The sequence below is a fragment of the Siphateles boraxobius genome, unplaced genomic scaffold, assembly GCF_051911475.1.
Source record: "Siphateles boraxobius isolate OS27281-9 unplaced genomic scaffold, OSU_SipBor_1 37, whole genome shotgun sequence".
Lineage (NCBI taxonomy): Eukaryota > Metazoa > Chordata > Actinopteri > Cypriniformes > Leuciscidae > Siphateles > Siphateles boraxobius.
Window position 1 is genome coordinate 491,016 of NW_027508997.1, and position 144,179 is coordinate 635,194.

The window sequence follows — 144,179 nt, forward strand, 5'->3', positions numbered from 1 at the left end:
ATATATATATATATATTTAATTTGAACTCTTATAAAGTTTTAAATTCATGTAGATGAAATCATGGCATTCAGAACAAAACAATTGTTTCTCATTTTTACTGAATTAACCCTCTCCTCAGCTTTAACTAACCCCAATTATATTGAATATGATCATTTTAATTTATTTTTCTTTGCTATCAGAACACCTGATATATGGTGACCCACATATAATGTTGTGCACGCAAGCAATAACAAGCAACAACAATCAACGGACAAATCACAAGAGAAATTCAGGTGCCAGAAAAAAAATGTTTTATTACTTGAAACCTCACAGAGACCTCACAACGAGTGCAGCCGAGGCCTGGCTGAACAACAGACAGAAAGCGAGAAGTGACAGCGGGCAAAGAAAACAAAGCAACTGTCCCCCCCCTTTCGTTTAAACCACTTGGACATCGCAAACATTACCACTTCCTCCATCACATCATAATAAAAAATAAAAAAAATTAAAACTCACAGACACCAAAACAACAACCGTCTCAGAGCACTACAATACCACATAGCACTGACTCTGGCTAACCCCCCCGAAACAGCCCCCCCCCCCCCCAATGCCCCCCTTCCACCAATCATTAACCAAACTAACACAGTGACCATCTCTCCTTCTGAAACAACCCGCACCAGAACTCGCTGGAGACCGTTTGGAGGAACTGCCTTCCTCCGGTTGGCAAAATCTATTCGTATTAACACAAATCTGATGTTTTTTCCAAAAGGTGGGTCGGCCCAGGACATTCTCCCTTTAGCCCGATAATACTTCATTCTTAGCAGACATAGATGACATCTGGATCTGGATCCTTTACACAGCAGGTGTGATGTTGGCCCAATGAAAACCCTTTCACGAGTGTAACAGGTTTAAAGTCGCCAAACTTTCTGAAAGCAGCAGCGCCATCAAGTGGCACAACCAAGTATTTTTCCCTGAAAACAATACAAACTATATAATAATAATCATATTCATAATAATAATAATACACTCCTCTAGCTTCCGATCATTGGACCAGCCAGTAACCTGATGGATCTGAAACACTTTTCTCTTTCAACAAAATTGCAGTCCTACTACTTTAATTGGCACTGGACTACACTAGCTTCTGTCTGATACTGAAAGATGGTCAATCAATACAATAAAGAAAACCAGGAGGGGAAAGTATCCTGCGTTTCCATACTTGACATATTCCCTTGCAAGCTCGTTAAGTCAACAGTGCATTAATGCCACGCCGGATAAATAAATAAATGTAAACAAATGACCGAATTGATTCACAAGCGCGGACCAAAACAGGAGCAGAGTCGTCGCGCCAATGGGCTGGTGATCCGTTAGCAAAAGGTTGCCTGGTAACGTGGTGACCAAAAAAATATGTGTTTGAGGCATGACGTGGTAGAGGGAGGGAAGAGATCTTTCTGTTCCATTAATGAGGTCCCATACGAAGGCACTGATTATCTGTAATTGGCTAATTACGCAGCTGGACTGTGTTTATGACGCACAGTTCGTCACTTTGTACCAGGAGGAAGAACTGAACAGAAATCCACAGATTAAGCTTCGGTTCGTCATACGACTCCTAAAAGATGTTTTGCATGAGAATTGTAGCATTGTTTCTGGGACGTTCGTTGGAGACGTTTTGTTGTTTGAACATTGCGTTACATTCTTGTCATATTAGATGGTGACATACTTGAGTAAAAATCTTCTTGCCTCTGATATGGGGTAGAGCACCTGGGACAACGGATCTTACACTTGCCCTGCTTTGCACACAGCCCTCCCTCCCCCCAAAAAACAAAACAGTTAAAATCAAGGCCGAAATCCAGGAGGGCGGTCTCTGAATGGACTGAGGGAAGATACTCACAAACTTCTGTGAGGTTTCCAGACATTTACAAGAGAAAAGAAACGGCAGTTTCCTGCTCAATGTGTGATGTCCCTTAAAAGTCTTCTTTTTTGTCTTTTGTATTTTTACTACAACAAATACAGTCACACAATACAATATCCTTCTGACCAGGCAAGAAGCTGTAGTATTAGAAGACGAAAAAAACAAAAACAAAAAAGCAATTTGAGCCACAGACATGCCAAAGATGAATCTGAATCTGGGCTTATGGAGGGAAAAAACAACCAGAGAAGACCATGTGTGTGTGTATGTGTGTGTGCGCGTGTGTGTCTGTGATTGCAAGAATGATTGGAGGTCTGTTGTGGTGGGAAACAAGCATTCATTTTTTCAGGGGCTGGTAAACCGATGCGTTGGGGTCCAGTCCTGATGGACTAGTGTCCATGAACTTGGAGGAGTAGTGGGGCGTGACGGGGGTCATGGTGCCCGTATCTGCTGAATACACCACACTGGGCATGACGGCCATCACCTCTGCTATCTTCTGCTTCAGGTCTTTAATCTCCTGGTCTTTCTGCAGAATCTGACCTAAAACAACACAAATCCAGACGGGAACAACTTTTAGTGGTTTTCCATGATTGGGAATGATGTATTCTATAAATACATACACCACCATTCAAAACGTTTGAGATGGTAAGATTTTTGTTTTGTTTTTAGAAATGCGTCTCACCAAGGCTGCATTTATTTTATCAAAATACAGTAAAAACAGTAATATCATATAATATAAAATATTTGTTTTCCATTTAAATATTTTTAAACAAATGCAAAGGTGAATTTTCGGCATTATTATTCCAGTCTTCAGTGTCACACGATCCTTCAAATATCATTCTAATATGATGATTTGCTGCTCAAGAAACATGTCCGATTATTATCAATGTTAAAAACAGTTGTGGTTCTTCATATTTTTGAGGAAACTGAGGATTCTTTGACGAATAGAAAGTTCAAAAGAACAGCATTTATTTTAAATAGAAATTTTTACTCTCACTTTTGATCAATTCAATGTGTCCTTTTTGATTACCGGTATATGTATCAAAATCTTACTGATCCCAAATTTCTGAATGGTACTGTAGTTCTTCTCAAATGAAAATTTGTAATTCTTACAAGAATTTCTAGAAAGAAAAAACGTTTAATGGGTTTTCATGACAAGTGGCTGAATAAATGATGACAATTTTCCTTCACGCCTGTTTTTAGCTACAATATAAAGTGGTGCCCAAATTTAAAAGCTAATCTTTGAGTTCTCTGGACAGGGCGTAATGCAAACCTTGTGCAATCTCCAGCTGTCTCTTAGCATCTCCGAGGGCAGAGAAGAGGTCCAGCTTAATTCGGGTCTCAGCACTGAGGCTGTTTTCCAGGTGCTGGGTTTTATCCTGCATCGCTGACAGCGCTGACATCAGAACCTCTGTGTCCTTCTCGTTTTCCTTATATTTATGTAGTTCCTAGACAGACAGAAGGAGGAGACATTAAATGTCTATTTTAGTACTTTTTCTGCATTTCCAGAAGAATCAGACTTTGAAAGAGATTTAGAGCAAATAAAATCTCCTCACTTGAACTTTGAGCTCCAGCTCTCTGATTTGATCTTCTTTCACCTTGATGTCAAGCGTGAGTTTCTTACACTCTGTCTCCAGCTCAGAAATCTTCCTCCTCAGAGACTCTGTGCACTCACCTCTGACACACACACAAATGCAGATGCACATTAGTTCACATACACACAAAAAAGTTGTATAGAAATGAAATAAAATAAAACAAGACAGAACTGACAAGGGAAAAAGGAAAATCATTTGAGAAACAGACAGAATGATGGCAAAGCTATAAAAACAGTCTGAAAAAAACAGAATGAAAAAACAATGGAGTGGAAATTATTATGAAATAGTTATGCATGTACACTACCGTTCAAAACTTTGGAGTCAACAAGATTTTTTTTAAAGAATTTAATACTTTAAGCAAAAATGATCAGCAGTTTGACAGCAACCGATATTTATAATGTTACGAAAGATTTCTATTTCAAATTAATTTTTTTGAACTTTCTATTCTATTTAAAAACAATCCTGACAAAAAAGTATCATGGTTTCCACAAAAATACTGAATTAGAAATAAACAATGATTTCTGAAGGATCATGTGACACCGAAGACTGGAGTAATGATGCTGAAAATAAAGATTTGCCTTTATTTATAAATATAGGCTGTATTTATTTTATTTTATAGGAACTACATTCAAACAGTTGTTTTTAATTATTATAATACTAACACACATTACAATATCAAAGTTTTTACTCTATTTTCGATCAAAGAAATGCAGCCTTGGTGATTATAAGAAACTTCTTTCAAAAATCTTGCCGACCCCAAACTTTTGAACGGTAGTGTACTGTATATTACACATTCCATTCGATTAGGATTTTTAGAATATTAAGTTCAAAAGAACATTATTTATTTGAAATGTGTATTTTTTGTAAGAATGAAAGACTTCACTGTCTCTTTTGATAAATTTAATGCATCCTTGCTGAACAGTAAAAAGTATTAATTTCTTAATTAAAAAAAAATTCCAAACTCCAAAGACTCCAAACCTTTGAACAGTAGTGTATAATGACATGGAAAGGAGAATGGAATGCATGAGGGTTACATATATTACGGATTGGATGTTATGAAATGAAACAGTGGAATGATGGGAAGCACCTGGTTGCAGCAGCGAGAGCGACTGCACGGGCCGCCGTGGCCTCCTCCAGCTTCTTGCGTTTCTTTTCCTCTGCTAACAGTTTCTCTGCTGCAGCACGAGCGTCTTGTTCTGCCTTCAGACGCTTCTCCAGCTGTCCCACTGTCTGCTTGTCCTTCTGCTTCGCCTGCACAGCGTTATGAAGTCTGAACATACACACAACAGTTTGCATTAATACAGATACAGTCCCCTGGCTTTTGTGCACACTCTTATGGAGCAAACTCAAAGAGGGATGTCTCACTTGTTTTGCAGTAGTTCGTTCTCTTGACGCAGTTGCCCGAGTTCAGAGCGTATGCTGCGTTCAGAGCTGCCCAGAGAGCCCAACTGACTGCGCAGATCCTGTTCGGTCTGTCGGCTTGCCTGCAGATCTGCCTTCAGCTTCTTAACATCCTGCTCCAGCCTAACACACATATACACAGACCATTAAGGGGTTATTATAATAAACATGAATCAGAGAAAAGGTCTGCATCTCAAAACTAGAGGCCGACCGATTAATCGGGCCGAATTTTGGCAAATCGATTTTTGGCAGCCAAACATATCAGCATCAATCATATATCGGCCATCGCCGACCAGAGAAAAACCCATATCGGTCGACCTTTACTCAAAACCTATTAGGCTACATACATAGACAGCGTCTGTCCCCACTAGGGATGCGCGGTATACCGGTACTGCAAAAATGCCGGTATATATTATATTTGAAACGGTACAATATCCTAATTTTGTTCAATTCGGTATTTGATGCGCTGCTGTTTCGAAGTTCACCGCTAGGCGGCAGTGCGCTACCTAAACTGCCGCGGGCCATGCGAAACCAGCAAACGGCGACAATAGAGGAACACAATTGATCAAACGAAGCTCATTCGAATTTCTACACGCCCGAAATTAATAAATAGAGAGAGCAATATGAGTGAAATAAGGCATTACTTTGCCTACAAAAGTAATGAGACAAGTAAAAAACAGATCTCAATGCACCACTCTGCAAACGGGGAGGCAACACATCAAATCTGCCTAAGAACTTGACTTGTCAGTTGCTCATCCTGACTTGTTCAAAGAGTTCAGAGATCGACAGGTTAGTCCATCATTCAACTGATTTAATTTAGACTTTTAATGAACACTGAACAGCGCACATACGTAAGAGCTTATCAATTATATATGATACGGTAAACACGAAAGCTCAAATCTGCTTGCATGGCAGGCTAGAACCAATTAAGTTAAGGTCTCATCATTTTTGCATTTTCAAACAAACATATATTAATTGAATTTGAATGAATAAAGAATAAAAATTTGAATGATATTAATTTTAGTATTAGTGATAGTAAAATGAATGGCATATTAGTGCCGCTGTGGCGACCCCTAGAGGAATAAGCCGAGAGAGAGTGATAGTAGTAATATGAATATTACTAATATTACAATTAAGCTACATTTGTCAACATTCATTAGGTAACCTGACCTAACCGTATTATAACATTTATTAATCTATATCAATCAGTAATTAAATGACCTAGAAAATTAAATATACTAATACATGTTTAGCAATGCATTAAACTAATATGAACCCAAACAGTAACCAAACCAAGATGAATAAATGTTGATAATTCTCTGTTGATGCATGACAGCTAATGGTTTACATGTCATTTCATTATTCTATTATTATTATATGTTAATCTATTATTATAGATATTAACCTATTTTAATTTTATAATCTCAGGGTTTTTTTTCAAAATCAAAATTTAACCTAATGTATGTTCCCTGACTGAATTATTATTATTTTATTTTACATTTTGATACCTTTTCTTAGCATATTTGGTAGTGGAGAGTTTCAAGCAGTGTTTTTTAAGTGTCACTTAAATTTTGAGACTGTTTTTTTTAAATTTTTATCTGTGGTATCGATTTAGTATCGATACCGAGGTATTAGGTTCTGGTATCGTACCTAAGCCAAAATTGTGGTATCGAGCCATCCCTAGTCCCCACATACTGTGAAAACACAATCATGATCACACACAATCATGATAACACAATCATGAAAGTGTATTATTTGCCTGCGTTTTAAAGCCTGCCGCTTAAACATTTTATTCGCACACTGTTCTCAAATGCTCTTTTCTAAGGCACGTACACCCGAAGCGAACGGACACCTGTCAAGCAGTGGGTGAACTAATACACTGCTAAGCTGTCATATACACAACAAGGTTTACATAAAAATAGTCGGTTGTGTCTTAAGTGAACCTAAACAGTTGGGAGAAAACCAGATGCGTGTCTCTGTTAGATCTATGCATTCAGCTGCTGTCAGACATTAATGTTAATCAAACAGCAAAAGACAGAGAAAATCACTTACTACTCTTCACTAAATAACTTCAGTACCTTTAAAAATAATCAGTGTAAATGTAATTTATACAGTGCAGTCTTTGTAGTGTTTTATTTTTACATTTGTTTACTCATTTTCTTACTTGAATACTACTGTTAAATACACCTTTTGAGAAAAACTAAAGAATTGTTTACTTTATTTGTATATTCTAATGTATTTGTAAAGTGCATATTTGTTCTAATTTATAATAACGAAGATAAAATAATGAAATAAATATTTTCATCTTTGCCCACCCCTACTTTGGCCTAAATGGTCTGTCATTCTTTTTTCTTTATATTTTATTACCTTGTAAAGCTACATTTTTAAAATAAGGAAATTAGTGTCGCTGTGCTGCACAGTCACTTGTAAAACAGTAAAACCAACATGAGAAAATCATGAATCGTCATGTGATATGTTTCCTATATCGCCCACCTCTACTTGAACCCCGTGCAAAATATGCATTGGGAAATCTTTCACCCTGGAGTGAAATTCCAAAATGCGTAGATTCCTATTGAAATGACTCTTGACAACTAAAATGGTAAATGGATTCACACCTCAACAAAACAAAAGTGAAATAAATAAATAAATAAAGTTCCAAATCAATGAGAACAGATTTCTTTCTCACTGAAAGCAGTCTGACTTGATTTTTTTGGCTTAGTGAGAAAGCTTAATGCTTTATATTGACAGCGAAGTGTAGGGAAAAACATTACAAAACATGCTTGCTAGTGTGTAGTGTTTTCACACAACCCTAGTGTTTTCACAGAAGTCCCAAATTTGAGACAGATGATGTGTGCGAGTCTAACCTGACGAGCGCGTCGGGTTTGCTCAGCTGATTGTTGGGAATGCAGTTTTCCACAGGGTCTCTGTGCGATGTTGCGTTCTTCCCTCCTCCGCACTTCTGTTTTCTGTCCCCCTTACTCGAGGAAGAGGAGGATGACGAAGGCCCGGAGGAGGATGGCACGCTGCCGTTGGCTGTTCCGTGTCCCCGGGGCGAGGAGCTCCCTCCCCCTCCGCTGGCATTTTTGTAATTTTTGTTGCAGTTGGAGGAGGAAGAAGAGGAGGATGATGAAGAGTGTTCATCTTTCAGCAGGTTCTCAGTGCTGCCCAGCAGATCTGAGCTGCTCAGTCTCTTACTGTTCACGTGGTTCTCCATGTACTCCATCTCCTGAGCTTTACTGTCCACTGACGGTAAGATGCTGCTGGTGTTGCTGTGATGGTTGTGGTTGTGGTTGTGTTGCTTTTTGGACTCGTTTTTGCCTCGTTCTTTCTCTCTGTATTCCAGCTCTGGTAACGTGTTGGATGAGGGCTTTTTACCGCCCGCCGAGCCGTTCTGTGCCACTGCTGGAGAGTCTACATCTTGAATGCCTTTAGCTGCTGCTGCTTTTGAAAGTGAAAGAGCAAGAAAGACTTAAAATTAATAGTTTATACAAAACAGAAAAATCTGTCAATATGTACTCAGCCTCATGCCACTGCAACAATGAACACTTTCATAATTTTCTCACGGCTGTTTATTTTATGGTATATAATGGTTTTAATCATTTATTTTCATGACTGGTACTTATTCATTATACAATTATTTATAGTGGCTTATTTTTACTGTCAGGAGTAGATAGAATATAAAAACATGTCATATACAAATTTAGGTCACCCTTTTGTTTAGGGTCCAGTTCTCACTACTAGCTATTAACTATGACTTTTGCCTCAATAAAATCCTATTTACTGCTTAATAATAGCAAAGAGTATAGAAGAACAAGAGGCGAAACTCTGATAATTTTTTGGAAACAGCCACTAGGTGGCGCTTCGGTAGCGCGGCCGCCATTTTGGGGTGAAAATTCCAACTGGAGTCAATGGACAACAGCACAGATAACAGTTAATCCAATCATTAAATACACATTTGAGGTAGTTTTTTCTTATTTTATTGAGCATTTCCATTTTATGCAACTTCACACATTTATTACTATTATTAGTTACCAACTCCACTAGCCCTGAAATATATTTTGTACGTTTTACCCATACAAAAATGTAATATATATGGCCATATATGTACTTATATTTTAAATAGCATGAAATGTATCTATACATATATTTGACTTATCTGAGAACAAAATATAGCCTATGCCTGCAACATATGTGAACATTTATGTGTCCAAACATGTGAAGAAAATATTTGAGTTCATCTATATGATACCATAATATCTGCATATATTACAGTATAGTATTGGTTTCTCGCATATATGGACAACATTAAGTATAAATATGTGACATACATATTTGTTTCCCACATATTTAATAAGTGTGTGTAAACATACATGCATGTGATGCTGATGCATTGAAATAAGTACATATATGCATATATACATATATGCGTCTATAGGCTACATATATTTAACGTTTATGTGCATATACGGGAAAATATACGGCACTTACATGAAAACGGCCATTTTTGCTATATTGTTTCATATATGTCTGTGTTTTATATGAATTTTGCATATATTCTCATTAGGGCTGGGTATCATAACAAAATTTTCGATACCGATACCGATACCTTGACTTCGATACCGGTTCCTGATCGATACTTTTTTCAATACCAATTTTATGAAACCAGTTTTAACAATATAACAATACCTAAAAAAAAAAAAAACTAATTTTTTCAGTCAGTTTGTTGACTTTTTTACACATATTTTGAGTATGTAAAAAAGCACCAATGCTAAAGTTTTCTGTTTCCTAATCATTTAACAACATGTATTCTTTACTTCAATTAGCTAATTTTTCTTAATGCATTGTTTAACAATGAAACTGAATAAAAAATTAATTGAAATGCATTACACACAGTCACCTCTGATAACAGATCACTCTAAATTGTAATTTAGACACATGCATTTTCTGTAAAGCTACTTTGAAACGATATGTATTGTGAAAAATGCTATAATAAATGTGAATTGAATTAAATATAGAGATATATGCCTCGCGCTCAGCACACATGAAGCTTGCCGCAAAGCACTGGCGAAAGTAGCCTAATGATTCTGGATGTGTCGGGAAACGATAGAAAGGAGATATTTTAATTGTTTATTAATGAACAAGTGTTTACAGTGTGTTGGCAGCAAAGATGATTATTGCGATGCTGACTCGTCATTCCTGCAGTAGTGAACGTGCGGGCGCGCCTTTATGGATTTGGTAATCAAACTATTTATTTCGAATTGTTTCGTTTAAAAATAGATATATTTTGACCGTATATAGGACTATTCCTCATGTCTGTGAGGCAAGTATCCTATACGCTGAGTTTCGGTTCATTTGTGACGCGCTCCAGTTCTTGTAGTCGAAGACGGATAAACTTTCTACTCTTAAGTGTATTCTGTGCGCTTTTCTTATGATTTACCGTGTTGCCTTCTGTCATAGGTAGGTACACTTTTGATCATTTCCACATATTTTCTATCTATCTGGGTTGGGACGCTTACACACACACACACACACACACACACTACAGCCTCACGTGCGACGAGCCACGTCTCTAGGCAGCCGCGTAAACTAGTGTTTTTCCGCCACAGCCAATCATGCTGCATGCTTATTGTTTCACTGACGTTGACGAGATTAACCACTTAGGTACCGAAACTTGGTACCGAAAAACAAGACATGTTTCGATACTCGGTAGTATCGAGGCAATTCGGTCGGTACCTAAAAAGTACCGAACTCGGTACCCAGCCCTAATTCTCATATAGGCAGCAGACATACATAGGCACTGACATTAGGCTATATATGTAATTTACTTATATTGACATATAACATTTCTGTATGGGTAATCCCCTGGATCATGCTACAAACATGATGATCTTATAGAAGATGATGGACAGTGGCTGTGTTTTTTTGTTTACATAGTCTTGCTTTAACGGTCATTAATATAAGATAGTAGCTACTGCAAAAAAAATAAAAAATAAACAGTTGACTGTAAAGCTATTCTATTGCTGTTATATTTAACTATTGTCCAACATTCCCAATTATCTGATATGTCCTATTCTTACTTTTATATGTTGGTATTAATTCAGTGTTTGTAATGCTAATACTAAAGGTTTTGTGGGAAAAAAGTAGAAAACTTGTCTAAGTCTGTGAAATAAACTGTTAAAAGTCTAGTGATTGTACGTTATTCTGTGTTGTCTTCATTCAGTTTGGATTTAATCTTTAATGTACTTAAAAAAAATTAAAAAAAAATTACAAAGCAGCTGATATCCGGCTCTTTTCAAAGAATCGGCTTTTAGAGCGGCTCTTTCGCGTACGACACATCAACACTAGTGGACCGCCGAGTCGCTTTCACCCCAAAATGGAGGAAGCGTAGCGCTGCTGCTGGGCGCGTTTGTTGCAATGGAACGTTCTATTGAGTTTCGCCTCTTGTTCTTCTACACTCTTTGATAATAGTAAGTAAGATAGTTGTTAAGTTTAGGTATTGGCCAGGATTAAGGAATGTAGAATATGGTCATGCAGAATAAACATTAATATGTGTTTTATAATAAACAGCCAATATCTTAGTAATATGAATGCTAATAAAGAACTAGTTAATAGTGGGAATTGGACCCTAAACTAAAGTGTTAGCCAAATTTACTTTCAAAGACGGTGGTAAACAAATATTCTATGGAACTTTAATTTAATTTATCTTTTAAAATGTAATCAAATAAAAATATAACAATTCCTTTTTAATTTTGTGGCAAAGTGCAGCACAACAGGTGTTCTGAAAATTAAAATATGGAAAAAAGATTGTGTAATATTCCACAAAAATTATATATTATTTATACAAAATTTTATACAAATATATATATATATATATACACATATATATATATATATATATATTTTTTTTACTGGATTCCGAGATTACATCCACCTTTTCCATTATAGGGCTCTATATTACATATTTCCCTGTTGAAGAGAGTTAGTGTGGGCTATTAATAGTGTTATCATAATGCAAGAACCATTAGTAAGAAAGGTATGCATTTAATAGGGCTCCTCCATTAATGCATCTTAATCCATTGACTCTTTTTGGCCACTGAATAGATACAGCAATTATTTCAGCCATGCACCAGTATTCCAGTATTGGAAAAATGCATATCCTACACCAAATCAGGGTCCGAAATTAACTTTTAGGCTCATCTGCCACGGGGACTGGACTGGTAGATGAAAAAATCCACCAGCCAAGCATATTTTTACTGGCCAAAATAATAAACAGCCTTTTTGTGTCACATATACATTCATTTCAGTACATTTAATTGAGATAAGGTATCATGTTGAATGAATAAGAGTACATAGAAGTTAAAACAGAGCAGCAAATAGTAAAACATGGAAGATGTGAGCATGGAACTATTGCTCATAACAGTACATTTGAAGGTTTTGTAAAACTATCAGATACTTTACCGAAAGTAAAAATTTCTACCGATTAATACTATCAGTTAAACGGTTTAAAAGTAAAATAATAAATGAATAATAATAATTATATATATATATATATATATAGCTTTTTTGTTTGTTTGCTGCATGGTAAAAAAAAAACAGTACATAGCCTGTATTTGTCACGGGGTGCGTCGACACACGCAAACACACGCGCCTAAAGACATATTTCGCTGAGCAAGCAAAATAAAGCAAAACAAGCGAAAAGAAGTAGCTTCTGTCTGGGACCATTTCGATAGAAAGGGCGACGTAGTTACTTGCAAAATATGCTACGCGGTATTAAAATAAAGCAGTAGGCCTAGGGCAAGTACAATGCAATATCATTTGTGAAGCAAACATCCACAAGCAAATTAAAGGCGCTTTCCGAAGTTGGCCACTCTAGCGAGACCTTATCTCTGTATTCCCGGGAAATCTGTGCCATCGGAGACCCAGACTAACCCTACATTGTGTAGACATGTTACTTTTTTTTTTTTTAAGTAAAACTAGACAAGCTGTGGATTGAGGTAGGCCTGCTATTTTTATTTGATGAAAAGAACGTAATCTGATGAAAAAAAGCTGTTTTTTCAAAGCTTCAAACTGATTCAGTGTTTTCTTTTTGTTATCTTAATTTATTAATTATTTAAGTAAAAAAAATATATTTATTGTAGGTCTATTTTAGGTTTTTTAGATATATTATTTAATTCTGTTTTTCTCTGTTGTCACTGTCAGAAATGCTGCAGGTCCGTGAAAATTTGATGTGAATCCAGGTTCTGTTGTTGATCTGTTCTGCATGCTGCTGTTTGCATGTTAAAATAAACCTGTGATCATTTTATTTTGTATTTTTAACGGGTTGCAGACATTCATTAACTTTATTTTAATTTAATGCCAATTCGATATTATAATCTTATCAGTTAACGGTTAATAATCGGATAATGACGGGCGGTTGTCGGTCGGGAAAATTATACGAAATGAGCATCCCTAAGAGTCATCATGCCAGATATTTTATAACATTACAAAATGCAATTGTAATAAACATTATTAAATTACTATTTTGGTATGAACATTCACCCGCCAGTGTGGCGGATAGCCTTTTGAGATTTACTTGCCAAACGGAAAATCTACCCGCATTTGGCGCTTAGCGGGTGTTCATTTCGGACCCTGCACCAAATTAAAACGGTCAATTGCCCAGCACTAGTTTGGGTGAACTATTCCGTCAAGACACAAGATGCAAAGCTACACAAGATCATCCCTCAGTCCTTACCTTCCTCTGCTTCTCTCTCTTGTCTCTGTATGAGCTGTTGTTCTGGAGGTAGTGCTTGCTGCAGCAGCTGCATGTAAAATTCATTCTCTTTTTGCACTTCCTTCTGTTTTCGTAGACGCATCTTATAACTTACATAACTCTTAAAACCAAAGCCCAGCGTTACCACCGGGTACCCAATACTGTGAACATAAAAATAAATAGTACATCAAATGATTAGCATTGTTGGGGTAAAAAGCAAATCTGTATGCGGTTTATGGTGTAGCGTTCAAAAGGTAAAGAATCAGTCTTAGGAAAGATCTTCTGCAACAATCCACCTCTTGATATTTCAGCTGAATACATTTTATATATGGGTGTTTTAGCATCATTTTGGTCACGGTGAAGTGCGTCTACACTGCTGACATCTTTACCTATTGTAGCTTATCCACATTGTTTGCACAAAATAGACACTGACACAGTAAAAATGCACAATTAGAGCTCTGAATGTTTCGTCAATGATTTCAGCCCTCCGAAACTATTTTGGCCTATTATTTTCAGTTGCTGGAATTTCAGTGCGTCACTATTTCTGATCATGTCAAACACAGGACAATTATTGATGTAAATTCAATTCCAGACTGTCTGCTCTACAGTGCTCTCAGCAGCAGTGAAACATATCACATATGATCACTTACAGTAATAAAAACATGACCAACACGTTCTGAAATGGTTTTGAGGACACTGGACATATAAAGCAGAAACTTTCTCACAATCAATGGAAGCGTTAGATTGGTCAGCGCAAGTGTGGATTTGGGAAAATGACGTACCAGTGCGCTGCAAATGGACGACACAAGTCCACGTGGAAGTGTTTCAAATCTTTAAATCTGATAGCTGCCTCAATATAAACAAAAAGTATCCATAGCGACACAGTGGGGAGGCAGACCCCTCGTTCTGTCGAGAGACAAGAGATTACAGTGGTTAATTCAACATGTGCTTAAAACTTCAGCTGACAACAGTGAGTAGAGAGTAATAATAATAACATCATGAACAGCACAAATTAATTGAACAAACCCACAAGGTTTAACGCACATACTATGGGTGAATTTGAGCGAGTCATTTGAAGCAAGGGCTGCACGATTTTGGGGAAAATTTCATTTTGCGATTATTGAGGTCAATAATGCGATAGCGATATAATAAACAAATGGTTTCATGAGTCAACTTGCTTGGTTCTCAAGTAAAATGCACACACTGAGTAGTGATAATGTTGAAATGTGCATTTCTCAACTCAAAATAGAAACAACAACTAAATGCAATGTTTTCAAATTAAAATAATATTTTTTTACAAAATTTAATATTGACATCTTTACATTACTGCAAACTTGTTATTTGTCTCAACGGTACAATAGTAAAAAATAAATGTCATATTTAGCTGTGCCCTTACTGTCTAACAGGTAGCCCTATGACATATACCTAAATTTAATAAAGTTATCATACAGTCTGCACTGCATAAATTATAAATTAAATATAGACTAATCCTTATTAAAGCTATAACAGTTCTTTAGTCAAGAGCAGTGAGTAATTTTCTCTGTTCCCTTTGTTCTTTGATTAACTATACTGACAGAGAGCTTTATTGGCTGCTGTCTCTTTAAGACCAGCCGTTGCTTACAGAGACGCTGATCACACATGCGCCTCATTCTCTCACAACTCTTCACGTTCATCATAAGACTGCTCTTATGTTATTAAGATACTCGACAAAACGGAAATTTTGGAATAATTGTGTCTTGTCTTTTGTCTTGTCGCACATGAATGGTTTAAAAGCATTTGCATGAATAAGAGCAGGATCATATAATGTAAAACTAGCCCAAGGATGACAAAAATAAACGGATGCTGTGTTAATTGCGTTAAATATTTTAACGCGTTAAACTGGATAAAAATGTATTGCATGCGTTAACGCTGACAGCCAAAATTTACTTATTTCATAAAATCGCAGCATTTTTATTCATATAATCGCCAAGGCTTGACATCACAATTGCGATATGATTAATCGTGCAACCCTATTTGAAGCAAATACTTTGTTGACACCAAGATCCAGAGCTGCTCAGTCACACTGGCAGAAATAAACAAGCTTACAGCTGTAAGGTCACAGTGTGTGTGCATGTTATAAAGAGAGAATAAACAATGTGTTGACAACAAAAGCTCACAACAGAATGGGAATGATCCTCACATTGGGGTTTGCCAATGGATGCATGCATAAGAATTGTTGTGTCCAAACTGAGGTAGCAGCTACCAAAACTGATGTAAAATATTTTTTAGCCCATCTTTACAAAGAGGATTAGAAAAACCAGAGATGGGTGTGTCTACAACAAACCAGACTGACATTGTGGACAAGTTGGCTTGAGGTTGTCTATAATGGAAATGTCAAAACTGTCAAGTCATGAATGTTCACTAACCACAGACCAATCAACTGTAAGCTTGATGTTAGACTTCAGAAACATTAAAACGAAAAATACCAGAACATTGATGGCAGGGTGAACATGTGATATGAACAGGTGTTTGGCTCTTACCTGTGTGCCAGACGTACTGTACCCACACATATGTGCTGGCTGCAAAGAACAGCCATTGCACTGGGATGAACAGCAGACATATAATGTCTGATGTGAATGCCACACACACAAAAAACACTGAGAAAGCCTGAAACACACAAAGAGATGCATCGGATCATCACATGTGCAACTGGCATGACATGTCAATTTACAGTCCCCCTTCAGCATTTGGGTAGTAGGGCAGCCCCCTAATAGTTGAATAGGAGAGGCTTAGTCGCCCATCATTTTTCCATCTTTGCAGCCGACACAGACTCAGAAAACACTAGCTTATTAAGTAATTAAAATGTCTCCTTGCTATTTATTCCGGCATTCATATTTTTGGCGGTGCTTTGCTTGAGAACGAAATAGGCTATATTATGGCATTATATTCTAGAGTCCTGCTGTGAGACATACAAAACATCATATAAACAACCCTAAACCCTATTCGAACTAGTTTTCCAGGGGGGTTGTTAGAGAAATTCGTGCTTCACAGACATTGTGATTTAATCCCGTCCGAATCGGCCAAGTCTGTGTTTTTCTCACACAACCTCTGTAAAAATTCTAGGGCAAATTACCTACTGTTTTTTGACAAACTCAACGGTCCTTTGAGAAATCTGACGTCCGAATGCAAATATCGGTGATTGTTGATTGTATTATCCTAACGCTTCTCCTCATGTGTTTTGACCTAGGCTAGCTGAGCTACCATTTGCACACCAATCTTTGGCATGCTTTAATTTAGTTTCAATATGGATGGTATCCGACAAAAAAAAAAAAACATACGATTAATAAATTGAGCTAAATCGCGGAAACAGCGAAGACTGCCCATTATAATATCAGTGTCATGTAAGTGTAAGATACTTGTCTAGATTTCTCTGCTCACTTATTTATTATAAAAAGCCACTCAACATAAATTAGTCCCGTCCAAATAGGGCTCTAAACAGAATTTTATAAATATTATGCATTTTTCATAATTTAAGAGACATAATACAAACAATAACATGTACGTTTTAAAGTGATGGATTAAAAAAAAAGATATGCATACATTTTTATTTTTGTATTATTATTTATTTTTACAATATATAATAGGCTATGTAGCAGTTGATTTAAAAAAAATCAGTTCACCTGAAAATTATTCAGAATTTTTTGGGTCTGTTTTGGAGCTTATAAGCAGTATGAATCACCATGCATTTTCTTTGTACAGAAAACAGAACCTCCGACATTTTGCTAAACAATCATCAGATTTTTGGTGGAGACAACATGATGGGGAGCAATTGATTCCTTTGTTTATGTAGTCCCATCATATGGATGAAAAGCTTATCTCACACAAAAATACTCACCAGGCCCTGATATCTGAAGGAGTCGTAAACACTGCGAATGAAAAGCCAGAAAGGCCAGAGGTACTCGAAGCGGAACTCCAGCACAAAGTCTGCCAGCAGCACCAGCGCCCAGACCACCAGAAACTTCAGGTACAGGAATGTACTGAGACAGAGAGAAAGAGATATTATTAAACAAACACTAAATCATCCATCCATTTATAAATTTCAACCCCCTAGATCTCTTTGAATGAGACCCCACATGTGGCCTCTCAGAGCCAGTGGACATAGAGGCATGTAAAGCAACTCCATCATGAGCTCCAGCAGTAAATCCAAACCAATGAACCATGGGTAGGTGGGGGAGGACGTGAATCACTGTTTGGTTTTCTCCAATGCAGCGTGTAGTAAATGAAGTGGATTCTGTTTTATGTAAGGACGAGATGTCCAAAACCATCTCCAGATGTAGAAATGCAGATAATGTGTAATTAAGCAACACTGTGAATATCATGATTTTAAATGTGCTTTTTAAGACTGTGTCTTTAGACCAATTTTCTAATAATTCCTTTTAAAATAATAATTTTGATTTGAATTGCATTTTTTTCGTACATAGAATACAGGTTAAAGTGCTGCAAGGTATATACAAAGAAAAACTTTTAAAAATATAAAGCATAAAAAACTAAGATAAAACCATAAAATCAACAATAATTATAACAATAAGAAATCATCTAGATACTTTAATAGAGCCTTCAGAGCTGTTACTGTTGGTAAGTTTGATTAATTTCAATGAATTTTGTCATCATAGAAATTTGTAAAATCATACACCTCAAAGCAAATGACTTCCGTTTTTGTAGAAAACAGTAGAATATTGCAGCTCTTTTGTCTGAAATGATTATGACTTATTTCTCTGCTGCTCATACAGGCGCTGAATACGCTATTAAATGTGTACTGATGACAGAGATAATTGTGTTAATGCAAGGTAAAAATAAGCAGTCACTGGACCGGAAGATCTGGGCTGATGACATACTTGTTCATTTCCAACTCACTGAGGAAAGCGAAAACACGAATCAGATAGCAAACAAAGATAACAGGTGTTACAGATTCATCTTCACAGATTATGTCATCAAAGTTTACAGATCCAAAACAAAGACTTCATATGCAACACATATTACACATGTAAACAGGACAAAAAAAACTAAAAACAAATAATGATTTACAGAAATTGATGAAAGATTTGAGATTTTTTTTTATTCCACGGGAATAAATGGTTACACTTTATTTTAAGGTGTCATTGTTACAGTGTAATTATATATTTAATTACTGAGTAATAATAATTAACTACATGTACTTACTATAGAGTTAGGGTAGGAATAGAATTTGGTTGAGGGTTTGTTCCATGTAATTATGCATAATTTACTGTTATTACTATGGTAAGTACATGTAACATATGTAACAAGGACACTGTAAAATAAAGTGTTACCGAATAAATAGATGAATATTTCATTTTGATTTTAAACAAAGCACCAAATTGTATGATCTTCACATAAACATTATTTGGTTCATATTCTAGTATCACAAAGTACTTATATACACAGTTAGGACCAAATCTATTACTTCAGGGAACTACACTGCGACCAAAATGGTCGCATATGCGACCTTTTGAAATGCCATTGCGACCCTAATTTTTAATGGGTCGCAAATGTATCACCGTTTGATTATTTTTGTACCTACCTAATGTTTTAGGCAATATGCTATGATTTACTATGAGCATTTATTAAAACAGAAATGTGTATTTTAAGAATACGTTTTATAACGCGCTCTGAGCATTCAACACATCAAGTTGGCTTCGCGGATTCGCGCTTGTTTAACTGAGAGAACGAGCAGAGAGAGTGAAAGCCCCAGTCGCGCGCGCGCTCTCTCTCCCTCCCTCGCTCATAATAATGAATTGAGTTGACTGAATATCTTTGAGAATACACGATGGTAAAAGGTCGGAAGACCGAAGTTTTTTTTTTTCTGAACTACCACTGGTTGTGAATTGTGCTAAAATAACGTTGCCTCATCTTCTCTGAAAAGCTTTCCACACATTCAGATGGCATAAACCACTCTTTCAATAAACAAAACAAAAAATCTATCTGGTGATGAAATGTTTTCTGTGTTGAGACAAATCTTGTGCGATGTCCTAAACTGCCTGGATAATCACACAACGTGTGCCGTGGTCCGTTAATGACACGTCCGATTCGCGAACTTACTCATTTGAACCGATTCACTTTAATGAATGGTTAAAATAACAACTGATCTGTCCAACACTGAACTCAAGAGTCATTCTAGAATGATTCATTCTTTCCAAGTAGAGCTATTCAAGTCATCTGGTGAAATTGTTTTTATATCGCAATATATATCGCAGAAAAATCAAATATCGCAATGTCATTTTTTTACCAATATCGTGCAGCCCTACTGTAAATTCTGTGGGCCTTCAATTGCAGGACTGTCCAAATTTGTAACTGCGTCAAAACAATTCAAACACGAATCATTGAAGCTTCACAATGACATATTATATTTATTTTACTTTTCCTTAAGAGTTCAGAAGTCTGCCCATCTGTGCCAACCATAGCATGGTGAAATCCAAAAGAAATTAATTTAGCACTTTATTGTGTAGGCTACTGTATTTTCTATTGCAGTAAATCTATCCCAACCATTTTTAAAGAAAACAAGAAGGCATGTGTTTTAAAAGATGGAGAGTAAAATAAAAAGCACATCTGTATGCAATACAGTTTCACTATTGGTCATTATTATCCAGAGCGGCTTACTATATAAATAATTTGTGCGACCAAATCATGTTTTGCGCTAGTAACTGAAAAAGTTAGTAGCGCAAGTGCCACCAGTGGAAAATGTTAGTGTAGTTCCCTGTACTTAAAGGATTAGTTTACCCACAAATGAAAATTCAGTGATCAATTACTCGCCCTCATGTCGTTCCAAACCCCTAACACTTTCATTCATCTTTGGAACACAAATTAAGTGATGAAATAACTTTTTGATGAAATCTGAGAGCTTTCTGTCCCTCCATTGACAGCTACGCAACTAGCATACACAACTTATCATTCACTGAACAATATTTATATGTGCATAATAGCCTAAATTCAATCAGTTTGTCATATATGGCGATCGAAACTCTTAAGAAAAATTTGGATAAAACCACTCAATTCATATGGATTAGTTTCACAATCTCTTTATGAACTTTTTGAAGCATTAATGTGGTAGTGGCAGAGCTGTCAATGGAGGGACAGAAAGCTCTCAGATTTCATCAAAAAGATCTTCATTTGGGTTTCAAGATGATGAAATTCTCACAGTTTTGGAGCGACATGAGGGGAATTAATGACAGAATTTTCATTTTTGGGTAAACTATCCCTTTAAGGGAAATTGTTTTGGGGAAAAAATTATTTCCATATAAACCCCAACCGACATATTTCCCAGATGGAACATTATGTCAAAATTTGAAATGTTGGCATTATGACTGAATTTAAGCTCTAGAACCACTAAATTAGAGAGTCAAACATGCCGAACATCAAGCAGAATAACAGATGACTGATAATGGGTGAAGTCTGGCAACCTTCTTTAATGGCAGGGATAGTGCCAGATATTTACCCACTGTGAGTAAATCGTAGGGTTTAACGGCGTCATCTGCGGCACAAACTATCATATATATCTGCAATTATTTTGCTGGCAAGGACTGTGCATTAAGACAAGGATATAGTTTGTAAATTCAATTCATTTTGTGAATCAGTTCAAGCTGTAAATAAATCAACTAAAAACTTGATTCAACAATTTAATGTAAGTATATGCATTTATGTGGTATTTTTCACATGCTTCAAACACTTGTTAAAAAGAATATGTGGAGGTAAAAATTGATGTTTATTAGTGCATTGTTGATTAAGTTCATTGGTTAGATGAAAATGATAAAATTTAATCATTCCTTGTGTTATTTTCTTGAAAATTGTGTGGGAAAACATGCCTTGATTATTTTTTATCTATCTTCTTACTGTTTTTTTTTTACTTTTGCCATTATGAATCTACTTGGCTTTAATGACTGTTTGGTTGAAACTGTGGTTTCTCTGTTTGAAGAAAACCACCACTTTAAACAGTTTCAAAGCAAATTCATACCCGCAACGTAATTATCTGTAAATTGCTGCCATCTAATAGCCAACACTTTACTGACATCTTGCTTTACACAATTGACAAAGAGTCCTATGACCTCTTATCACACTGATGTCTCATGTAAACAACATGACTCCTACTTCATGGATAGAGATTGAAACTATTATATGAAAGATTATGGCTACTGATAATATATGAAACATTCAATACTGTTGGGCAAAAAACTCTTACAACATCACTTTTGATTGATAAGTCAGATGCTCCCTGACAAACCTTACACAACCACTAAGACCAACAAACTATGAAAATTGTAGGATTTAATAAAGAATACTATACTCAAAAAATAAATAAATTCCTAATATTTTCTGGAAGAACGTATGTAAAAAAAAAAAAAAAAAAAAAAAAAATATATATATATATATATATATATATATATATATATATATATATAATAAAAATAAAAAGCGGTGAAAGTGAACTAACATGCCTAACATCTCCTTTTGTGTTTCACAGATTTAAACATATAATTCCTAAAAGGAAAACAAATTACTAACGTAGATATACTGTGATTTCTGGCACATATAAAGGTTTCTTACACCAATTGATGAATGGAAAATTTTTAGTAACTTAGAAATTGGGATGACCGGGACAGTTTTTAGAATTTCTTTTGACTGAGGAAAAAATAATGCTAACTTATTGAGTAATTTGGTGTCTCGGGGATTTCAACAACAACAAAAACTGCAGCTGTCTCTTAGAGACCACTATTTGAATAAACTTCACGCTTTTTGTGCCACTTTACATTTGAAATTTTGCAGATTAAATTACGGTTATTCTTCTTACGGTCTTGCCAGATAAAATCAAAACATTGCCTTGGTTGCGGATACCGACAGACTGAAGGTGCTGCTGTCACGTCAATCATTCTGATGATTGACACTTACTGACTCTAACGGTGGAGTCTCGAGCCCTCGCTAGAGGGTTTCGCGGGTTTCTTTCTTTTAAAGCGCATCGCTGTTATGATGAGGCCTACGGCAGCTTATTCATTTCTGCGGAAACGACTGTCTACCTACGGCCAGCTTTGTTGACTGTAACGTTAGCTCAGTTGAGCTAAACGATTTACCGTCTCTCTATGGGGTCTTAGACCATAATAAAAGGCGAAATCTGGGTCTTTCCTACAGCTCGGGAAAGATAACGGTTCCGTCGTAAGGTCTGAATCGTACCTGCCGTAGATCCCCTCGGTGATTCGGTTCCGTTTTAAGGGCCGTCGGAGCTTGCTGCAGTCCGCATTGCGCCGCTTCATCCTCGCCCCCTTAAATCGGGCTTTTTAATACGTACAGCAGTATGGTCCAGGGTTCTGTCTTATTCGGATGGGAAACATTGGCGGTCCCGCAAAGGAATATACCGCGGTGGTTGTTTTTTTCCCAGCTGGAAACAAAGAAATAAATAAAAAGACCGAGTGGAAGACCCTCCTCCTTCTCTCGCGCAGACGCACAGACACGGGCCTAGACAGATGTGACTGACAGGCTGCCGAGCCAATAAGAATTGCGCCTGTCGGTTGTCATTTTGAATGACAAGACAAATAGCCAATAGGCAGCGGTCTCATTTATGGCGGTACCAAAGAAGGGGAAAAGGGCGGCTGACCGAGGACCTCTTGCTTTTTTTGGACAAAATCAGGTAGTGGTCGCTGACCAATAGGATAGATTCAGGCGGGACTCTCTTTACGTTTTTATCGTATGATATGTGAGAGATGCGAATTCCACATAAACTTACCTTAAGTTGGTAGGCAGATGTGAATTGTACATTGTGTGACTGTCAAACGCTGAAATGACGCTGAAAGTTAATACATTATGAATTTAATTATCAATATTTTGTTTAATAATCACTTTTTCTTTTCTTTTTTTTTTTTTTTTTACAATATGCAGTATGCAATATGCATTTAATCTTCCCAACACGTTTCTAAATGTAAAACTAATAATTACCAAAGAGGCAAATTAATTAGCGTCATTTGATCTCAATTAATTAAGTAACAATTTCGCTACTTTAGTTAGAGAGAAAAAAATTATAGAATTTAGGTGCTGTAGAACAGAAATAACCCAAACTTTTTATATTAGTTGCATCATTTTCTTTGCCGGCTTTTGATAATGTTGCTAATAGGTCCTACTATAGCTTACAAACCAACACTGTCCATATGATATTACACACACACAGCATGATGTATAATTGCACAGGCATTTTTGGGAAACACCTCCATTCCTCTTACATGCACGTGATCTTGCGTACTCTTCATCTCTGGCCGGTGGAGATTAAAGACATTTAGTTTGTCACAGTAATAATGGCTCCTCAGTATGCCCCCAGTCTCCGCTCAAGATTTCCTCTTGTGACCTTCCTGCTGGAAACCATCTTTATCCTACTGTTTGTCTTTTTTGTGAAAATTGAGCAGCATGAGCAGCGTGAGTCTGACAGTAAGCTTTTCATCCGCTCATATGCAGGTTAGTAAGTTTGATTTACATTTAAGCTGTGCTATGATTCTCAAGAGTTTAAACTTGCATTCATTGTTCAGCTTAAGGATAAACCCGAGGTTATTTATGAACAGCATCACATTATCTTTTGTAAACCTGCTATATTAATTTTGTATGTTTATGCATGCTAATGCAACAAAAGACTAGTCACATATTCAGCTCAGAAATTAATTCCTGGGCTTTTTTTAGAACCTTTAACATATCAAAACCAATTGCAAAATTAATATCCATATGAACGTATACTTAAAATTAATATGATTTGACTTTGTTTTGTTTGTAAATGTGTGCCACATTGCCGTTGGGGTGTGGGGCCACAACATCTCTGGTTTTGAATGATAAGAAGCATTTCTCCATCCAAGCAATTAAAAGACTGACCGCCAAGTGTTTGGAATTCATATTGCTTTTCATAAAATTACACATTGGCAATATTGGAAATGCAATCTTTCCTACAGAATTCCAAGATATTCATGTGATGATATTCATGGGGTTTGGATTCCTGGCCACGTTCCTTGTACGATATGGTTTCAGTGGATCAGGGTTTAACATGCTGTTAGCAGCCATGGCCATCCAGTGGGCCGTCTTGATGAATGGCTTCCTGCTGCCACAACGACACCACAGAAGAGAGATCTACATCAGTATGAAGAGGTACAGCTATACATTACAGGTCTTAGCAGATGCATTCTTACAAAAGCAACCCACAATGTGTAGATGTTAACGGCAATACACTGACAGCTGAGTAAGCCATTAGATTGAATATGAAACATTATCATAAAAAAAAAGTCAAAACATTTGCTCTGGTACATGTACTATGGAAAAACTATTGCATTTGTTCTTAAAAAAAATGATTTTCATAATCATGACAAGGGCTTACCTTTACTTTTGTTATTAATCTTTCATACCTTAAGATGGTAAAAAAGGTACAAAAGCTGTCACTGGAATAAAAAGGTTCTAATATGTACCATTTAGGGACTAATATGTAAACTTTTGGTACCGATGATATGTACCTTTGAAGTACTCATATGCACTCTTTAGGTACAAAGGTGTACGTTTTGAAAGGGTACTGCCTCAGTGACAGCTTTTGTGCCGTTTTTCTGAGAGTAAGTTTGACAGCACCACAACATCAAATGTTATGTGTGCTCTTCATGTAGTGTGATTGAGGCAGAGCTCTGTGCAGCATCCGCTCTGGTTGCAATGGGAGCGGTCCATGGGAAGATAAATCCTGTCCAGCTTTTACTAATGGCTCTGGTGGAGGTCACTGGATTTGTGATCAATCAGTGGATCCTGCGAACTCTGCTCCATGTAAGAGAAGTATTACTTTCCCTGATAAAAATAATCACTTTCACCCTACAGTATATTCACAAACTTTTATGTTTTATATATTTTATATATAACACATATATATTTATATATATGTGACCCTGGATCACAAAACCAGTCCCAAGACGCACAGGGTCGCCAAAAATCATCAAGATATTAAGTAAAGATCATGTTCCATGAAGATATTTTGTAAATTTCCTACCGTAAATGTATAAACCATTTATTTTTGTGAGCGAATGCAGCACAATTGCAAACATAAATGGACAACTTTAAAGGCGATTTTCTCAATGTTTTGATTTTTTTTGCACCTTCTGATTCCAGATTTTCAAATGGTTGTGTCTCGGCCAGATATTGTGAGATCCTAACAAACTATACATCAATGGAAAGCTTATTTATTCAACTTTGTATAAATCTCAGTTTCAAAAAATTGACCCATGTGACTGGTTTTGTGGTCCAGGTTCACATATAGCCTATGTGTGATATATGTATAACATTTATGTTATACATATATTTACAAACTTTTATTTTAGATGCAATTAATCGCGATTCATCAATTTTACAGCACTAATGAACATACTATTTTATTTAGACAGATTGAGTATTTTCATTCTGTACTAAGGCAACGATTGAAACTGTTCTCATGTTTCAGGCAGATCCACTGTACAGCATCATGATGCTGCATATCTTCGGAGCTCTTTTTGGTGTGATGGTGTCATGGGTGCTGCACAGAGAGGGAATCAATCCTAAACATGAGAAAGAAAGAATTGACCGTAGCACTGGCTTATTCGCAATGTTTGGTGAGTACAATAACAGTTATCTCTCAGACTCAGAAAATACCTCTAAACCAGCTTTCAGACTCCATAGTTGAGTGAATATTTAATGGCACCTGTGCTTATTTCATGCAATTAAAATGTATATTTTAAGCTAATTTACTGCTTCAAATTACTCCATCGGCTGCCTTTTTTATTCTTCCCACAAAGCAAAAAGCATTTAATAAAGCAAAAAGAGTTTTATATAGATTTATATCCCTCGAGCAAGAGTATGTTATGGCCACAGATTATTTACAATTTGTGTGATGCAGGCCTATTATATAATTATTGAGTTGATGTGTCATAGCTGTTACAGAAAATGTAACTACAATAGTGTATATATATATATATATATATATATAATATGCAGGCTCTGTAAAAGTGTTCGTCAAGGGCCATAAGGGACAGGGCCACATTGGATGTGTCCGAAATCGCCCCCTATACCCTCATTCACTATTGTCTACTCCACTAATATAGTCCACTTGAAGAAGTGAATGAAAACGAGTAAGTGAATACGGACACTGAGTATCATTTTAAACTTATAGCAAACTGGCAGCTCCAGTAATGATGAAAAGACTTATCTTGAACTCTGTCAAGGAAACCTGCTTGAATAAACACTTTTAAACAATTTAATAATCAATCAAAAAGGAATATACAGGTGCTGGTTATATAATTAGAATATCATCAAAAAGTTGATTTATTTCAGTAATTCCATTAAAAAAGTGAAATTTGGATATTATATTCATTCATTACACACAGACTGATAAATTTCAAGTGTTCATTCCTTTTAATTTTGATGATTATAACTGACAACTAATGAAAACCCCCAAATCAGTATCTCAGAAAATTTGAATATTGTGAAAAGGTTCAATATTGAAGACACCTGGTTCCACACTCTAACCAGCTGATTAACTCAAAACACCTGCAAAGGCCTTTAAATGGTCTCTCAGTCTAGTTCTGTAGGCCACACAATCATGGGGAAGACTGCTGACTTGACAGCTGTCCAAAAGACGACCATTGACATCTTGCACAAGGAGGGCAAGACACAAAAGGTCATTACTAAAGAGGCTGGCTGTTCACAGGGCTCTGTGTCCAAGCACATTAATAGAGAGGCAAAGGGAAGGAAAAGATGTGGTAGAAAAAAGTGTTCAAGCAATAGGGATAACCGCACCCTGGAGAGGATTGGGAAACAAACTGCATTCAAAAATGTGGGGGAGATTCACAAAGAGTGGACTGCAGCTGGAGTCAGTGCTTCAAGAACCACCATGCGCAGACGTATGCAAGACATGGGTTTCAGCTGTCGCATTCCTTGTGTCAAGCCACTCTTGAACAAGACACAGCGTCAGAAGCGTCTCGCCTGGGCTAAAGACAAAAAGGACTGGACTGCTGCTGAGTGGTCCAAAGTTATGTTCTCTGATGAAAGTAAATTTTGCATTTCCTTTGGAAAACAAAGGTCCCAGAGTCTGGAGGAAGAGAGAAGAGGCACAGAATCCACATTGCTTGAAGTCCAGTGTAAAGTTTCCACAGTCAGTGATGGTTTGGGGTGCCATGTCATCTGCTTGTGTTGGTCCACTGTGTTTTCTGAGGTCGAAGGTCAACGCAGCCGTCTACCAGGAAGTTATAGAGCACTTCATGCTTCCTGCTGCTGACCAACTTTATGGAGATGCAGATTTCATTTTCCAACAGGACTTGGCACCTGCACACAGTGCCAAAGCTACCAGTACCTGGTTTAAGGACCATGGTATCCCTGTTCTTATTTGCCCAGCAAACTCGCCTGACCTTAACCCTATAGAAAATCTATGGGGTATTGTGAGGAGGAAGATGCGATACGCCAGACCCAACAATGCAGAAGAGCTGAAGGCCACTATCAGAGCAACCTGGGCTCTCCTAACACCTGAGCAGTGCCACAGACTGATCGACTCCATGCCACGCCGCATTGCTGCAGTAATTCAGGCAAAAGAAGCCCAAACTAAGTATTGAGAGCTGTGCATGCTCATACTTTCCATGTTCATACTTCTCAGTTGGCCAACATTTCTAAAAATCCTTTTTTTGTATTGGTCTTAAAGGGTTAGTTCACCCAAAAATGACGAGAATACTCGCGCATGCGTCGTGGAAATCTCTTGAACTCTCGTCTCAGGCCCACAAGGAAGAAAAGGAATAGTCGAATAAAGTCGTTATTATGTTTTTTTTTTCGGGAAAAAAGTATTCTCGTCGCTTGATAAACTTATAGTTGAGCCACTGTAGGCACATGGAATATTTAAACATTTTCTTTAATGACTTTCTGGGCCGTCAAGTTTCATTCCCTCTGGCAGCTTATGTAGCAGTGATCCACCTCTCAGATTTAATCAAAAATATCTTCATTTGTGTTCCGAAGATGAACGAAGGTCTTACGGGGTTGGTACAGCATGGGGGTGAGTAATTAATGACTTAATTTTCATTTTTGGGTGAACTAACCCTTTAAGTAATATTCTAATTTTCGGAGATACTGAATTTGGGATTTTCATTAGTAGTCAGGTTTTAATCATCACAATTAAATGAAATAAACATTTGAAATATATCAGTCTGTGTGTAATGAACGAATATAATATCCAAGTTTAACTTTTTAAATGGAATTACTGAAATAAATAAAAATTTTGATGATATTCTAATTATATGACCAGCACCTGTATATGTATGATATTACGCTATAGCCACATTGGAACTGGATGGATGGATGATTCAGCTTTTCTGGCGAGATGCAGAAATTAATTCATCAGACTCTCACAGTGCATTATGGGTATTCTCTAGCCGTTCAGCGTAGGTCAGTTCTACGCTCATTATTGCGGTGCATTGTGGGATTGAATAAGTGCACTCGATAATGTCCACTATGGTTTCGGACACCACTACATATGGTGGTTCCCTCAAATAGTGCCCTATTTAAGAGCATAGGGAGAAATTTCAGACACAGCCTATGTGTAAACCTTAATTAACAATTTAATAATCAATTAAGAAGGAATGTATACGTGTAGCCTATAATATTACACTGTAGCCACATTGGAACAGCGGTTTGGAAAATGGATGGATGGATGATTCATCTACGGGCGCCATCTTTTGGTCAGACACGAGAATTATTCGGCCCGCGACTCTCACGGTGCATTATGGGTATTCTCCAGTCACTGAGCGTACATCAGTTATACACTCGTTATTGCAGTATTCTACATAGTGGGATTAGATAAGTGTATCGATAACGATCACTATGGTTTCGGACACCACTACAAATGGCTGTCCCCTCAAATAGTGCCTTATTTAAGAGTATAGGGGGAGATTTCAGACACAGCTAGTCACTTCTTTCCTAAATTAATCCTGAAAGTTGTGAACTAATCTGTTCAATAGGCTCAATGAATGATTCAGTGAGACGGTCAAAAAGACAGTCATTTGTCGCCACCTACTGGTGTAACTGTGTAACCTGCAGAAAGAGTAACTGAAAATCCCCAACATTGACAGTCTCTCTGGACCAAAGATAGACGAACAAAAGTCCCAGTGCTGCTGGATATCACAGCCCTTTTGAACGATGCTCACCCAATCAGATTCAACGACCAAAGTGTAATTATTTTATCTCTATATTTTAATTAAATCATGCACGGGGGACTGCCTCCCTTTCTCTCTTTCTCACAGGAACACTGTTTCTGTGGATGTTCTGGCCCAGTTTTAACTCGGCACTGGTGTCTCACAGGGAGAGAGAACTGAAACTCACTGTGATATATGGGACGTATCTGTCTCTGGCCGTCAGTGTTGTCATGGCGATGTCTGTTTCTATGCTCACCAGCTCCAAAGGAAAGATGAACATGGTGAGCGAATGTAGGAAGAAAATTCCCACATAGCAAACTCCCTAACAGTGTTGAAAACAATCATAACATAATACTCTGAAATCTGACACATCATCAAAGTATAATGGGTTGTGAACTCCATTTCATGTTGACTTTGTTAGGATCCAGTTTTTCAGATAATGGACTCATCATAAAGAGTATGATATCATGTTTTACAGGTTCATATCCAGAGCTCTGCCCTGTCTGGTGGCGTTGCCATTGGTGTTGCCATGACGGCAGTCCACGCGCCATGGATTGCAATGACGATTGGCTTCTGTGCCGCTCTCTTATCAGCCCTGGGATTCCAGTACATGAAGGTCAAGCCAAGTCAATCACAAAATTTTATACAATAACATATTCTTTTGACCCCCTCCATAAGTTAGGGTTAGCTAAAATGTAAAACCATATAAAAACATTAAACATTAATTGAAATAAAACATAAAGCTTAAATTAAACGGATTGTATTTCAGTATTTGTCATTTTTGTGTTTAAAGTTGAAGTACTAAAATAACTATAACTTAAAATGATAGATTTTCTGTTTTTCTCTTTCATTCAGGATCACATGTTGTTTGCTTTTGAGTGTCACGACACCTGCGGCGTCCTCAACGTGCACGCCATACCGGGAATCCTGGGATGGTTCGCGCATTTATTTATACGACTGGCCAGTACTGAAAGCACAATGTAAAGTGATTTTCACTTTTAGTCAATCATATGACGTGTGCATCCAAATAAATTGCATCAAATAAACCATAGAATAACAGTAAAAGCAATGACTACCGGCATAAAATGGCTGAGCTTTAGATGTTTTTCAGATCTTTTAATGTTGACTGAGTTGTATTTGTGTTCTCAGAGCTGTGAGGTTTGCTGTGTATCACATTTGTGTTCTCCTCATAACAGTGTGCATGAGTCTGGTGATGGGAACAGCTACAGGTACACCACTGATGAAGATCATTTGACAGATATTTCATTTCTTTGTGTTATGATTAAGATCAGAAAAGCACCTTCGGCTGTTTTAAACAGTTTTCCCTGTGCATGTATTGATACGCATTTCTGTCTGTGAGCTAATTTGTAATAGATTCAGATTCTTTTTAAAAAAAACACACAAAAAACACTGATGGTCAACTTTAGACATTCGACTAACTTAAGTAACTTTGCAACTACATGTCAACTAACTCCCATTAGAGTATTAGTAGACTGTCTGCTTAATATCTGATAAAGCTTTATTCTGATGCTCCTCAACAGACATTTAAGTGACTTTGCAAGGAAATGTAAACTTATTCTACTAACCTTGACCTAACAGTCCACTAATACTCTAATGTGAGTTAGTTGACATGTAGTTGCAAAGTTATAGTTTCTAGAATGTCTACTGGTGGACCTTCAAAGTAATCTTTTGTTATTTTGCACAACCCTTACTTATAAGTTTTGTGTTTTAGTTTTGCTAAGACAGACTAAACATACAACTTAACTTAAAATTTGCAGGACTTCTCCTTAAATGGAGTATCTGGAGACCCCAGCAGGACAGGAAGTGCTTTGATGACCAGGCATTCTGGGAGGTAAATGGTTTTGTTCATTCACAACAATATAAATATGGTGTCTACCATGACTAAACACCAATCCTTACTCTTGCTGTGTTTGCATTCATCTTTCATCATTTAAAGTGGGATTAATGTTATACTTATTAAAATATATATATATTAAACCTTAACTTATATTTCCAAACATGTTTGATTACTAATTATATATTTTTTCCTCTTGTAGTTTCCAAATTTGGTGGTACATGTATGAAGAACTTGTGGACACATCGAAAAGAGAACTCCAGGCATAAATGCAATTAACACAAAATGTATGCGTTTCAGAAGTCAGAGGTTGCTTACGTAAACAATTTACAATATAAAATGTCCTTAAATGGAAATCAGTATGTTTTCTAACTGACAAATCATACAAAACAACAACGGCAAAGAATTTTCCAAGCCTGTGGTTGGATTAAATTACTTCAGTGGAAGAAAGACACACAAAGAGTTTGTTTCATGACGATGGTAAGCGGATACCACAACACCAACTAATTTAATATATAAAAAATAACCCGATGGCAGTCAGTTCATTGGCTGTAGTCCATAAACCCGTTTTTCATCTGTATTTGAACATATTGAAAGAAAAAACACTGGCTCTGTACATATTTACAATAATTTTATTCATTTGAAACCCACAGTTGAATGAAGTTTAGCTACTTTTTGTCAGAAAGAGAGACATGGATTACATTAAAATGTTACATTCTTTTAGCATGTAGAAATCACAGAGCCTCTAATTTGTCAGTTGATAGACGAGTCAAAATCTGACTAACGTCACCTTATTCTCCCATAACCACTGAAATAATAAGAAATTGTGCTTTTTAAAAAACATTAAGATTTTTATACAACCCCTACATGCCCAAGCATACCAACAGAGAGTGACCTTAATGCTCCAGAACACAAAATATATAACCAGGGTTCCCACAGTCAAGGAAAATATGCTGTTTGGTTTTACTAGTAGCACAGAAATGAAACACTTCTTCTTTAAAAAAAAGTTGACAGTGAATGTACATGTTTCTGGTAAAGCTCAGCTCTAAGAAACTGCTCTTGCTCAATACAATCTCTGTAAAATAATTTTAAAAAATCTGTAATAATGAATGACTGAAAAAGGTATGGGAATCCATATAACATAATATATAAAAATCTTCCAAAAGTACAACATTGAATAAAGCGCTGTTGTAGTGATGTCAACTGACTGAAGGTTGAGCTAATATGACAGTACGCTGGTCTGACCAAACGTGAAATTTCAAGAGATTATGCATGAAAGTGATTCGATAGACACAAATTTGATGGCTTATGTAAAAAAAGCAAACTTATTCAAATGATAAAACATTAAAAATAGAAACACAGTGAATCACTCATTTTGGTTTATAAATGTTCCTGCTCAAAAACTCTCCCTGTTGCCGTCGCATAATATAACGTTACTATATTTTTTGTGAATCAATGTTTTCTTTCCTTTTGAGATCTCTGGAAAAGCCAGGCTGAAGATATTAGCTCTTATTGTGCACTTTTAATCTGAGAATACAACAATTTCTGTATGCTATGTCATTGTAATTCTATTGCATATATGTAATTTTTTAATGCAGAGTGAGGTCAAAACGTGTCCATTTTGACTGAAGAGTCTGGATTTGATTTGCATTTCTTGTGTGCAGCCATTGTGGCCACACAGGAAACAAGACAAGAAAGGAAGAAGGAATATTTTTAAGAACGGGAGTCGTCTGAGGGGTTGAAAAGTGGAGAGAAAGAAATAGCGAGTGCAAATAAGCAGCAATAAGTACAGAGGAATTGTTTGTTGATGGACTGTGGGATTTGATTGAAGGAAATGAAGCTTCACTGCCAGAGGTCCTCAGTTCGGCCAAACTTGAACACCAGACCACTGCAGGAGTGAAGGAGAATCACAAATCAGAGCTCAATCAAATTATTTTCAGTAATTTATTTTAATTTGCATGAATGCTCAAAATCTTAGATCTCTGGCGCAGGTACCGGTAATTACAGGCTGGTGCGATAGTTCATATATTCATAATATGTTTAAAAATTATTTGAATGCACTTTTAACGGGGCATTAGGCTTCCTAAAAAGTATTCTGAAGGCCATTTAAATGTCTTGTCACTAACAGAAGTTTAATAGCATCAGTAGAAAAAAATATTTCTTTTTAATTTACAGTTTCATTCTGTTTGAATCAGATAATATTGTCTCTCACAAATTACACAACTCATTTGTGTAATCAATCACTTAAAAATAATTATCTCCACATGGCAATTACATACAGTAAATTGTTTTAGTAAAAATAAAGGTAATAAAACTACAATATAGGTATAATATTGCACATAATTTATTAAATGTCCCTGTGGCCATTTGGTGAGAACGGTAGAAAAACAAGTTCATTATTGAACTAGATTTTTTTTACTGTATTTACTTCTTACATTAAACATTCTGAATTTATATATTTAAAGAAATTTCCACTTTTATTCAGCAAAGACACATTTAATTGATCAAAGGTGGCAGTAAAGACATTTATAATTATACAAAAGATTTATATTTTAAATAAATGCTGTTGTGTTTAACTTGCTTCTCAGTGAAGAATCATGAAAATATTAAGCATCAATTGTTTTCAACATAATAATAATAAATATTTCTTGAGCAGCAAACCAGCATATTTGAATGATTTCTGAAGGATCATGTGACACTGAAGACTGGAGTAATGATGCAGAAAATTCAGCTTTGATCTCAGGAATAAATTACATTATTTAACAATATTAGTTTTTACTGTATTTTTGATCAAATAAATGCAGCCTTGGTGAACAATAAAGACCTCTTTCGAAAACATTAAAAAAAAATCTTACCGACCCCAAACTTTTGCAAAGTTTATATATAGTGTATATATTATATTTATATATACACTATATATATATTTTTTTGTTTTTGTTTTGTGACAATATTTATATATTTGATATTTATAGTGAATATATTGTCAAAATACTGAGGTAAGAAAAAAAGGCCAATAAAATGATATCACCCAGCCCTGGCCAACGGGTAATGCAGAGACACATCAAACCTGTTCTGATGTGAGATTCTGTTCTCTCTATTTCCAAACTTACCCAAAGAAGATGAATGCATTCTGGAAGAAAACTGCAATACCAGGATACACTGACAGATCCTTCTTGTCTGTTTATTCATAAAAAAAGAAAAACTTAATTAGAAACTATATACAAGCAGAAACCTGAAACATCTTTTTCTATAAAAAGAAAAAACAAAGCAAAATCTTTCTTATTTCTTACCGGTCACAACAAAACCACCAAACAGAATCCACATAGAGGCGATGAGAGACCCGAACGCCAACATGAACCCGATGAAGAGCCAAACTCTGGCACCTACACAGACACACATTACATTTAATCATTTAACAGACTCTTTTATCCAAAGCGACTTACAAATGAGGAGAGCAATAGAAGCAATGAAATTAACAATAGGACAACAATAAGCAAGTGCTGTGACCCTTCCCAGTTTAGTCTAATGCAGTGTATGCAATTTTTTACTATTTAAAAAAAAATGTATTATAGATTTAAAAAAGGGTGTGTTCACACTTTGCATGTTTGGTTCGATTAAATTGAACCCTGGTGCAATTGCTCTGTTAGTGTGGTTCAATTGAATAACTGTGAACGCTGCCATTTGAACCCTGGTGTCACCAAACAAGAGGATCGAGACCGCTGAAAAGATGAGTCTCGGTCCACTTCTAAACCAACTCCGGTGTGGTCCGACTGAAATATGAACGTAACACAGACCAAAGACATGTAAATGAACCAAAAACAGGACATGATGTCACAAGATGCGACCCTAAAAAAGGACAAAATGCTCACGCATTTTTCTGATCTTAGTCGTTATGTTGCCCATCACAGTTCAGTACAGGCATCAGAACCGCGTATCCTCGCAGCAGATCTTCATCTGTGTGTGTGACCGGGGGATTCCTGCCACTGTTTTTCACTCATTCATAAACACATTTTATAATCTCTCCAATGGTTCTCAGCTGGTCAAAACACCACCACATGTAGGCTACGCACATACGATGAGCGCATTTAGCCCAGAACACAGCGTTGGTTTTGATGTTTGTTAAAGAGATAGTTCACCCAAAAATGAAAATTCTGTCAGTATTTACTCTCCCTCATGTTGTTCCAACCCCGTAAGACCTTCGTTCATCTTTGGAACACGAATTAAGAAATTTTTGATTAAATCTGAGAGCTGGATCACTCCTCCATAGGCTTCTAAGGGATTGACACTTGCCGGCCCTGAAAAGTTATTAAAGACATCGTTAAAATAGTCCAAGTGACTACAGTGGCTCAATCTTAAGTTTATCAAACGACGAGAATACTTTTTGTGCGCAAAAAAAACATAAATAACGACTTTATTTCAACTATTCATATCCTTTTCTGTGGGCCTCGAGTCAGTTCACGTAGTGTGATTGCGTAGAGCTACGTCACACGTAGGCTCACTATTGGCCGACACTGGTCATGTGTGTGATGCGTATGACGTACAACAACAGAAGCACTACGCTGTTACACTAGTGAACTGACTCGAGGCCCACAGAGAAGGAAATGAATAGTTGAAATAAAGTCGTTATTTTTGTTTGTTTTTTGCGCACAAAAGTATTCTAGTCGTTTGATAAACTTAAGATTGAGCCACTGTAGTCACTTAGACTATTTTAACGATGTCTTTAATAACTTTTGCGGGGAACAAGTTTCAATCCCTTAGAAGCCTATGGAGGAGTGATCCAGCTCTCAGATTTAATCAAAAATATCTTAATTCGTGTTCCGAAGATGAACGAAGGTCTTACGGCGTTGGAACAACATGAGGGAGAGTAAATACTGACAGAATTTTCATTTTTGGGTGAACTATCTCTTTAAGTTCTGTTGCAAAATACATATTTTTTTTTTATCTTTAGGTCCCGTCTTAAAAATGACAATGTGAACACAAAGCGAACCAGGAATTAATGTATTATTTTCTTTTTTGGTCCAGACCAAAATAACCAAGAGAAGAACACCCTAAAGGCACTTTTCAGTCATGTAGTATTACAATAACGTCAAAAAAAATTAATGATGCGAATGCAGCACTTACCAGTCTGTCCCAAGCAGCCCTCGCTGTAGCTGTCTCCCCTCACCTGGCCATTTGACACTGCGTTGATCCTGCATTCAAACAAAGACCCTTTAAAGCAAGTCATTCCACTTGACGGCCATCTTTGAAACTCCTCTCGGGCAGCTTCAGTATTTCAGTCATGCAAGTATGGGGAAACATCTCTAAAGCTGTTCACCAAGCTTATTATTAAATTTCACATTTTAAATCGCCAATGAATTCTGACAACAACTGTCTCAAATCCTGACAAAAGAACTGCATTTGAAGTCATAAGCGCGTGTCTCAAAACACTTTCCCCCATTCATTGTTATATAAGTGCACCGTCTTTGTATATCTAAAGTCTTTAATTGAAATCTAAAAAGTGAAAGTGAAACTCAACGGCGAGTTTAACAATGCAGTCATGGTGACGGAAGTCATTGCACAACCCTGCAGTTGAATCAAGGCTAAACAACAGGAAGAAACATCTAGGACAGTCTGACTGGCTGGACACAATGATAACAAGTGCTCTGTTCCCTTCATTAGAGGAAGCACCAACGAGTGCCAAGACAGAATCTGTACAGGTGTAACTCACATGAGGAAGGCTATAGTCGCTATAACCCCACAGGTATGATATGCGTGGTGGAACTCTTCCTCTTTAGGGTACATTATCGCTGCATCGATGATGATCCACCAGCCTGTGAAAAACTGCAGGTGTGCACAGTGTGAAAAGAAAGATCATTAGTTTGAGAATCACTGAATTTTTTGATAAAGTGCAGAGGAGAATTGATTTGATGTCATCAGGCAGACGTACCAGAACTCCGGCTGCGATGGAGGCGATGGTGTTTCTCTTCTCTCCCCAATCCACATTACACTCGCAATCGCCACATCTGATCCCATCCAGAAACCCCGACATGCTGCTGGTTTCACCTGATCATTCAAAGAAATACAGTTCTTTTGAGATGTTGTGCTAGTTTTCCTAGTAAAGATACTTATTCATATTACGTAATGAACAGGGCCATTTAGCTTAGGCTTTTATCCAAAGTGAATAACAAGTATTACAGTGACAATCTTGGACAAATAAATAGATATTTACTCAAAACACCATTCCTCATATCTATCTATCTGCTGCTTATGCTTTTAGTTATATATTATATATGAAAACGTTTTTTGCTGCTTAGTATTTTTATGGAAACCATGATGCAGTACCATTCAAAAGTGTTGGGTAAATAAAACAAATTAATAGTTTTATTCAGCAAGGTTGCATTAAATTCATCAAACGTACCAGTAAAGACATTTATGTTACAAAAGATTATATTTCAAATTCATGCTGTTCATTTCAACTTCCTATTTACTAATAAATTACATTTTACAATATATTGAAATAGAAAACAGGTATTTAAAATTGTAATAATATTTCACAATGGTGACTGGTGAGCATATGAGACTTATTTCAAAAACATTTTTAAAAACACAGGGGGAAGTGAGTGTTCACAAACCATTTTTAGCAGCAATCATAATAAATGTAATAAATCCCACTGTAACTGCGCAAATGCGGCGCAGCATCACTGACTGCGCACACGCAGAGCACACACGATCATCCCGAAACCAAACCCAAATAGCACACAAAAGGATTTCCATTTGTCATGTTTGCGACCAAAATCTGAATATTAACATAAGCGATATTTAACACAATAGTTCAAAACTACCTTCCGCTAATTTTCGGACGAAGCCGTCGAGTGTTAATGCTGAAAACATGTTTGATCTCTTATGTCCGGATGATTTCTTACCCATATTTGCTACATCACTGTTTATATAAAATATCGCGGATAAATACAAGCAGTGTTGGAGAATACCTCTTGAATGATTACAATATCACATGCTCTATAGCACAATAAATTCTTACCTGCACTTTTCTTGAGTTTTTCTTGTGGTTCGCAGTAAGTGGAGATAGACTCCGCAGTCTTCCGTCTCAAACAGTGGCTCTGAGCCGCACATGCGCAGTGCGCTCTTCATCATGCTAAGCACATAGACAGTAAAAGAAAGGCTAAGCACAATCTATCGAACAAAACGTGCACCAACTAAAGGTTTTACACCTAAATATGTGAACAGGACGTAAAATTACAAGCACAAAATTCTTTTTTTTAAGGACAGGTTGTAGAAAAAGTTATTCTACACGGAGCAGGTCGCCCCCTGAAGGGCCCCTATGTTGACATCACATGACCAGTTGTGCCCTGTCCAGTTTTGGGTAAGTTACTCTAAAAAGTAATTAACTACTAGTTTCAACCGAGTAATTATATTACTGTACTAATTAATTACTATCTCTAAAAAAATATTGGATTAGTTATTACTTTCTAAATCCCATATCAATGTCCTCGACCAGTTGAACCATACAAGGAAAACCATACAGAAAAATTAAGAGTAATCCTTTACTTTACTTTTCAGGGGAAAAGTAATTAAATTACAGTAAATAATTACTTAGTAAGAGTTACACTCAACACTGCTAATACAGTACTATTACTACTTTATAACAGTCAGTGCTCAAGGTGCTTTATAGAGCATACACATGAAATTACATTAAAACAAAGCAAGCAAACCAAAAACATTACACATAATTGCACTGTGAAATGTTTCCATTTAACACATAAACACATCAGAAAATGTGAATAGAACAGAAAAAGACTTTTTTGCAATACCTATAAAGATACCATTTTCAAACCTGGAAAAACTAAACTAAAATTGTAAAGACAATAAAACTTTTAGCCTTTTCAAACTATGATAAATTCTTTATAATATCTGAGTTTATTAGTGATGCTTGCATTACTATTGTTCATACTTAGTGTTCTGATAAAACTCCTAACTCTAAATATTAAACTAGGCCATACTGCTTGTGTGTGATAAATGATATATGAAATAGTTTGCTGAGGAGAGGGGTGCTAATGCTTTTCTTATTTATAAGACTTTCTCTGTCTCAAAAAAAAATATAGAGTGATAAGAATATCATAGTAACCACCCATAACACCATAGCATCATAGTAACACTCTAGGGTCTGTTTATAAATGATTTAACGCTCCAGTTGTCCTAAAGCCCAGCCATATACTAATTTAAATATTACCAGAGTGATCAGAATCATGTAATTAATTTCATTTTGACAGGGACCTGTTGTAATCTCCTCTCAGTTAATTCAGAAAGGACAGAGCATGTTCCACTGCTAAAATGAGTACGTATGAAGCATGATCACCATTCATTTTCTCACTTTAAATCAATCAAGTACTCACACATGGTTTATTTGAATCTTACACCGATGTTTTATTATTCATTTCTCTGAATCTATTGATATAACATAGGGGACCATAGTCATACATGCCTATCAAATCAGTCTCTGATTTGCTGCCTATAGTAGTTATTAGCTTTGCAAGTCAAGTTTAGTCACCTTTATTTATATAGCGCTTTTACAATGCAGATTGTTTCAAAGCAGCTTTACAGTGATATCAGGAAAATAATGCAACAGACTTTGTTTTGGCTGAACAGCAGCTCTAGAAGAAAATATGTCATTGTCCAGCCTAAATGAGTTCAGCGTTGATGCATTTCCGTTGTAAAAATCACTAGTTATTAATTTAATTATTTTATCTATACAGTAGCTCTGGAGAACTGTGATGTCATCGTCCAGTTCGGTTCAGTTCTCATCCAATTGAGTCAGTGCAGTCAAATTAATAATATTGTTGAATATTTGTATATGAAATATCCTGTTACACAGACAGTGATCCACAAACGAAAATGACCTAAACTAAACTGAAACCCAGGTCATCTGCACATAAATCATGGAATGATAAACTAGTCACCCTAATTGAAATTGGAGATATACAGCATAAAGCTCGAGTATGAAAGTCTAAAATGTTGTTTACATGTGATTAATATATTCTATAATTTGTAAAAAGAAATTACAGCATGGAACAATACAGAGTAAAAAAGTGGAAAAAGACTTGCTGAAGACTACATTAAGTGGCAAGGATTGGTTTTATGTGGTATGTTGTTCCCTTAAAGGACTTTAAGCAGTTTAAGAGCCACAGAGATGGAGAGCAAAATGACTCCTAACAGCCCGATGTACCCGTATGCACCACGCATCCTCTTAGCAGGATCTGAAACAGAGAAACAACACTGGTGGATGAGGGATACATACATCTCATATAATGTTTGAAAGAACCAGGGGTATTCAATTAAATTTCCAAGAGGTCCAGACAATACTTTTTGAAACAGTTATACATTTCCATCATGGCAGCCGCAGTACATTGTAAAAGAAAAATCCTAAACACTCAAAATAGTCATCAGAATTTTTACCAATATTTACAAAAAAAGTAAATATTTCTTCCAACTGGATATGAATATAAAAAGGTTAGATCAGATGTTTTATATTTATCTATTTTTATTTATTTATTTTTTACATTTAGACACCTAATTGTATGGCACATAGAAGGCCTTGGGACTGAGAAAACACAGGGGGTGCAGGTGGACCAATTTTATATTTTGCTCAAAGTAATAAACTACTAAAAACAAACAACGTACATAATCTAATAATCAAAACAAAGTTAACTAGTAATTTCTAAGTTTTTTGTCTACCCTTGCTATCTGTAAATAAATTTCCAAATTATAACATTGTTTATTATGAATTGCTCTTAATATGCTTATTAATAATGCTAAATGTATAAGGAGGAAAAAACTAAATGTCTAAAGACATTGTTAAAAACCTTTGTTTAGTAAACGGACGGAGTCTGTATGACGGATAAAAATAATTCTATTTGTTGCATTCTTGTTTTCTGCAGCATTTTAGCAAAACTATCTATTTTTCTGATCACTGTGACTCTGCTACTGTTGTTAAATTGACTGTGTCATCTGCAGCTCTTAATGTGACAGTTTATGTCTTTAATGGGAGAGAAAAGCAACGCGCATGGAGCGGAAAGGGCTTGAATGAAGAACATTTGGCTCTAGATAATCATATTAGAGGATGTAACGCCGAAAAAATCATTACCATAGACGACCCTGAGTGCTTGTGGAATGAACCGCTCCGTTGTTGATTTGATGCCCTGCTCACATTAAACTGTAAAAATGGTAAAATGGCACCAGGTGGAACCAAGCCAGTCTGCCATTTCAATACCACTGACCTAAACAATATATTGTTGTAACCTCCAAAAAGTTTGCAGACACAGAATTCATTGTTTTGTGTAACGGTTTTACAAAAACAATTTTCAAAAAAAAATTTAATAGATTTATTTATTGCTCTAACAATCAGTTTTATTTAAATGTATTTTGTCATCTTGCAAATGTGTACAGCGATTCAAAATGGATGAATATACATGTAATTTAAATCTATAATTTAATGCACAAATAAAAGCTATGCTTTTCACATTTGTACTCTGATTCAGAAACAGATGTGAATGTGCTTTTGCATTTACATTTACATTTATTCATTTAGCTGACGCTTTTATCCAAAGCGACTTACAATTGCTATATGTCAGAGGTCGCACGCCTCTGGAGCAACTAGGGGTTAAGTGTCTTGCTCAGGGACACATTGGTGTCTCACAGTGGATTCGAACCCGGGTCTCTCACACCAGAGGCATGTGTCTTATCCACTGCGCCATCACCACCATTTGCGATAACTTCTGAGAAACATGAGGCTTCTATATGTGCATTGTAAAGACTTACCACCCGTGTAGTAACCCCAGGCATAAGAGAATCTGCTCGTAATCCAGATGACTCCTAACACAGAGGCAACAAGCTGATATGGAGATAAAACATGCAAGATAAACAGAAGTGAACTGGGTGAGAGGGTTTTCATATGAGAGAAGGAGAGCACATGAAAAGAGACTAAATTGACATATACTTAGAGATTTACAGTGCACGTTTTACACACTTCCTTCTGCTACACCCTTGATAAAAGTCAAGGGTTTTGATCAAAGGCACAATGATGATAGATTATATATAAACCCTTGTGGAGTTTAAACAAACAACATTTCAGTTACAAGTCCATTTTAGTGTGAATTTGAATTGGCTACATCCACTTTAAACTCGATTTTGAATTGGAATAGCAGGAAGAGGAATTTCCTGAATTATGTTTAAAAGACCTTTTATAAACTCACAAACAAATTTTTCAACAAAACATGATTCATTTAGACTAATTCTGCCAATATTTTCTCTCATATGCAAGTTTTTTATTGCTCCAAACTGAGTTCAATACTGTCAACACGACAACCTCATCAAAACAGATTTAACAAAATGCCCACCAGAATGTTTGAGATGACATCAAAATTTGAGGCATTCCAGGGCATTATGCAACATTAATGTTCTATACAAATTCTTTCAAATTAATTAATGTTTTTTTTTTAATGTCATGTTTCAGGAAAAACTCCACGTGCTATATGATAACATTTTTAGAAGTAATTTAAATTGAACACATTAAATGCAATATTAAAAATCACATTTACAGCAGTTGCATGAGTTTCTTTGAATTTGCATTTTAAATGGCACACATTTCTGATACTCACAGGATACTCTAATGCAGCAATAGTCTGGAAGACCAGCCACTGTGGATACACCTCCAGTGTGTTCTGGTGCGCTCTCTGAATACAGTTGAAAAGTGGCTCCTTGTCACTGTACATGTTGGGATACTGTACACAAAACACGAGCGCATAAAACACATTAAACCGAAGCATCTGTCATAAAACATGCATAAATCAGAAATCAACGTTAACTACGCATCAGTAGTTTTACTTTTGGGAAATCTAATAGTATGCATTATATGTGAAGCCTCATCTTACTTTTATCCCATACTTCTTTCTTGCAGCACCAACTTGTAGCCCGAGATAGGCTAACATGACAAAACTATACATATATGTAAAAATCGCATAGCCAAAGTTGCCCGGAAGCACGTTCTCAATCGCCATTTTCAAATGCAATAGTCGGGACCTTGTTCCTCAAGCACTCGATATTCTCCTTTTATTTGAACTGGAAAAAATGCTCTATCATGCAGCTCACGTAACCTTGATTTATTTGTGTTAAAGGCGAGTGCCCTGGAGCACCAGGTAAATCTCGCGATAAAACGCGAGGTCTCGAGAGACAAATTAATATAACATTACTTATGAATAAAAATAAAAATAAACGACAAAAAACCTTACAGTCTATGCAAAAACACTATATGAAAGTATTTCCTAATCACAGGCTTAAATTACTCAAGTCTTGATGTCCTCAAGTGTGTTAAAATAAATACTTAAATGTGTTGCATGGATTTTTTCTTTCCACTATTCTGAAAAAACAATAAACCAAAATCACATTAAAGTAAAACGTAAAAAAATAAACAAAAACGTTATTATGTATGGATTTCCCAAGTGGTGCTTCTCGAATTTTCCAAATCCCCGATGACGTCAGTGGGTTTCGTTTGAATAAATAAAACGGTCTCTCTGCACACGAGCCACTTCACGCGCTGTAGCAGAACCACTCGCGAGAAATCATCTACGGCTGATACAGCTATCAAGATCCTTTGTTTCGAGAAATTGCCATTTCACTGAAAAGGACACACATACGAGGGAATAAACATTTGTTTATTTCACAGCTTTTTGTGTTGGAGTTCAAACTGTCTCAGTTTTGAACTCACTCGAGGCGTATCGCGTGATATAACGTTACCTAACGAAAAGAGTTTTCCTCATAACGTTAGAGTCTGCTGTTGGATCAAGTAATTTTGACGGTAAGTTACAGCTAAATGTCGCTTATAGCATATCTAATTTATGCTATTTATTCAAAACACTTCAACAAAAAAACGTTATATATCTATATATCACAACAGTAAATATTAGATAGTGAACGGTTCATTATCGTTACAGATTTATCAATATATGGATTGTGACATTGGATTCTGTCAAAGTGATGTTATATTAACGTTGGTTTTCAGTTTCTTACGGAATGTTCTAGATTCGAGATTGTGTAATTTGATTGACAGGAGGGGGCGGAGACATCATCTGACCTACTTTCAGTTCTAGAACATTCTCATTCGACGTTGCTCGAGTCATTACTGATTTCTTTGTTCTCTTCGTCAACTTTTATTAGAAAATAAATGTCCTAAATTATGATTTGAATATAAGTTTAACGAATATATATCACCATACGACCCAGTTAATTAGTCACATTAAGACAATTATTTTGTATTATAACGTTTTCTGAAGTAAGCATAAGGCATATGTAGTAATTTGCATGTATTTTTCCAAAATAGAAATCTGTAATTAGATAAAGCCAAGTTAACAATTTCAAGTTTCTTTAGAGATTTAAATTTCTATCAGAAATTGCTGTCAACAGCCAGAAAAAAGCCCTTATTTTTTTAGGAATAAATGCTATATCAACCAAGCAAATTATATTTGAACAAAACACTTTGTAAAAACCTTCATAATATGAATTAACCCTGAATAGTTTGGTGGCGCCTTTACAGACGTGTATTGTAACTGAAATGTACAGACACAAATAGATGAAGTGTGAGAAAATAATCACTTAAATTATTACATTTTTCACTTGTTATGGTAGCAAAATAAACAAGTCTCACCAAAAGTGTTCGGAATCCATCCACTCTGCTGAATGGTTGTCTACAAATTATCAGTTTGATTTTTTAAATTTTTTTAGATTTACATGCATTATGGTTCCCGCATCATAAAAACATGGAAAACGCAGGGAATTTTAAAATTGTGATTTCCGGGTTAGGAAAAAATCATGGTTCCAGGTTAACCAAATTCACATGCAGCAGATTAAGCAAAATTGAATGTGAACTTATTGATTTAACTGGTATTCATGAGTAATGTCGAATGCTTTGTGTTTGTAGGTTTGATCATGAAGCAGGAAGCCAGCCCTAGGCGTGAGCGTGTGAAGTCCATCTTTGATCAGGAAGCTCCATCGGGTCGCAGCTCCTCTCGCTCCAGCAGCGACAGTGACAGCGACAGCTCGTACTCCAGCAGCAGAGGAAGCCGTTCCTCTCGCCGGTCACGGAGCTCGTCCTCCGACAGTGACTCCTCCTCACGCTCGCGTTCCCATTCCCGCTCCCGTTCCCGCTCTCATCCACGCTGCTCCGGCCGCTCCCGCTGCCGCCACACACACCATTCTCCTCCTCGCCGCTACCGTGCTCGCTCTCGCTCATACAGCCCTACTCCCCAGAGTTCCTCCCGCAGACGCTACCATCGCCACAGTCCTTCTCCATCTCCCTACAGCTACTCCAGACGCACCAGGCGTTCCCGCTCCCGCTCTCGCAGCCGTTCTCCAGTCTACTGGAGAGGAAGTAGGTTTGTGGGGCGGTACCGGTGCCGTTTCTCCCGCTCACCCAAGAACTCCAGAGCAAACAGAAGCCGCTCTCGAAGCCGTGAACGCTCTGCCATCCGCCTTAGCCTTGAGGGTAAGATCAGCTTCACATCTTTTTGGAATATGCTACATGGAAAACAAAAGCAGAATTAGAATATATTTAGCAGCTATTTTCCATACATAACTGTTTATGGTGGCCACAGCTGTAAATAACCTAAATGTCAGTCTGCTCCATCATTTAGTTGTAGAACACTTGGAATACACTGTACGAGTCGTATGGATGACCTTTTAAAATAATAATGGTAGTAATAATAATTATTTCATATATATTTATATATTTTTATAAATAATTCTGTATAATTTTAAAAAATATTAAATTTTCTGTATAATAGTAATAATCCATTACAAATATATATATATTTATATAATATAATGCTTATGTAAACTTATAAAATATTTAAATACTATTATGTTTAATAATAATTAAAAATAAACTTCTATGAAAACAAGTTTTAATCTTATGCAATTTTGCTTCTTTAGTAATTGTCTCGAATGTAAAGATGTTTAGTATCTTATTGACAAAGAGACAAAAATAAAAGTTACGAAAATTATTTATATATATATATATATATTAATGGCATCCAAAAATCTCCCACAGAGAAGAGGTATCTGTTGGAAGTCGCCAAAGCAAATGCTGCCAGGATTCTGGGAGTGCAGAACTTAGAGCTGCCAGCTAGTCTGAAGGAGGAGGAGAAGAGGAGGTCTTCATCAGATAGAGAGGAAAGGTTGAGGGCTGACCTGGCAACACAGAACACTCTAACACAGGTGAGCCACACACACACACACACACGACTGTAGACATGTGACTAACACACACAGTGTTTGTTAGAATTCTGTAATGTTGCATGAACGTCCTGAACGAAATTCCAGCTAATTTCTCCAGTAAGATTCTCATCTGTACTGTTAAATCTGATCTTGGGACGTTGACTAACCCATTGAAACGGGTCTTTTTAAACTGTGATTGCGCGCTGTACTTACCCAACCTGGGTCACCATGTAATCTGTCTCCTCAGACATGAATGATTTTGCCTGATGGATTTAATGGAATGATCAACAGCTCATGTCCGGATTAGGTAACGGTACACGTTAAAGAGTATGTACTTGTGTGTGTGTGTGTTTGTGTTTGTGTGTGTGAATGAATGAGCTCATGGCTATTATTCCTCTCACTGTATTGAGGAGCTGTATTTAGCTTCAATTGCATTGTTTTTTTTTGTATCGTTTCTGTTCCTGTAGAGCTGAAACTCCTCCACCCTTTGGACAAAGAGGGAGAGAGGGGGAGGTCACATGACTTGAATGACACCAGCTTTAAGTCTTATATGCACAACTGCGAAGGTTAAGTAACCGTGTATGATGTCAGCGGTAGCCTTGTGTTGAACAAAAACAGACCACATGCATTAGATTGACCTCACATAGAGCCGAGCCACTTTCAGCCACAACACTTGTACAACAAGTTTGTGGTCAGTAAAATGGGATTTTTTTTTTTTTCTTCAAAGAAATTAATATTTTTATTTAGCAAGGATGCATTAAATTTATCAGTAGTGAAAGTAAGGACATTTTATAATGTTACAAAAGATTTCTAATTCAAGTAATTGCTGTTCTTTTGAACTTTCTATTCATCAAAGAATCTTGAGAAATTCATCACGGTTCCCACAAAAATATTAAGCAGCACAACATTGATAACCAGTAATGTTTCTTGAGCACCTAATCATCACAGGAATAAATTACATTTTAAAGTATATTAGAATAGAAAGCAATTATTTTAAAATTAATATTACTATTTTTACTGTATTGTTTTATATCAAAATAAACGAAGCAACTTTTCAAAAACATTACAAAAATCTTACCAACCCCAAACTTTTGAACAGAAGTGTACTTACCGCTATAAGAACTACAGGAAATGACTTATTTGTTGATGGTTGAACTGGGTTGTCATTTTCCAGAATCTTCCTCTGTTCACTGTGCGTGAAGACCAGACAGAGCTCATTCTACGGTGATGGATGGGGGTTTGGAAATATATACTCATCATTTTAATAATTTTTTGGCTTTGTTCATAAGCATCAAAAATCCAAATTATTATTGTTTTTTTGACCAAGTCAGTGCCGTTTAGTGGCTTGTATAATGCAAAAAAAAGTGTAGTAATAAATACATTTTTTACAAAGGCATCAATTTGTAAAATTAATTTTTTTGTTTGCTTTTCGGTTTGAATAATTCAGGTTTTTTTATATATATATTATATTTGTTTTAATTTATTTACATGAAGTGAAAAACTGAAAAACTTCACACGCTGTGGATGCATGAATTTGTAAATCACGATGCTGTAGGAGCATTCATTTTATTACTTGCAAAGTGACAATGCAGATTTATGAAACATTCATTGGAAATGGGTGCAGTGTGAACAAAGCCTTGTGTATAGATTTTCGTTTTTGCTTGTAAAAATACTATTGAAAATGTAAACCGGTATTACGCCATGATGAATGGTGTTTTTGATGTCAGACTGATTAGAAGGGCAGCACTGGCATTACAGTCTCTCCAGTTTGCTGCTTTTGCATGACTAGAGCCCAGGGTGAGGGCGTCTCATTTAGAGCTGAAAACCATGTGACACTGAAGGGAGGTTTATATCAAGACAACAGTGTGGTCAATATCCTTTTCCCTTTTTCTTTGCCTTTAGGTAAACGGTGTTGCTACTGATGATGGTGAGGCAGTGACTTCTCCGACATCACCCAAGACGAAGCCAATTGCCTTCAGCCTCAATGTAAGTTCATGAAACCTTAGACAAAAATGATGATTGTTAGAACAAACTGAAATATTGAAGTTGATCATACCTCTTTACATTCACAGAATGCCGTTGCGAAACCTTCAAACAGCCCGACGCTTCATGACAGTAAGGTAACATCAAGAGCCGACAGTGTAGCGGACAGGAAGCCATATGGACAGTGGGTCCCCTTCGGCAAATACTCTTCTAAAAAATAAACACAGATTCAACAATGGTGTAAAAAGACTGTAAATAGTTTGTGTAATGAACACTTGGGTCGGGGTGGGTAATCTGGGACTTGGGAGCATCTGAATTCATCATAAATGTTTTCTTTCAGATGTAAAGTTGGTTTTATTGGAAGAAGGCAAGATGTCAAACAGGTGGGAAATATTGTGTACATATTGGTGTTTTTGTGCTGTACTTTGGATATTTCTGAATAAAGAATGCAGAAAAATTCTGTGTGCATTTTTTCTCTCTCCAGAAATTGTATTAAATTTTACCTTAAGTTATGAATGACGTTCCAATTTAGTTGAAAGTTAGTTCAAAAACAATATTGCAGTATACAGTTAAAAAACAACAACAATATAATGACATGTAAAGTGGAGATGCATTTTGATCTGAAATAAATAGCCATAAATCTCAAAAGGACAAACCACTCCAATAATATCACCTGGTACAGTATTTACAGAATTGCTCATTTGTTTTTAGCACAAACTTTAGATCCATAATATAGATTTTTTTTAAAAAAATGCAGGGTAAGGGACTTGGATAAAACTTAGAACATGTCTGGGGTTATTTTAATGAACGACTTATTTATAAGAACATGAAGGCTATTCTTAGGCTTGATATTGATTTCAAGCACATTTCGAATACATTTTTTTCTAAATTGTCAAAATCATAATATATTCTGGTGTGAAATGTGACCTGTACATATTTTCGTAGGATTAACTCCCAGTTAAACATTCTTAGTATCTTAAAGGAGAACTCCGGCGCAAAATGAACCTGGAGTGTAATAACACATTGGTACCGAGTCGACTGTTGTCTGGGATTTGTTTCATGATAATCGAGTGTAAAGAGTTTTATCTCTAATAACTGTTTAGCTTATAACGCTAGTACATGGGGCATATAATAGGTAAAAAGAGATCGCTAGTTAATACCACTAACAAGGCTCAAAATAGCCCCACACTAACACGGTAGCTTAAGGGTCGCTACATACAAACCTAAGCACTGAGAACTTTGTAAGTGTACAGACAGTTTAATAATAATATACTTTATAAAGACAGTACCATCGCGTATACAGGCAGGAGCCATCTTTGGGAAACAGCTTTGACCAGTCAAACCACTAACGCCGTGTTAATTGAGCTGAACTGAGATTCCAAGTCACAGTTCAGCTCGTAGCACGGCGTTCGTGGTTCGACTGGTCGAGACTGTTTTCCAAAGATGGCTCCGCGATGGTACTGTCTTTATAAAGTATAGTATTATTTAACTGTCTGTACCTATGGTCTGTACACTTACAAAGTTCTCAGTGCTTCGGTTTGTATGTAGAGACCCTCATTAAGCTACCATGTAGGTGTGGGGATATTTTGAGCCTTGTTAGTGGTATTAACTAGCGATCTCTTTTTACTTATTATATGCCCCATATACTAGCGTTATAAGCATAACAGTTTTTAGAGATAAAACACCTTAAACTCGATTATCATGAAAACAAATCCCAGTGAACAGTCGACTCGGTACCAATGTGTTATTACACCCCAGGTTAATTTTGCGCCGGAGTTCTCCTTTAATGTTTGCTAAGAGGGTATTTTGCTGGAAGAGAATGAGATCTAATCCATGAAAACAACCTGATCTTCATATTCTGAACGCTGGGTGGCGCTGTTGCACATTAGTTGTTGATGAGGCCTGCAGACATAAAAAAAGTTTTCCCAAAAAATATTTTACAGTAGTTATTACAAATCAGAATAACATTACATAATTGCTCATGAAAAAAGAATAATAAAATGTCAGACTGTCCCCCCCCCCCCAACGATAGCTAAATATGCATGACAGAAAACTAAATGACTGAGTTTGAGCATCCCACAGCAACTTTCAGCACAATTAAAACAATCACCGCTAGGTGACACTAATAGCACAGAAAACAGCGGCCTGTTGTTTTTATCCTTAAACTGACAAATCAAGTCGCTCAATCAAACTGACATTTGCTGGCACAGAAAGAGCAGCATTTGATGTGTGCCGACATGTTGTCTCGAGACCGAGGAATAGTCCTTCTCAACACAGTTAATGAGTTGGAATGTTCTCTCGCTCATTACCACCCACACTCTTCCCTCAGGTGATTGGTGGTTTTAATTAATGATTTTAGTCTGATAAATTGCGGTGTAAAACGACTTCTGTACATGATCCAGTAGTTGTATTCAGCACGCAGTGTCTACAGAGAAGCTTGGTTTGGCACGGGCACAAGTCAAGGTCTCGGTTTCTCCCCTAGCCGTCTCTGTAGGCCTGTGTGTGTATGTGTTTTAGCCTGTTTTCTGAGAACTCGTGCCAAAACGCCTATTGTTGTGCTGCTCTTTTCAACATGTTCACTCTTGACTTCACATGGCATCACCCCTGAAGAAGACCTGATGATTTTTGTGCAATTGTTATAGCTTGAACGAAGGAGGGAGGATTGTAAATACTACACACCTTTTATCTTATGCCTAAACTGATGGTGATAAAAAGGTTTAGGACTAAACTCATTACCTCCAAGTCCCTAGATGTGAGCATGTGCAGGTTATATTATATGAGCACGTCTGTTTACTCTCCACCCTAATAATGCAGATGATATAAAACATTTCATAAACTCACTGGGCTGGCGGTGATTATGTGACATTTGTTTGTGCATGCAAAAATTTAAGTCATTGTTGTGCAACTCACCACAGAATCTGATGCAGCATGTTTTGGAGCACAGGAAGAGACATTATCGTTCTGTAGGATCTGTGTCTTTTGTTTTTGCTGTGTGCTGATAAGATCGGAATGAAGCATCTCTCAGACATTCACTGACACACGGCGTTCCACAGGTGTCTAGCTAATATATATGCAAATGCAAGAAGAAAACAGACTAGTTGGGAATACTTGAAATTGTTGCAAGCAGAGTTATCACATGAGAACTGTGAATTTACATTTGAAGTCAAAATGGACTCAAAATCAACACTTTTTACTTTAGTTAAAGTACTTTCATGCTCTTTATTGTGTATGGTTCATCAGTGCACATTGTTCTAATCTAAAGTTATTTAAAGTAATATCCAAATGCTGAAATTACTTTTCTTTTCAGGAGTCGCCAATCCCTCTTAATTTCAATCCCTTCCAACCACCTGAATGCATTCTTTTGTAACGGCCACTTTTCCCAATCCAATCAATTCCTGATGGATACAATCAAGTCCTGAACTTTTTTAATTTCCTGTTTCACTTGTAAACACATTGTACCATAAAAGTAAAGTGGTCTGAAATGTGAACTCATTTCAGAATTAATATATTAAACATATAGTTTTGTGATGCACAATATATCAGTATCACATTGTTTATTGAGCAATCTGTTTATTATTATTATTATTATTATTATTATTATATTGTACTATTTATTTAATTGTAAATGCTCATTTCCTCGATTTTTATTTTTAGATCATCTTTTTCATCATCTAATGCCGTTTGGGGTCATCGGAAATTCTTTAATGGTTTTGAAAGAAGTCTCATTTGCTCACCAAGGCTGCATTCTTTTAAATAAAAAATGCAGTAAAAACAGTATTATTGTGAAATATTACAATTTAAAATAACTACTTTCTTTTTAAATATATTTATAAAATGATGTAACTAATAATTTAACACTGTTAAATTTAATTGTTTTGTATTGAACATAAAATGCGATCTTATCGGAATTACCCGTAATAATGGTCATGCTAGTTTCTTTGTGCTATTTTTATAAACACTTCTTGTTATACTGGTTTAAACTCTCTTCACATCCTGATAGCAATCAATAATAAGAGTGGGCTAAATATTTAAAAAATATACATCTTCTGTGGAAGTCTCAGGATAAAAAAATAAATGTTCGTCCAATCATTGCATTTGGTATGAATACAATGATAGGATGGCCTACCTGCCTGTCAACACATGCATTTCCATACCTCTGCTCACACAGACATCACACGTCATCAGCGTGTTGTAGACACAGTCACCGAGCGCTACAAACAAACAGCACTCATCTTTCACAGTTCCTCCTGAACCAAAACAACCATGCAGTGTTCACACTTCACACCATGTCCTAGCCGTAATTACGAGATGGCAACCCGTGACGTTCTGCCCCGGAGCTGTTCACGTCCTCAGACTCAAATTTATGCGTTTCGCTCAACGCTATCGATGCCCATATGAATCTGCATCAGTCAGGTGTTACAAGTAGCTCTGTAAGTTGTTATTATTGTAATGTTATGTGCTTTGAGACATGAGGTAGCTTAACGTGCTTTGCGCGTTCATGTGTTTTAAAGGAGGTGTGGCTTTAGAGACGCTCTGAAGGGACGGTGGGATCTCAAGCTTTCAACACTAGCTCGGTATTGCTAGCCTCTCCGAAATTGCCTACCCTACCTTTAAGACATTTTAAATCAGCGTTTTGGTGTATTTCTGAGTGAAACATGATCAATGAGTTGGGGTAAAGTGGGACTTGATGTCCTTCAGGAATTGATTAGATCATGTAATATACACATTTTGACACTGCAGTGCGTGAGCTTAGAATAAACAGACCGTTATCGTTCGTTGGTGTAGACTCAAATATAGTTATCGTGCTTGATGTGAATAGGCCTCAACTCTTAACATGAAATGCTCTGATGATGTGTGAAGTCTGCGCGAGCAGGTGTGCGTATAACAGAGGTATGGAAATTGTATCATAGGACACCGAATTTAATGATTGGACAAATATTTTATGGTCCTACACCTTCCACGGATGATATATATATATATATATATTACATTTAGATCACCTAACTTAGTGATGCTATCAGGATGTGAAGAGACCTTCAACTAGCATAACAAAAAAATGTTTCTGGAACAAATCGCTTACCCTGCCTTTAGACAAAACCGCATTGTGCTGAAGAACATTGGTTTTGGTTGTGATTCGTCTCTGAGGGACTGCGGATGAATATGGTTCGTGTGGCACCTGTAAATACGGAAATCCATAAATTATGTAAGCTGAGCATGTACAATATATTATGCTGTTGTTTTGACTAATTGGAAACACTGATATTTTTAAAGTAATGACGTTACAACAGTTATAATGATTGCCAGTCTGATATGGTCAAACACTGCAATTTTTTAAAACTGATATTCTGCCCAAATTTACCACTAATCAACCAGTGGTCAACATCATTTCAAGACTCACCTACACTAAAGGATTTAGTTCTATAAACTATACCCATTAATAGACACAGAAGGCTACTTGAAAATAAATTCCAACAATAAATTCCATTAATAAATTATTGAAACGGCCCTTAACAATAGACAATGCTTTACAATGAACTCTAGAGAGCTACATATGGCAATTTATTGGTTTAATAAAATCTATATTTATGGAAATGATGACTAACAAGACATGCATGGACAAGTGATGCAATTTCCTGCGAAAACCACACTTATAATAAGCTTACAATAATAAGTGAATAATTAATAATAATAATAATATTAATAATAATTAATAAGTGAATGAGGGTAAAACAAAAACACGTTTTGGAAGAAGGATTGATGATGTAGTGACTCATTATTTAATTTTTTTTGTTAATTTTGAAGAAAAAAAAGTTACATGGTGTTACTTCAATCATATTTTTCTCAAAGCAGAATTGGCGTTTGCCAGATGAAGTAATCTAGCATAAGGTTTATTCTCCTCAGTACTGTCAGCAGTGCCGATGATCCTACAGCTGTTCCTGAGATCAGATGTCCCGCTGCCTCAGGGATGGACACAGTAATAATGGATGAAGTAACAATCGGAATATGGATCACTTGATAAGAGATGCACTAAAATCAAAGGCGCGCACATACAAAGATCTGTGAGACTTTTTTGTATTCACACAGATTTCCAGCTACTCCTCACTCGTTCTGATGTGCACTTGTAGTTTGCCAACGGGAGACACCACAGGCCTCGAGTCTGGAAAGCCCTGGCACAGTCACAGAGGAGTCCTGATGAACACAGAGAAATACAGTGGGGGGGGGAGGGGGGGGGGGGGAGTATATTAAGATGCAGATAAAGAAAGCCATTGTTCGACACACACAAGACGCCTTTTCATTTCAGTTTGAGAAAAATGGTACATGTAAGCCCTCGCAGGCAAACTGCATTTGATGTTTAATTCGCTTTCTGTGATGCCACGGATGCCAGGCGGTTATTTACGCTCATCACATGAGTGTAATCTCGCGGCGCCTACACACTGATTTTCTCCCGAAACATCCATCATTATCACACAAGTCTGCAAAGGAAACTCATTCAGTATCCATCAATCTCCGGCACACAGACAGGCCTGAAAACTACTGAAATAATTGAATCCGTCTCATCTGCATTTCGCTTAAAAAAATAATTCGATTGATCCTTAAACTCTTATAAGAAAGTGAAACAGCTCTATAAAGAAGTGGACTAAGGAGGTTTATAGGCCTACATAATACCTGGAGGCTGAAGAACAGGTAGTTTTGAGCCAATCACATCGTGAGCCCAAGTTGATCGTGGAGACCATTGCCAGATTTGTCACTTGTCCGAGCAGGATTCGAACCGGGGTCTCTGGCGTGAGAGGCGGGCACGTGAACAAGGGCGCTAGAAACAGGAGCTAGGTTGCTAGCACACCTCTTGAGGCCAGGGGAGTGAGGTTTACACACACAGCTCTTACTAGCCTACGTCAGTTACACTCACTTCCACCCGGGCCACGACACCATATGTAACCAGTCCTAGTCGACCCACTCCGAGTGGGATTCGAACCCGGGTCGCTGGCGTGAGAGGCGGGCACGCTAACAAGGATGCTTAAGAGCGCAGCCTGTCAGTTGCTAGCGTGCGTTTTGAGGCCAGGGGAGTGAGGTTTACACGCACAGCTCTTACTGGCCGATGTACCTTACACTCACCCCCTACACCTCACTCCCATACGGGTCACGGCACCAAATCATCTAGAAATCTTTTTACTGTGGCACAGCCAGAAATATCAGTTCCTATTCTATACTGCACACAAGAAGTGGGACATTGCATACATTTGTTGTCACGTGAACTCACTACATTGAATGTTCAGCTGGTGTTGTCTACTCGGAAATAAAACCCTCATTTTACATTTACATTACATTTTGCAAATCAGCATATTAGAAAGATTTCTGAAGGATCATGTGACACTGAAGACTGGATTAATGATGCTGAAAATTCAGCTTTGATCACAGGAATAAATAACATTTTAGAGAACAGTTATTTTAAATGTAATAATATAGCACAATCTTTCTGTTTTCTTTTAATCAAATAAATGAAGCCTTAGTGAGCATAAGAGACTTTCAAAAACATCAAAAAATCTTACCGATCCCAAACTTATTTGAATGGTAGTGTATTTTCATACATATTGCATATCACAGAAATACTACTACACACAGTATTCTCTATATATACACATTAATAAAAAAAATCTATCTATGTATCTCTCTCTCTCTCTCTCTCTCTATATATATATATATATATATATATATATATATTTTTTTTTTTTTTTTTTTTTTGGCTTGATTTCAAAATCCAGGCAACCAAACACAGAGCGACAGACAAATCTAAAGGTTAACATACATAATCGCTCCAATCCTCCAGAAACAAAACAAGACTTTCTTCCGGTGATTGGGAAGGGCCATTGGGATCGTAAAGCAGGCACAGTCGGACCTGACGAGCCTTTGGCAGACATTTGTCACTGAGGTGACAAACCCCCCCAACCCCTACCCCAGCACTGTGTCATTCATGACTGTGGCTCTTGTGGATTGTGACGCATGGTGTTGAGGAGAAACTGTTGAATGGCATTCTTTCACACAATGAAAGCCCAATTTATCCATATTTGAAAAAAAGAGTTCTATATGAAGAACTCAAGTCAAAGTTGCCCAATGAGCAGCTCAGATATCAAAGGGTTTGATCTGTGTGGCCCCCTTCATCTAATCACCCGCAGCCAATACTGCCACTGAGAACAAAAGCAGGAAATCATAAACACGCATGGCTCAAATTCTCAACACACCGAGCTTTGAAAGCAGCCGCCCAAAGACAATTACCCCTGCTCCCCCCACAGGGATAATTCATAACATATTAATTTATGCAGATGCCAGAGATCTCTGATACACGTTCAGCCCTATGATTTTGCTTGTGGATTTGAACAGGGCCTTGATGAATGCAAATTCGATGAACCGTTTACTTTAAATCATACTAGAAAGAGCTGTGATGATGCTTTATTACTTATATGATTTACAGTAACAGACAGTTAAGCAAAACAGTCTGGGAAGATCTGTGATTCGCTTTGAAGTTGGTTCAGGTCACAAGCCTCTTCTCTTATCTCACAACGCTTAAGGGCAACGATGACGGAGATAACAATAATTGACACTTTGATGTTGAAGGAATCTTCAAAAAAGATTAACGACTTCGTCGAGTTCTCACACTCACTTATGCAGTCGCTTAATCGCTCTTTCCCCGATATATGCATACAATTCAATTCGGATTGAATTATTGCAAATGAATACACACCCCATGTGGTCAATGTGGCTTTTACACCTGAAGTGTTCAATAATATTGTAATAATGCTAAATGAAACTGTCTGGAGTCAAGTTCCTTTAATTAGAACACAGTTAACAAATGAACATGTTTTCTTTCCTAAAATGCACTTGTGTTTAGAACGACTTCTTAATGTCACCGGTGAAGTAATAAACAGCCATAACTAGTACATATTTTGAATTAGCTTTTATTTTTTATCATTTAAATTTAATTTTAGTAATTGTCATTTTTTTATTTTTCTAAATAGCTTTGATTTTATTTGGTCATTTTAGTACTTTAACAAACTTATTACAATTAGTTGCCACAGCTTCTCGTATAAGTTTTTTTAAGTAGAAGTTTTTCACCTAGTATTTATATTTTATTTCAGCTAAATTCAATTATATAATTCAGCTATTGTCAGCATTTAGAACTGAATATTTATTACTAAATGAATACTGAACAGTATATACTATAATACCGCCAAATATTGTGATTTAAAACCTTCAGTAGGCATTTTTCTATTATGAATGTTTCAAACAATAGTGTTTTCATGTGACCATCACATTGCATATGACTGGTGTCCAGATAACATCTTGAAATGCAAGTTCAATTTTGTGTTGAACAACAACTAGTTTTCTAGTCACATCTGTTAACCAACCAGAATCACCAAAATCAGCAATGCTGTGGCACAAACATCATATTGTCACAAACAAGTCAATTGTGTTTGATATGAAATTGCTTTATTGAAGTAAACGTCAACTGCTGCGGAAATGAATGAATTTACACACACAAAAGCGAAACTCTGACAGGTAGACATCTGCTTCCCACTGCAGGCAAATCATTTTGCCGGAATGAAAACTTTTCTAAAATAGAATATGAATATAGAATATTTCAACAAAAAAAAAAACAACAACAAAAAACTACCACTGTAGAGGAGAGAAACCTCAATGGAGCACATCTTTAAAATATTTGCGAATGACTTGTTAGCGGATGGAGGCTTGGAGTCGATAGTAACAGTCTCTACACGGCTGTTCCTCTCTCCAGGTTCTGTTTGATCTCTGCGGTGTATTTCCCGTAGAAACGTTCAGCCTTCTTGTTGAACTTGGCGTTCCTCTCGTTGATGTAATCGATGTCAGCATCGTCGTTGTAGGCCCTGCGGCGACTGTATTTCGAGCGCTTTTCGATCCTAAAAACACAAGAAGACATTAATGGAGATTACATGCACATATTTTGAACTCTAAAAAGGGTTGGAAAATAGTAAAAAAAAATAAAAAAAAAATCAATCTGAAGAACCATAAAAAGAAAGAACTAAAACACACAGACCTAGTTACAAGTTTTTCCTTAAATCATTAAAACGATTTATTAACGATTAATCAGTAATCGATTCATTAAAACGAATGGTTTAAACTGATTCACAAAAAACAAACTTAAGAAATTGAATTGCTGTTTTTGATACTGAAGTTAAATCACAGATCATCTTTCTTTGCCCGCAGTCACAAGCGAAAATCCATTGAATGACATCCTCTTTTAGTCAGTGCTGTTATTGTTAACTAAAACTATTATAAAACATTTTTGTAAATTGATATAACTGGAATAAAAGAAAATATAAATACTACTTGAAAAATGTAAAAAAAAAGTTGCCTTGGTAACTAATTGAAATAAAATAGGTGAAGTTGAAGAACTAAAATTACTAGAGATGCACCGATACTAAATTTCTCCGTCAATACCGATAACAAATTATTCAGAATGATATCTGCCGATACCGATACCTATATTTGATTTACTTAAGGAAAAAGATCTTTCCGAACTAATGCTGTAGTATAAAGGAAACCCTCTCATTTGGTAAATTACTGTACTATATTAGAGGTTACAATTAACATCAGAGCTATTATACTCAACTGCTATTTATTCTCAGATATAATAATTACACAAATAAAAACTATAAAATAAAAAAGTATTTGTATAACTTAGTGTAAACCAGTTGCACATAGTAGTTTTCATAAACACTTGTCTTTATGGCAAGTTTATGCAAACAAGCATTTATCATACATATACAATTAACAGTACATTAGCTCCTCTCTAGTGTTTCTTTAATAACTAACTAACAAACTGTGAACACTGGATAACTTTCCTGAGGTAAATGCAACGTGACGTGACGTTTACTGCCGTTGAAACAGATTGAGTGATTACACGAGACATGATTCATTTTGGCAAGTCGTACATTGTATCTTTCAAAATACCTTTTGATGTTCATGCATGTTTTTTTCATGTTATAACATGTAATAAAGTGAAAGAAAAGACTTGTGCTCTGCGCTGCTGCTTGAACTGAGGCGCTACAGCGATCTGTCACATCACATTTAAGAGCGTCAAAAATTGAATTTCGTGATAAAATGGGAAGAATTTGAAAGCTGAGACTTTCTTATCAGAAGTAAAAAGCTCTTCACGATTATTGGATGGAAGGTGCGCTACAAATAACATTTGGTGTAGGGAAAAAACACGGATCTGGCAGCTCTGGCTTGAACTACGGGTGATTCATAGAGTCAAATAGAGTTTTAACTGTAATAACTCGTATTAACTTCGACAGCCCTAAATTCAACACAAGAGAGGATTTCTTTACACACAGTATTCACTTCACTTAACAGACACATTTTTCTGCCCCTTTTTGACTGACAGGATGTAATCAGTCGATAGTGAAAATAATTGCTTTTATCGGCTGAAACTGATTATTGGCCGATACATCTGTGCATCCCTAAAAATGACTAAGACAAATCACAAAACATAAAAAAACATTTCAAAATAATAAATGAAATACTATAAAATATTGATTAATAGTATATGAATCATACAAAAATAACACCGTCTTCAGGAAACACATCTGATATATTACCCAGTTATACTCTTTAGCCATTCATTTGTAAAAGTTTGATGCTTCAACAGACAATGTCAGTTTAGTCCATCAAAGAGACCCCCACGCACACACACACACAAACATCACTTCAAACATCTTCAAAGAGTGTTTGTGCGTCACAATCTGGCAGCCGTAGCCCTGTCTAATGTTTCTCAGAAGCTAAAAGCAGCTCCTCCAAAATAGAAGAATGCCTTCACACGCATAAACAAACCCTCGCCGGCGCACACATGCATGTGCGACAGGCACGCAACGGCACAAACACATCTGGAGTGAGGAACAAACACACACGAGGGGGCTGAGCTCTCAAAGATCACACTGAAAAGAGCCGCTATCTGCGGTGTCTCTGATGGAGGGACGCTGAGGTGTGTATAAACAGATCTGCTCACCAGGTGCTTCTGCTGAAATAGAACAGATTCCCTGCGTAAAAACAAACAGATTCTTACTGTTTCTCCACGTCTACCACCATGCGGTCGATGCTCTCTTTAGAGGGAACGTGAGTGCCGTGAATCAGACTGTTGGAGGTGGGGTGGAAGTCTTCTCCACTAGGAGTAAACAAAATCATACAAAATCATCAACTTCTTATTTTTATATATAGTGTGTAGTTTATTTACTATATTTACTAGCATCAGCAGAACAGCCACAAAATTTGACCTTCATTAGACTTTTCCTCATTCGCTTTTGAAGATGTGCCACACCAGGTCTAATGTCAACAAAAGGCATATTCATAGGTATGAATGCCTCAAAATTAAAAGACTTCAGAAGACTTGGAATATAGTGCACAAGTTGTATTGACTTTTTGAAAAAATAATAATTTCTTGTCATTTTGGAAGGCTGACAAATATCGGTCTCCATTCACTTTCATTAAAATGAAAAGAACACTACTATATTATGTTTTATTTTATGAGACAGAAAACCTTCATCTGACTAAATAAAACAGTCATTTCTCAAGCAATGACTTGAGCGATCGATTCCAGTATCAATCCATATTCTTAAATAGGGCTGCAAAATTTGGGAAAAGATGTGACTTAAAATGTGGCTTTAAAAAAAGCTCCAGGTTTGCTGGGCTGTAGAATAAAAAAAAATTGTTATCAAATATGACTATAATAATAACATTCTACAGTAAAACTGGAAAAAGAACACTGTAAAAGAACACAGTGCAGCTCTTCACTCTAAAGCATGCAGCTTATATTTATTTAATTACACCGCAGGCTTTGCGATTTGATAATTGCACTAAGCCACATTGTGATTTCAGTGTTGAATCAGAGTCTTGATAGAGTGCGTGCATATTTCAGAGGTTGAATGAGGATAAATAAAGTCTCACCACTCCTCTCTCTGTCTCTCATAGTTGTCCATATCTGGCTTGATCTGCCTCGTCAGTCTCTGGTACTGTCTCAACTGGGCCTCAGCGTACCCTACACACACACACACACACACAAATAAAAACACATATCCAGCTGTGGGAGTTTGGAAAAAGGGTCTTACAAGGAGAAGCAGAAGGAAAATGATAATAATTGCCAGAACCAATGATAACCAGGCGTGAAACACAAGCTCTGCATGTTTTCATTTTCACATTTTTAGCATCACACATGGCAGCCACATTCCCTCTTTCTCTCAACCAATCAATCAGACTGCTTGATAATATTCATGATGTAACTGAGATGAGTTTTATACCGGAGAACCCTGGATCAGGGTTTCTCTTCTTTTTCTTTCTCTCCCATCTCTCTGCATCTTCAGCACTGATCTCCAGGAGCTTCACACGGTTGTAATCCTCGCCACGCTCCGCACACTCCTGACACACACACACACACAAATCACTGCGTTACACACAGACTGCATAAACAGAATAAGTGCTTGATTGATGACAGCAAATAACACCTCTGTTTGGGGTCAGTGAGATTAATAAAAAATAAATGTACTTTTTTTCATTAACAGTGCATTATATTTATTAAAAGTGACAGTAAAGACATTTATAATGTTGCAAACGATTTCTATTTAAAAAAAATGATATTCTTTTAATCTTTATTTTTTTTCTCAAATTCAATTCACATTTATTTATCAAAAAATCATGAAAAAAATCTATCACTGTTTTCAAAAAGCACAACTGGTTTTAACATTGATAATAATCAGAAATGTTATTTATAAGCATATTAGAATGATTTCTGAAGGATCATGTGACACTGAAGACTGGAGTAATGATGCTGAAAATTTACCTTTGCATCCCAGAAAAAAATTATAATTTAGATATATTCAAATAGAAAAGAGTAATTTTAAATTGTAATAATATTTTACAATATTAATGTTTTTACTGTGTTTTTCCATTCAATAAATGCAGCCTTGGTGAGCATTCAGTGAAACTCAAAACATTGAAAAAAAATCTTACAGACTACAAACTTTCAATGGCAGTGTATGTACAGAAAATAATTGGAAATTAAAATGAACACTTATTTCACACTATATTTACTAAAAAAATTAACACAATATTTATTCAAAATTCATCCAATTCAAATTCAAAAATTGCTGCTGGGGACCAATGATGAGTAATAGTCTGACCCTTGCTGATGACATAAGAGATTCGAAACAAAGACAGACAAGAAATCATTCAGATTACAGTACGTCTCAGTATAATGAACTCACCTATCGCAAAGCATCAGCAAATGTTCAATTGAAAACTGGATGAACAGCGCTGTGGCTCAAACATCTTTGTGAGTTTGGTCACTATATGATCATTCTCAAATAGCGTGAGTGTTGTCGTTATTACTGCAGCTCCGTTTGATGGAGCAGAAACAACACATTGCAGGTCTGAATTCAATTCCTGTACCTTCTTCTTTTGGTCCACCACGAGTTCATACTCCAGACGAGCTTTCTTGGCCTCCCAGTTTGAGGGCAGCTTCAGCCTCTTGTCCTCCTCCACCACCTCCTGATGATTCAGCTTACGGGCCTCATTCTACCAACAGAACAATCACATTTCATACGGATGTAATACAGCAGATTCTGTTATGCCGTGTCAAGAGTTTTCACCCAATGCAACAACAGCACAGAGTTTGCTCTCGACCTACACCAACTACACTAAAGGTCCTTACACATGACTTACATCAGGGATGCGACAAGGTGCAGTAAGCGATTTCTGAGAGACGCTGTTGAAAGTGGATCAGACCGAGCACCACAACACACTTGTAGCCAATCAGAATTAAGGGGTGTGTCCACTCATGATGGGGCATACAGAGAGAGTGAGCAAGAGGGATTTGAAGAAAGACTGTAGAAAGAGAGATGGCTGAGAGACATTACAAAAGAGAAAAGGTCAGAGGAATATTACAGGAAAAATAAGTGTTATGATCAGGCAAGATGATCAGCACTGGAGAGACCCGAGCAGGAAGGCCTGATAATGGAAGCAGAGGTTGCATTGTTTTTGCTCCATACCCGAGTAACATTGGTTTTGTCGTTTCACAGAACCAAGCTGTTGTTGTAATGCTAGCTACTGTAATAGGACAGTTTACTTTTGAGTGTCGTTGTTTGTCTGGAGCTGGAGTGCTGGCGCCTAATAACCGAGGGGAAGAGTGTGTCTGTGTTTGTTTGTGTAATTTTAAATATCAACAGTGTTTCTCAGAAATCGCTTACTGCACCTTTAAGACAAGAGATTAGAAGTGAAAAAGATCTTAACTAATAGATCTCAACATACTTCCTCAGTTGATTAATGACAGTACATTAAAACAATTAGTTTGATTTGTTCACAGGTTTTCTGAAATGTTGTTTAAATATGCAATTGATGCATTATTTCAGTGGATCTCCAACCTGTCCTGGAGTACCACTAGCCCTGCATATTTTGTATGTCTCCATCTATCACACCGAATTCAACTCATGAGCTCCTTAGTAGAGACTGCAAGACCTGAAATGGGTGTGAGAAATACAGGGAGACATACAAAATGTGCAGGGCTGGTGGTATTCCAGGACAGTTTTGAGAACCACTGCATTATCTTATTAAATATGAAGCAATTTGTATTAATTTCCAATTAAATGTTACATAAACCAGACGATTGTTGTATGACCAAACCTTTGTTTGGAAGAGATTTATGATTTAGAAAATAAGAAAAATTAATTTTGAGAAAACAGCCTTTAATTTATTGTGCATTGTAATTTAAATCTTCAGAAGCACATTATATAAAAAGTGTGAAAAATAAACACTTAAATGTGTATTTTTCTTTTTCTTTTTTTTCTGCTCGTCTGAAATAAGACATGTTGTCGAAGCAAAATAGTCCAAAATCGACCAGTGCATGAAAAAAACAATAGTTTTGCCATAAAATCCTATTACAAGTGGCTACAGGAGACAAATGTTGCTACCAGGTGTAATGGTCACATCTGAACACTTGTGAATGTGATATCAAATCACCCAAGACAGATGTTAATGACAGATTTAAACTGGGAATTAGCTATAATAAATGGTCTCGGTTTCGAGACCATTATCATGGTCTCTTAATTATTTCATTGATATGAGGAAAAATGTGACGTAGTTAACGTTACCCTCTTGAAATGAAGCTCTCTGAACTTCCTGAGTCTCTCTTCCCTCTTCAGCGCTGCTGGAGTCTCTGCGGATTCCTCTTCACTCCTGGGAGCAACAACCTGACCGGGGAAGATAGCAATGTACCGCATACAGGGCTTAATAATATCACTGAAATTTCAGATAGTGAACATCCGAGACTGATGCTAGCATTCTTAGCCATGACAATAAGAATAGTGTTCTGACAACAGATAACCGATAATTCCACAGTTATAATAACTATTCAACAATATAATACATATTTAAATAAACAATAAAGGCGTCTGTTAGATGAACACTCTAAGTATTTGGAATCTCGTATTTTGTTTACCTCTGCGTTAGTGGCCATGTTGCTTCTCTTAAAGAGGAAGTACGTCACACAATTCAGTTCGACCGAGAACTAAACACTTAATATGTAGTTCCGCTTTGTCAATTTCTTAATATATAATAATATTAAATAATATGAGGGAAACGGGTTTGAATAAAGTATAATAATACCCATCTCTCTGTAGATTTACTGTATATTAACCTTAATTAACCTTAACCTGATGGCTTCACAGGGTGAATGAAGTTGCAGTTCAAACACAATGGCGACTCATCTCGACTCATCTGCTATGCGCCATTAACATAAACCGCACGGCTCATCTGCTCTTATTCTGTATAATTAAGTTATTTTTAAGAGGATGTAATTAACTAGAGTTTACAATTTTAGATTAAAGCAACCTCTAAATCAGAAGCTACACTAATGAACTGATGTGCTTGTTCTGCAATCCAGATGGTACAAAAACCAAACCATCCTCAAACACAAGATTTACCATCAAGTGATTGCTTTTTATGATATTTAATATATTCCACATCCAAGCTGAAAATAAATAAAGAAATAAATTTGAATGGGTCAATGTAGAATGATTCTCTTTTTAGTTAGGTGGTGTGTATAGTTCCAGCATCTACCAGCAGGGGCTAAATGAACCAAGCTAACTAGGCAACTGGCTAACCTTCAACCACGAATCTTCAGAGTGATTAGTCACATGGCATGTATAGCTCAAGTGTCTGACTCAAAATGTTCTGGAATATTTCAAGTCACGTACATCCAGGAAGGACACGCATCATGTCAAGCATCTGCCCTTCAGATGATAACAGATGGCTTTCTCAAGGTATCATGATTTTCTTGATTTGATTAGGCTGTCAAATTACATATGCACAAAAGTGAATTAAAATAAGGCCAAATGCTGTTTCCCTTACTATACATAGTCTTTTTTTTAAAAATTGTGTACGGAATAGGCCTACTGTGTATATTTACAGTGTTCAGAAAATAGTAAGATATACGATTCCTCCCTGAACAGGTTTTCAATGTAGGAGTTCATTCAGCTGGAATCCATCAGCAAACTACCTAAACTGTAGTGTTATTTGATAAATTTACACATCCTCCATTTGCTTCATGGCTCAGACCAGCTCCAGTGTGCTCAGCTGCATGACATCTGGATTGTAACTGGTATAGAAAACGCAGCCAATAAAATCATTCCATTTCCCTAATTACTATTTCTTTCATTTCCACTGCCTATGAGCATGAGCTTGAACAGGCCAAACCAAACAAAGCTTTGACTGCACCAGCTCAGTTACCCAGCAAGGGAGGGTCCAAACATGCACACAATGGCTGCGTCCGAAATCGCACATACTCCCTTGAGTAGGTAGTTATTTTGAATAAGTAATTACTTCACGACCGCTAAAAAGCATGAGTGTGAGTAGTATGAATGTAATCCGGACCACTACATTTGCTATGCTCTCATTATCATGTGACCTATCAGCGTCAGTTACGTGGCTTCACTGCCATTCATAAATCCTCTCACGTGGGCTCATAATAGGATAGTAAAGTGTCCATCGTATGCTCAGTTCAGAATCTCGGTGGAAGTAGTAGGTCACATACTGTTTATTTGCCTAGTAGGGAAGTATGCGATTTCAGATGAAGCACAGAGGGTGCTTCTCATTTCTTATTTGTGCATCCTCGTTTCCTTTCCTCGCTTCCTTTCCTAGCGCCGCAGCCCCCCCCCCCCCCCCTCCTGTAGGTTGTGAGGGTGAGGGAAGGACGCAAGGAAAGAAAATGAGGACGGAGGAATCGAATGAAAGCTTTTTTTATACATTGGAATACTTGATCATTCGAGCGTCACTTCACAGCGTCATCAGCAGCGCTCAAAGCATCTGCCCTTATGTTGTTGAAGTTTGTTTATTTAAGAAATTCATAATGAATCATAATAAAGCAAGATACCCTGTTGAAATATGTGAGATGTGTGGTTTATATACTGCATAGGTAAACTATAATTTAAAAAGATTGTGACCGATGTGAAGGGGGAGGAGAATGTATACGTGCGTCACGTTTAGTCAATAAAACACTTCCGCATAGGATACACCTGTGTATCCTCGCTCACGACTCCTCTGACAGCTTCTTCACTCCTCGATCCTCGACTCCTCGAAGTGCAATTAGAGAATTGAGATGTCCTTCAAGATGGCTGTGCTCGATCGGTTTCCGGGTCATAGGATGGAGGACAGAGGAACGAGGAGGGATATTGAGAAGCACCCCCAGAGTATTGTCAGGTGGCCTGCTTATCAAGTATCAGACCACTTTTGATGATGCCATGATTTGTGGATGTTAATAAAAAAAAAAATACCTGGAATAGCTACTGCAGAAGAATGGGTTAGGGTTTTCAGCCTTATCCCTGGAGGTTTAAAAAAAATGCTATTCTGAATTGAGAATGCCTTTTACAATTCAATTTAAAATCCTTAATTTGAATTGTGGTAGCAAACAGGAAGCAGAATTCTATTTCAAAATGAATGTAAGGAAGTTCAAAGAAATTCAGCTGTCTTTTTAAACTTGAAAAGCATAAAGTTTGTCCAGATAAAATGAATTTTGGCTTGACAAAGTTTTGAAATATGTTTATAAGTATGTCTTACTGACAGATGCATAAATATGTTTAAAATGCACCTATAGAAATGTATTTATTTTATATACACTACGATTCATAAGTTTGAGGTCAGTCAGATTTAAAAAAAAAAAATTAATTCTTCTTTTATTCCTCCAAGGTCGCAATAAATTGTTCAAAGTGAAAATAAAACAATTTGTTACAAACTATGTCTATTTTAAATAAATGCTCGAACTCCCTCTTTATCCAATTAAGAATCCTGAATTTATTTTTATCACGGTTTCCACTAAAATATTAAGCAGCACAACTTTTTTCAACATTGAATATAATCAGAAATGTTTCTTGAGCATCAAATATCATATTAGAAATGATTTCTGAAGGATCATGTGACACTGAAGACTGGAGTAATGATGCTGAAAATTCAGCTTTGCATCACAGGAATAAATTACATTTTAAAATATATTCAAATAGAAAACAGTTATTTTAAATTGTAATAATATTTCACAATATTACTGTTTTACTAAAATTTTGATACAATAAACGTAGTCTTTTAGCACAAGATACCTGAAAATTCCAGAATTCATTTTACCCTGTTTTGCGCACCTGTTTTTGCAAACATTTCATAAACCGTGTTATGATGACAAAATTGAATAACTTTGCATACATCCACATCTCTGCAAAATTGATGTGTCCAGGAGGAAGTTTTCAAGTAAAAAAGTAGAAAGTTCTGCTGTAGAAACACACACCCCACATTGTAACGCAACAGGAGCCTGTGTATCTGAATCACACGCACATCTCATGTCAGCAGTCTGGGAACTCAAGCGTCAGTAATGCAACTTAACTGATCCGACCTAATTCTCTGGACTGATTTTATGCTTCGGAAGTAAACTGTCATTACTTGTATCCTAGGGGCACTCATGAGCACAACAGACTGATGGATATTTTCATAATTATCCCTAAATTGAGTAACTCCAAAAACACTTTTGTATTAGAACACTAGGTGATGTGCCACCAACCCTGTCACATGTGATATTTCCTTCTCCAAGGTTAATATGAAAGACCAGCATGTCTAAACATTTCTAAAAGAAAGACACAGAGATGATTGCTCACTGAAAGCATCCATATTCAGGCTCTCGTCCTCAATAAATTACCAATTAAAAGCAATTACAGCACACATTGAAGAGCATTGTGGGTAACAACGACTTTCTGTCTCCCAGAGGAACACTGACAGCTCATGGCTTTAGTCTCTGTCTGTCTATCTATCTATCTATCTATCTATCTATCTATCTATCTATCTATCTATCTATCTATCTATCTATCTATCTATCTATCTATCTATCTATCTATCTATCTATCTATCTATCTATCTATCTATCTATCTATCTATCTATCTATCTATCTTGTCTGTCATTCTATCTATTGTTGCAGGCACACTATGCTTTAAGTATGCATAATTATAACTAATAAGATATGTCAGTCTCTAGGGTATGATTTTTTTTCAAATTGTTTTATACATATACAAATCATAATTGTGAAAAATACTATGTAAAATGTTAAAGTACAAAAATAAATAAATATAGGTATAAGATAATATAAGTAAATGACACACACACACACACACACACACACACACACACACACACACACACACACACACACACACACACACACACACACACACAAACACACACACACACACACACACACACACACACACACACACACACACACACACACACACACACACACACACACACACACACACACACACACACATATATATTATGTATACACATTATATGAATAAATATAAATAATATGTAGGCCTATATAATGAATAATGTTTATTTTGTGTGTTTAACTTTGTGTGTTTGTATTGTAGCAAGAGCTCAGTCTGTGATGTTTAGACCCTGATTTTACTCATAATTGTAAAAGCATTATGGTAATTTCCTGCTGTCACTCAAAAATTGCTCTAAGGTGCGTGTCAATAGGGGGCGCCATGTAACATCAATAGCAGAATCAAGCAGAAAAAGTTTTTGATTTTGTGTGTGTGTGTGTGTGTGTGTGTGTACTGCTGTTTTTCCATCGTAAGGACAATTGAAGGCATTGCCGTGGGCTTTGATCAGCCTGTTTCATTCAGCTCGGCTCATCAGCTGGAAATATTTACATTCTCTGATCCCTTAATCTTTAACAAAAGAAGCATGAGGTTCTGTCTTAGATTTCAACACAAGACGAGCACAACACAAACCAAAGATTGAGACTGTGATACTCAAATACAGCTAACTTCAGCTAAAGGCCTGCAACACACTTCTCAAGTGCCACAGCCTGAAAAATCATATACGAAACAGCTCAAAAGTTTGGGCTCGGTAAAAATGTTTTTGAAAGAAGTCTCTTATGTTCACCAAGGCTGCATTTATTTGATAAAAAAACATAAAGTGATATAATTAAATATTATTAAAATTTAAAACGACTCCATTACTCCAGTGTTCAGTGTCACATGATCCTTCAGAAATCATTATATGCTGATTTGCGGCTCATTAAACATTTCTGATTACTATCAATGTTGAAAACAGTTGTGCTGCTTCATATTTTTATGGAAACAATGTTACTTTTTTCAGGATTCTTTGATAAATAGAAAGTTCAAAAGAACAGCATTTATTTGAAAGAGAAATCTATTGTAACATTATAAAAGTCTTTCTGTCACTTTTGATCAATTTAAAGCATCCTTGCTTAATAAAACTATTTCTTAAAATAATAAAATAAAAATCTGCCCTATTGACCATAGACAGGAGTGTTTGGAAACCTGTTAATTATTTATAAAAAAATATTTTTGCTGTTGCATTTGGTGACTTCAGGTTGATCAAGTTGAAATATTTATTCCAGGATATTGAAATAAAATATATTGTTAAAATGTTTGACTGTTAAATATAAAAAAAATCACTCATAAATGCATTGAACAAACGTGTGCACTGTAATCACATGTTCTTCTCCAAATGCTTCAAAGACATACTTCACAGAATGGTGAACATGTGCTCCTCAAATCCCAAGATCTTCTTATTCTGTTTGACCTTACTTTAATACTGTTTTTACAGGTATTAAAGGTTGTGCCAACAGCCTCTGGACACACAGCTGTGAGCACATATATATATATATTCTTCAAGACTTGCACTTTGGAACCTATTTCAAGGTTTGCGTTCTCGAGCCACCAGGCACTGTTGTTGTGCGAATGAGCGGCCGGAGAGCATTAAGGGTTTCTGTTAGAATGGTGTCGTGTTAGCGCCCCCTAAGTTAATAACTAATGATCTTTGCAACGGAAGTGAATCGATCAAAACTAACTTTAGCTGGACTTTATTCTCGAGCTGCTGTAAAGCCAAAACAATCTCTGTTACTTTCATTTCCTAATATCACTGTAAAGCTGCTTTGAAACAGTCCATGTTGTTAAAAGCGCTATATTTATGGAAGGTGACTTGACTTGTGAGAACAGACCTCCCCATTGATCCAACTCAAGGATTCACCGATCAGATCAAATGGAAGAGATATGATATAGATGGAGAGAAAGAGATTCTCGTTTGTTTTCACGTTGTTTTCAACTTTTGCCACAAAATCAGTTTAAACTTTTAGGCCGACTGCATTTTAGCTCATGGTTCTTCCCTGATTTTTATATTGAATCTCTTGCACACAATTGAAAATGTCATGATCTTGCCTTGGGCCCCTTAAACTTGGGCTCCTGGGCTTGTATATTCCATCTTTTATGGGTACAGAATTAAATTTTAAAAGATATAATACATACTCAGTTGCAAAACCTGGTTATACCTGCTGGGTTTTTTTTGTTTTGTTTTTTTGCTGGTCCAAGATGGTCTACCATCCATAATTAACCTGCTTGACAAAGTTTGACCAGGTTAACCACCTAAACCAACAAACCTAACAGACATTTTATCATTGGACATTATTATTAAAAGGAATTGCGGTATCTTTATTGTTGATGGCAATCCCATAGTGCATTGATTGTCTGAAATGGATGAAGCAAAAGAAATGTAGCTTATGCATAAAAATCATTCAATATCCAATAGTATAAAATTAACTTATCCACTTATATTTCTTTATATTATGTATTTTTATTTTTATTAGAGTATCACAGGTTTAGATTAGCAAAATATTATCGACAAACACTATCAATTGTGAGTCGAGTCTCGAGTCTCTGACACAAATTTGACCTTTCAACCCACCTCTCTCAGCTCAAGGCCAGTGGACGAGTGTTTGGTTCACCTTCTCAGATGATGTAAATGAATGAACTCAATGCACGCTGCCAGAGAGGAGCTCAGCATGCCAATGAACCATGTGTCTGTTTGTCTTAATGCTCACTTGTCATGTCTTTCTTCCTTCTCTCCCTTTTGTCTGTGTGATCATAAGATATCCTTCCAGCGGGAGCTGGAAACGATTATATCATCTCTGCTGAAGCTCACGCTCTTTCATCTGTGTGGAAACATCCTGAATCAGGATGAAGCGGCACGGAAAATCAAGCTTCTGAGAGCTGAATCAGAGCTTACTGGAGTTGGATGGGAGAATTAACCACAGTAAGTAAGCAGCCGTAACTGAAAGAGACGGGAGTTTTTAAAAGGCTTCGTACAGGCTGAGGGCTTTCTGGGATGCATTAAGGAGCGCTGTGGTTCGCTGAAGGACTCTGTCCCGCCCACCATGTTTAACAGGCCCACATGTGCGTGGCGAGGGGGATTCGGATGCCCTCGTGCCAAGCTGTAGCGTATGATCTCACTTCCCCTGCTCGGTCATAGCGGTTTAAGATTGGCCACCGGTTGCTGTGACGATTTGTGCCCCAATGGGAAGCCAATGACTTTGTTGGCCTCTGTTCTTTATGGAGCGATGGTTTAAACACAGTATCTAAGTAGGAAGCCAGACGCCTGTATGCGGTCAGAACATTCTCCATCCTCTATCCCTTTTTTCCTGTTCTCTTTTAACACATATGAATAGAGTACATGCCCAAACTCACACACACAAGCTGCAGAAAGCATTTGAAATCATGATGATGAGTAACCATTTTTGACTTGCTTGTTGTCCACTTGTCTTTGTTTATTTATACATTTTTTAATTCAGTTCCACAACAATGTTTAGGCATGTTTCTTTCTAAAAACAGCCAAATCTATTAGAAATTTTGGTAACACTTTAGCTTAAAGGACAAGTTTATTATTTTACACTTAAAGCCCTGTTTTAAGATTGTTTCTGATGAAATAGAACGGTTAAGATAGAAATTTGGACAAATGCTGCTGTCCCGAGAATTCGGTTTCTGTGGTAGCACCCCCCCACCTCCACAATGGTTTCATAGGGGCACTGGAACAATCATTCATAAAACGCACTAAACTTTAGTTTACAAAGACGTGAAACTCACCAAGTGGTCTGGGGTGTTCACTGATATGCTCACACAAAAATCGCTCCAGTTCTCACTATTAACTATAGTTCTCTATTAGCATATTACTAGGATATTGGCTGTTTATTAGTACTTATAAAGCACATATCCATGCCTTATTCTGCATGCAGAATACTATATCCATACCTTTCAAGTTTTGGATTTGAAAATAAGGGAAATTTTCCGGCGCCCACCGCGAGCAGTCCCATCACCCCAAACAAGCTCCAGTAACGTTATCCCTTACATTTTAAGACAAGTGTTATAGCTTAAATGAAAACACAAAAGGGTATATATGAAGAGCATTTATTTTAAAGGCTTATTTGCATATTTTCTGTTCATTTAACATTGCTTGTCTCTACATTTACATTTTATTTTCATTCCACACATTCTTTTCATTTCATATTGCTTTTCTTTTACAGTTTTTCTTTACATGTCACATAACTTTTCTTAACTCTTTTTGTGAGTTATTGTTCAAATTTGTTGCAGACTTTGCATTCTTTAACCTGTTAGGCTGCAACCCCACTTTTGAAAAATCCTCAGAAATGGCATACCCAAACTGAAACAGATAGCCTTCAGTTCATAAACACTTTGCACTAAAATCACAAGTATGATTTCATTTGAAAGCTGACACCTGGCAGTTTATTGTAAATGAAGAATTAATTATTGTGATAATGTAAAAATAGTTATTAATAGCTACAAAGTTTTGTAAAGTTATTAGAAATCTATTGTGTATGAAACATTTTCAAAGTTTCTGAGAATACAATAGTGGTCAAATACTGAAACTTGAGTGTTATATCTTTTAAATGATGTATAGTTGGTCAAGGTAATAACATTAAATCTGATAGTAACTTTGAACTATTTAAACAAACAAAAAAAACGCTTCAGTGCGCCGGCGCACTGGCAACGGTTAACAGGTTTTAAGATGCTAAAGTCGCAGTTACAAAACGCGTGACTGTCCCCTACCCTGCTCCTCTTCAGAAAAGTAATCGCGGTATTTACATGAGGGTTTTGGTGTTGTGGCAGGAGTGCCTTCCGTCTCTGTCGTAGCGTCCATCATCCGTCTCCGATTTTTTTCTTTTTTCCCCTGCGTTGTCACTCATCATCTGACCTCACACACTAACCTAGCGACAACTGCCACCTACAGTACCCACAGTACCTGTAGTAGGCTACTGCAGGTGGCAGTTATCGCGTGGCTAGTGACAGAGCTCAGATTGGAAATGTTTTTTTTTTTATCCGCCCGGGCCATTATTATTTTTTAATAGCGCAGGTTAAAATACGGGAGATTTACGGGAAAATACTAATACGGGAGGACGGCGGGAAAGAAGGGTTAAATACGGGACTTTCCCGGCCAAAACGGTATACTTGACAGGTATGACTATATCTCTTAAAGGAACACGCCGACTTTTTGGGACTTTAGCTTATTCACCGTATCCCCCAGAGTTAGATAAGTCCATACATACCCTTTTTATCTCCGTGCGTCCTGTAACTCTGTCTGACGCACACACCGCTAGCCTAGCTTAGCACAAAGACTGGAAGTAAATGGCTTCAGCTAGCATACTGCTCCCAATAAGTGACAAAATAACGCCAACATTTTCCTATTTATATGTTGTGACTCCGCCCCAAGTAGCAGTGCTTCGCCTTCTGAGAATATAGTTCCCAGTATGTATACGGTTAAAAGATATCTGTGTCTCATATGACCTTGTTATTTGTACACACTGTGACTATACAAATCACAACATATAAATAGGAAAATGTTGGCATTATTTTGTCACTTATTGAGAGCAGTATGCTAGCTGAAGCCATTTACTTCCAGTCTTTGTGCTAAGCTAGGCTAGCGGTGTGTGCGTCAGACAGAGTTACAGGACGCACGGAGATGAAAAGGGTATGTATAGACTTATCTAACTCTGGGGGATACGGTGAATAAGCTAAAATCCCAAAAAGTCGGCGTGTTCCTTTAATCCTACCCAATACATAAACTTAACAACTACCTTACTAACTATTAATAAGGAGTAATTAGGAGTTTATTGAGGCAAAAGTCAGGTAATAGTTATTAATAGTGAGAACTGGACCCTAAATTAAAGTGTGACTGAAATTTTGTTTCAGTTTCTTTTAATCTGGTAACTGTGGTAACTGAGATTTGTTTTTCCCTATGATAAAACCATATCCCTAGTACAGTATATGATGAGACTAAATGTTGTTGTCACATGACTAAAGGAAATAACCAGTCAGTTGAACAATAGAAAGCAGAGGTAGTTCCTTGTGATAGACTACTTAGTGTAAAGTATGTACCAAGGTTGTGCAAAATGCAAAATTGATTAATTTTGTGTTGTTTTGATTAAATGATGTGTGTGAATTTGAATTGAATTGGCCACACCCCACCAGAAGTTGAATTGGATTGACAGGAAGAGGAATTTTCTGAATTGTAATGCAAAGAAATTCAGCATAGGTTATGCTTATCAATCTATCCATCTGTCTATCAGGCCTAATCCTTCAAATTTAAAGGCTTTTCAAACTTTCTTCAGAACAAGGCAACGCCAATATTCAGAATTCATTTAAATTTCAGTTCATTGTAATTCTACTAGCATTACAGTATAACATTCAGATTTTCTGTTTGCAACATTCTACTGCATGTGCTACATTGGAAGCATCTTGTTTTCTACCAATGAAAATTTTGTCCATATTCAGTAATTGAAATTAAATTTAGCACGTTTTTCCAATTCTAAATGGTGCACAACTATTGTGTATTGTGATTTGTGGGTGTGAGTTAGATGCTCAACCTAAAATCGTCTCCGTATATGAAGCTGTGATAGGACAAAGTATTTTATTATCGACTAAATGACACACTTCATCTGTAACAATAGGATCAACAGGCCAAACTAGACAATTAAAAAAATTATGCAGATAGTTTTAATTAATTTTTTCATAACTGACATTTGACGCATACCACCTTACTAGCTCTACAGCCTATGCGCATACACTTCTGCTCGAAGAGTTTTCGTTGGATCAGAGTGTGTGTGTCTATTTGAGTATGTACTAGTGTGTGGTGGTTGATGATTGACAGTAGAGGAAGTGGGGAGGGGGGGTTGGCAGTCACACACTGGAAATGCGTGAGTGGCGCCAGAAGAGTTTTGTCTGGCTCACACACACCTGCTAACCAAACCAGCTCTCATCTGAAGCCAACACTAAGACCGACTGTGTATACATGCCCTGTGCTGTGTGTCTGTGTGTGTGTGTGTGTACCCTGTTCAGCATTACAGGGTTTTGAGCTTTGACAGGATCTTTTGATTTAGAAACAGTGAAATTAATATTCAATCTCACGTCAGATTCATTCCAGTTATTGATCAGTGCATCAGAAGTGATCATCTACACTACTTTCTCATCAGCTCATATTCTCTCACTGTTGGGTGTACAGATCTGTTCCAGTTACACTGTACATCATTCATTTTCTGTGAGCTGCAGTCTCCAGACAGATGTTTACATGCACAAAAATAGACACGTTTTTTTGAAAGATTTTTAAAGTCTCTTATGCTCACCCAGGCTGCATTTATTTGATAAAAAATACCGTAAAAACAGTAATATTGTGAAACATTTTTACAATTTAAAATAACTGTTTTTGTATTTGAATATATTTTAAGATACAATTTATTACTGTGATGCAAAGTTGAATTTCTGCATCATTACTCCAGTGTTCAGTGTCACATGATCTTGTATATGTGTATATAAACATAACATAAATATTTTAACACTGGATTATTTTGTACATGAAAAGGCAGGATATATATTTAAATATTTTTTCACATATATTATGTGAAAGAATATATGGAATCCATGTCAAGAAATAATTATGGAAAAAACAGTTTCCCACGGGCATCGTGTTGGAGAACGCTGCTCTAGAGTCTCTGACAAGAATAAGAATTGATGACAAAATGTAATGCTTGCACAAATAAAAAACATATTACTGAATTATAAATCTGAACAAATGTGGCATGATTTGGATGATAACTGCAATCGACAAATCTTTCGTTCAGGAAAATTGATCTTCGGCAGCAAAATTGGATCAATGACTAGAGTTCCATAATGGAACGGCTTTTAAGAAACTTCAAAATTCTGGTGACATGACAGAATTACTGCACTAACATGCTTTCCAAATCCACTAGCACAGTGATCTGATCCAGAAGACCCTGCCCAGTATTTTATTGGCGTTCCAGAAAAATCTAGACAAGAGGCAGAACTTATGACCTTTTATTTACAGTCTCTTTCTATGAAATAATGTGGATTCTGTTGAGAGAGAAAAAAATAAAAATGACAGACTGGTAGTTTGAACTCAAAAACTAAACTGTAAACCAGTGTTATTTTACAATTATTCAGATACTATTCTAGTTTTTATTAATATTTTAATTTATAAGATAAGTTAGAAATATGGATATTTTTCAAAGTTTTTATGCATCCTGATAAAGTTTCCTTAGCCTTTGGAATTAAAAACCCCCCACATCATCACATTCCCTTCACTATACTTAGAGATTGGCATGGTGTTATTTCAGTTAGGCTAATAGCTGGTTTGATTTGCATTGAAAGATGATCTTATGGAAAGTGCCCCATGCCAATCTCTAGGTATGGTGAAGGGAATGTGTTGATGTGGGGCTTTTTTAATTCCAAAGGCCAAGGGAACTTTATCAGGATGCATAGTATCCTGGATCCATGAATTAAAAATAAAAATCTGCCTGACTCTATGGGAATTTAACATAGGGGTGTCCTGACTTATGCAACCTGTATTTTAAGGAAGAACATTTATTTATTTACGATACATTATTCATTCGCAAAGAAAATTGGTGTCCTTAAAGGTTGGATTTTTCCTAATTTTTTAAATTAAGGCATTAAGATCAAATTCCAAAAGATGATTTTGTATTCCTCTTTTTAGTCAACTTTAGCATGGGTGTGTTCACTTATGCTAGGCACTGTAGGATGGCATGAGAGAGAGTAAATTAGGGGATAATTTTCACTTTTGGGTGAACTGACCCTTTAAATGTGCTGTAAGCAATGTTAGCTATTTTGGTCATTTCCACTAGAAAACCTCAAAGTCTTCTGATTGGATAAACAATACCGTCCAGAAGTCACTTTTTCCCTATTGCCCCATGGCCTAACCTCATACCAACCAGAGGATCCATGTGTGGCCTCCTGTCATGGTTATTTTAATGCTGCGACCACGTGCAGGTCTGTTGGCTTGTGTGGTATTTTCCTGCCCAGATACAATGAGCACAGCTACAGATCACTCCAGACCAGATGGGTAAAGGAGTCTCGCGCAGGCCACCGCTGCGGCCACTGAGTCTGAAACCCAAAGCCAATGAGGTGGTGGAGAAACCGTCTACACACACCACACACAAACACACAGGAAGAGACAAGGACTTCCATTCATTCAGCAAATGCTTTTCCATCATGTTCATTGAAGACTAAACATTCCGTACTTTTGATAAATGCATAGTTTTATCAATATTATACAATATGTCCAGTATCCTTATTCTTCCATGTAATGCTACATAAACATAATAATTTTGTATGTTTAGGGTACCTGTTGAGGTTCGACCTGTATGACCCAATGCCTCTTTTGGCATTGTCAATATATCATGCTGCTAAGCTAACTCTGTGATACCCTAACACTTGGCGTACACAAATATTGACAAATAGTCCATTTTGAATTAGATAAAAAAAATGTAGCAACACTTTTTTTGTTAAAGTATGTTTAAAATGTAAAAAAAAAAAAAATTCCTTAATCTGGGTGCAATGAATGTATCATGGAATACTGCATGTATCTTAGAGGGCAGCGAAGATGCATTTTATTTATCTAAATTTGTGATTACTATAATTCCTATTGTAATATACATAATTAAAACTACTTACACAAAACTAACTTCTTTTTTAATGAACAAAAGTTAAATAATGACTCAATACATCATCAATCCTTCTTCCAAAACGTGTTTTCGTCTTACCCTGATTCACTATGGTAAGCCTATGATAAGTGTTTTATACCTGTCGGGATGGTTTTCGTTGTGTATGTCACTTGCCTGTGCATGTCTTGTCATATTCGAAATTAGAGTAAAAGTTACTCCGGCTACTTTGACGCGTATCTGGTGTGGAAGTGGCAGAGGTTAGTGATCACAAACCTTCATGAGGTTTGACATGGAGCAGCTAAATCTCCAACCTCTGGGGAATCACCCGTTTCAAAACGCAGAAAAGAGGAGAGTCTGCTGGCAAAAACAGAAAGCGACAGATCTCGTGATAAAACAAGAATCAACATAGGCTTGGCTTTTTAAGATGGCGAGAACCGAGGGATTTGAAATATCGCAAAAGCGACGCAGAGATGGTGTTTTTATTATTCAACAGTTGAGTAAAGTATTTTATTGATCAGATAAATTGCCATATGTCGCTCTCTAACAGAGTTCATTGTAAAGCATTGTCTATTGTGAAGAGTAATTTCATTATGATTATTGTAGCGCTTTTTATTTTCAAGGAAGTAGCGTGTATATTAATGGGTAAAGCTACAGTAACATCTTCAGCTTGTCAGCTTGAAATCCTTTCCATCTTAACTGGTTACATCTCTTCAGCCTATATTTAATGTTTTATGAGCAGTAGGATAATCATATTCATCCGCACACACGCAGAGCCGAAGCACAAAAAAAACAATATTCTTACACAAAATGCATGTAGTTTTGTTTGTTTTTTTACCACTAGAGGACCAAAAAGTTACATGGTGTACCTTTAGGATTTTCCAAACCTTTTGTTTTGACTTCATTTGGAGGCCAGAAACCCCCATGCTGGCACTGTTTGACTTTATGCATTCAGAATCTTTATACCTCTCAGTTTGTTGGCATTGCTGTAGGTCTGTGTAGGGATGTTATATATTTGTGGTGGGTCGGTGCAGTATAATCAGGGCCATTTCTTGCTGTCTTGGCTCTTTCCTTGTGTGTTCACAGTTGAATAGCTCTGCGTTACTGCGCCAATGACTGCGGTTTCAATAAAATCTAATAATTTCAGTCTTTATATCTTATTACAGTCAGTCACTTTAATGTCAGCCCTCTGTAGCGATGCCAGCGTTACCCATGAATGACTCGAGGAACGGAAAAGAGTGGTACAGAAAATGGGTAAGTGGAGTGTGTTAGTACCAGAGTTCCTTAAATATAGATCTAAATATAAACAAGACGATTAGGAGAAAACTGGTTCACAATTGCACTAAAAAGACTTGGGGTCAGTAAGATTTTTTTAATACTTTTATTTAGCAAAGATGCATTAAATTGATCAAAAGTGACAGTAATACATTTATAATGTTACAAAAGGTTCCCATTTCAAATAATTGCTCTTCTTTTGAACGTTCTATTCCTCAGAGAATAAATAATAAATGTTTATTAATCAGCAAATCATCATATTAGAATGATTTCTGAAGGATCATGTGACACTGGAATAAATTTCATTTTAAAACATATTCAAATAGAAAACAGTTGTTTTAAATTGCAATAATATTTCACAATTTTACTGTTTTTACAATGCATTTATCGGTGCTACATTTGGCAGCATTATGTCGTTGTTCAAGTCTAAGGTTCACACGATAATGACCCTGACCCTCATGTCAAATGTTCTCCTAAAAGTCCCCAGTTATCTCATGTGCCTCCTTTAGGCCCTGTTTCACAGACAGGGCTTAGATTAAGCCAGGATTAGGCCTTTTTTAGGCCTTCAATTAGGACTTTTAAGTAATTTTTATATATGTGCCTTAAAAAAGCACATTGCTAATGTGCATCTTGAGACAAAACAACGGCACTGACCTATTTTAAAATATGCCAGTACAAATTGCTTTCAGTCAAAACATCTCAAACATGCATTTTAGTCTGGGACTATAGGCTTAAGCCTTGTCTGTGAAACTGGGGGTTAGAGTTTCAGAAGTGATTTCAAATGTTACCAAAAACTGCAATCAAAGGTCCAAAGACCTTTAATGCATAACTTTGAACGCGACTGAGGTACCAAAAAGACCAAGAGCTGAGCAATACAACTTTCCTTAGGCTTGTAAAGTGAGTTGTGTGTGCAGATGTACCTGACGCAGCACTCTGAATTTCTGTGACTGTGGTCGGTTGCATTACTGAAGGAGCTGGAAGTGGGTTTGTGGCTTTGGTTCTGTTTACTGCCATCAGTGCTTTTGTGATTGTTTGTACTTAGGGAAGGGTGGAGTGTACGGTAAATGCCTCCTGTTGGGCAGCCACACTGTAGGGAGCATTGGCCACAGAAACCCTTGAGATGTGCAAGTCAAGATGAGGTGTGCTTCAATTTGTTTTAGAGAGAGAATGCATTGTATATGCGTGTTATGCCTCATTTAGAGAATATGTATGCCCAGCAAAAGCAATATTCTACACTTTTCTAGCACTTTATTTTCCCCCTGAAGTCCACTTAAAATGTTAGTCAAGTTTTTGATCCAAAAACAGTTTTATTTGACCTTTTCAACCTCTCTTTGATCATTGGAGTTAAACAGACTGTTTTTGCTATTATATTTAGACCCTATTTGTGTGTAAATGACCTCTATTTTGATTGGATACTCAGATTTTTCATGCATAATGGATAAAAGCACCTTCCCCTGATCATTTGTCATTTACATAACAATGCTTCATAGTTGGTTTTCATATTACTTATGCACTAATGGCTAGCTAGTCTTCTGAAGCCATACAATAGATTTGTATGACAAACAATCCAAATGTCAACATTCACTGAATGAGATTTAGGGCCCTATCTTGCACCCGGCGCAATTGACTTTGTACGCATGTATCATTCCTATTTTGCACCCGACGCACAGCGGACTTTTCCCTCCATAGACGCACGTCAGAAAATTAGGGAATGAACTTGCGCTCCCAGGGCGGTTCAGTGTAAAGAGGAGGCGTGTTCCGGCACAAATGTTCCCTGGTGCTATTTTGCAGTTTCATAAAACAGTTCCGCCACACACCAGGAAAAACCTAACCCCATTTTAGATTTGCGTCGGGCGCAAGAGTCACTTATCCGAGATCCGCCCACAAAGTTACTTGCGTTTTGCGTTTTATACTTGCGTTTCAGATCGTTAAAATAGGGCCCTTAAGGTCGAAAGTCATTGTGTCAGTGACTGAGATTTAAGTTCTAAAAATGTTTGTAATTTTTGCAGAACAAAACTGTAAAAATGCTACAGTAAAAACCTGTTAATTTGTAACTTGTACGTTACCTTACATGGTAAAAAAGTTAATATCACATTATATGTAATTTTACTGTAAAATACTGTTAAATGCATGTTTTTTGCAAGTAACAACTATCATGTAATTTATAGTGAAAAACTGTAAAAGACACATCACATATGATTATTTTTCATTTAGTTTTGTTTCTTCTTTTTTTTATTAGTAATGTACATTGTGTTTTGCTACATTTATTTAGTTAATGTTTATTGTCTTATGTGTTATCCTGACGATGTTTGTCAGATTTTCTCACACAAAACTGAGCCTCTGAAGTCTTAAAATTTTGTGCAGGAGTTAAATTATTTTTAAGTTTTTTGCTTTTAGGGTATTTTTTAGTGCTTTCTGGAACTTGGCAGCATAAATAACCATCCACTTTATCTGCACAGGGGCCAAACAAACCTTGGGTATTCTGCCTAAGTCTTCGTTCGTGTTTTTTAAAGTCAGGTCACTAGCAGTTTCTCCCTCTTCTTCAAAGCAACAGGCAGCAGGTAGGCCTTTTCACCATGAACAAATATGATAAGGTCTGCTGACAATTGTGTACATACATCAAAATGGACTCTTATGTTACAGTGTAGATCCATTAATAATCCTCAACACAAGAAACATTTGCGTCATAGTCTCCTGCGGCGTAATGGATGGCTTTAATTTTCCCTTCCAGTCATGCTCCGTGATCATTTCTATATTTGCGCAGAATTTCAATCCCTCAGCGTGGACATATAATCATTGTCTGTGAGTAGAGGGGGTACCTGGGTAATGTGTTTAACAGCAATGATCCTGTTTAACTGCAGCCTCTGTTTGAACATGAGAAACTGCCTGATGGTCAGAATCAATTTCCTTACGGCCAAATTACTCCCACATCGGCTTAGAGTTTCACCTAAATGGCCAAACCTTAAAACACTAATACTATTGCTATTAAATTAGAGCCTCAATCTTATAGTTCAAGTTATGCTTAATGCTGTTTGCTTTATTTATTGATGCACTGAGGGAGGCAGAGAGACTTTGAGTGTCCTCCAGTGTTTTGTATTCAAAGAATAACTGTATCTGTCTGTGTGTGCATGTGAGCACACCTTCTCTGATGAATAGACACGTGAAAATGTGTGTCTGTTAGTAGATGTGTAGATGTGTTTTTATAATTGAAATCATTGATACTTAAGGGCATTGCTGCAAATTATGGTTGGGCAAAAATGTATTATCTAATTTTTCAGTCTTCTGATGATATCGTATGTCTCAGTATTTTTGTATTTGTTCTTAAATTTCTTTTCCAAGGAACCATTATTTCAATACAATTAGATTGTACAATAAAATGTTTAATGCAACTAAAATACAGTAAAGATCTAACAGTTATTCACTTACTGAACACAGGAATGATTGTGAATCATTTAACCATTTATTTACACCAACATAACATAATCTACACGACCATTCAAAAGTTTGGGTCAGTATGTTTTTTTAATTTCTTTTTTAAATAAACGAATACTCTTATTCTGCAGGGATGCTTCAAATTGATCAAAAGTGACAGTAAATAAATTGATAATGTAAATAAACTCTGTTTTTTTAACATTCTAAAAAATGTATCATGTATCCTAAAAAGGATTATGGTTTCCACAAAAATATTACGCAGCACAACTGTTTTCCACATTGACTATAATAAAATGTTTTTTGAACAGCAAATCAGCATTAGAATGATTTCTGAAGGATCATGTGACTCTGAAGACTGGAGTAATGATGCTGAAAATTCAGGTTTGATCTCAGGAATAAATTATCTTTTATAATATATTCACATAAAAAAATAGTTATTTTAAATTGTAATATTAATTCACAATAATACTGTTTTTACTGTAATTTTGATTAAATGAATACAGCCTTGGTGAGCATTAAAGTTTTATTTTAAACCATTTAAAAACCTCAAACTTTTGAACAATAGTACACATATTTTACGAAAACACTTAAATGTAAATGTTGATACTTTTATGAACACTTTTGGGTCATTATGCAAATGAATCGCTGAATTGTAAAAAGACCGTTTAAAAAGATTCACGGAAACGAATCAACATCAAGGGCATTTTTGCTGAAGTTTAAATCAGAGATGCCATTAAAACATCTGGCAGATTTGAATGGAGTCAGTAAGCGGTTCAGACTGAATGAATTGCTGAAGTTTAATGTTCAGGGTTAGAGGTTTCGCACAAACCCTGAGCAGAATGCCTCGTGAGAAGTGTAATTCACCAGATCCCAAATACCCCAGTGAGTGGGGTTTAACTGGTGGTTAGAGTCAGAGATCACGGCTGTACACAGGCTGTTTAGGGGTGATTCTGCACTGGGAGAGAGGCTATAGATCTGTGGCAAATGTGGGCACTCGGTAGACCATCTGACCAGGCCACACATCAACAGAACACAGGCCTACCACCCTAACTCACACAAAGAGAGAGAGGGAATTACTGTCAGTCTGCTTTTTCACATGTAGCTGTTTATGTATATTTTGTGTGGCAGACCCTTATGGAAAATGCACATGAATTTTACATGTGAAATCATATATGTGCATGTTAAATCCATGTGTGTGTGTGTGTGTGTGTGTGTGTGTGTGTGTGTGTGTGTGTGTGTGTGTGTGTGTGTGTGTGTGTGTGTGTGTGTGTGTGTGTGTGTGTGTGTGTGTGTGTGTGTGTGTGTAAAATGGCATTTGCGTCTTGAAATTTGCACATATGTGACTTTATCATATAAGAAACATTGGGAATAGGCCTATTTCCAAAAACCATATAAAAATCACATTTGAAATTCATTGTGTTGGTTTGAAAGGCAGTGGTTCTCAGCTGGTTGTGCTTTAAGAACCAGATTAGACATCTCGTGGTGATTAAAATAAAATAGTATATCATACAAAAGTGTCATGCTACTCAAATGCCACACAAATAGTGTAAAGTTGGTTATTTTAATATTTTCAAATATAAACTTTGTAAGTGTTCATTGTTATTTGTAATAAAATTTGAATCAATACATTTTGAACCATTTGCTGTGAGAAAATACAGTACTGTTCAAAAGTTTGAAAATGGCAAGATTTTTTTAATGCTTCTTATTCTCACCAAGGCTGTTTTTATTTTTTATAAAAAAAATTAAAATTGTGATGTATTATAACAATTTAATATAACCTTTTCCCCCCCTATTTGATTCTGATGTGCTGCTCAAGAAACATTTATTGTAATTCTCAATGTTGAAGAAAGTTCAGTATTTTTGTAGATATACGTATACATTTTCTTTCAGGATTATTTGGTGAATAGAAAGTAACAGCATATATTTGAAATAGAAATCTTTTGTAACATTATAAATGTCATTTAATCACATTTAATCACATTTAATCACTTTAATGCATCCTTGCTGAATAAAAGTGCTGATTTATAAAAAAAAGAATATTGACCTTAAACTTTTGAACAGTAGTATATGCAAAATTGAAGTGTCTGTTGCACTCCACAGCCTTAGCTTTCAAACCTGGGATGCATTAAAATGCATAGGTATATAAGCAGCTCTTGTTTTTTTGTTACAGAGCAAATGAAATATGATTATATTTGTGTAAATAAGCATGTTTTCATGCCCGTGTTATTCACCTGCTTCCTCCAGTGCGGATCAGCTCCGAACGCATCTCGTGTTCTCCCCGAGGATGGCCACCGGGTCACGCTAATAACCTCTGACAGCCCGTCAGGCGTGAAGAGGGTGTAGAGTATCACCAGGGCCGGAACACACCCCACATTCCCGCTCGTCCCCGCTCCTGTGCTCTCACTCACACACACTTACAGCACGTGCGGGGGGAGGGGCCGCTGGCACTAAAGTGACATTAATGGGGCCGTGCTGACACAACAAGGCGAGCGCAGGGACCACTTTTCCGCCTTTTCATTGGTGAAGCTGTCGCCTCGAGTTTCACCATCCCTGGACCGGCCCGATCAGGCTCAGGATTAGGGTTTCGTCTCGGGGAAGCGGTCACGTGATTTACTGTTGCTCCCTCGCTGGGTTACAGGTGGCCGGGATAAAATGACTACGGAACGATGTGTGGTTCAACCGCACCTCGGATCTTAAAATGGGCCAGAATCCTTTGCTCTGTGACAGGGAGCCACGCGTGGCGTCACCTTATACTTCAAACACACACACATACGCTAAAAGCCAGTTAATTATTAATGGACAAAATTATAGCTTGAAATTTGTACCTTCATTACACAGTAAATCGTCCCAATTGGTGAATCTGAAATAATGAAGGATGGTTTATTTCAAACTGGTCTTTGGAAAAAAGTAATAAAATATGCTGCTATTAAAATCTGAATTTACCCTCTTAACTTATTTGGTTACGGTTTACGGTTGAGCTTCTGTTTATATTGAACACTGCTCAATATTTATATGTGAATAAAAGCCTAAATTCAATCTGGTCATAAAGCGATCGTGTATCTTTGAAAATTTGGACTAAACCGCTCAATTCATATGGATTACTTTTACGATCTCTTTATGTACTTTTTGTGCACTTTAAGTGTCAAAGTGGCAGTTGCACATCTGTCGAGGGTCAGAAAGCTCTCAGATTTCATTAAAATGATCTTCATTTGTGAAGATGAGCAGACGTCTTACAGGTTTGGAACAATGTGAGGGTGAATGATGACAATTCCATCATTTTTAGGTGAACCATTTAACTCTAATTGTATTGCTGTTTACTTCAGTTAGGTTTCTACACAAGAAGTTCAATTAATTAAGTTTGTTCAGTATTATTAATTTGTTTGGATCAGTTTTAGTTTGCTATTGTGTGGAAACCCTTTTCTCAGTTTAATTAAGTCAATGAAACATCAGTGGTGTAGGGGTTGTAGTGATGCTCAGGATGAAATTCACAGCAAAATAGCAGAAGATCAGTTCAGCATTAACAGCATGTTGATCGATATGATTGGCCTGGGTCTCATGGATATTGATTAGCTGATATTGCTTCCTTTATCCCTCAAGTTAATGCTTTATGCTTGGAAATAAGACAAAATTGCAAGCTTTATAGTTGGTGGAGTTAATTCTTAATCTAAAACAAAATCCAGGAGGGACTGTTTAATAGATGTTCCTGGTTTTATGTGTGAGATTAATCAGTGCATGCTTTTATGCCGATATAAATTATGTTTTGCTACTATTCTGAAGAATTGATTTGTAATAGGTCAAAAATATGTTTATGTTGTGTTTCTGCTTAGTGAATATGCATTTATTCATGCAGAAATATTTCAGAGAAGCACAGGTTTGTGTGCATATTGAATATAAATAAATGTCTATGTTGTTCTAGAATTATCTTGTGCATCGAGGGCAAAACTGTGAGTGCGTGTTGGTCTATACAGTATGTCAACAGTAGATGTGCTCACATATCTGAAGGGATCCTGTCTGTGGTGGCTGGGTGGCCGCTGGCTCTATCCTAACAAGGGCATTTATTGTCTCTGGTTATATATACCCACACTCTGGTCTGCATTTCTGCAAACACAATTCAGCCTGAGCCAATTAAACTATCACACCACATCTCAAACGAGCCTTTCATTTCTGGCCTGCCTTTGGTCTGAGACTGTAATAACAAACCTGATGTAAGATCATGGTTAACCTAAAGCATGACTCCACCACATCTTGCTGTTTAGGTTCATTATGGTTAGTGGCCATTTGATGCTTGGATTTGTGCCGGGCTGTAGTGCAGGATGTATAGAAATGTTAAGTTTGTGAATGGCATAAAATTGTGGATCTCTCAAGGTCAGACCCTGTGTTTCTGTGCGTGTGTGTGTATATGAACATGCATACACAGAAACACCAAGTCTGCATTTTTTACTTTAATATGTGTTAAAATAGAGTTTATTGATGAAAAACTGAATGTTCAGCATTATCACACCAGTCTACAGTGTTACATGATACAAAACCAAAGAACCAAAACTCTTCATTTAAATAAGAGCCATATTGAAGTGACCCACACAATTAGCACTTAATGTCAAAAATATGTTTTGGTCTGTGAACTACCCTTTTATAGGCTAGAGGAAAACAGGGCTCGACCTCTAACATGTTCAATATGTTCATTTTATAAACTATAAAGAAAAAACTATAAAGTGCATTTAAAACTCCACTGAAATGAATCAGGCATGTGTATGAGTCATCAAAGTGAACGAACACAGGAATTTCAAGCAAATCAGAAGGAAATAGATTACTGCCATTAAAAATATATTAGCAACACTTATTACTATGGTTCAGCCATCAGGCCCACTGCAGTCAGGTTTTCCATGTTGCCTTTTTGTATTGTTCTTACTATTATACTTTCTTACATTAGAATTTCACATTCTAATGAACTGAAGGCATCATAGACACGTTACTTGCAAAGGCTGTCCTAAAAAGTAAGCACCACAATATATGTTTTTTGCAGCCCGATCTCACGACAATTCGTACGAATTTTACAAGGTGGCTAATTCGTACGAATTCATACGACCTCACTCGTACGAATTAGTACGATTTTTGCTAAATCATACATATTTTACGAGTTGCCCAATTCGTATGAATTTGTACGAATGACCTACCCCTGACCCCGCCCCTAAACCTACCCATCACGTGGGTTTAGACAAATCGTACAAATTCGTACGAGTGAGGTCGTACGAATTCATATGAATTAGCCTCTTTTTAATCACTCGTACAAATTCGTACGAATTGGTCGTGAGATAGCGTTGGTTTTTTGTGATACCTTATTTTGGTACCAAATTTTGGTTGATCAATTTTGGTTGATACCTTGTTGATTATTATGAATTTAAATAATCCTGTAGAGAAAAGTAGCTTGGTGGAGGAATAATTTGTTATAAGGTTATATTTTCTGTTGCTGGTGTTTATTTTATGAATAAAATAACTGTTAAAATGAATATTTTTATAGAGTAACTGTCTTATAAAAGCAATAAGCCCCTTGAAGCCGTGATTTACAGTGAATTTAGAACTGCTAAGGGGGTTTTAGGCACTCCGCGTCGTGCCTAACAAGCTGTTCTAAATTCACTTTAAATCACGGCTTCAAGGGGATTATTGCTTTATTAAATCAAACATATATATAAATATAAAATAAAAATAAAAATAAAAATGTAAAATAAAAATTAAATACTTAATTTGTTTACCTTCATGTCATGTGACCAATAACCGTTGACCGTGGACATGCAAAAGTGTTGGTAAATTATTTAAATATTAACTTTCAAGTAAATATTTTAGGAGCAGAAAAAAAAGTTTAGGAATCCCTTTATTAAAGTATTACAGTGCTTTTCAGACTCTACTTAAATCAATTGACTCCCTTGCGCTTCATGTTTCTGCCTATGTAGATCTGCTCACTTATGAGGTTCAGTTTTAGTTAGGATGCTGCCTTAGATAACTACTGACTTTGTAGCTATGTAGGCAGGTCACACAACCTTTGTTTCCAGTGACAGCAATCTTAACAAACATAAGTGGAGTTTTGCAGTGCTGTTTTCTCATTTTCATATGAGTGAGATGATGTGAAGGAAGCAGGAGACAGGAAGTTATTAAAAGATCTGAATTGTAGCATACTTTCCTGCAGTTTAAAAACATAAGTCACGAAGCAAGACATACACAAGAGCAGAAATAAACATGCAGCATTCATTCATGATGTTTCTCAACTCAAATATTAGCTGCTAAATGTGTACTCATTTGTTTTTTTTACTCATGGAAAAGGTCAAACTCCCAACCCCCCATATGCATTACTCTCCTTTATTGTCCTCTCCGCTCTTCCCGTTTTTTCCTGCACTATTTCACATTGATCCTAAACAGATTCATTTCAGATTCCAGTTACAATACATCTCATTGATCCACACATCTCCTCTAATTAGCCGTTTGAATGTAACACTTGTATGGTGGCGGCCCAGTCACAGAGTAAATCATCCTCGAGAGAGAGAGAGAGAGAGAGAGAGAGAGAGAGGTCAGTGAATGAGAGAGAGAGAGAGAGAGAGAGAGAGAGAGAGAGAGAGAGAGAGAGAGAGGTCAGTGAATGAGAGAGGTCAGTTTCTGACTGAATTGAACACTTTATAACTACTATAGGGTTGGGTAATCGTTTGAATTTGAATCGTTTAAATTTCGAAGACATAACCGACTGAGTTTACGAGGATATTTTGACATATTTTTGTCTGTATTCGTCTGTTCAATTGCAAAAAGACACGGCAAAGAACTCAGTTCAGTATCGTACACTTTACAGTATGAGAGGCAGCTTTCTGTGGGCATGTTTTGGATGTGTGCGCAGCACAGAAAACAGCGTGCGAGTCTTCTTGGGCTTGAATGGTTTAAAGTCATATTTAAATGCACACAAAGGAATCGATAAGAGGAATCAACATTTTTATTTTATTACAAGTGTCCTATTCCAAAATATGAATCGATTTTCGATTCCCATCCTTAATGATTAGAGCAGCTTATTGATTAAAGTCAGCATAAAACGGAAATAGCAAACTAAAATTTGTGTAAAAATCAAAGGGTGGGATTTGGTTTTGTCCATGGGGAATTGATTGGTTGGTTGGATGGATGTGGTTTGCTATTGGTCAATCGTATGTGAGTGACAGGTTGCCCTAGCTCTATTAACATCAAAGTCTTTAGATATACAAAGACGGTGCACTTATATTACTATGAATGGGAGAAAGTTCAATGGGCATTATGGCAGAATAGTAGCCTGGCAAGCCAGACCTACATCAAGATGTTAGGTCTGGGAACTCACAATTGGCATACCTCAATCCGAGGGGTGGGATAAACGGTTGTCTTTCAAATTCCCTCTGCATGCAATAGGACAGCGCTACATCCAACCAGAGCAACGAACGGCTGTGGCTGAGTGAGTCCCATGTGTATTTCCACCAGCGGAGCTAGTTGATATTTTAAACTTTTGCCGTATCCGGTCATCAAAACTCCCAACAAATTATCTTTTTTTAAGAATGACTTAAGTGACGTTCTCTTAACTCCAAGTCATCCAGAGTCGTGGCCAAAGCTGATTCGAAAGACCGCTGTTCGCCAGCAGCATCTTCTTTGTTTTTCAAGTAGCAGGGAAATCATCTATGGAAATCACGCAGAACCGTCACAACTCTGCAGTCATTATGTTAAGCCCGCCCACCAACTCTATACACGATGTGATTGGCCTGACCAGAGTTTGGTTTTTCCAGCTCGAATGCCAACAGAGAGTTGCTAGACCACACTTTGCTGCAAAATAATTTTTTGCGTCTAGATTTCTAGGCTAGCAGAATAGCTCTCACCTTCTAAATAAAAGAGCCAGTCGCTCATTGATAAAGTTATTGTGTCGCTGCAGCTGCTGAGAAGCTTATGACTGCATATGTACATTGGCTGGTCCAGCCTAAAAATGCATTTTTTTTTTATCATGATTTGTGCATTTCGAAACAAAATTTACGAGACCGTTGTTGTCAGATTTCATTGGTGATTTCAAATATGAAAATTAATCGTAAGCTTGGTGAAAAGCTTTGGAGAATTTGATGTTTCCCCATTCAAAGAGATAGGAGCTGTACTTGCATGACTGAAATACTGAAGCTGCCCGAGAGGAGTTTCAAAGATGGCCGCCGAGTGAAATGACTTGTTTTAAAGGGACTTTTATTAAAATCTATCATCAGAGAAGACATTTCGCTTTAAGAGAGAGGGGAAGATATCTTGGCTTTTCTGATGTAGTCAGTTCGGTAGCTCACCTGGTACAGCATTTCACATGCGATGCTAAGTGCTCAGGTACGAGTCCAGTGAAACACGAGTCACGATAAAAGTACTCAAAGACTTGTAGAATGGCATGTAAAAATGGCATGGTTGCTTCAGAAAATGCAATTTTATCTCACGTTTGCTTTTGTTAATACTATCGGGTAAGTTTAGGTGGTGTATTATTTTAAAATGCGAAGAGCATTTACTTTTCAGTGCCGCTGACCGAAGATTTTATTTCTGAACTGACACGATATGTCAAAAAAGTCAAGTCAACTTTATTTACATAGCGTTTTATACAAAACAGATTGTTTCAAAGCAGCTTTACAGTGATAAAAATGAAAATTATGCATTTCGACTGTTATTCAGCTGAAATGTTCTGCTGTAAAGCATCTTTAAGAAGACAATAATGTCATTATTCTTCTGAAGTTAGTTCAGTGTTGATTCAGTTTGGGTCAGTAACTGTGTAAAGTTGATCAATTATGAAATAAGTTCAATTCAGCAGCTCTGCAGAAAACAGTTATCTCATCATCGAGCTAAGTTCAGATCTTGTGTCAGCAAAATAAAACGATGCCAGATTCACATTCATGTGTTTCGGATAAAACTGAATGCCCTTTTAGTGCCACTCACCAGACATTTTATTTCGAACTGCCGCAAAACATTCAGCAACGTAATATCATTTCGCAGAGAGGTTGCCAAAGGCACGTTTAGGCCGGGTATTCTTTTGAATTGTTGGTGTGTTGTGTAAATCATAAGATATGTTCTTCACAATTATTACTTCACTTGTACATTCTCTTATGGTTTTTCCCAAACATATGCCCAGGTTAGCTTTATTAGCCACAGTTGATGTCATTCCACAAGCCGCGGGGACCACCCGGTTGACATCCGATCAAAGGACGCTGCGCAGTAATGCTGTAAAGGTCCTCTAGGGTCTCTCTCCACACGTTTGCAGGTTTGGGGTTTTATGAACCTGGAACGACTGTACATTTGCCAGACCCTAAAGACTCCAATCACTGTCAGTAGTAACACATGTGCAGGAAGACTAATGTGTGACAAAGTGGCTCACACACACACACTAGACGAGTTCGTGAACATCATGGAGCATTTTGCTCTGTCACCAGCACTGGAGAGGAAGTTACACTCCCAAACACACATGCATGCCCATTACTCTTAGTGTTATTCCACAGAGGACTTTAACCCACAGAAGCACAAACATCCGGGATTAAACACACCACACTGTGTACTTCAGTATATGTGTGTATGTAACTGCCACACTGAGACCGGTGTGAAAAGAGAACCCTCATCTGGCCTCAAACTACCTCAAATAAAATAACAATAGTGAAATAAAATAGTAGGGTATACAGTCTTTTTGGATTACCTCACTTTTTGAAAGTCTTTCTAAGTGTGAGTAATTCTAGTAGAATCAAAGGTTACACTTGATTTAGATGGTCCACTTTAGACTCTCTACTAACTAAGTTTTCAGTCATCAGTCATTAGTGTATTAGTAGACTGTAGTAAACTGTTAGTAGAATAAGTTGTATAGTATAGTTAGTAGAATAAGTTGACATGAACGTTACTTATAGTCAGTAGAAGGTCTGTTTAGGAGCATCAGAATAAAGTGTTAGCAGATATTAAGCAAACAGTCTACTAATACTCTAATGACTGCTAGTTGACATGTAGTTGCAAGCTTACTTATAGTTAGAATGTCTAAAGTGGACCATCGAAATAAAGTGTTACTGAATCAAATTGTGAAGTGATTATGTTGATTGAAAATCACTCTGTGTTACAAAAACGGTTTGATGTAGATCTAAGACCAAAAAAATCCCTCTCCATTTTCTAAAAATGGAGGACATGAATGGTTATTTTTCAGGCCTAGGCGTGGATGCACGCATACATAGTGAGCTGTGTGTCAGGACTGGTTTTGGGGGCGCCACCGTGGTGAGACTGGGCTATAGAAGTGAATAGTGGCCCACTCAGATTCTCTGTATGGGTGGTCTACACCACCTGGACGTGAGACACAAACTGACAGAGTCAGTAACACAACAGGGACACAGATAACCACAATCTAAATCGGTAGGTTTGACACACACAGAGAAACTGTGTTAATATTTGTGTCTCTCTGATGCGGCTCTGTCTGTGTATGTTGGGGGTCAGACACTGAGCGGCTTCAGAAACCTGAAGAAACCTCAGATATTTTCAGCCTAAATTCATGGCTTCATTTTATTCCCCTCACAGAAACAGGCAGCAGTCTAAACAGGGATGTGGACAAGTTTCCGATTTTTTTTCTTGCTCTGGCAAGAATAAAACAATTATGTTATGTAAATGGTTTCTGAGATTTTTATCAGAGCAACCAAAACTGTTACAGATAAAAGAGGATAAAAAAATTCTCTGAAGGTCTGAAAACTCTTTGAAGGTCACAGGTCATACAAGGTAAAGAAGAAAAAAGCTTTTCATAAGACAAGACAGAAAAGTGTGCGACTTTTCTCTGTAAAAAAAAAGTAAACTATATGTATTTTTCAGTGTACTGGACCTTTTGAACCAGAAAGTCTAAGAAACGCCTCAGTTACGACTGTAACCTCGGTTCCCTGAAGAGGGACGCTTTGCGTGATGATGTCTTGACGCACATGTAAAATCAGTCTAATGGTGTGGCGGAACGTCAGAGGTGGAATGGAACCGTTCCTCTTCAGGGAACCAAGGTTACAGTTGTAACCGAGGCGTTACCCTTTCAAGGGAACTAGTGCAGCGTCGATTGACGCTAAGAGAACGTCTATACCAACGCCACCATTTAAGAAGTGTCTGTCCTGTGTGAAATTTAGAAGAGCAGCACTAGGACGAGAGCACCCGAGACCCTGGAGTGGAGTCCAAGTCCAAAGAGTAAAATCTGACGAATGTATATGGTGAGGACCACCCTGCCGCATCACAAACATCTTGGAGGAGCACTCCTGACAATAGGGCCTTAGAGGCCACCATACTGCTAGTTGAGTGGAACCGGACAGCCAATAGTTGAAGGCCGTCCGGTCGACTCATAAGCAAGTGAGATAGCCTCGACCACCCATTTGCTCATTCTTTGCTTAGATACGGGGGACCCTTTGTTAGGGGGTCCAAAATATACAATTAATTGTCTCGCTTTACGCCACAGGGCAGCTCTGTGGACATAAGCATCCAGTGCCCTAACTGGGCAAAGCAGAGTGTTCGTTTCCTGATCCAAATCTTGAAAAGAAGAGGGACAGAAGGCCTGCAATACTATAGATCTGTCCACATTAGTAGGGACTAGTGGTCTAGGATGAAGGAGCGCTTTAACCATGCTAGGCGCAAATTCGAGGATATAGCGAGGAGGAACAGAGCTTTCAAAGTAAGAAATCTAGCTGGCACCTCCTCCAAAGGCTCAAAGGGAGCCTGGGAAAGGCCTTTAAGGACAATCACCAGATCCCATGTCGGAACCCTGGTGCGAGCAGCAGGCTTCAGCCTCAAAGTGCCACGCAGGAAACGAGATACCAAGGGGTCTTTACCCAAAGACATTCCACCCAAAGGAATGTGGTAAGCACATATGGCCGCCACATAAACCTTTAAAGTGGATGGGGATAGACCTGCAGTGAACCACTCCTGCAGGAACTCCAGCACTGTGCCAACCGGCCAGTTAACTGTGTCCAGACGGTCACTACACCATGAAGTGAAAACTCTCCACTTCAGGGCATAAAGTTTCCTCGTGGAGGGAGCTCTGGATTGTAGAATGGTCTCCACAACCTCGGTTGAGAGACCTGACCCTATGAGATGGACCTCCTCAGAGGCCAAGCCCACAGGTTCCACAGTTCAGGTCGAGGACGTAAGATAGAGCCCTTTGCTTGGGACAGAAGGTCCCTCCTGACGGGAAGCTGCATGACTGACTCCTTCAGATCTCTCAGATCCAAAATGGGATGCAACCCGCTTCCGGGCCAATAGCCCCGGCTTCATCAAGATCTCCTAACAGTTCGGCCTGGTAAGCCTGCAGCTGTGACATAGTATGAAGGCACGCTGCAGCCTGACCAGTCGCTGAATAAGCCTTACCCACCAGAGCTGTTGTTATTCTAACTGGCTTGGTGGGTAACACCAGGGCCTTGAGGGAAGATGGTGATTCAGGGGAGAGATAGTTCGTGAGCATCTCTTCCATCTTTGGCATCTCCCCATAACCGTGCTCTTTATAGTTTGTAATAGAGGAATAGTGTGAAGTTTGTGGACTATAAAATCTATATGAAACTGGTTTCTCCCACGATCTCAAAACCTCGGTGTGGAGATCGGGGAAAAACGAAAGGCCCCGGCGTTGAGTTCGTGAATAAGAGGGTAGTAAGTGTTTTGTCCAGTTTGCTTTTAGAACGAACGTCCTGCTTATATGCTGGCCAATCGATTCTTAATCTGTCGACCGCTCTCCTCAGTATCTCCTGCTTCGACACTAACAACATCTAGTTCCTCGGAATTAGATAGCTGTAGTGTCTGTGCATCAATCGGGGCGGAAGTAACCGCAGCTCGTGCTTCAAAACCCTGAGAAAAGGCACTGGATTTGTCAGGTGAAGGCAGAGATAAAGCTGGGCCCGTCTCTAACCCTGCTGACAAATCCATTTGCGAACCCCAAGTCTGAAGCCTTCGTTGTGCCTCGGCAGCAGCGGTTCCTGAGCCATGGGGAACGCAAGCCTGAGCGTCCTCGCTAAAGAACACCAGGCGGGATCGGAGTGTCTGCAAGGGAAGCACATCACAGTGTTCACAGCCAGCGCTCGAGGGCATGCTCCTCACCCAAACAAACAACACACAAAACATGTGTGTCCCCATCCGTTAAATAACGTGGGCAGGGGTGCACACACATTCTGATCTGCTGCTGCTTACTTGCCATACCTGAATATATATATATATATATATATTGTGACAGACCACACCAAATAGACAAAAACAGTTGCATATAGAGCGCTTTGGGCAGGCTTTATAGTTTCCTGGTTCATGACGTTACCCGCCTCTGACGTTCTGCCACACCATTGGACTGATTTTACATGTGCTTCAAGACGTCATCACAGCGTTCCCTTAGCGTCAATCTGGGATGCGCGAGTTCCCTTGAAAGGGAACATGAATTTGCATTTGTGAAACTTCATAAAAGCCCATGTTAGAGCAACATAATTTCCCCAAATGTTGTCCAAACTAGTCAAACACAGACTATAAACAAAGAACTTTGTTTTGTCTGAACAAAGAATTTAATTTTGAATAATACTGATGAAACATAAAGGGTTTGTGAGTTCTCAGCATGCATTGCAGTAGAGGTAACAATACATCGATATGGATTGATGCATCAATCAAATGACTAATGATATGATGTATCGCTGCAATTTATATTTTTATAAATAGCCTATATATTGCAGGGTTCTGAATCTAATTAAATTTTTATCTCACGCGGCGTTTTGAGGTGTCAACAAATATTTGTGTGTCAAGTGTTCAGGGACAGGTCTATATGTACAGCCTTTTGAATCCAAATCCTAAATATCTTTGCTTTGAACCTTGATTGCTTTTTAAAAGTAAAGATAGTTCACTGTTCTACAAAACTATATAACTAACAAAATGATACATTTATTGTTTTCTGATTGAAAATTTGCATTTGCATTTTGTGTACGAACAAGTTCATGTTGATAAAACAGCAGTGATACTTAGGATAATTATTAAGACTATTGTTGAGTGAACTTGAATGAATCTGAATGCATCATGCTGCCTTGAATCTTCAAGTTTTTTCAAGTTTTTACCAATACAAAAAAAAGTTGCACTGGGTTGTAAATTACCATTGTATTGGCATTGAAGATTCGTAAAAAAGGGTTTGATATTCTTTAGTTTTGTAAAACCTGTTCTTCACACTTCTGCCTGTTTTGTTTGAACTTTTTTCTGTTTTGTTGCTATGAAGACATATACCGGGGTCTTTATAACTCAATGTGAAATTGTATTTGGACATGTTCCTGATTGATATAGGATTTGATTGCATCTGACTGATCAAAGTAACCCACTATTAGTTTTTAAACAACCATTTCCTGTCATTTCAGACAGTGTATATCTATACTATTGCACTAATTTCCACCAATCAGTCACTTTGTGTATAATTCTAGCGATCCCTTAGATGTGGGTAATGATTATTCAGCTGGAGTGGATGTTTTCTCTAACTGAATGCATTGAAAGATTAAGCTAGGGTGTTGTTGTGGGTTTGCTAGGATGTTTTGAGTGGTTTCTAGGGGTTTAATTTCTCTAAAGAGCTCACTTTGGTCTTTAGATATGGTTCAATGTAAGTCTATGGGATTTTTCTCACCCTTTTTAATATCTGCCATGCATAAACTGGAAGTGCAGTTGCTTAGAAAAGTACACTGAAAAAAATGCTGTAGGTTTATTCTGAAAACATTTTTTACTCAGAAATTGCTAATAAATTTCACTAATAATTTTATAAATAATAAACAAGACCTGACATTTTGAAGTAGATTGACTTAAGGGGGTTAAGGGGGTTACACACTGTGATGCCATAGAAGAACCATTTTGGTTTCTTAACTTTTAGTGAACAATTCTTAAAAGAACCGTTTTTTTTTCATAGTGTGAAGAACATTTCAACAATCTAAAGAAACTTTTTCAATATAAAGAACCTTTTTTGGAATGGAAAGATTCCACTGATGTAAAAGGTTCCATAGAATGTCAATAGAGAACCTTTATTTTTAAGATTGTAGCACAAACAAACAGTTAGTATGAGAAATAGTAATAGTGATGCTTGCCTTAGCAAAGATCACCGATAACGATTTGAACAGTATTTCGCTTTTTCTGTTCTGTTTTCATCAAAATAACTGTCTACAACTCTTTCTGGCTTGCTATCGTTTGAGTGTATTGATTAACACCAGACAGGGACACAGTGTAGACATCTCCACCTGAGCCACTGCAGCAGAGCATTGTGGGTAACCATCTTCTCCATCACCAACCACTCCTGGGCGATCATTACAGATGCTCAGGTCCAGAGTGAACCCTCTGCTAACACACAACCGCGCATCAAACACTCAGTTGTGGTTTACTCGGGCACTTAGTCGTCCTGTGAGCTCCTCTGAGCAGTCATAACTGCCCAACCTGATCTAGTTCTCCATTCCTTCTCTCTCTTTTACAGACTTCCTGTGATCATCAATCAAGAAAACCAAAGAGAAGTGAGTGGGAATCGTGGCCAGAGACCTTAACCTCAAAGATACAGTAATGCAGAAAGCCTCTTTGCTGGATATCTCAAGTACCAATGGCACTCCTGTATAAAAAGCAATGGCATCAATAATTAAGCACTGATTAGGTTTAATATTTAATGTTGGCGACATGTAATTTACACGTGCAAACCAGAAATCCGGAGCTGCCGACTGAAATAACTCTATTTCTGTATGGATGGAGATGGGAGGGGTGACCTGAAACATCCACATGTCTGTGTTCCTGTAATCCTCCCTCCTCTTCATCTTCACAGATTCAAGAGTTTCCCCCCAAAACAACTTCTAATTCAGGGAAACCCTTGAAAATGTCATTATCCCATTTAATCCCACTGGTAAAAATTGTGACCACAATTTTTCCTCACATATTTTAGTGTGGTATTAAAAAGGAACTCTTATTATAAAGCATATGTTCATTTATAATGCTAATTTAAGAAGTCTACATGAGTTCAGGGCAGGTCTTACATGATTAGGTAGTTTGGTCATGTGATCACACATTTATTTGCTGGTACTGCCATCTTAACACAATGATGGATTCAAAGCTCAGAAATACGTTTTTGAATAGCTCATACATTTTTTGCACACATCATCATGAAAGGCTTATCTATAAATACATATTAAAGTTATATTAATACATGGTTTATTCTGGACTGCAGATATAACTGCGTGAACAAGATTATCAAGATAACCTTGTGAACAAGATTAGAGGTAAAGCACATAAAAAAAGCGCAGTATTTACTAAATATTTGTGTTCACCCAGCTTGAAGAGGTCATTGTTTAAAGCAACAAATGTGTCATAAATCCCAGTAAAAGTTTTGAACAAGGAAATAGCTTGTACCATCAAAAAGTAGATGTAAGGGAAGTACATAGAGCCAAGACTGTTAATACAAATGGAATAAGTTACAAAAAGGGCACGATTCTTCTGCCTAAATTTGTAGAAATAATGCAATTTTAAAAAACTGAGTTTCATTTGTTCCTGGTGCATTTTAGAGTCTTTGAAGTAAATGCATCACATCTGATAGAGTTGGTCTTCGCTGAGGATGACAAGCTGTTAGATGACTATCCATTGGTTGGGACTGTCTAGACAGTGAGTTTCAGAAATATGATTTTCTTTTGTCTTTCAGTGCAGATGCACAAGGTATGTCTTCTGAAACAGCAATGACCTCCAAGGGACCTTACAGGTGAAGGTAACTTTAAAAATAAGATGATCAGTTTAAGAAATGCATGCATTTTTCGTCAGGAATACAAGATCATCAAATGTCATAAACTCATCATATAGTTCACTTATATATTTTATAAAGTACCTCATTCATCCTTACAGTAAAGCTATAAATAATGCGTAAATCATTTGTCACAGCACAGGCACAGGACAGTGACGGAAAGACAGATGGTGATGTAATGGGATTTTGAGGCACTGTTATTTGTACTCGTGGACACAGACTTTCACCAAAGGTACAAACCCTTGACTAAAATATTGTCCTCATTACAGTGTTGCCTTGTCTTCTGTTATGCATTTCTGTTGGAAACACTAGCTGTTATACAAGAAACTTTAATAAAGGCTTTTGTTAGATTTTTCTAAGATAAAATCAGCTTTGAAATTATAATGTGACAGAAGAAATATGTGTGTATTTATTTTCTGTTGATGTTGATTACATGCAGCATAATTTCATGGCAATCATTTTGGATGATCACTTTCTTATTTGGTATGTTTTTGTTTTTCTCAGAGTGATCTTTTTTAAATCAAATGAAACTGATATGGTCACTGAATCAAGATGTGTTTTACCATTTAGTTCCATTCATTGAGTATAAATCTGTTGAGTTTGGGAATGTGCGTTACAATTATACTAAGTTTGAGCCAAAATGTTCATTAAATGTTTCATTACTATTCAACCACATAGTAACATTCTAAAATCCACTCAGAACACCTTAGAATTATTCTAAGGTGTTCTGAGTGGATTTTAGAATGTTGCAACTGCTTAGCAACCCCCTGGCAACTACCCAGAACAACGAAGACGTGCTATGAAATAAATAATGTCTAATTCATGTAAATAAATGAAGTACAGAGACTTGATGACTTTAGAATTTGAAAAGGAGAGAATTCTTGACTTTCAAGAAATTGAAAGGGTTTTGGTCAAACGTAGTCCATGTATTGCTGTATTTATGATTTTAATCTGCCATCAAGATTTGACCTTTCATTTTAATTTCCTCTCATTTTTTCATCTAATTAAATGCTACAAAATCTCAATCACCAATCATATAGTCACCAAACCATAACATGATGCGGCGTATTACCAAACAAGAGGATGAAACGGTTGAGTTGCTTCTTTAAATAGGAAAAGATGAGTGGAAAAAGACAGGAATTAATCAAGTGTTCTCTTTATTATTTGCAGCGGATGCAATAACAGCCTCTAATTATGGCAAGATGGCCTTAAATATCAAACCTTCCTGAGATTTCTATAAAACTCTTTCCACAACTACTTTAATTTCTGCACAATATAGTTTTTTTGTTCCGTCTTTAATTTGCGTGACATTTCAGAATCAGATTTTGATGGAAAGAATTAAATCTGAGCAAATGAACAGAAAAACTCAGTGCACTTCATTGCTTTTCAAAGTCAAATTAAACAAATAATTTAATTCAAAACGCTATGTCAAAACATATCCAACTAGATTTAGTTTTTTTTTTTTCTCTTGTCTGTGCAAAACTGCTGGGGTGTTATGTAGGTTGCTACTCCAGTCTATATCCAAATTAATAAAGCACATTTTTTGTGTTTTGCAGACAGACACTAGGGGGCGCTATTGAGTCTGGCTTCATACAGCTGCCAGTTTATTTCAGTCACTCCAATATGAGAACGCAATATCACCGACAGAGGCCCTGAGGTTTCTTCATGGCATTATGTAAGTGGCCATCATGGATGCCTTCCTTACATCGACTGGCGCTTTTCCACACGCAATTTTACAGAAAGGATTCCCACCTCTAAATCGGTAGTGCAAGGGCTGAAAATTGATGTGCAGAGAGAATGAAAGTGTAACCGTGAACAGTAAATAGAGAACGAGAAAGCAGGGGAGAGCTGTTGTGGCTTTATTGGTGATGGGCACTGCTTCAAGTTTCTCTCTTGCGCTCCACCCCAAAAGCCACTTTTATGGTGCTGTTTACTAGCTGAAGCTTCCAGAGATCTTTATCACAAAGTCTTTGATTGGCCAGATTTCTTCCACAGTCCATGTGCTGCTGGATCTAAGCACTAGACCACAAGAGACGGCAAACCAACAGCGCTTACAGGACAGAACAACACTTCACTTGTGTGTTATGCTCTGGAGTCGGATATGCTCTACTACAGGCGATTAATGATATGGACATTACCTAAAGCCAGTGAATAACTACAGTATTTAAATCACAAAAAAATATTGTAACATTTCAAAAGAACACACAGGAACTGGGGTTGCTGATAGTTTCACTGTCAACCCCCCCCCCAAAAAAACCTGGCTGCTGTGGTTGCCAGGAATTTTCCGTAAAACAATACGGTAGCAACATTTTAGGTTTTACAGATTTAACTTAAATTTACAGTAAAAAAAAGTATTTCAAACTGATTTAATGTTAAATTACCAACCTTTTAAAGACAATTAACTTTGTACCTTTGTAATACACAGACAACTTGAGAAAGTCAAATGATGAATCATAGCTCATCACAAACAGCTTTTTCACATATAGAAAGTGCACACATTCACACAAACACTAAACACCATCATGGTAACCCCCATGACATTAAATAAATGCAATAAATACAAAACCCTAATGTACATAACTGAAAAAACTAAGCAAAAAAACTAAGAAGAAAGTTATTTCAACGAAACATCAAATGTGAAGTGTCACGCAGGGAATTCTGGGAATGTCAATTTACGTTTTTCACTGTCAATTTTACAATGACTTGTTCTTTTTCACTTCTAATTATTGCACTTGGTTCATTTCTACATCTATTACTCACCGGATATAGTACTGAAAATTTCTGTTAACCAATTAGTTTTTTTACGGTAGTATTTTTACAGCCACCGTTAAAATCTCGATAATTTAAAATGTACTATTCAAAAGATCAGTGTCTGTATGTTTTTTTTTAAAATGATATTATTACTTTATTCAGCAAGTATGCTTTCAATTGATCAAAAGTGGTAGTAAAGACATGTATAAAGTTACAAAAGATTTTTACATTTTGGACAATTCTATTCTTCAAAGAGTCTTGAAAAAGTATCACGTTTCCACAAAAATGTTAAGCAGAACAACTGTTTGCAACAGAAATGTTTCTTGTGCAGAAAATCAGCATATTAGAATGATTTCTGAAGGATCATGTGACCGGAGTAATGATGCTGAAAATTCAGCTTTGATCTGTTTTGACTGTAAAAATATTTTACAATTTTACTGTTTTTACTAGTGAGAATTTATACATTCTCGTGTTACGCAGCACGTTTCAGCTTCAGCAAGAAAATCTCTCCGATTTCGTTGTAAAGACCTTCATTTGTGTTCTGAAGATGAACGAAAGGCTTAAAGGGTTTGAATGACATGAGGGTGAGTAATTATTGACTAACCCTTTTTTTAACCCAATATTGTTATGCTATTTATGCATATTAGAATAATAAAACAATACAAAAGTTATTATGTCCCAGAATCTTTAGCAACACTTTAACACCAACTACTTATCAATCGTCTATTACTACAGTACTTTTAAGCAACCATGTTGAACACATCCATTCTCTCTCTCTCTCTCTCTCTCTCTCTCTCTCTCTCTCTCTCTCTCTCTCTATATATATATATATATATATATATATATATATATATATATATATATATAGTATGATTTCAGATATATGCACAAAGATTATAAGCACATTGCAAAACACTGAAAATAAACCAACAGACAGGACTCGGGAGGTACAAATCTCATCCCACTTCCACCTGGAAAATGACTGTAGAAATGACAACTTCCCCTCCGAGCCAAAGCATGGAAGTGTCTTCCACATTCTCAACAAACAAACAATAGCAGCTCTCCTCTGTAAACTCACTGAGAGAATCTGTGCCAGGACTGACCAGAGCAGATCCTCTGATTACAGTGTGTTCGGTGGACGTTATCCAATCAAACCGTCATGACCGAGAGGAACAATAGCAGCAGCACTTAGTCAATGAAGGCCAAACCAATCTGGCACTGTTATTAGCATAAACTTCCTATTTACAGTTACATGGCCAGGGTCAACAGGAAGTCCGTTCTGCACTTCCGGAAGAAAAAAAGCGAATGGCAAGTGATTGAGGGTTTTCTGAGGATATAGCTTTGGTTTGAATGATGGGTGTTCCAGAAGATTATAGGGTTGGATGTGTCCCTAAGAGTGAACTGGTTCTTTCTCTGACAGAAATGGTCTGTGGAGGGGAAAGGAGAGGTGAGAACAAAAAGTGACAAGGAATGTGAAAACGAGGGAAGGAAAGCTTGTAATTCCTGTCGGGTTTCACACGGTCCAAAAACGGAGACAAAGGTGGTCTGTGGAAAACTGCGCGGTGACCCTGCAATTGAAGATCATTTACATAATGGTGCAGACGTTTGGAAGAAAGGTGAAATTTTAGACTTCCATTATAACACAAATAATGAAACCAAGCCTGGTAATTATTGCCTTCCCCACCCATCTAGTGCTGTATAGTTGGAGATAAAATATGTTTTTTTTAGATGAAAAAACTCTCTTTAGCAGCTTCAGTGTTTAAGAGGTTGAGAAACCTCACTACTGTGCTTACAGAGTACGTTTACACTGGTGTAAAGCATCAGGGCTTGTGGAGACATTAGAGGCCCAGACTAGAAGATCTGTGGTCTACCTCTTTCCCTCTGTCTTTCTCTCTGTTTACGTTCCTCCTTCCCCTTCATGTTCTATCACTCTTTGTCTCTCTGCGGTGTTTCCATGTCAGATTTTCCCTTTCTGCTGTATATGTGGTGTTGCTGCCACTATTACGAACGATGCAAACGTCTGAAATACACTACTGTTCAAAAGTTTGGGGTCAGCAAGAAAACAATGCTTTGACTCAGCAAGGATGCATTAAATTGATTAAAAGTAACACTGTATTATTACAAGAAATGCCAAGTTCATTTGTACTTTCTGTTCATTAAAGAACCCTGAAAAAAACATATTCAAATAAAAAAGTTATTTGAAATTTAAATCATATTTCACACTTTACTATATTTTTTGTTCAAATAAATGCAGCCTTGATGAGCATTAGATGCTTTTCTACAAAAACATTTGAAATCTTCACGACCCCAAACTTTTCAATGGTAATGAATATTTTATATACACTGCAATTTTCTAAATATTTTTTTAGTAAACTAAACTCAATTTACTGTGTTTATCCAATTGATTTGTCTTTCAATGTATTTGAATTGACAAAATAAAGTTATATCTCAACTTTTGGGAGCAAGTACTCAAAAAAGCCAGTGCAAAAAATAAACAAAATATAATCAGTTGAGTTTTTTTACAGTGTAAAGATGTTTTCTGCGGTAATCGACTGCATGCCACAAATCCTGTTTATAGAGCTTAACTTAAATCTAGAACTTACCTTTAAATTGTCAAAAATGCAACAACAAAAAAATGTTTTTTAAACAATGTAAATTTAAGCTGTCAGCACAAGAAACAGTTTGACAGATCACAGTTTGCTCTTAACATGACTTAATTGACATCAGAAGCCTGTGAGAGAGTATGCGAGTACCTCTGAAGCTCAGAGGTCAAAGGTCAAGCGTTTTTATATTACTGGATGTGACAGTACAAACTACCTAGTGGGCGGCAACATTACATCACACACCTTGTTTCTATTCTGGTTGGCAAGTATTGCTGGCGATCCAGTATTCACTATATATTTGTGATTATGTTGTTATGATCATAAATATTAAGATGATTTTAACACTATTTATTTAGCCATAAAGCTGGCTTAGTTCCAAGTCCCTATCTTATACAGAAATTACAACTACTGAAATAATGTTATGAAATTCATGTTTTGAATATGAAATTAGAAATAAAGAAAAATGAGGTTAATTAAAAACATGAGATTACAATAAACTCAATTTTTAAATGAAATATTTTTAAATTTATAATAATAAGCATTTTATTACTCATATTTGTATTACTTTTCAGCTTCACTAGCAAGCGTGGCATACGAGTTGGTAAGATTATTTGAATTATTGAAGTGAATCAGCACTCAAAAACATCTCTGCATGCATTTTTCATTTACTAAAATGTTTTGTCTCTCCTCTCTCTTTGTTCACCTTCATTTATCTCTTCTGAAATGCAAGAATAATACCCACTTTTAAAGACCAGAACTAGAACTGAACCGCATATCATTTTATAATTCCTCTCAAAAAAAAAGAAAGCGTCTTTCCCTCTGTGCACACACACATCTGGAGAGAATTGCCTCGCGTTTGTTCTCCTCTCTTGTGTTATTGGCAGAGATCTGACCAGAGCGTGCTCTCATATTCCCAGTGTAACACTTTAGAATGGAAATATTTAACTTACGCTCCACCCTGTATAAACAGCTTCTTCTCTCCGCAATACTCCGGCCCACGACCGGACGGCACAGTGATCTGATCGGGGAATTGGACTTTTGCATGCAGATGTGATTGGCTGTATGTATCAGGGAGTCTGGATGCACAGGTTAACATTTCAATAATTCAATGACACAAAATAGTCGCATGACATGCTAGTAAATAGATACATATTTAGGAGCCGTTTACACAAGACCATTTTCAACTAAAGAACGGAAAACATTTTGTTTTTGCAAACAATTTTTGTTTTAGGGGCATGAAAATGCAAGCTTTTAAAAACGGGCTTCAAAGAGAAGTTTTTTAAAATGATACCTTTATCATCTCTGTGTAAACGCCCAAAATACACGAATTTGTGAAAACGCACGCTGACGTCATGCGCATGCGTATTACGCGTTCAGTCTATAGGTGTGTAGTGTTTCTTTACAAAGTGACTTCAGCAACTACTAATACGGCATCTTTTTTCTTAGATCTGTGTTAACTTGGATCGCTTTGTCGTTGTCGTTTATTTGCAAAAAAAAACCCAACTTTTTTAGTAGATCAATTTTCGTGTAAACGTACCCTGGAAATGCTGTAAACACCGGATCATAAGCAGCTCAAGTGTGCACTGGACACCGTGTTGTGCTTCGGCGTTCGTGAAACCCTGGTTTCAAATATTCAAACATTTTCAAACTAATTTGAAATTTACCTGACCCTAAATTTACCTGACCTACAAACAAAATGATCTGCGATTGGTCAGTTTGACATATCAGTCAGGCAGTCTTTTCTGAGAAGGCACGGCTTGAGAAAAATGAACTGCAAAAAACGCACTACAAATAAAACTCTTTAGTAATATGATAATTGTTTGTTGATCATAAAAGGCTTCTGAACAATACAGTATCTTGACCGGCTGTCAGACTTGTATCCATGACATGAACTCTCTCATTTGGCCTCGTTCTGAACTCTGTCCACTATTTTAAACTGATAGTCGTCTCTCGTTTCTCTAGCAGCTTGGCAGAGTCCTGTGTCCGACCGCAAGACCATAAGGAAACCGCCACTCACCAATACAAGCACAAAGGCAGGGGTCGCGACTGGTCACCCGTCCAGACGTCCAGCCCGTACACTACCACATCCCTGCACAGCTGGGCCCATTTCCCTGGAAGCTTGACCTTTGGCCCCCGACCTTGAACTTGAGCCTGGCCTCATTTTCTGAGCGCGGTCTGACCGCCGCGTGACCCTGCAGATGACCCTCTCTGGGTTTAGGAAAGGGTGCAGTGGTAATGGCATTGATTAGGAGGGTCTGGTGCCAATATATTTTCTCTCTGAAGCCGCTTTGATAGATGAGGCCTCGTCTAAATAGATGAGAGTCTGACTGAAGAGGCAGGTGTGACGTGAAGTTAATGTTTCTAAAGTGACGTGGACGTGGTGGAGGGATGCTACCGCTTGACCTCGGGGTCACAGACGTCACCCTCCCCTCTCGTTTTCCACATTTCCTCCGTGAAGTGCTGGCCTTTTGTAGTCTGAGAGCTCAAACACCAGAACCACAATCAGCCGTTAATTAAAACGTAGCTGTTGTCATTGAAACACTTGATGACTTTGACCCTCATCTTCTGTTTGAAGTGTTAGAGACTCCAGTGTCAGTAGCGTTAAGCCTCGTTTTATTTGAAGGTTTGTACTTCATCGTTTCTTTAAACTTATGAAATCTGATTTAAAAAAGGTTTCATGATAGCAAAATTTTTACATAAGATATTACATCTTTTTTTAAATTCTTTGTTCACAGTTTTTTATTCAGTGTTTCGCTGGGATCAAATTAATATTTTGAATAACAATTTGAAAATTGTTTTTTGTGTTAAAACAGTGTATAAGTTTCAATAAAATCGGTCTACTGGCCCTTAATTGGGTCAATAATAGTAAAAATAGTTTATAATTTTTTTAAAGGAAAATCTTTTTTTATTTATGTTCACATATGAAACTGGGATTTTGGTACTCCAAGTACAAAAAAGAAAATACCCAAGACAGATCACTGAAACAAGTTTTGTCAGGATGGCCAAAATAGCAGAGCCTGGCAAACTGGTAAAATGTATTAAATTTATTTATATGCTTTAAATTTGTCACTGTATATATACGCATGTTTTTTCGTGAAAAGTATTAGTGGATGTCCAAACAGTATTCAGCCAGTGTTTATGAGGATCTCTACTGGGACAACAGGGAAAAATAAATCCAACTGTCCATTCAGGCGGCGCACTAAACGACAGGCTATAATGGGAAATGAAGTGTTCAGAGAGTGCTTATGATATGGGACCCTACAGAACACTACAGAAACATCACACTCTTTGTGCATTAATATTTCAGAAAGCACATCACAAGCACACAACACACATTCTCACACACTGATGTTGGTGGATATTGAAGAAGGACATTTTTTATTTTATAATGTATTATATAAGAGGAGGACCTTAAATGTAATAGATTTTACAGTTTATAGTTTTTAATAGTTTTGAGGTGCTCTTGTAATGTAAAGTAGGATTTTTACATCACATATCTGTCTGTCTGCAAGTAATTAATATATAAATTCACTATTTTTTGCCCCCAGTGGATCTCAACCTTTTTGACTTCTAAGTCCACAACAATATTTGGCACACTTACAATTTCTTCCCAATAAAATATACTTGGCATAACTAGAACATATATAATTGTTATAAAAATAACCAAATACTAAGAGATCTTGATTAATTATTAGAGGTAAGGAAAGCAAAGGCCTTTGGCTTCGTACACAGATTTAGCTAAGACGGGGCTAATTTTTCTAAATGACATTTGAGTTACAGATTTCATGTACCTATTCAGACGAGACAAACATCTCCGTGTTTATTACAGAGGTGTGAGTGTGTGTTTTTTAGACGCTGGCGTTGCAGAAGGTCTGTGCTGTAAGGTCTCATGTATGACGTATATGTCTCTTAATTAATTATTTATTGATATAATTTTCATTTATCATAAAAACCCTATAAGTAAACTTCACGTAAGTTTATAGAATTGGCTGTTTATAATAAAGAGAAATTTAGACAAGTATTTTGATCTTACCTGACACTGATATTAAAATGGCCAGTCTTAGTCGTTTCCACGATTTGGCTCAATTTATTAATTTTATGATTTTATTTTTTTCATCGGAAATTGTCCATGTTGAAATGTAATGTAATGAAATGAAAGGAGGAAAAAGGAGGTTACCTTTTGAGGAAACCAGTCCCGTCCGAATAGGGCTAGTCTCCGCTATGTAAACCAAGAGTATGTACAGATATGGGTGCTGAATATAAAAATACAAGTGGAGAACAGGTGTTTCATGTCATAGGTACTATTGTTTGTAGCATGACTGGAATGCAGTATTGACCAATCAACATCCAGGACTGGAACTATCAGTTTTATAATCCTAATTACTGATAAAGATAAATTAACCTACAAATAAAGAATTCTACAATACAACCCATTTATCACAAGGACCGTATGAGTTCCAGAAATGGCAAGAACCGCACAAGCCCGGACAGAGATGTAGCATGTCACTTTGGCAGGTTGTTAGTGTTGATTAAAAAGTGCAGTGATAAATGTGTGAAATCATTTCACAATTATTCCTTATGGATTTTCCATCATGCTCCAGTCATCTCTGGTTTGATTTCTGATACCCGGAGTGAGCGGCACCGTCTCATACCCTTTGCCAAAGCCACAGCTGGTTCGTATCGCCGGTGTAATCGTCTCCAGAAGTTGTTTTACTCAAGATTTAACAGCTCTAACGTATTTTCACGTTACTGACATGAATGCCCTCACCAATAGAAAAAAAAAGCCAGTGCTTTTGATCAAATTTACACCACATGCATCTCCGAGAAGATGAGTTTGGGGCTGTGTGGAAGTGTGTTTTATCCCTGTTTTGATCAGGCTTTCTCTTTTCTCCTGTTCCAAAGGTTCTTGTGTATGTGCTGTGGGTTTGTTCCAGAGTTTTGTGGTGAGGCTAGACCAGAAAAAAGGGGTCTTTCTTTATCTTCTGCTGGATCTGTGTCAGTGACAGAAAAAGGATGGGCAACAGGCTTGGAGAACATTCATCTACTGTGATACTGAGGAGAATCACCACATGGACACATTTAGTGGCTATGGACAATAGTTAAGACCGTGTGTCCACCAAAGCGTTTGTAGCCAGCTGAAAACGCTATGTGCTCTGCTGAAAAACGCCTAGCTGTGGCTGCTTGAGAGTGTTTTGGCAGCGTTTTTTTTTTTTTTGCTTGCTATGATACGGAATATCCGCGAAAGTGTTACTAGTATCTCATTTTACACATATTTTGTTTCTGTGTTTATTCTATATTAAAATGTTGATGCAATGTAACGTATTTTCTCTGGCTCTTGTTTTAAATTATTTTTTTTCCGTTATTATGCTTGTTGTTGTCATCTGTTGACGTTGAACAAGCAGAATGTGGCAGTTGGTCGGTGCGATATTTGTCCCGCCCCTCCTCCACTGTGATTGGACGGTTGGGTAAAAAGTGACAGTGGTGAGCGCTGCGTTTTACCCCAAAGTTGAACATTCTTCAACTCCCGGCAACCAGTAAAAAACGCCGGGCGCTCAGCGCTTCAGCGTGAAAAAAACTCTCAGCGCCTCGTTACGCTCATGGCGTTTAAAAAACGTGGCGCTCCCATTGAAAACAATTTGGTGGACACACGGCCTAAGCCACAAATCTCTCTCTCTCTGTCTATCTACACACAAACTGTTCCATATGGAAAGATTTCTGCTGAAGTTTGTACCAGCATGTTGGTGTCATACAGCAAATCTCCTCTGTTTGCAAAAAAAAAAAAGGCAATCAATGCCTCATATCAACTATCTCATTGCTGAGACAGGCTAAATGAATTGTTGGCATTTAGAGGATAGCGCTCGCAATCAAGACCCAAACCAGTTTCTAACAAAGCACAGGCACTGGAAAAAAAAAACTCTGCAATCAACAGAAATAAACCCAAAGCCCTGTGAATGTCTGTACCAGTGGAAACATTGTAGAATAATGGCTGTAATGAAGCCAGAGAGTTCAGGTCCAGATAAATGTTCCTGAACATCAGACAAATTCTTCAAAAAGGAATCTGCTTCTTAAAACATCAGTGATGGGAGTTGATTTTTTTTTTGGCTTCTTTGGAAATATCAGTGTGGCCTAGAGCTACATAGAGTAGATCCTTTCATCTCTTCTGTCCTCTCCTTTCGCCTCGCATCTCCTGTACTGTCCTCTCCTTTCCTCCTTTACTCTACTCTCCTCTCCTCTCCTCTCTTGTCCTTTACTCTACTCTCCTCTCCTCTCTTGTCCTTTACTCTACTCTCCTCTCCTCTCTTGTCCTTTACTCTCATCTCCTCTCTTGTCCTTTACTCTCCTCTCCTCTCCTCTCTTGTCCTTTACTCTCATCTCCTCTCTTGTCCTTTACTCTCCTCTCCTCTCCTCTCTTGTCCTTTACTCTACTCTCCTCTCCTCTCTTGTCCTGTGCTCTCCTCTACTCTCTTGTCCTTTAGTCTACTCTCTTGTCCTTTACTCTACTCTCTTGTCCTTTACTCTACTCTCTTGTCCTTTAGTGTACTCTACTATTTTGTCCTTTACTCTACTCTACTATCTTGTCCTTTACTCTACTCTACTCTCTTGTCCTTTACTCTACTCTCTTGTCCTTTACTCTACTCTACTCTCTTCTACTTTACTCTACTCTACTCTCTTGTCCTTTACTCTCCTCTCCTCTCTTGTCCTTTACTCTACTCTCCTCTCCTCTCTTGTCCTTTACTCTACTCTCCTCTCTTGTCCTTTACTCTACTCTCCTCTCTTGTCCTTTTCTCTACTCTCCTCTCCTCGCTTGTCCTGTGCTCTCCTCTCCTCTCCTCTCTTGTCCTTTACTCTACTCTCTTGTCCTTTTCTCTTGTCCTTTACTCTACTCTCTTTCCTTTTACTCTGCTATCTTGTCCTTTACTCTACTCTACTCTCTTGTCCTTTACTCTACTCTTGTCTCTTGTCCTGTGCTCTACTCTACTCTCTTGTCCTTTACTCTACTCTCTTGTCCTGTGCTCTACTCTAGTCTCTTGTCCTTTACTCTACTCTACTCTCTTGTCCTTTACTCTAATCTACTCTCTTGTCCTTTCCTCTACTCTCCTCTCTTGTCCTGTGCTCTCCTCTCCTCTCTTGTCCTTTACTCTACTCTATTCTCTTGTCCTGTGCTCTACTCTACTCTCTTGTCCTTTACTCTACTCTACTCTCGTCCTTTACTCTACTCTACTCTCTTGTCCTTTACTTTACTCTACTCTACTCTCTTGTCCTTTACTCTACTCTACTCTCTTGTCCTTTACTCTACTCTACTCTCTTGTCCTTTACTCTACTCTACTCTCTTGTCCTGTGCTCTACTCTACTCTCTTGTCCTGTGCTCTACTCTACTCTCTTGTCTTTTACTCTACTCTACTCTCTTGTCCTTTACTCTACTCTACTCTCTTGTCCTTTCATCTACTCTCCTCCCTTGTCCTGTGCTCTCCTCTCCTCTCTTGTCCTTTACTCTACTCTACTCTCTTGTCCTTTCATCTACTCTCCTCTCTTGTCCTGTGCTCTCCTCTCCTCTCTTCTCCTCGCTTGTCCATTACTCTACTCTCCTATCTTGTCCTTTACTCTACTCTCTTGTCCTTTACTCTACTCTACTCTCTTGTCCTTTGTCTCTACTCTACTCTCTTGTCCTGTGCTCTACTCTACTCTCTTGTCTTTTACTCTACTCTACTCTCTTGTCCTTTACTCTACTCTCTTGTCCTTTCATCTACTCTCCTCTCTTGTCCTGTGCTCTCCTCTCCTCTCCTCTCTTGTCCTTTACTCTACTCTACTCTCTTGTCCTTTACTCCACTCTACTCTCTTGTCCTTTACTCTACTCTACTCTCTTGTCCTTTACTCCACTCTACTCTCTTGTCCTTTACTCTACTCTCCTATCTTGTCCTTTACTCTACTCTCTTTTCCTTTACTCTACTCTACTCTCTTGTCCTTTGTTTCTACTCTACTCTCTTGTTCTGTGCTCTACTCTACTCTCTTGTCCTTTACTTTACTCTCTTGTCCTTTACTCTACTCTATTCTCTTGTCCTGTGCTCTCCTCTCCTCTCTTGTCCTCTTCTCTCTTGTCATGTACTCTATTTTACTCTCCTTTCCTCTGATTTCCTTTCCTATATACTATGCTCTCCTCTACTCTCATCTCCTCTCGTCCTGTCCTGTGCTCTCCTCTCCTGTCCTCTCCTCTCCTCTCCTCTCCTCTCCGGTGCTTTCAACCTCAAGTCAACTTTCATGTTCTTTCTGATGATAAACTTTTTAAATGCACGTTTTATCAGGTAATGGTTTACAAATTGAAAAAAAAAGTGTCTTTAAAATTGTATTATATTCTCAAGTTATATAATCTTTATCATCACCAGCGCTGAGAGAGAGAGAGATGCATACAGTAGCTCCGGATCTTCATCTGCCATCAGGAGCATTGATTTATTAATGTTAGCGAGGCCTGCTACGCTAATAGGGTTTAGATCCAGGAAGTGAGTTAATGTAGCTGACAGCGATACAGGAATTTAATCTCTCGAGTGCAGAGAATTATGACTGCTCTCTATCAGAGCCGTCAGCGAGGGGGAGAGGAAATCAATTGGTGCTGAATGCGGCCCACTCACAGCAGTTTAACAGAGATAACACAGACTCCTGTGATGTGCATGTAAGGTTGAAAACTACAGTCTAACTTCAGTGACATTAACATGCGTTAAATAATTTAGGGAAAAAAACTTTTGCTAGGTTTTTCCTGCTAAAATGACTTCAAATTAGGCTACTTAAACTGTAAAGCAGGACTATGGCCAGCATATTAACTATATTTATTATAATATTTTTCTGTAAAATTACAAGTATTGTTTTCTTAAACATACAATTTAACCATATGTGATAAAGTAACAGCACGGTAATCCAATCAACAGGTTTTAATTTTAGCATTTTATATTATTTGTCTGTTAAAACTGGTTAAAAATCACAGTGTAGTTTAATGAATAGAAGTCATTTTCGTCTCTATTTTCCTGACTGCATAACCTCAAATGACCACCAAGCCAAGATAAAGTATTTGTCGATGGAAATCTACTTTTAATAGTATTCATCAGTGATTGAAATTCGTAAGGAGCGACCCAGCCTTTGCTGAGCGTCTAGAAATGTAAAGCTAAAAGTAGCACATGGACGGTGGTTTGTCTGTATGTCTACACTGACTCAGCTGTAATTGGCTGTTGGTTTAGTAGGTGAGGTGGTGTTGAAACCCTGGTGCCGGTGGGGAGATCTCTTCTAATGGTGTCCAGCGGCCTGCCCAAAACCACACAACACACTCAGCATTCACTCCACACGCAGTGCCGCCCAGACAGGCGAGGTGTGTGGGCCTGGGTGTACAGTATCACTCGTGCTCTGTGTCTATCACTTCTTTTTCTTCTTCTAGGAAATCACAGAAATGAGCGGTCATTTTGAGAGGAAGAACACATGCAGAGAGACGATGGAGATTCACATCCAGTGTTTAGCAAAGGAATGTATAAATTAGAGGGAATATTTCTCTTGTCTTGTTGGTAGTTCATGGAAAAGTTATAGTGTTTATATATAGTCTAACGTGTTCTTCTATAAGTCTTGAGTTCATTATAAAAGTTAATTTATAGTTTGATATGTTCAACATTCACCCATAAAAAGTATATGATGATCACTCATACATACTCTTCATCTGTTTAATGTTTAAAGGGCTCATACGGATTTCCTTTCTCTTTGAGTTGTGTGGCCTACTATATAGACATAGTCTAAGCAAGTGGTTTTGTATCAGGACCCAGATTTAACGCTGGACATCAAGGTATGTTCCAACACAGTATCAGTGTTCATTGTAGATAAGTGAACGAAATCTCTAGATTGCTCTCTCTGCTAGCAACATCAAGGACATGGGTTCGACTCACACACATAAAAATGGTAGACCATTGCGCTAGCAGCGCAAAGGTCATGGGCTCGATTCCCAGGGAATGCAAGAACTGATCAAATGTGCTCCTTGAATGTAAGTCACTTTAGATAAAAGATCTACCTAATGGATAAATGTAGACACTTGTCTTTTGATCAACAAAAGAAATATTAACATTAAGTCTATTTATTTAGTTATTTTAACTATGCAGTTAAGTACTTAGTTGAATTTCCAAACTGAATTTTCAAATTATCAAATGCAACAAAAAACAAAAATACTCATTTGATTATTTCCATTCTAATTTGAAATTAAATCTGTTTTTGTGCAAAAAACTTGACTTATATTATATGGGAACTATATGAAAACTAAAATGTAGAATAGTGCATTACATTTTTTAAAGATACATTTTATCTTAATGAGAGTCCACAAGCCAGACTATTAGTGGAAACCCAGCGTGACCCCATCCTTAGTGTAATGGATTGAGAAAAGAGATGGATGCATTAGATGAGTCTCTCTCTCTCTCTCTCTCTCTGTCTTTTCTCAGAAAGGAGAAGGACCGCGCTGCCCACACTCCAAGTCCTCTTGCCCCGAAAACCGCATTTGACCACCAGGACCTCAGGGAAACCACGGCCTGATGGAGGATTAAAGAGAGTGAGAGAGATAGAGAGAGGTGGAGAGGCTTTGGCCCCACAGCAGCTGATGGTGGTATTAAGATATTAATTGCTTTTTGACATTATTTGGTTGCGGGCGGGTCGGTGAACCCTTGTTTTACACTGAAGGCCACACAGACTAAAACACACTTCATATTCCCTCTGCCTGAACACAGCTTTGATTCTAATAGTTGAAATGCTGTAAATGGCTATACTGAGATATATATGCAAGGCTGAATTTTCTATATTGCACACAAAAACAAAACAAATACTCATACTTCAGTTCATGGTTCATGCAAAGCACTGGAGATCTCACTTTATTAGATCTCACAGTTTAGCCAACAGTTAAAAGTCAGGCTATGCTAACACTACCCTTGGAAAGACACAAACCTTGTGTAACCTGTATGTACACCACAGGCCCATAAACACCAGTTCCTGGTCAGGATCAGAGCGATGGAGAAAGTGAATCACCAGACGTTCGCTCTGAAGGTCATACCCTATACTTAAACTATACTGCCGTCATCATGCATTCAGTCGTGTGTGTGCATGTGTGTTTAAATACAGGCAAGCTCACATTACATATATTAGGTGCTTAATGCATATTTTTTTTAAAGAAACAGCTGCAATTTAAAAAATCTCTGAATGGATATTGTTGTCTTCTGTGAAAAATCCCTGTAGTCATTTTGCTGGCTTTGCATTCACATGAATCTATTCAATGTCTTTTTGAAAGTCAATAATTTCACACATTATATATTTTTACATAATGAATTTAACTAACAATATTTTTTTGTCTTTTACAGTTTCAGTTTCTGTTCCACTAGTTATTGTTTTTTCTTCAAGTGGTGCTTGCCAAACCCCGAATCGTAAGTATTACATTTCTTGTCCTGCAGTGTTTTGGTAACAAACATGAATGATTCATCAAATCATGTGGATTTCTGAAGATATGTGTGCTATTACTTTTTTCTAAGTGCAGTTTCAGTGCGAAACAAATCTGTGTACGTGTGTTTGTAAGGTCCTGGGATGTCATAGTTAACGATTTGAGTTGGATTGATTGATTGTGCTGATGATATATAGTCCCACACGTCTTGAGGGTAAACTCAAGCAGGCGAAGGGTTTCCACTACTGTCAAAGATGAAAGCTACAAACAGCTTTCATCAATAGACCTGCACTGAAAAACAGAAACATGTGCCAGAAGAACAATTATATCCAGAAGGTATCAGAATATATATTATATCAGGGTGATATTAACATACAAAGAGAAATAAATTTATTATTATTTAGGATCATTTATATACGATTATATTATATACTATTATAGTTTTCCAAAGAACATGCAAGTAAGGTTGTCCTCACAATATTAAGCGTGGGACACACCAAGCCGATGTCAGCGGTGACGAAAGCTGACTGTGTTGTCGCCTCTCGTCTGGTGCGTCCCGGCAAATAGCGGCGCTTGAACACACCAAAAAAGGAGTAAAGGACTGTCAACTAGCATGTGCGTTCTGCACCTGCGTGTAAGTAAATATCTATCTATATCAGTATCAATAGTCTATTTTTGTCATTCAAAAAGTGAAACTGAATCTAGGACTGCAGATATACAAACCGTAAACAAAGCAGAAAATCAATCACACTGATCACTTTCTTCATTCCAGCCGGCTCATGTTATTATGAAAAAAGTTGTGCATTCGAATGCTCAGGTAAGATGATGTAAAATGAAAACAGCCTTCTGTCTGTAACGTCTTGACTTCTGTGCTCGCTTTCATCACTTTCACTTTTATTCTTGTGCACTGACTTGTTTGCTAAGCTGAACAGCCAATCAGAGTTCTCTCTCTCACCAATGACCCGACGCCGATGCAAAATGCTGAATCGACCCCCAAAAAATGGCAAGTTGTCATAAAAATAAAAAGTTATTGTTTACTAAAATGATTATTGAAATAAATATTCTAAAACTTAAATAAAAAAAAATAGATTATATAAAAATATATATAGGCCTATGTTGCTCTTTAATAACCCAGACTTTTAGTTTATCCAGTAGTGGAATTTATCACTCCAGATTGACTCCAAATTCAAATCAGAATTCCATTAGCATTCCTTTGGAATGTTTTTCTGATTTGGGTTTGTATTAGAGAATATTCTAATGGATGATCAGTGCTTTTTTTTTCTTTTTCTTTTTTTCGCTGCCGCTGGACCAAGCATTTTTATCTAGTCAAAAGTAGCTTGACATTGACATTCTTGGTGTGCATCTCTGATGCAGAACTCTGGACTGCAGCTCATTAAAAATAGACAGAGCATTTAGAGAGAGTTAAAGTCCTAATGTAAAATCTTTACCAGTGACTTAAGTACAGCATTGAGATCCGTTTCTGCTGAGCGTGCTGAATAATAAACTCACCGTCTACTGTCCGCTGAGTTACAGCAGTGTCTGCGAGGGGCTTTTATTTGATCTCTTTGTTTTGTTTTCTTGTTAAAGTTGGCATGAATCTGATGTACACTCACCTAAAGGATTATTAGGAACACCTGTTCGATTTCTCATTAATGCAATTATCTAATCAACAATCACATGGCAGTTGCTTCAATGCATTTAGGGGTGTGGTCGTGGTCAAGACAATCTCCTGAACTCCAAACTGAATGTCAGAATGGGAAAGAAAGGTGATTTAAGCAATTTAGAGCGTGGCATGGTTGTTGGTGCCAGATGGGCCGGTCTGAGTATTTCACAATCTGCTCAGTCACTGGGATTTTCACGCACAACCCTTTCTAGGGTTTACAAAGAGTGGTGCGAAAAGGGAAAAACATCCAGTATGCGGCAGTCCTGTGGGTGAAAATGCCTTGTTGATGCTAGAGGTCAGAGGAGAATGGGCCGACTGATTCAAGTTGATAGAAGAGCAACTTTGACTGAAATAACCACTCGTTACAACCGAAGTATGCAGCAAAGCATTTGTGAAGCCACAACACGCACAACCTTGAGGCGGATGTCGTGCCATCCAGAGAGTAGTGCCAATTGGGCATCGTTTAAATGCCACGGCCTACCTGAGCATTGTTTCTGACCATGTCCATCCCTTTATGGCCACCATGTACCCATCCTCTGATGGCTACTTCCAGCAGGATAATGTACCATGTCACAAAGCTCGAATCATTTCAAATTGGTTTCTTGAACATGACAATGAGTTCACTGTACTAAAATGGCCCCCACAGTCACCAGATCTCAACCCAATAGAGCATCTTTGTGATGTGGTGGAACGGGAGCTTCGTGCCCTGGATGTGCATCCCACAAATCTCCATCAACTGCAAGATGCTATCCTCTCAATATGGGCCAACATTTCTAAAGAATGCTTTCAGCACCTTGTTGAATCAATGCCATGTAGAATTAAGGCAAATCTGAAGGCGAAAGGGGGTCAAACACAGTATTAGTATGGTGTTCCTAATAATCTTTTAGGTGAGTGTATATCTGAGTGAAACTGCTTCTCGGACAAGAAAAAATGTGGGGCAGGACTTGATTTTATCCATGAGGAATTGATTGGATGGTGAATAATTGTGGTTTGCTATTGGTGGATCTCATGTGAGTGACAGGTTGCCCCTCCCTCACGCCAGTAAACATGTCATCAGAGAAGAGATGATCTGTAAATTAATTAAAAAAAATTCTTGACAATTATACTGTTAATGGTAAAGTCTGCACAGTCTTTCAGCCTGTTTTCCACTAGTATGCTTTTTTTGGGGGGATAACTTGTTAGAATTACAGTTATTAATTGCATGCAAAAGTAAAAGTATGATTTTTAAAATAAATTAATAATTTTGTTCAGCAAGGATGCAGTATATTGTTCAAAAGTGACAGTAAAGACTTTTATAATGTAACAAAAGATTTCTAGGTAACACTTTACAATAAGGTTTCATTTGATAACATCAGTTAACGCCTCGGTTACAACTGTAACATCGGTTCCCTGAAGAGGGAACGAGACGCTGCGTCGATTGACGCTAAGGGAACACTTCGCGTGATGACGTCTTGAAGCACTTGTAAAATCAGTCCAATGGTGTGACGGAACGGGTGAGAGGCGGGTGACGTCATGAACCAGGAAACTATAAAGCCTGCCAGAGCCGCGCTAGCTTCGTAAAAGTCTGAAGTAGTCGCTGACAGGCAAGTAGGAGATATGGCAAGGTGATGCAGCGTATCTGGTGTAGAGTCCAAGTGCAAAGAGTTTACAAAGTGCTCACAGCCAGCACCATCGAGTGCTGACTGTGCATGCTCAACACCAAAACAAGCTAAACAAAGAATGTGTGTGTGTCCAATGTGTTAAATAACGCGGGCAGAGGTGCACACGCATCCTGAACTGCTGCTTTCTTCGCCATGACTTTATATATATATATATATCAGATATTAAGACAAAACAACACCAAATATGACAAGGACAGTTTCACAATGAGCATTACTGAAGATACAGAAGCTGGCGCGGCTCTGGGAGGCTTTATAGTTTCCTGGTTCATGACGTCACCCGCCTCACGATTGGACTGATTTTACATGAGCTTCAAGACGTCATCACGCAAAGCGTTCCCTTAGCGTCAATCGACGCAGCGCGAGTTCCCTTGAAAAGGAACTACATTAGTGAGCATGAACTAACAAAGCACAATACTTCTACAGCATTTATTAATCTTAGTTAATGTTAATCTCAACATTTACTAACACATTTTTAAGATTAAAAGATGTATCTGTTAACATTAGTTAATGTACTGTAAACTAACATCAAAACTACCATTAAGAAAGGTTAATTAATGCTGTAAGAATATATTACTCACTGTTAGTTCATGTTCCCCTTCAGGGACTACCGCTGCGTGAAATCGCAGTGGGAACGCCCTCAGCGTGACGCGTCTGAAGCATGAATGAAATCAGTCAATGGAGAGAATGAGCGTACGGCGAGTGACGTCATCGACCAGGAAGCTATAAATATCCCCTGAGTACACAATACGCCAGCTTTAGTTACTTCAGCAGCTCTGTGTGTGTCTGAATCTGTCGATTGTGTTTGTCTGTTTTGTCAGGAGTTTTCACTATATATATTTTATATAAAAAAACCAATATGAGCCAGCAGTATAAGAAGTGTGTTCCCCCCTGTACTCGGTACATCACGGGTGGGGATTCACACGAGCTAAGTGTGGCCTATTTGGGAGTGCAGCAATGCCCAGTCGGCTCTCGAGGGAGTCGATTGTCAGCATTGCGAGCGTTTTCCCTTGAGAACTCTAAGCTCGCGGCGATCGCTCTTCGAGGAGAGTGATTTGCTGCGAGCTCCCCGAGGCTCAGGTCCCGCTTCTGTTGAGGCAGAGCGGCGGCGCTTGTCTTGGGGCTCGCAGATGGATCTCGCTGGCGACGTTGAGACGGGCTCCGCCCTATCTCAGCTATCTCCGACGAGATCTAGTGCGTCTCACCCGGCTCTGGAAGCACGCGCTGCGGCGGTTACTTCTGCCCGGGTGGAGGCACATGATGATGTTGAATTGAGATTTTCCAGTTCTGAGGAGCTGGATGTCGAAAGTTTTGCATCAGAGAAAACTAGTTTATCACATTATACTGCAAATGAAGAAGGTTTGATGGATGTATTATCTCGGGCTGTTGAAAAGCTAAAAAATAAAAAATAAAAAAAATAACAGTATCGAGTGGCCAGCTGATAGACAGGTTTCTAGAATTAAAAGCAATCTAGATGATAGATTTCTGTCTGCATGACCTCAACCTTCTAGCCGGTGCTTACCGTTCTTCCCAGATCTTCATGCTGAGGTTTCAAAGACCTGGGTTAGACCGGTTTCAAGCTGAATTTACACAAATCCGTCCAATGCTTATGGTAACATTGTTGGTGCTAAATCTGCTGGTTATGTGACGATACTGTAGGCGGAGGAGACGCTCGCGTGCTATCTCTCTCCTGCTTCATCGTCTTCACTTAAAGCACCGGCTCTTCCACCAATAAATAAATAAATAAATATATATACCTCTGTGCTGGTGGGGAAGGCTTACTCGGTGGCTCGGCAGGCGGCTGCATGTTTGCATACGATGACTTTAATGCAGGCTTTTCAGGCCGACCTGCTTTAAGGAAATCTGAGGGGGGTCCCCGCCGAGAGAGACTTGCGTTCACCTCCCTTAAGGGTGCCCTGTCTCTCCCGGCGCCCTCAGGGGCCCGTCCTACTAACCCTGCCGAAACAGGGCGTAGAAGGGTCTGGCGAGTGCTTTCCCGAGGGACGCTCGCCGCCTCTAAGGAGGGTTCTAGTGTGTTCAGACCAGTCGTTCCCTGCCGGTGCGCCGTTACAGGGCACTGTGTCTGTCACGCAGAATGTTCAACCAGAGCAAAGTCTTTCGTCGAGTTCGTCTTCCAAAAGAGCATAGCAGAAGCGGAGTGTCACGTCTCGTGCCCCCCTGCAGAGAAACTGGAGGGACGAGGCGTGGCGCTCTCCGGCGCGGCCTTCTCGGGGCAGGACTGATCTGAGGACAGTCATTGTCGCCAGAAAGGCCGCGTCGAAAAAGTCCTGACGGGCTGAACGTCAGGACTCTGAGGGTGGTCCCTATCGTGAAAGACCTGAGTTCACTGCACAAGAACACGGTGCCCTGTCTTTTCCGATGCCCTCAGGGGTCTGCTCTACTAACCCTGCCTTCACAGGGCGTAGAGAGACTCGGCGAGCGATTTCCCGAGGGACGCTCGCCCCCTCCGAGGAGGGTTGTGGAGTGCCCAGACCAGCTGTTCCCTGCCAGTACGTTACAGGGCGCTGTGTCTGTCACTGGGGATGTTCAAATCAGATCCGAGGACTGGTTTGTCATGATAGATCTAAAGGACGTTTACTTCCATGTATCTATCCTCCCTCAACACAGGAAGTTCCTGAGGTTCGCTTTCGGGGGCGAAGCGTACCAATATCGGGTTCTTCCGTTCGGCCTAGCACTGTCACCCCGAACATTCACGAAGTGTACGGATGCTGCTATAGCCCCGCTGAGGTTACAGGGCATCCGCTTTCTGTACTATATAGACGATTGCTTGATTCTAGCTCAATCGGAACAACAGGCGGTTCGGCACCGAGATGTTGTTCTTGCTCATATCAAGTGACTGGGGCTGAGGCTCAACGCCAAAAAGAGTGTTCTTTCTCCATTACAGAGAACCACTTTTCTAGGTGTAGTGTGGGATTCAACGACGATGCAGGCACGATTGTCACCTGCTCGTATTGCTTTGATTCTCGCTGCAGTAGATCAGGTCAAGCTAGGCCAGTCATCCACTGTAAAACAGTTCCAGAGACTGCTAGGTCTCATGGCAGCTGCGTCCAACGTGATACCTCTTGGCCTCTTGCACATGAGACTGTTACAGTGGTGGCTCAGGACCAAGGGATTCTCCCCGAGGGGAAATCCGCTTCACATGATCGTGAGTTTGCGACGGTGTCATCACGCCCTGATCATGTGGAAAGATCCTTGGTTTCTGTCCCAAGGCCCTGTGTTAGGAGCTCCTTGTCGTCGCGTTATGCTAATGATAGATGCCTCTCTCACGGGTTGGGGGGGCGATCATGGATGGTCGCCCGGCTCAGGGTCTGTGGGAGGACCATCATCGTCTGTGGCACTTAAACTGCCTAGAGATGTTGGCGGTGTTTCAGGCTCTGAAACACTTCCTCCCAGACCTAAGGGGCCACCATGTTCTTGTCCAGACAGACAACACATCGGTGGTTTCTTATATCAACCATCAGGGGGGTTTGCGTTCTCGCCCGCTTTACAAACTGGCACGTCAGATCCTTCTATGGTCCCAGGGGAAAATTCTTTCTCTGAGAGCTTTTATCTCCCGGGGTATTTAAATCAGGGGGCAGACATCCTGTCAAGACAGGGGCCGAGGCCCGGGGAATGGAGTCTTCACCCCGAGGTGGTGGAACTCCTATGGAAACATTTCGGTCTTGCCGAGGTAGACCTATTTGCTTCTCGAGAAACATCACACTGCCCGCTGTGGTTCTCTCTCAGCCATCCAGCCCCGCTGGGGTTGGATGCGATGGTACATCCGTGGCCGAGGTCACGCTTGTACGCTTTTCCCCCGATCGCTCTGCTCCCTGGCGTTCTGGAGAGGGTTCGCCGGGACGGGCTCAGTCTCCTACTAATAGCCCCGTTCTGGTCGGCCCGGGTATGGTTTGCGGACCTAGTGTCTCTCCTCAACGGCTCTCCCCTAGAGATACCGATCAGGAGAGATCTGCTCTCTCAGGCGAGTGGGTCGATCCTTCACCCCCGTCTAGAGCTATGGAGGCTGTGGGCTTGGCCTCTGAGGGGGCCCAGCTCATAGATTCTGGTCTCTCGGCTGAGGTCGTTGAGACCATCCTCCGATCCAGAGCTCCCTCCACGAGGAAGTTATATGCCGCGAGGTGGAAACTTTTCACCTCTTGGTGTGGAGAGCGCCAGCAGGACCCAGTTAACTGCCCGGTTGGTACAGTCCTGGATTTCCTGCAGGACCGTCTCTCCACAGGGTTATCCCACTCCACACTGAAGGTGTATGTGGCGGCCTTAGCTGCTTACCACACCCCTTCAAGTGGAGGTTCCCTCGGGAAACACCCACTTATGTCTCGCTTCCTTCGTGTCACCTTGAGGCTGAGGCCTGCAGTTCGCACGAGGGTACCAGCTTGGGATCTGGCCATCATCTTAGAAGGTCTCTCCCTTGCTCCTTTCGAGCCCATCGAGGAAGTTTCGGAAAAGTTTCTTACTCTAAAGACTATCCTTCTTCTCGCTATCTCATCTCTAAAAAGAATTGGAGATATTCAAGCACTTTCGGTGGCTCCCTCGTGCCTGGAATTTGCTCCTGGTTGGTTAAGGCCTTTCTCTTTCCGAGACCAGGTTATGTTCCTAAGGTTCCAACTGTTTCAGTTAGACCTATAGTTCTGCAGGTTTTCTGTCCTCCGCCTTTTCTGACGTCAGACCAGGAGAAAATTAATTTGCTGTGCCCAGTTTGGGTTTTGATGCTTACGTCCACAGAGCTGCCCTGTGGAGGAGATCGCAACAACTGTTCGTCTGTTTGGGTCACCTAAGAAAGGGTGTCCTGCATCTAGAAAAAGGATGAGCCCCATTAGCCTTCACCTTTGGCTGTAAGGGCTCATTCCACCCGGAGTATGGCTGCTTCTACAGCTCTTCTTTCAGGAGCTTCTCTTCAGGACGTTTGTGATGCGGCAGGCTGGTCCTCACCGCACACTTTCGTTCGATTTTATTCCCTCGATCTTAGCTCCACTCCCGGGGCTCAGGTTCTCTCGTCGGTTTGTGTCTCCTAATGACACACGACGGGGATTTGGTCGTATGGGGATGTGGGTATTGCGTTCCCACTGCGACTTCACTACGTATGTAACCCTAGTTCCCCGAAGGGACGGACGCTGCGTGTCCTGCCATACTCTCGGCATCCCCTTGGGTCGCTGCTTTAGTAACTTTTAAGCTGGCGTATTGTGTACTCAGGGGATATTTATAGCTTCCTGGTCGATGACGTCACTCGCCGTACGCTCATTCTCTCCATTGACTGATTTCATTCATGCTTCAGACGCGTCACGCTGAGGGCGTTCCCACTGCGATTTCACGCAGCGTCCGCCCCTTCGGGGAACTAGGGTTACATATGTAACCCGGAACGTTAGTTAATGCATTAACCAATAACTAATGAGACCTTAATGTAAAGTTTTACCGATTTCTATTTTAAATAAATTCTGTTTTTAAAACTTTCTATTCATCAAAATAATTTATATAAATAATTTAAAATTTTCATATAAAAATCAGTTTTTACAAAAATATTAAGCAGCACAACTGCTTTAAACATTGATAATAATCAGAAATAGCAGTAAACCATCATATCAGAATGATTTCTGAAGGATCATGTAACTCTGAAGACTGGAGTAATGATGCTGAAAATTCAGCTTTGCATCACAGGAATAAATTATATTGTAAAATCGAGTTAAAACAGTTATTTAATGTAATAATATTTCCCAATATTTCTGTGTTACTGTATTTTTGATCAAGTACTGTAAATGCAGCCATGGTATAACATGGTTTCAAAACATCACAAAAATGTTACCAACCCTAAGCTGTGTCCGAAACCGCTCCCTATCCACTATATAGTGCACTATATTTCTGCAGTGAGGTGTCCGAATTCTGAGTGAACGATATCATTCCCTACATTCGTTCACTACTTCATACCCATAATCCTCTCTGAATTCGAGTAAACATTCGATGTACACTTGCTGAAGCACTATTTCCCAGAATCCAATGCAGAGAGGACTGAGTAAGCGTGAAAGTGCGGGAGCGAGTGATTTAAACCAGAGATTACTTTACAGCTTTCTTATTTCACATTTATTTCATGCTAGTTTTAGGTTTTTTTCTTCCTTATTTTTAATTAATCATTAGGCTACTTGAATAAAACCTATTAAAATATAGAGACAATATTATATAGATGAATTATAAAATTAAATGAATCGATATTAATAAGGTAAATCATATAGGTATATTATTTTATTAGACTTTTGAAAGACAGTGTATCACTGTCCTAGCAACTGCCTAGCAACCACTCAGAACACCCTAGCAACCAATCAACTCCTTAGCAACCACCAAATACAGCCACTATGAACACTTTAGCAACTATGAACCACACAAAACTTATACAACAAGGTTCTGTTTTAAAATTTCAGACAAGGCTTTATCAAGCCACATTGTTCCGTTTTAGTACTACTTCGTGCTTGGTTAATTCTGTTTACTTCCATGCAGTTTAAAGACCATCATTTTGCAGGCTTTCACTGAATAACCCCTTCTCTCCCTCCCTCTACGTCTCTCTTGTACAGCTTCTTTTCAGTACAGAGCGTGAATGTGAAAAGCCTCGCCGATAGGCAGCCACACAATACCACTAACGCGTTCAAATGACTTCCAGATGTCTCCGACTCCTGATCAAGAGGAGGAAGAGTAGGGGGGAAACCAGAAGAGTACAGGAAACCGAAGCAAAATAAATGATTTGCAAATGTAGCGTAGGGGTGGGGAGACTGACGGACGGCTAGAGACGGCGGTCTGGTGCTGGTTAGATGTGGTGCTGGCTCCGGGTGGGCTAGTGAGGGGGTGACAGTGATGGAAGAGGTGAGAGAGAACGCCCGGTGTGATCGGGCAGACACCTGTGCCAGCCCGTATATCAGCTCCCAGAATACACTCACAGACCGCCCGTCCCCTGAGGGCCGGAAACTACAACAACAGACTGAGGTACACATGATAAAACCTTTGTTTCAGCTCTTAAAAATAAAGGATAATTTTCACAGTGAAGAACCATTTTTGATTCCCCAAAGAACATTTGGGTAAACAATTCTTAAAAGAACCACTTTTTTTCTCAGTGTGAAGAAACTTTAAAGAAACTATAAACCTATAAACTTTAAAGAAACCACTATAAAGAAACTTCTGTGCAATGCAAAGATTCCATGAATGTTAAAGGATCTTCATGGAACCATAGATGGCAATAAATAACCTTTTTTTAGTGTAAAGAACATTTTTCTTTGCATCACACTTAAAACTGCTTCAAACATTACAATCCTCATGATAACTTTACATTAAGTAAATCGACTTCAAAAGCTAATTACTCCTGGACAGCGATGCCATAGAAATATACAGAGCGACCGCAAAAACGGAAGTTCAAAGACAATATTCTAAAGATGGCTGCGCCCTCGTTTCCCTGGCGCATACGGTCTATAATCCATCCGAATCATTCAACATGTCGGTTTGGAAGCTCTGAATGTGTGTTTGATGGATAGGAAATCGTAAGTTGAGCTTTGAGGTTGAGGAAAATGGAAAAATCAAGCAGGAAATTCAAGCAACTTCTGAATCCACAACTGGAATTACGTGTTTATCACTACCAATATTTCTTTCTGTAGTGGCTGAATGCATTATAAATATTTATATTCATTTATGTTTATATATACATTTAGGGCCTCGATTTCGGGGTCAGATTTGAGGTGAGGATCTCAGTGGTGAAATCTGTCAATGTTAAACTCAAATCTGCAAATTACTGTTTTCTTCAGTAATATTGCATGTAGAATAAGAAGGGAGAATATTCTTCCACAGACTTTCTCAGTATAGAAGGTTGCTCTATTTTTAATTCTGTAAACAAAACAAGCATCATATGATAAATGTTGAAAGCTAATTTTTGTCAGTGTTAGTGAGTGTTTTATAGGAGTGGAATTGAATCAAGTCTTAACCTTCAGCTCAGTGACCTCAAGGGAAGACGAGGGGAGGGCAGCATGGAAAAATGTACTGGAAAAGAGAGGAAAATAAAGAGGAAAATAAACAAGCATGTGAAATGTTTTTCTTTATTTAATGTAAATGTAAAAAACACAAAAAATCATGACATTTACAAATGTAATTTTCCCTCATGTTAGTCATTTGCAAAGGTATTTATGGTATTTAATTTTCTGATGAATAGACACGACCATGGAAAACTTTGGTGTCAGTACGATTTTTAAAAAAGCAATTAATACTTTAATTCAGCAAGGATGCATTAAATTGATTAAAAAAAAGTAAAGACATTTATTTTTTAATTTCAAATAAATGCTGTTCCTTTGAACATCCTATTAATCAAAGAATCCAAGAAAAACTTTTTTAAACATCCACAATAATAAGAAATGTTTCTTGAGCAGCAAATCCAGCTTTGCATCACAGGAATAAATTATATTTCAAAATATATCACAAAAGAAAGCAGTTACTTTAAATTGTAGTAATATTTCACAATATTACTGAATGGCACAAAATTACTGTATTTTGATCAAATAAATGCAGCTTGGTGAGCAGAAGAGACTTCTCTCAAAGACTTTGAAACAGTCTTATTGACCTCAACCTTTTGAAAGGTAGTGTATCTCAAAATTAAGTCAAAATTAATAGGATTAATTAAAATATGAATGTTAATTTTATTTTGACACCCTCATCTAAGCTAACTGTCAATCCTTTACTGAGCAATAACTAACTTGCTATTCTTGCCATTGTGTAAATTGTGCCAGGGCAAATTTCTGAAAATGTGATCCACACTTGACTTCCTTAAAGGGATAGTACACCTAAAAATGAAAATTCTGTCATGATTTACTCACCCTCAAGTTGTTTCAAACTTGTCAAGTCAAGTCACCTTTTTTATAGCGCTTTATACAATACATATTGGTTCAAAGCTTTACAGTGATAAACTGTTCATGTAGGTTGTCTATAAACCGAAAGGTTGGTGGTTCGATCCCCGGTTCCACGTGTCGAGGTGTCCATTAGCAAGACACCTAACCCCAGCTGCTCCCGATGACGCCTTGCATGGCTGACACTGCCGTCGGTCTATGAATGAGTGAGTGAATGGGTGAATGTGAGGCAAAATATGTAAAGCGCTTTGGTGGCCATTGGGTCTGTGAAAGCGATATATAAATGCAGTCCATTTACCAATGAGTTTCACAAAATAATTACACAAAATAAGATATTTTGAAGAATGTTGGTAACCAGACAGTTGATGGGCCACATTGACTTCCATATTCCATATTTTTTTTTCTATATTATGGTAGTCAATGGGGTCCATCAACTATTTGGTTACCAACATTCTTCAAAATATCTTCTTTTGTGTTCAGCAGAAGAAAGAAACTCATAAAGGTTTGGAACAACATGATGGTGAGTAAATGATGACATAATTTTCATTTTTGAGTGAAATATCCCTTTAAATTACAACACAAGCATATTCATTATGGTTACAGTTTAAAACAAATTAAACCAATTAGTTAGCGTTAAAGGATTGTTTCAGGATTTGCACTTTAAGTTTTGCTTCTCTCCATTTAAGCATTTTTTTGTCCTTTTCTGTCTTCAGTCTACCAGGCTTCACTGTTTTCACTTTTTGTCTCTCTCTTCGGGCTCAGAAAGAGTCAATTATAGGGCTATAAAGGTCTCTTTAGCCCAGAGACGGGCCGCCCGTGTCGGGGGAAGCTGAAAGCTAACGTGATTACCGGGTAAGTTTATAAGCTGTAAGTGCTGAGATGAAGTGAATGCTCTCTCAGAGGAGACAAACAGAAAGATAAACTCTCTTATTCTCTTTCAGAGTGGAACAACTAGCAGCACACAGGAGACACACAGGAAAACTGTATACATGCCTCTGGAGGTTAGCATTGACGGATCTGTGTCCTGACTGCATCCTTTTCTGCGTAATATAAAGCATGGAGAGTTCAAGTTGGTGAAGTTCATTTGAAATCCATTGAAAAAGTAATTAGCTAGGCTAACAGTAGCAAACTCAGAAAATTTAACTATATAAGCAGAGGTGTCAAGTCCAGGTTCAGAAAGTAAAATTCCTCCTCAGTATTTTGTTCCAATCACCTGGATTTGCTAATTAGCACAGTTTTTCAGCCAGGAGATATACTAATTAATGAAATCAGCTGGCTGAGTTAATGGGTGGAATAAACATATGGCAGGACTTTTACTTTCTGTCCCCTGGAATTGAAACCTCTGTATATAAGTTACACTATAGAAAAACGGTATTCATATTGACCAGGGCCAACAAAAAGGTCAAAAATCACAATAAAAGTAGTTCATGTGGCTTATGAGTCAGATTTCTGAAGCCATACAATACATTTGTGTAAGGAACAGGACCAGGGGCTTCACTAGGATTTTCATTTTAGGGGGGCTAAACCCGCAATGAGGGTATGATTTTTTTTTAAATTATAAAAAAGGTAACACTTTAGTTTAGGATCTAATGCTCACTATTAACCAGTTTCATTATCATGCAAAGGCAGAGTTTTATAATCACTGTGGTCCCAAATGTGAGGTAGGGCAGGCAGAGGGGTTCTGGGTTTCCCCGAGAAACATTTTATTTCTCTGATCTACATATTTTAAGATGTTTTGAAGGCCAAATAAATCGGATAACAGCTTTTAAACCATGTCAGTGGGCAGCTGATTATTTTTCTCTCCTCATCAGCATCACACTCTTTTTCTCTTTGTTTTTATCTTGTCCTTTCTCTTCCCCTCCTAAAGCTGAGCTTTGACTGATATAGGCTTTTGTCTGTTAGTGAATATAGGGTCAACTGATAGGTTGTTCCCTTTCGTCCTCGGAACTCCGACGTGTCGTGGGGGAGTTCCCTGACGAATTGGGATTACGCTAGGGAGCCAATTGCCTTCGAGAGAATTAAAAACGAGCCAATGGACATTGGCATGCAAGATTTGCATTCCGCGACCCGCCTACCAGCGCGGGTATAAAAGGCGGAAGTAAACATTGCGCAATGCTTTTTGCTTCGGAGCCGTCCAGTGTGTCTCTCTGTTGAGCTAAGCTGCTGTCTCTGAGAAGTTTTAAAACCAACGAGTCCTCTTTGGAAGGAGAAAGGATCCTCAGTGCTGGTGTCACGGTGCTGTTGAGCGACCATCGCTTCCCGCAGTCGGCCGTTTCTCTCGTTAAAAAAAAAAAAAAGCTGTTTTAACGGCTGGTACTGGTGGTGAGTGCAACACACGGGCTTGCAGTTTCCCCGTTGTGTTTGCCGCGGTGGTCCCTCTGTGCCTCGGCACATAAAAGAGTATATTTTTCCTATCTAAAAGAGCAACACGTGCGTTTCGCGTCCTTTTCAGGATGTCGTTTCACCCGTGCGTTTCTGGATGCGGTCGACTTCTCCCTCAGGAAGATGGTCATAAACAGTGCCTCTCGTGTTTGGGCTTAGGGTACGCTGAGGCAGCGTTTGTGAACGAGTCGTGTTCTCATTGCGGGAACATGACTCTGGCGATGCTGCATTCAAGACTGCGAACCCTGAAATATGGGGGAGTCCCTTCTAGTTCGTCTGCCGGTACAGTTCAGCAGACGGCTACTTCGGTGATTCCTGTTGGTGAGCGGATGAGGGTTACCGTGCGGAATGTCCCGTCTGGTGAAAGATCCTCACAGCCTTCCCACGCCTCTAGTAGCTCGTTGCCATCAGGTGTCCCGGCGGGGCTTCCGGGACCGCCTCGTGTGGTTCCGTTTGTCTCCTTCGGGGCACCGCCTGAGGATCAGATGTTGATCGCGGCATCGGAGGAAGAGCGGTCATCTTCTGGTGATGACTCAGCGGGTCCACCCCCTTCGGGCGTGGTGGCTGCGGCTTAGCCGGATCCGGAGATGGCCGCTATGCTCGAAAGGGCAGCTGCGAATGTCGGGCTCCTCTGGAACCCTCCACCGGGTCCCGAACCTTCGCGGCTGGATGATTGGTGTCTCGGAGCGGGCCGTGCTGTTGCCCCACGGCCTGCTCCAGTACCATTCTTCCCTGAAGTGCATGAGGAGCTTAGGAAGTCTTGGCTGGCCCCCCTTGCGACCAGGCGTAGGCAACCTCGCTCCTCCTTCCTCGCCACTCTCGATGGCGGAGCGGCGCACGTGTACGAGGGAATCCCCCCAGTGGAGCGGTCGGTTGCGATGCAATTGTGTCCAAAGACCGCTTCCTCCTGGCGGGGTGCCCCTTCACTCCCCTCCCGCGCCTGTAGGTTTTCCTCTGGTCTGACCAGGGAAGCCTACATGGCGTGTGGAGACGCCGCTTCCGCCCTGCATGCCATGGCACTGCTGCAGGTCCACCAGGCCAAAGCACTCCATGACATGCAGGAGGGTGGTCTCGACCCGGGATTGCTGCAGGAGCTGCGTGCGGCGAAGGACCTCGGCCTCCGGGCGTCGAAAGTCACCGCACGTTCCCTGGGTCGAGCGATGTCCACTTTGGTGGTCCAGGAGTGCCACCTGTGGCTCACCCTTGTGGATATGCGGGAAGCGGAGAAGAACAAGCTTCTCAACTTCCCCATATCCCAAGGGGGCCTCTTTGGCGACGCGGTGGAGAACTCTTGGGCGAAGCAGTCATAGGCGATACAGCACCTCCTGCGCAGGAGGCGGACTGCTGCTGGTCCGTCCTCTGTGGCCGTAGAGCCTCCGGCTGCTCGTCGCCGAGGTCGCCCTCCTGCCGCCGCTCCTCCTGCCGCCGCTCCTCCTTCAGGGCAGCAGTCCAACCCTGGAGGACGGAGGTCTGGTCGAAAGAGGGCGGCCAAGCCCGCTCAGACGCCTCCCGCCCCTTCCTGTAAAAAGAAGGGTGGGAAGCGTCCCTGAGACGGGCGACCTGGTCGAGGTTCTGGATCATGCTCTTTCGGAGGGTACCCCTGCACGCCTCCTTCCCCCGGGGGAGGGCCGGGCGGAAAATCTTTCTTTCCTTTTTGTTTCTGTTCCGCCGCTGGCCACTCGGTCAGCGGTACCCACATTTTTTAAAAAAAGAGCAGTTTCTTCTTCCTCCTCCAGGTCATCCACGGCCGAGACTGGTGGGCACACAGTCTCCCCCGTCCAAGAGGACAAGAACAGCAGCGTGTGCCGCCCCCGAGCGCTTACACCCCCGTTCCCCTCTTCCCAGTTTGCGGATAGCAGGGACGCAGCCCCGTACCTGGAAGCCTGGCTAGCGCTTCCGAGTCCGTCCCGGTGGCTCATCCGCACCATTCGGTTCGGCTATGCAATTCAGTTTGCACGCCGGCCCCCCAAGTTCAGGCTCCAGTGGTTTCTACTGTGACCCATGATGCCACGTGCAGTTCAGCCGTGTCTTCCCCTTGACGGACTCGTTCGTCGTTCCTGCTGAGTACGCTCCCACTTCCCTTGGATTGGGACTACCTCAGGGACTGCCATATGTTTCACTATTCCTTCGGGCTAGTACATATGTGTATTGCTGGCCCTCCTCAGTCAGGCTGGGGCTTCCGCAGCGTTTCCTCCTCTCTTGAGGGAACGCTTTCCCAGTGTTATCCAATGTCCACTGTGCAGATCTTGCGGAACAGCAGTGTGGTTCCCGTGCTAGCTCCCGCAACTTATTTCAAGAAACTGCTGCAGGGTAGCTTAGCCGGGCACTGGAAGGGGCCAGCACCATAGCGTTTTATTAGGGATCCCAATTCGTCAGGGAACTCCCCCGACGACACGTCGGAGTTCCCAGGACGAAAGGGAACGTCTCGTTACGTATGTAACCCTCGTTCCCTTAGTACAGGGAACAGAGACGTGTCGTCCCTTCGCCATGTCGCTGTACCTTCGCGGTGGACTGAACACTGTTCGGCTCCTCAGCGAAAAGCATTGCGCAATGTTTACTTCCGCCTTTTATACCCGAGCTGGTAGGGGGGTCGCGTAATGCAAATCTTGCATGCCAGTGTCCATTGGCTCGTTTTTAATTCTCTCGAAGGCAATTGGCTCCCTAGCGTGATCCCAATTCGTCAGGGAACTCCCCCGACGACACGTCTCCGTTCCCTGTACTCAGGGAACGAGGGTTACATACGTAACCGAGACGATTTTGCCTATGAATTATTTTCTCAGACGCGTTTATTTACTGAAAGCTACTAAAGCTAGGTAATTAAGTTTATTAAATGCATTCACAATATGTAGGCTACACATTCATTATTGATCGTATGCCTAATACAGGGCCGTATACAGGGCTTTATAAATAAAGAGGTCCTAAATTTTTTATTTCTCTGATTTGTGCATTTCAAGACGTTTTTAAGACCAAAAAGAAAAAGGATAAGAAATAGCTTTAAAACCATGTCAGTCTACTGGGCAGTAGATTATTTGTCAATACCTGCTGAGCTTTTTTAATTTACTAAAGGCTACAATTTGGATTATATTCTCAATATGTACACATTCATTATTAATCTTGTGCCTAACATGATGAAAACGGCTTTGTTAATGTTTCTTGTCCCCTCACACAATGACAGTAAACTAATTATTAGGCTACATTACATAAGTCACGTTACATAGGCCTATTTTCAGTTCAAAATGGCGAAATTAGACAAAACTATATTAGTTCGCCTGATTATTTTTTGTCATTCGTTTAACATTTATGACTTAAAAAAAGTCAAATATGAAATGTTAAGTTTAGCTACTTACATCTTATCTAGCACTTGACCGTACGCGTCGAGTCGCACTGTTAAAAATCGCAGTGCGCAATTGAATGTAACTCCACACCATTGCTTCATTTAGTATATGCAGAACCATTATGCAAATTAGTCCCCGCCTCCACTCAATCACACCAGCTCTGACTACCTAATCCACCCTGTCAACTGTAGTAAACGCTACACAATGACAAGTGGGAAATTGATTTAATTCAGCCATGTATGTTTCAACCAGAAACTGATTCAGAATAAAAATAGGAAGAGTGAATTATACAAGTCGATGTATCAGAATGGTAATGTGTTTTATGTATCGCTCTCTACAACGTCGGACACATAAAGGCAATTGACATGATTAGCCTTTGGCCTGACTGCGTTATCAAACAGCTAATAATGTGTTGCTAATATTACACAAACCATGTTCCTGTTCACCATCTCAGAGTCAGACAGCTGCCTTCTAAAAATCAGCATCCATACAAACGCTTTGAACATCAGTGAATGTCATTGGAGAAAAGCCCCACCCCATAGTGATTGGATTGGTAAGATGTTTGTGAGGTGGTGGAGCTCCTGTGGAAGAATTTCCTGCCATACTCCCGGCACGCCCGTGATGGACTTGCTTCAGCCTATCAGAAGCTAGCGCTGTTGTGATTCAGGGGTGCATTATAGTTTCCTGGTCGATGATGTCTGCCGCCTATGACGTTCCATCTCGCATTTGACAGGCTGGCTTTGTGAAACTACATCCCAGACGCACCGTCTCGGGCACGAATCAAGCGAAAGACACCCTGGAGGTATGTCCTCCTAAAATACTAGCGAAGTCAAATCAACTGTTTGGTTACCAACATTCTTCAAAATATCTTCTTTTGTGTTCAACAGAAGAAAGAAACTCATCCAGGTTTGGAACAATTTGAGGGTGAGTAAATAATGACAAAAGTTCATTTTGGGGTAAACTATCCCTTTAAAGCATATTAAAAATAGCACATGTAAACAATATTAAAAACTTGATTTTCAACACAGGGGGTCTTTAAGATATATTACAGTATGTTATATGGTATACACTGTAAAAAAAAAAAAGTAAGGAAAAAAAATTTGAAGTTGACCAAAAAAATGTGTTTAATTCAATGTGTTACTTGCTGTTTCATTGTAATTAATTGTGAAATTTACCAGTCATTTCTGAGTGTTAATTGTTTTTACACAAATTGAAATGAACAGCCCTCTCCTTCAATGACCCCTTTAGATTTTTCACTAAATGTGTTTTATTTCACCCAGTGGTGAAATCACACATATCTGAGGAGAACCACTGACTAAAAATATCTCCTCTCCACAAATGGAACATCACACACACTTCTAACACCGCATACTGTACACGTGCGAGCGAACACACACTCACACAGCTCCGCCCCGGGTACAGCTTGCCCTCAGTTCTCCTGATCTTTAGCCAATGTCCTGCCAGTAATCTGGGTGGTCCCATTCCTGTGGTTCTGGCAACTCATACGTCCACCAAGCCAAAATATTACAAACACACCCATTTACTTGTCATGACAGAGTGAGGTTAAATGACTAGATCATGAATGCTAGTGACCCTCCAATCCAATGGTCCCATGTGTCGTACACTTACTTTTTGTACGGCTTTAGAAGACTTTGAATATAGCGCTCAAGTAGAACTGCTGACTGTTATGGTGCTTTTGTCATTTTTGGAGTCTAACAGTGAAAAAGCAAATCAACTTTTTAAATTTTAGCTTTTAAGGTTAAGTCCTGGGAAATGTTCTTGTAAAATCCTAAGAAACAAACCAAATAAGACAGCAGACGGACGTTTTCTTATGAAAGTGTTGAATCAGTAACCATCACAAACTAGAACTTGGACTGTTCAACTATCGCAAGACATTCAGTGGCAAACATTTTGACATAATACCAAGGGATGCCATGGTGGCCAGTTACTTGTCTTGCATGAGTTTGAAAAAAGATTTGTTCATTTTGATGAATGAATACCCAATGAAGTCCATTATATGGAGAAAATTCCTAGAATGTTTTCATCAAAAAACGTAATTTCTTTTCGACTGAAGAAAGAAAGACATGGACATCTTGGATGACATGGGGGTGAGTAAATTATCAGCAAAAGTTTTTTAAAAAGTGAACTACTCCTTTATGGTGTAATTGTGTTTACATCTAGGGGCTCTATTAGTCTGAGAAGTGAAGGCCAACCCATACTATACTATACAAATTCCATACTTGGAATTTGACCTCTGCATTTAACCCATCCAAGTAAGTGCACATACATTAGGAGCAGAGTAGTGAGTAGTGAACACACACACACTGCAAACGTGGATATACACACCCGGAGCAGCGGGCAGCCTTGAGTGGCGCCCGGAGAGCGATTGGGGGTTAGGGGCCTTGCTCAAGGACACCTCAGTCATATTCCTGCCGGTACTGGAATCGAACCAGCAATCTTTGGGTCACCAGTCCACCTCTGTTACCATTAGGCCATGACTGCCCCAAATGGCACACCCTCAGGCCACCCACAGCCCAATCACTGATTGATGCTCACAAAAATGGCAACCACTGACTGAAATTCATCAGATCCAATCGGATTAGCTGGATGTTCATCAGTTCACCTCAATACAAAGTCATGCTTACAAGCTACCGGGTTGATACAGTGAGCACTACCGAGGAAGAACTAGATTGGATTTTGTTCTCCAAAGGCTATAGACATCTCTGTTTTGTTTTGTTTTTTGATACAGCTGAGATTGGCATTGGAATTATTTGATGGACTGTTTCAATTTTATTCTATTAATGTTGTGTCATGTACTTCAGATAAACCCCAACCCTAGACAAAACCTAAAAAATCAAAACAAATTGTCATTGGTTCCTTTTATGTCGGTCATTTGGAATTTTTCTGAGACGGTGACACTGCAAACTGGACCAGAATTCATGCATTTATTCAAACATTTGACTATGTGAAACTGCGGCGTCTGAAACCGAATTCGGAACCACATACTAGTATACTACTCGTACTACTTTTATTATATCTTTCTATCAGTAATCGTAAAACAGTAGGCAAAGAGTCCCCGGATGATCTATAACTTCTGGCAAGTTTCTGAAGTGTGCATTCGATAGACACTTTACTATCCCATGAGGCCACGGGAGAGGATTTATGAATGGCAGTGAAGTGAGTGACAGTAACAACATGACATATGTAGTACATCCAAAAATCCTTCATACTACGCACATTCATATAGAACATACTCTTTTTAATGATTGTGAAGTAAATTCAAATTCAAATGTAGTAACAGTCAGTATGTGATTTTGGACACAGCTTATGTTTTTGTTTGTATGGGGACTTTGCAGCAAAGAAAGTGGCTTGAACTTGTTCATTTGAGTTGGTGATTTCTGCAAATTTTCCATATATGACTTCAAGTACCGAGGGCTAAGTATCACTATCCACCTTATTCTGCTCTAAACAATGCGCGCCGCCATGACGACGACTCCGGTTGCCTACTTCCGGTTCGTACTGTATTAGCAGTGAGAGAATGAGTTCGGGCTCTACACGTGCTGTTGTTGGTTGTTTTTAACAATTCAAAAAGATAAAAAAAACTTTTTAGAAACTGAGTGCTTTGAGCATAAGATAAAAAGGAGAGAATGCCCATGTCCGGTTCCGTATCAGCTAATATTCAAATGCCAGAGAGTAGACGTTTTTGGTTAGCTGCGCTAAAACTGAAGCATCCACTGAAAGATGTGTATGTCTGTTCACACCATTTTGTTGACAAACGCCTAATACGTTACCAGTAGGGATGGGCATTTCAAGCAAAAATAATATTAGAAGATCGCTGGCTATTATTCAATTATTATTCGAAAATCGCACCTCTCCGCAAGCACACATGCATGTATAGGCTACACACCAGAGCATGTGAGCAAAGCGGAGTGGTGTGACGCTTAAATATAAATAAAAAAAAACTAAAACATATGTTTTATATTTATGTTTCACAATATGTTTTTTTTTTATTTCATCTATGTTGATTATATGAAAAGGGAACCGCATGAGATGAGTCTGATAGGATCAAGATGCCCATACATGATCAGAAAACATTTGGAATGGGTCAGACATGATTTTGACCACTTATTAAGTTTTGTTTTGTAGAAAGCCTTTCTTTAAAGTGAATTTCGTTTAGTTTAAATTGTATCTTCATTTTAATCAATGTTTCACCAACAAATTGCCTGGAATAATAAATAATAGTTTATTTTTAACAAATATAGTAGACCATATAATCAGGACACGGAGGCGCGGGCGCTTGAACTGGAGCGCGTCTCATTAATCAACAGCGTATAAGATTTGCCTCAAACACCTGAGAAGTATATATAGGCCTATAGAAAGCTTAAAATGTCTACTTTTAAACAAAATAATTAAAAACGAACAGAAATGGGCTGCTCTCTGCTTAATTCGTGTGCAGTGTGCATTTCTTTCTATAGGCACGTTCATACTGCGAAGACGGCGAGTCTGCATCGTCAACTTAATCTTTGCAGTCTACACTGACAGAAAACACTAGTTTATTAATAAACAATTCATGTTTCATGAATCATGCATAATCATTTCTTTTGCCGGTTTTTGTGGCAAGCTTATGGGTGCGTTGAGATGCGGAATAGGCAATATATTAGGGTATGACAACGCTCATTATGGTTTAGCATTCTCTCCCATATATTATAACATCCAACCCAACTTCAGTCATGCACGGGCAGCCCTACTTATTTCACATATTTTGTAGCCAGCACATCACTGCGGGCGTTCGGAGCGAGCGGCACTAAATCTTCATAAAGCTTCGAACCGGAAAAGGACAACCGGCTTCCGGTTCAAACCCGCTATGAATCATGGGTAAATTCGCTAACCAGGAAAAAGGTGGATAGTTCTGTCTCATTCTCTTTCTATCTCTCTATTTTATGAGAACAAATCCAGAATAGTTGTTCGGCTTAACAAAGCTGTGCAAGACCAGCCAGTAGTTAATATATCAGATGGAAACAGCAACTGTCTCACCATTGCATTTATCAGCTGAATTTCATAACTTTATAACAGTGTGATTTATTTTTCTTTAACACCATCCATGCTGTACCCATTATTCCTCTCTTAGGATGTGTTTCATGCAGGGGAATTGATTTATGAGTCCGCTACTCTGTTCTGGACTGAGTTACGCGCAGCAGTGCACCCCGCGAACCACAAAATGCTGTTGCTTTATAGCAACAGGTGTTGATGGATCACATAAAAGAGAGATAAAAACAGACTGAAAGGTGTGAGAGCGTAAAAGAGAGAGAGAGAGAGGAAGACAAGCTCCCATCTGTTCTGCATTAGCCACCGTTCTTCGCAGGTCAGAGTTTTGCTCTTTGTAAATGTATGTTTGTTCATGTCACAATAACTTGCAGAGTAGAAACAGCAGTTTCTCAAACGTGTGCAATTGCTCTCCACCCTTTAACTAAAGAGTGATGTTCCTGCAGGTCTCGCTTATGTAAGGCTCGTACCTCTACGCCAGCTTTGGCTTCCGCTCTTATTGAGATCCAATTGGAGAAGGGCTGCTCTCGTGGCTTTGATGGCTGTCACATGTGGAAGTGATTGGCGAATCTCGTGCTGCCGACAGTAAGCGTGAGGACCAGAAAGCCCCGGGTGTGTCTCAGCTGCTTCACTGTAAGCTGTCCAAGAGAGAGCAGTTTGTAACAGAGGCCTCAAAGGGCCTGATTCACTGAAGGTATTTCATATATTCACGAAATTCTAGAGTTGTAGTATTCTTGGTCTCAAAACCTTTTTTACTCTGCCTTGTACTAATGCCCAGTACACAACTTATGATTTTGGGCAGTTCCAGACGAAATATGACCAATCGTGGTGATTTCTGTGGTCGTGGCTCCTACACAGTGAGTTTTAAAGACGGCCGTTGTCACTGTCTTGCAACCAAAGATAGCCTGCAAAAACTGTTTCAGAAAGTTACTACGATCATCTCAGTGTGTTTGCTGCTACGACCTGCGTCTACTGACTAGCCAGTAAAAATGCAACATGAAATTGCACATTGATCAATGCAACATAGCGCTAAAACTTAAAACTAGCTCCCTTTACAAGATTGGCATGCCAAGTTGGTCTCGTCAATATTCTCCTCTTTCACTTCCTCCTCTTTTTTTCAGCGCACATAAAAACTACAATTGCCAAAGTGCGATTCATCTTGCTCTATTTGTTTACCACCAGTGCATGCTGGTGAAGTTTTATTCTTCTATAGTAACTTGCGTTGTAGCCTATATGATTCAATAGTTGTCATCTCTGACACTCTACATACATGTCGTACCCAAATGTATTAGATCCATGTCGTACAGTGTGATTTGTATGTACTTCAAGTGCAATCAATAACTTACTTCTAATTTGATTTCTTTTGTTATTATTGTGCCAGGTCAGAAATCAACGAGTGATTGTGTCAAAAATATCACTAAATTTAATACAAATGCTTACAAAATTCAAGATATGATTGCAAAAAAATACTTGTATCTGATCTTCATTTTTATATTATAACGTATGCTATAATTAAGCAATATAAAGAGAAAGAGAGTTGTTTTCACAAATGAGCATGATTGCAAATGTGATATTGATTTTATACAAACGATCAGAACAAAGTTAGATTTTTTAAACATTAATCTCAACATTATTTATGCAGTTTTATTTGTACCAATTCAAATTCAACTTCTGTGCCACCTCAGCTATGCAAATCATTTGTTGTTAGTCATTTCATTTGATTGGTAACAGCTCTGTATAGTGTCTTGATTCTTATTGTATTATTTGATTAAATATAAGCCATCTCTCAGGCTGTAAATGTGTATGTTTTAGATGAATTTAAGAAGTGCTGCTCTGGTCTTGGTCTTTACTCGGTCTCACCCTGCCTTCGTCCTGCTCTCGTCTTGGTCTCAACATGTTTTTTCAGGTACCATAATCATTTGTCATGAAAATTGCATTCAGCATAGGTATTCATTACTGTAATGCAGATTTAAGTATTTATGCACCACTGTAGTGTTTGGTTTAAAAATAAATTATTTAAAAAAAAAAGTAATTTTATGTAATTGAAAAAATATACTGTATTAAATTCATCAGAAAATATCTGAGAATAATGGGAAATACAAAAAAAATCTAATTTAAATGTCCAGACGCACTGATGTAATGAGAATTTGGGCTTAAAATATTTAAAATATATATTATTATATATATATATATACACAAGTTACATGCATACAAGTTATGGTTCGTGTTTTTAAAGGCTGCATTTATTACATCAAAAATACAGTAAAAAGCTTACAGATACAGTTTAAAGTAACTGTTTTCTGTTTTAATGTATTTGAATATGTTTGCAAATGTAATTTATTCCAATGGCACAGCTGAATTTTCAGCATCATTACTCCAGTCTTCAGTGTCACGTGATCCTTCAGAAATCATTCTAATATACTGATTTGCTACTCAAGAAACATTTCTGATTATTATCAATGTTGAAAACAGTTGTGCTGCTTTATTTTTGTGGGAATCGTGTTCGGTTCTTTGATGAAAAGATAGTTCAAGATAACAGCATTTATTTGAAATAGAAGTTTTTAATTATACTGCATTTTTGATCATTTAAATGCATATAAAGTATTTTCTTTAAAAAAAAGTCATACTTAACCAAAACAAAACTGTTTTTTGGAAGCTTTAGTTTTCCTTATCTTGGTTCAATCCTAATCTTTACAGTGGCGACTCTTTCTCACACAACTCCTTCTTTCTTCATTTAATCTTTTCCCCAAAGAAAATGACGGGAAAGCCCCTGAGAAGCACAGACAGGCCCTCCTCATCTGTAAGCCATGTGCATGTGCATTAGAGTTGTGCGTAATAAGCCCTCAGAGGGATCTAATGGATTATGGGCCAAACACATGAAGACCTGTACAAAGAGCAGGGCCAGAAAGACCAGCATTGTTTAGTGACATTACCCTTGTCTAATGAAGGTTCTGGTGAATAAAGGAGAGTTGAGTGAGTAAATAATGTATTGATGTTGTTTAGGAGGGATTTCTCTCAGTATAAGAAAACACACGAGCCGTGGAGAATGTATTTAATGGGGATACATGACATAATTTCCCCAGAGGAAGGAGGAAGGATGTCATAAACTCATGTGATCAGTTCAAAAGACACATACAAAATAACATAATATGTTTTACTTTTTGCACCAAATGTGGGACAGGTGGAAAATTCTTCTAAAAGATCTGCTGATTTCTTTCTAGTATCAATGCAGATTTGGGGCCGTTCACACATTTTTTAAAAATAGTTTCAAAGTAAATCCTATACACACATTTGTTTTTCTCACTGTGGTCAATCTGCATGGTTAGTTAAGGTAAAATAGTTAAGAAGCCCGGAAAGGACACCAGCATCCAAAAGTAACAGCTAAAGTACATTCACACTGCAGGTAAATGAGGCCCGAATCCAATTATTTTGCTCATATGCGACTCAGATCTGTATTTCTCATGACAGTGTGAACAGCACAAACCACATGGAATCTGATCTTTTCAATTCTGATTTGTGCCACTTCCATAAGTGATCCTAAATCTGACACAGGTCAGATGTTTTGCAATGCAACATCAGTCTGAACAGTCATATCGAAATTCATGCGACTTTTACGTCACTCTAGAGCAACATTTGTCACAATTCTGCGCTCATGGGAG

At 38.2% G+C, this 144,179-nt stretch overlaps 6 protein-coding genes and 2 long non-coding RNA genes across 11 annotated transcripts; 3 read left to right on the top strand and 5 right to left on the bottom strand.

Moving 5' to 3' along the window:
• Nucleotides 1-274: 274 nt before the first annotated feature.
• maco1b (macoilin 1b) lies at nt 275-22,986 on the bottom strand. Of its 2 annotated transcripts, none has more exons than XM_077196895.1 (11): nt 22,845-22,986; nt 17,503-17,644; nt 16,148-16,274; nt 14,411-14,534; nt 13,611-13,789; nt 7,744-8,317; nt 4,844-5,002; nt 4,566-4,748; nt 3,440-3,560; nt 3,157-3,331; nt 275-2,423 (listed from the first exon to the last, which is right to left on the bottom strand). In XM_077196895.1, exons 1-11 carry the CDS (start codon nt 22,922-22,924, stop codon nt 2,221-2,223), a joined length of 2,067 nt encoding a protein of 688 aa, XP_077053010.1. In that variant the 5' UTR covers nt 22,925-22,986; the 3' UTR covers nt 275-2,220. The 2 variants fall into 2 exon arrangements, with proteins under 2 accessions (XP_077053010.1, XP_077053009.1); XM_077196894.1 differs by having other exon boundaries at nt 7,744-8,320.
• A 48-nt stretch (nt 22,987-23,034) lies between these two features.
• rhd (Rh blood group, D antigen) lies at nt 23,035-34,330 on the top strand. The gene is made up of 10 exons (XM_077196896.1): nt 23,035-24,113; nt 24,596-24,788; nt 25,292-25,442; nt 26,110-26,257; nt 29,924-30,096; nt 30,294-30,431; nt 30,671-30,795; nt 30,965-31,044; nt 31,594-31,667; nt 31,873-34,330. Exons 1-10 carry the CDS (start codon nt 23,957-23,959, stop codon nt 31,897-31,899), a joined length of 1,266 nt encoding a protein of 421 aa, XP_077053011.1. The 5' UTR covers nt 23,035-23,956; the 3' UTR covers nt 31,900-34,330.
• Nucleotides 32,289-38,806, bottom strand: tmem50a (transmembrane protein 50A). The gene is made up of 7 exons (XM_077196901.1): nt 38,689-38,806; nt 37,597-37,712; nt 37,378-37,490; nt 36,792-36,859; nt 34,961-35,053; nt 34,781-34,847; nt 32,289-33,558 (listed from the first exon to the last, which is right to left on the bottom strand). Exons 2-7 carry the CDS (start codon nt 37,696-37,698, stop codon nt 33,513-33,515), a joined length of 489 nt encoding a protein of 162 aa, XP_077053016.1. The 5' UTR covers nt 37,699-37,712; nt 38,689-38,806; the 3' UTR covers nt 32,289-33,512.
• Nucleotides 38,807-40,066: 1,260 nt separating this feature from the next.
• On the bottom strand, nt 40,067-43,885 carry mgst3b (microsomal glutathione S-transferase 3b). Its single transcript, XM_077196903.1, has 4 exons — nt 43,595-43,885; nt 43,322-43,444; nt 42,483-42,555; nt 40,067-40,921 (listed from the first exon to the last, which is right to left on the bottom strand). Exons 1-4 carry the CDS (start codon nt 43,718-43,720, stop codon nt 40,821-40,823), a joined length of 423 nt encoding a protein of 140 aa, XP_077053018.1. The 5' UTR covers nt 43,721-43,885; the 3' UTR covers nt 40,067-40,820.
• Nucleotides 43,886-44,238: 353 nt separating this feature from the next.
• Nucleotides 44,239-49,371, top strand: rsrp1 (arginine/serine-rich protein 1). Of its 3 annotated transcripts, none has more exons than XR_013190680.1 (5): nt 44,239-44,517; nt 45,637-46,200; nt 46,765-47,238; nt 48,834-48,917; nt 49,004-49,136. XR_013190680.1 is itself a non-coding variant. In XM_077196897.1 (5 exons), exons 2-5 carry the CDS (start codon nt 45,645-45,647, stop codon nt 49,133-49,135), a joined length of 939 nt encoding a protein of 312 aa, XP_077053012.1. In that variant the 5' UTR covers nt 44,239-44,517; nt 45,637-45,644; the 3' UTR covers nt 49,136-49,371. The 3 variants fall into 3 exon arrangements, 1 of the variants encoding a protein (XP_077053012.1); XM_077196897.1 differs by having other exon boundaries at nt 46,765-46,931; nt 49,004-49,371; XR_013190679.1 differs by lacking the exons at nt 48,834-48,917; nt 49,004-49,136 and adding an exon at nt 47,399-47,821.
• A 2,286-nt stretch (nt 49,372-51,657) lies between these two features.
• On the bottom strand, nt 51,658-55,733 carry LOC143703084 (uncharacterized). The gene is made up of 5 exons (XR_013190717.1): nt 55,581-55,733; nt 55,018-55,103; nt 53,995-54,090; nt 51,825-51,975; nt 51,658-51,716 (listed from the first exon to the last, which is right to left on the bottom strand). It is a non-coding gene; the product is annotated as an uncharacterized LOC143703084 (long non-coding RNA).
• Nucleotides 55,734-58,375: 2,642 nt separating this feature from the next.
• Nucleotides 58,376-65,510, bottom strand: syf2 (SYF2 pre-mRNA-splicing factor). The gene is made up of 7 exons (XM_077196865.1): nt 65,428-65,510; nt 65,081-65,179; nt 63,384-63,509; nt 62,237-62,354; nt 61,887-61,977; nt 61,009-61,107; nt 58,376-58,843 (listed from the first exon to the last, which is right to left on the bottom strand). The coding sequence occupies exons 1-7, from the start codon at nt 65,443-65,445 to the stop codon at nt 58,678-58,680; spliced, it is 717 nt and encodes a 238-aa protein (XP_077052980.1). The 5' UTR covers nt 65,446-65,510; the 3' UTR covers nt 58,376-58,677.
• A 62,255-nt stretch (nt 65,511-127,765) lies between these two features.
• Nucleotides 127,766-130,869, top strand: LOC143703085 (uncharacterized). The gene is made up of 3 exons (XR_013190718.1): nt 127,766-127,862; nt 130,523-130,612; nt 130,702-130,869. It is a non-coding gene; the product is annotated as an uncharacterized LOC143703085 (long non-coding RNA).
• The last annotated feature ends 13,310 nt before the right edge of the window (nt 130,870-144,179 follow it).

Excerpts from the sequence above, each read along its gene's own strand:
- maco1b (XM_077196894.1), bottom strand. The coding sequence starts at position 22,924 with ATGAAGCGGCGCAATGCGGACTGCAGCAAGCTCCGACGGCCCTTAAAA. Across the intron at positions 16,275-17,502 it reads CCTTCAGATATCAGGGCCTG|GCTTTCTCAGTGTTTTTTGT; the intron begins GTGAGTATTTTT and ends TGTGTGTTTCAG. Across the intron at positions 13,790-14,410 it reads CGTCCATTTGCAGCGCACTG|TATTGGGTACCCGGTGGTAA; the intron begins GTACGTCATTTT and ends TTATGTTCACAG.
- rhd (XM_077196896.1), top strand. The coding sequence starts at position 23,957 with ATGGCTCCTCAGTATGCCCCCAGTCTCCGCTCAAGATTTCCTCTTGTG. Across the intron at positions 24,789-25,291 it reads ATCTACATCAGTATGAAGAG|TGTGATTGAGGCAGAGCTCT; the intron begins GTACAGCTATAC and ends CTCTTCATGTAG. Across the intron at positions 31,045-31,593 it reads GGTGATGGGAACAGCTACAG|GACTTCTCCTTAAATGGAGT; the intron begins GTACACCACTGA and ends TAAAATTTGCAG.
- tmem50a (XM_077196901.1), bottom strand. The coding sequence starts at position 37,698 with ATGTCGGGGTTTCTGGATGGGATCAGATGTGGCGATTGCGAGTGTAAT. Across the intron at positions 35,054-36,791 it reads GGGCTGCTTGGGACAGACTG|GTGCCAGAGTTTGGCTCTTC; the intron begins GTAAGTGCTGCA and ends GTGTCTGTGTAG. Across the intron at positions 34,848-34,960 it reads TGGTGGTTTTGTTGTGACCG|ACAAGAAGGATCTGTCAGTG; the intron begins GTAAGAAATAAG and ends ATGAATAAACAG.
- mgst3b (XM_077196903.1), bottom strand. The coding sequence starts at position 43,720 with ATGGCGATTGAGAACGTGCTTCCGGGCAACTTTGGCTATGCGATTTTT. Across the intron at positions 43,445-43,594 it reads GAAAGAAGTATGGGATAAAA|TATCCCAACATGTACAGTGA; the intron begins GTAAGATGAGGC and ends TTTTGTGTACAG. Across the intron at positions 40,922-42,482 it reads CTGGGGTTACTACACGGGTG|ATCCTGCTAAGAGGATGCGT; the intron begins GTAAGTCTTTAC and ends TCTCTGTTTCAG.
- rsrp1 (XM_077196897.1), top strand. The coding sequence starts at position 45,645 with ATGAAGCAGGAAGCCAGCCCTAGGCGTGAGCGTGTGAAGTCCATCTTT. Across the intron at positions 46,932-48,833 it reads CACAGAACACTCTAACACAG|GTAAACGGTGTTGCTACTGA; the intron begins GTGAGCCACACA and ends CTTTGCCTTTAG. Across the intron at positions 48,918-49,003 it reads CAATTGCCTTCAGCCTCAAT|AATGCCGTTGCGAAACCTTC; the intron begins GTAAGTTCATGA and ends TTACATTCACAG.
- syf2 (XM_077196865.1), bottom strand. Across the intron at positions 63,510-65,080 it reads GAGAGCTTCATTTCAAGAGG|AATGAGGCCCGTAAGCTGAA; the intron begins GTAACGTTAACT and ends TTCTGTTGGTAG. Across the intron at positions 58,844-61,008 it reads GTGGTAGACGTGGAGAAACA|GATCGAAAAGCGCTCGAAAT; the intron begins GTAAGAATCTGT and ends TTGTGTTTTTAG.